A 144179-nucleotide genomic window follows, 5' to 3' on the forward strand; every position below is an offset into this window, starting at 1 on the left:
AGGGAGGAAGTAAAGTCTGATGTAGCAGTATTTCAATGGAGTAAGGGAAATTACAGTGGTATGAGAGAGGAGTTGACCAAAGTAAATTGGAAGGAGATGCTGACAGGAGTGTCAGCAGAGCAGCGATGGTGTGCATTTCTGGGAAAAATGAGGGAGGTGCAGGACGTATGTATTCCAAAAGTGAAGAAATACTCAAATGGTAAAATAGTACAACCATGGCTGACGAAGAGGGAAGTCAAACTTATTGTAAAAGCGAAAGAAAGGACATACAACAAAGCAAAATTTAATGAGAAGATAGAGGATTGGGAAGTTTTTAAAACCTACAGAGAGCAACTGAAAAAATCATTAGAAGGGAAAAGATGAACTATGAAAGCAAGCTAGCAAATAATATCAAAGTGGATAGTAAAAGTTTTTTCAAGTATGTTAAAAATAAAGGAGAAATGAGAGTGGATACAGGGCTGCTAGAAAATGAGGCAGGGGAAATAATAACGGGGACAAGGGGATGGCTGATGAACTAAACAAGTATTTTGAATCAGTCTTCACCATTGAAGACACAAGCAGTATGTCTGATGTTGTGGTGTGAAGAGGAAGAGAAATGGGTGCAGTTACTGTTGCAAGAGGGAAGGTGTTCAAAAAGCTGAAAGACCTAAAGGTACATACGTCACACAGACCAGATGAACTGCAACCTTGGGTTCTGAAAGAGGTAGCTTTAGAGATTGTGGTGGCATTAGAAAATTCAAAAATCATTGGACTCTGACATGGTGCCACAGGACTGGAAAATTGCAAATGTCACTCCTCTCTTTAAGAAAAGAGAAAGGCAGCAGAAAGGAAATTATAGACCAGTTAGCCTGACCTCAGTGGTTGAGAAGATGTTGGAGTCAATTGTTAAGGATGAGGTGATTGAGTACTTGGTGACACAGGACAAGATAGTACAAAGTCAGCATGGTTTCCTTCAGCGAAAGTCCTGCCTGCTGAACCTGTTGGAATTCTTTGAGAAGATTACAAGTAGGATAGATAAAGGGGATGCAGTGGATGTTGTATATTTGGACTTTCAGAAAGCCTTTGACAAGGTGCCACACATGAGGCTGCTTACCAAGTTAAGAGCCCGTGGTATCATAGAAAAGTTATTAACACGGTTAGAGCATTGGCTGATAGGTAAGAGGGAGCAAGTGGGAATGAAAGGATCCTTTTCTGGTTGGCTGCCAGTGACAAGTGGTGTTCCGCAGGGGTTGGTGTTGGGATGCTTCTTTTTAGGCTGTTTATCAATGATTTAGATGATGGAATAGATGACTTTGTTGCCAAGTTTGCAGATGATATGAAGATTGGTGGGGGGTCGGTAGTGTTGAGGAAACAGGTAGGATCCAGAAGGTCTTAGACAGATTACGAGAACGGGCAAGAAAGTGACAAATGAAATACAATGTTGGAAAATGCATGGTCATGCACTTTGGTGGTAGAAGCAAACTTGTGGACTATTTTCTAAACGAGGAGAAAATCCAAAAATCTCTGATGCAAAGGGACTTGGGAGTCCTTGTGCAGAACACCCTGAAGGTTAACTTGCAGGTCGAATCGATGTTGAGGAAGGCAAATGCCATGTTAACGTTCATTTTAAGAGGTCTAGAATGCAAGATCAAGGATGTGGTGCTGAGGCCTTATAAGGCACTAGTGAGGCCTCGCTTTGAGTATTGTGAACAGTTTTGGACTCCGCATGTTAAAGAAGATGTGCTGGCTTTGGAGAGGGTCCAGATGAGGTTCACAAGGACAATTCCAGGAATGAAAGGGTTATTATATGAGGAACATTTGTTGGCTCTGGGTATGTACTCACTGGAATTCAGATACCTTTCAAATGCTGAAAGGCCTAGACAGAGTAGATGTGGAAAGGATATTTCCCATGCAGGAGAGTCTAGGACAAGAGGACACAGCCTCAGGATAGAGGGGCGCCCTTTCAAAACAGAGAGTTTCTTTTAAACTCTGGTGAGTACAGGTCTAGACCCATCAACTCTCTCCACACATTAAGACTTTCATTCCTAGAATTATACTCAGGAATCTCCTCCTGGATTCTCACTAATGCCAGCACATCTTTTCTTAGACAAGGGGGTCCAGAACTGCATAATACTCCAAGTGTGGTCTAACCAAAGCCTGAAAAAGCCACAGCATTGCATCCTTGCTCTTATTTTCTAGTCTTCTCAAAATGAATGCCAACATTGCATTTGCCTTCCTCACAATGAACTCAACCTGCAAATTAACCTTTAAGAAATCCTGCACAGGACTCCCAAGTTCTTTTGCAGCTCTGATTTTAGAATTTTCTTCCCTTTGGAGGTTATGTAGATAGAATATGAGTTGTTGCTCCTCCACCCTGAGAGTGGTCAGAGGTTTAGTTTCACAAAACAAGGTTTGCCTGTGAGTGATGGGAAACTTTTTCTCATTGTGGTTGTGTATCTTTGGAATACTCTACCTCAGAATACTGTCGGTGTTGAGTACACGTTGATTATACGCAACACTGGGACTGGCAGATACTTAGTCTGTAATAGAATGAAGGATGTGATGATCCAGCAAAAAGCGGAGTTGTGGTCATCAAGCAGATCAGCTATGTTTTTACTGAATGAAGTAATAATCTCAAAGGCTGAGTAGCTAGATCTTCATTCATTTCTGACATTCACATCATGAAATTCTGTTTGCTGAAATGACAAAACTCCATCCACTTTAAAATGTTGTGGAAATAATAAATTCTATCCACCATATGCTAAAGGCATTCAGTTAAGTATCGTAGTATCATTACTCCATGTAAGATATATTCAGGAGATATTGTTAAATCATTATTACATACAATTTCAGATTAATTTCAGGCAAAACATGAAATTGTTTTGTCAAATATGAAAAGAAAATGTAAAATAGTTTTCTTCAAATAACGATTTCTGAATATTTCTCACTGACTTCAAAAACCCATCAAGTTCTGTTGTGTCCCTCCTGATTAGGCTTGCCACTTTATTTCTAGCTATAAGGTTTCATTGATTACTTATTACTTACTTATTGATTACTTACTATTGTGTTGTTAAGCAATTAACCTTCAACATGAGGTCGGCCATTATAAAATCACTTGTATACTTATTCATTCATTTGTCGGAAGCACTTTTACAAATTGAAGGAATTTTAATCAACATTTGAATCCACTTCTCTTGAGAACACTAGGAAGTACTTACTTTTCACTCAGCACCTTGCATGCTGTAACGCATTGATAATCAATAAAACTGCCTTCAAACTACAACTACACCAGGACTGGAGTTTACCTATCAGCCTAACTTCAGAAAACACAGAAAATTTAGGTGCGGAATAGGTACAATGACACACAATACTGGTTCTTTTCAACTCTGTTGACTCTTCCACTGTTTCTGTTCGGTCACATTGGCTATTTGATGTCTGGCAATGAGTGAATGGAATTTTGGTCCAATTGAGCTTTGGGAAGAACTAAGAATCGTTGGCTTTGGCTGCACATCTCTGATATCAGACCACTGACTTTATCAGTCTCCCTTTCACTGTTTGGTCAGACCTGTAACCTTAAACCTGATCTGAGCTCCCAGCGGAGTTCCCTTCTCAAAATCTGCCTGTAATATCAGCTCAGTTCACCCACGTCTATGAAGTTCCAGACCAATATTCCAGATCTTGCCATCCTCAGATCTTAACCTCCATAGCCTTGTGTGTAACCAAACTCTTCAACCATATGCTAGTACACATGATTTATAGAGCCTATAAAAAGTAATCACACCCTTGGAAGTTTCCATGTTTTATTGTTTTACAGCATTGAATCACAGAGGATTTAATTTGGCTTCTTTTGATGCTGTTCAAAAGAAAAAAACTCTTTTGTGTTAAAGCAAAGCCAGATCTTCACAAAGTGATCTAAATTAATAACAAATACAAAATACAAAATAATTGATTGTATAAGCATTCACCCCCTTTAATATGACACACCAAATCATCACTGGTGCAGCCAATTGGTTTCAGAAGTCACGGCATTATTTAAACTGCGCTATGTTTTTGGGGACATGTGTGCAGTTAAGGTGTTTCAATTGATGGTAGTAAAAATACACCTATACCTGGAAGGTCCAACTGCTAGTGGGTCAGTATTCTGATAAAAACTACACAATGAAGTCAAAAGGACCTCCAAGCCGTTCTGCAAAAAAGTTATTGAAAAGCACAAGTCAGGTGGTTGATACAAGAAAATTTCTACGTCACTGAGCACCCCTTGGAGTACAGTTAAGTCAATCATCAAGAAATGAAAAGAAAATAGCACGGCTGTAAATCTACCCAGAGCAGGCCATCTTCAATAACTGAGTGACCGTGCAACAAGAAGACTAGTGAGGGAGGCCACTAAGTGACCTATGAGAACTCTGGAGGAGTTACAAACTTCAGTGGCTGAGATGGGAGAGACTGCGCATACAACAACTGTTGCCTAGGTGCTTCACCAGTCTCAGCTTTATGAGTGTGGCAGAGAAGGCTACTGTTGAAAAATACTCACATGAAATCTCAGCTAGGGTTTGCCAGAAGGCATATGGGAGGCACTGAGGTCAGCCAGAAGAAGGTTCTATAGTCTGATGAAACTAAAATTGAGCTGTTTGGCCATCGGACTAAATGCTATATTTGGCATAAGCCAAGCACCGTAAATCATCAAAAACACACCATCCCTGCCGTGAAGCATGGCAGTGGCTGCATCGTGCTGTGGGGATGCTTCACTGCAGCAGGCCCTGGAAGGCTTGTGAAGGTAGAGGGTAAAATGAATGCAGCAAAGTACAGGGAAATCTGAGAGGAAAACCTGATGCAGTCTGCAAGAGAACTGCAACTTAGGAGAAGATTTGTTTCCCAGCAAGATAATGACCCTAGGCATAAAGCCAAAGCTACACGGGAATGGCTTAAAAACAACAAGTTAATTTCCTGGAGGGCGAAGTCAAAATCCAGATCTCAATCCAATTGAGAATTTAGGGCTGGTCTTGAAAAGGGCTGTTCACTCATGCTCCCCTTGCAATCTGATGGAGCTTGAGGGAAAAATTGCAGTGGTCATATGTGTAAAACTGATAGAGACCTATCCACACAGACTCAAGGCTATAATTGCTGCCAAAGGCACATCTACTAAATACTGTTTACTACTAAATACTGTAGAGATCTGTTTCACTTTGACACAAAAGAGTCTTTTTCTGTTGATCAGTTTTTAAAAGCCGAAGGAAACCCAATGTGATTCAATGTTATAAAACAACAAAACATGAACACTTCCAAGGGGGCGAATATTTTTTATAGGCACTGTAAGTGATTCTAGACCTACACACTTCCTGGTCCAATATGGCTACATTTTCGATGATTTTAAGTTCCCTGGCCCCCACCGCTTTATTTTCACCATGGATGTCCAGTCCCTATATACTTCCATCCCCAATCAGGAAGGTCTCAAAGCTCTACGCTTCTTTTTGGATTCCGGACCTAATCAGTTCCCCTCTACCACCACTCTGCTCCGTCTAGTGGAATTAGTCCTTACTCTTAATAATTTCTCCTTTGGCTCCTCCCACTTCCTCCAAACTAAAGGTGTAGCTATGGGCACCCGTATGGGTCCTAGCTATCCCTGCCTTTTTGTTGGGTTTGTGGAACAATCTATGTTCCGTGCCTACTCTGGTATCTGTCCCCCACTTTTCCTTCGCTACATCGACGACTGCATTGGCACTGCTTCCTGCACGCATGCAGAACTCGTTGACTTTATTAACTTTGCCTCCAACTTTCACCCTGCCCTCAAGTTTACCTGGTCCATTTCTGACACCTCCCTCCCCTTTCTAGATCTTTCTGTCTCTGTCTCTGGAGACAGCTTATCCACTGATGTCTACTATAAGCCTACTGACTCTCACAGCTATCTGGACTATTCCTCTTCTCACCCTGTCTCTTGCAAAAACGCCATCCCCTTCTCGCAATTCCTCCGTCTCCGCCGCATCTGCTCTCAGGATGAGGCTTTTCATTCTAGGACGAGGGAGATGTCTTCCTTTTTTAAAGAAAGGGGCTTCCCTTCCTCCACTATCAACTCTGCTCTTAAACGCACCTCCCCCATTTCACGTACATCTGCTCTCACTCCATCCTCCCGCCACCCCACTAGGAGTAGGGTTCCCCTGGTCCTCACCTACCACCCCACCAGCCTCCAGGTCCAACATATTATTCTCCGTAACTTCCACCACCTCCAACGGGATCCCACCACTAAGCACATCTTTCCCTCCCCCCCTCTCTCTGCATTCCGCAGGGATCGCTCCCTACGCAACTCCCTTGTCCATTCGTCCCCCCCATCCCTCCCCACTGATCTCCCTCCTGGCACTTATCCGTGTAAGCGGAACAAGTGCTACACATGCCCTTACACTTCCTCCCTTACCACCATTCAGGGCCCCAAACAGTCCTTGCAGGTGAGGCAACACTTCACCTGTGAGTCGACTGGGGTGATATACTGCGTCCGGTGCTCCCGATGTGGCCTTTTACATATTGACGAGACCCGACGCAGACTGGGAGACTGCTTTGCTGAACATCTACGCTCTGTCCGCCAGAGAAAACAGGATCTCCCAGTGGCCACACATTTTAATTCCACATCCCATTCCCATTCTGACATGTCTATCCACGGCCTCCTCTACTGTAAAGATGAAGCCACACTCAGGTTGGAGGAACAACACCTTATATTCCGTCTGGGTAGCCTCCAACCTGATGGCATGAACATCGACTTCTCTAACTTCCGCTAAGGCCCCACCTCCCCTCCGTACCCCATCTGTTACTTATTTTTATACACACATTCTTTCTCTCACTCTCCTTTTTCTCCCTCTGTCCCTCTGAATATACCCCTTGCCCATCCTCTGGGTCCCCCCCCGTCTTTCTTCCTGGACCTCCTGTCCCATGATCCTCTCGTATACCTTTTGCCAATCACCTGTCCAGCTCTTGACTCTATCCCTCCCCCTCCTGTCTTCTCCTATCATTTTGGATCTCCCCCTCCCCCTCCAACTTTCAAATCCCTTACTCACTCTTCCTTCAGTTAGTCCTGACGAAGGGTCTCGGCCTGAAACGTCGACTGCACCTCTTCCTGCAGATGCTGCCTGGCCTGCTGCGTTCACCAGCAACTTTAATGTGTGTTGCTTGAATTTCCAGCATCTGCAGAATTCCTGTTGTTATGGTTACATTATCATTTGTTTTGCCCAGTCAGTTTCTGTGGATATTGGAAAACCATGTCTCCCTGCACACTGAAGTTAGATTTAATGTAAGATCCAACCTAAAACGACCATAAAATGAAATGAACTTATTATATCAGGGTTAGTTTGGAAACACATATTGATTAATGAATATTAATATTAGTTACTCATAACTGATATGACAATAAACTAAACCTTTAATAGTGTTCGTCAAATGAAATGTTTGAAGATGGTGTTTAGCTGTTCTGGAATAGGGTTTCTTTGCTAACAGTTGTATGTAAAGCAGATGATTGGCCCTCTATTCACTATTGTCTCTTATCATTAGATTACGTAGACCATGAATCAGGACCCACAACCAACGGGAAAAGTGGGGTGGAGAGGGTGTGTTTAAGTGTGAATTGCAGTAAATGCAGACACATGAAGCCAGAGACATCTCCTGGTTATTGAGAGATCTGAAGAAGTGAAAACTCAGCAACAACGGTACTCTCTGGCCCCAACAAACAGGTTATAGAAGAACTGGGCCACCACATAAAGGCAAATGCAGAATCTTGGGGTGCAGATGCTTTAGCTAGGTAATTTTCTTAGATTCACAGTATAATTATTGCATTTTCATCTATTGTTTGTAATCATTAACATTTCTTTGCATTTCCGTTGAAGAGGGATATAACTAATAAGTGTACAAAGACATTCTTTGAATAGAATTGGAGTTTTTCCAAAATACTGTAATGTGATTGCTATTCTGAAGACTAACGGAATTTAATTCTTGGTGAGATGTGGTGTACATTGTGTCTGCAAATAATTTCTGCCTTCATTTTCCATATTTGTGAAAGTTGTTTGAGATCCACCCTCAAGCTAAGACATACTTCCCGAAGTTCAATGGCTACAAAGCCTCTGACCAGCCTATCGGAAAACATGGTCGCATTGTCATGGAAGCTGCAGCGGATGCTGCCCATAATGTGGACAACCTGAGTAAACACCTGGAAAAGCTTGCCAGGAAACATGGTGAAGAACTTCTTGTGGATCCTCATAACTTTCAGGTACGTAACTCTTTTAGAGATTCTTCCTCATAGTCATTGCGCAAACTTTGTTATTGTAATTAGATCAGCAACTCTGAACTTTTTACTTCATTTAGTTGAAGTTTCAGCGGTCCAGAAGTGTAATCTTGTTCAGTTTGACTGGGAATATGTTTTCCAGCTGCACTATAAATAGGAAAGCAGTGAAAGTACAAACAAACAACACTAGTTTAATGGGAAAAATCATCTGTTGACAATACTAAAACTGCCTTATGTTATTTATTTTTCATTTTTCCAGCTGTTTGCTGATTGTATCGCGATTACACTGGCCGTTCACATGCCTGCGTTCTCCCCTGCAGCCCACTGTGCAGTCGACAAGTTCCTTGAGTTGCTCACACATGAATTGAGCTCCAAGTACCGCTAAAGACACAATCAACAAACTACAGTGAATGACTGAAAAATTATCATTTAATTCCACATTTTGTCATTGATTAATTGTCATATTTGTTAAACTGAGCTAAATAAACATTCACTTTTATGAATGCCTTATCATTTGCTGTGGCTGATTATTAAACATGTTTTTCAGAAAAATACCGGTCAGAGATGTCTATTGGCAAAAACACAAACGATACTGCAGAGTCTGTTTACCTCTATCACTAGATAACAACAAAGAGGAGAAAGAACTTGGACATAAGAGCATTGAGCCAACAAATGTCTGTTTGCATGGCAGTTACTTTTCGCCCCATTGTAAATGAATCAAGCTCACAGCAGAGATTTCTGAAAATCAAATATCTGAAATAGGAGATTGAAATCTCTCCATATCACTTTCAAACATTCAGCAACACATCATTAGTCACTACTCACAGCAAGCTTTACACTTAAGATATAGATAAATAGAGTTGTAGAGTTATACAGTATGGAAACAGGCCATTCAGCCCAACTCATCCATGCTTGCCCATGTCAATCTAATCTAGTCCTATTAGCTGTTGTTTGGCCCATTTTCATCAAAACCTTCTCTATCTGTGGAAATGTTCAAATGTCTCTTCCACATTGTAATTATACCTGCATCTACAGCCTCTTCTCCCAGTTCATTTCATATACCCACACTCTGTGAAAAAAAATCCACATACTCGTTTTTAAAATCAGTTTCCCACTCACCATAAATTGTTTTGTTTTAGGCTCCCCTACACTCAGATGACCATCCATTTATACCCCTCACGATCTTATACACCTCTGCCAAGCCAACCCTTAGCCTTCTACACTCCAGGGAAAATGTGAAGGCTAATTCAGGTTCTCCTTAAAACTTAATCCCTGAAAAGGTATTTTGTTTTCCAAATCAGAGTTACCAATGTGGCTTTAAATATTCAGTCACATAATTATGAAGGTTCAATGTCCAATGATAAACAGGGACGAAATCATCATTACTATTTCTTTTAAAACCATTATGGAAAGAGGAATTCATTTTTCCAATTGGAATACAGAAGTTGGACTATTCAGTTTGTTTAAGTAACTCCACAATTTCCTGCAATATATTTTCTCGAAGTCCATTCTGAGATGCAAGTTTTCCTTCTGTGATAAGAGCAGCTTGATAATAGTATCTTGGGGATATAAACTTCGGCCGCAAATGCCTCCACTTTAGTATGTTGATATGCCACTGGATATCATTGAAATTTTCTCTGAATTCACCAGATTTCATATCTTTTGCCGCAGTAAATACTGATGAGAAATACACATTTAAAACTTTACCCTTCGTTCGTAACTCCACACATAGATTACCACATTGAACATAAAGGGGAAATACACTCTACTTTATAAAGAAGTGACATGGGTTTGGAATCATTGTGGATAGAGCTAAGGAACCACAAGGGGAAAAAGACTCGGATGGACGTTATATACAGATCACCAAACAGTAGGAAGAATGTGGTAGAAGTTACACAGGAGATAGAAAATGCATGCCAAATGGACAATGTTACAGTGATATGGCCCAAGTGCAGAGTGAGAGACACTGACGCGGGTCAATAGTTCACAGACTTTAATGTGAACAGTGTTAAAGGCAAAAGAAAAACAATAAACGTTAGGCCAAACAGGGCCGTTAACTAAAACTCTCAAATGGAAAACAAAGCTTACACTGTGGCTGAAAGGAATAACTAAATATAAAACGAATACCGCTAGTCTTCAGAGTCAGTTGACTCGACAGTCCAATTTCTCAGGCAAGGCCGAATGCAAACAGGCAGCGAAACATTGCTGTGTTCCAAGTCTCGACAAATACTGCGACAGAATGAATGGAGTTAAATACTATCACAATGAAATAATTAGCTGACAAGTGCATATTCATGAGCGCAATTGCCGAATTTGCTGCGCTGCCGAATCCGTGGTTGTGACTGTTTCAGCATTGCAAAAGGAATTACAGAGACTTGAGAGAAGAGTTAGCCAAAGATGATTGGAAAAGAACACTGGCAGAGATGACGGTAGAGCAGCAATCGCTGGAATTTCTGGAAGCAATTCAGAAGGTGCATGATATACATATTCCAAAAAGAAAGAAGTACTCTAAAGGCAAGATGTCACAACCATGGCTAACAAGAGAAGTCAAAGCCAAATAAAAGCCAAAGGAAAGGCATATAATAGAGCAGAAATTAGTGCAAAGCTTTTAAAAACAAAAAAAGCAGGCAACTAACAAAGTCAGTAAGAAGGAAAAGGTGGAACATGAAAGTAAGCTAGCCAATTATATTGAGGAAGATACCATAATTTCTTCATACGCATAAAGTCTAAAGGATAGGCAAGAGTGTGTAGCAGACTGCTGGGAAACAATGCTGGAATGGTAGTAATGGGGACAAGGAAATGGCAGATGAACTGAATAAATATTTTGCACCATTCTTCACTGTGGAAAACACCAGCAGTATGGTGGAAGTTCCATAGTGTCAGTGGTCAGAAGTGTGTGAAGTTGCCATTACTATGGAGAAGGTTCTTGGGAAACTGAAAGCTCTGAAGATAGATAAGTCACCTGGACCAGATGGTGTACATTCTTGGGTACTGAAAAATGTGACTGAAGTAATTGTGGAGACATTAGTAATGATGTTTCAAGAATCACTAGATTCTAGAATGGTTCCGGAAGACTGGAAAAATGCAAATGTCACTCCTCTCTTCAAGAAGGGAGAGAGACACAAGAAAAGAAGTTATAAGCCATTTTATTCTGACAGTGGCTGGGAAGATGTTAGAGCCGATTGTTGAGAATATGGTTTTGGGGTACCTGGAGGCACATGATAAAACAGGGTGTAGTTTTCTCAAGGGAAACTAATGTCTGACAAACCTGTTGGAATTCTTTGAAGAAATAACTGACAGGATAGACAAAGAAGAATTGGTTGATGTTGTGTACTTGAAATTTCAGAAGGCCTTTGACAAGGTGCTACACATGAGGCTGTTGAGCAAGTTAAGAGCCCTTGGTATTCCAGGAAAGATTCTAGCATGGATAAAGCAGTGGCTGATTGGCATGAGGCAAAGAGTAGGAATAAAGGGAGCCTTTTCTGGTTGGCTGCTGGTGACTAGTGGTGTTCACAAAGGTCTCTGTTGGGACCAATTATTTTTATGATTTATGTAAATAACTTGGATGATGGAATAGACAACTTTGTTGGACGATACAAAGCTAGTTGGAGAAGCAGGCAGTTTTGAAGAAATAGAAAGGTAACAGAAGGATTTAGGCATATTAAGGAAATTTTCTGAATGGAGAGAAAATTCAAAAAAACTGAGGCGCAAAGGGACTTGGATCTTTCTGCAGGATTCCCTAAAGGTTAATTTGCAGGTTGAGTCTGTGGTGAGGAAGGCAAATGTGATGTTTGCATTAATTTCGAGAGAACTAGAATATAAAAGCAAAGATGTAATGTTGAGGCTTTATAGAGCACTGGTGAGGCTTTACTTGTTGTGAGCAGTTTTGGGCCCATTATCTTAGAAAGGATGTGCTGACACCAGAGAAGGTTCAAAGGAGGTTTATAAAAATGATTCCAGGATTGACTGGCTTGTCATATGCAGAGTGTTTGATGGCTCTGGGCCTGTACTCACTGGAATTCAGAAGAGTGAGAGGTGACCTAATTAAAACCTATCGAATGCTGAAAGGCCTCAAAAGAGTCGATGTGGAGAGGTGGATGTTTCCTATGGTGGGAAAGTCTAGGACCAGATGGCACAGCCTCAGAATAGAGGAGCATATTTTAGAACAGAGATAAGGAAGCATTTATTTAGCCAGAGAGTGATGAAACTATGGAATTCGTTGTCAGAGGTGGCTGTGCAGGTCAAATCTTTATGTATACTTAAGGCAGAGGTTGATAGATCCTTGATTGGTCTGGGCATAAAAGGATACAGGTAACCTCTGGGAGCCCTCCACACTATCCACAACACCCCCAACCTTTGTGTTATCAGCAAATTTACTAACCCATCCCTCCACTTCCTAATTATATTATGCCTCTCCAAATATTGATAAATCCTGCCTTTCAGGATCTTCTCCATCAACTTACCAACCACTGAAGTAAGACTCACTGGTCTATAATTTCCTGGGCTATCTCCACCCACTTTCTTGAACAAGGGAACCCTCTGCAACCTTCCAATCTGCTGCAACCTATCTCGTCCCCATCGATGATGCAAAGATCATTGCCAAAGGCTCAGCAATCGCCTCCCTCTCCTCCCACAGTAGTCTGGGGGTATATCTTGTCCGGTCCCGGAGACTTATCCAACATGATGCTTTCCTAAAGCTCCTGCACATCTTCTTTCTTAATGGCTATATGCTCAAGTTTTTCCATCTGCTGTAAGTCATCCCTACAATCGCCAAGGTCCTTTTCTGTAGTGAATACTGAAGCAAAATACCTCTGCTACCTCCTTCGGTTCCATACACACTTTTCCACTGTAACACTTGATTGGTCCTATTCTCTTACATCTTATCCTCTTGCTTTTCACATGCTTGAAGAATGCCTTGGGGTTTTCCTTAATCTTGCATGCCAAGGCCTTCCCACGGCCCCTTCTGGCTCTCCCAATTTTATTCTTAAGCTCCCTCCTGCTACCTTTATAATTTTCTAGATCTCTATCATTACCTGGTATTTGAACCTTCCGTAAGCTTTTCTTTCCTTCTTGACTAGATTTTCAACTGCCTTTGTACACCATGGTTCCTGTATGCTTCCATTCTTTCCTTATCTCATTGGAACATATCTGTGCTGAACATCACACATGTATCCCCTGAGCATTTGCCACATTTCTGCCGTACACTTTCCTGAAAACATCTGTTCCCAATTTATGCTTCCAAGTTCCTGCCTGATAGTTTCATATTTCCCCTTACTTCAATTAAACACTTTCCTAACTTGCCTGTTCCTATCCTTCTCCAATGCTATGGTAAAGGAGATAGAAGTATGATCACTATCTCCAAAATGCTCTCCCACTGAGAGATCTGACACCTGACCCGGTTCATTTCCCAGTACCAGATCAAGCACAGCCTGTCCTCTTGTAGGCTTATCTACATACTGTGTCAGTAAACCTTACTAATCACACATAACAAACTCCACCCCATCTAAACCCCTACCTCTAGGGAGATGCTAGTCAATATGGGGAAATTAAAATCCCCCATCATGACAATATACCATACATTTTCCCTGGAATATCCGCTCTAGGTATTTCTGTGATGTTCCTCCTAATCAATATCACATCACACCCTTCTCTCTTATTTCCACCTTGGTCATGCTGGAAACATTGTTATCTTGCAACATTGAGCTGCCAGTCCTGCCCATCCCTCAACCAGAATATTAATATGGGAGAAGAGTCAAGCTATTCAACTCTTCAAGCCTGCTACATCATTCATCAAGGCTGATTTTTTTCGAACTCCATTTTCCACTTCTCCCCATTAACTGTAAACCCCTTACTGATCAAGTACCGATCATCTCAAGCCCACCACCCTTGCAGAAGCCCAGGCAGTCAACAGTAGTTCGCAAGGTTCCTCTGTCCTGGGCCTGGCTCTCAAGTTGTTCTCAGGTGTAGCCACATTCTTGGTGTATCTCTCTGCTCCAGCGATGAGGTATTTGGAGCTTCCATTGGCATTTCTTTTGCTTGGGATTTTTACTGGATGTGGCTGATAGCCCCATGCCCATCCCTCCTCCTTTCTCAGCTGAGCTTTTGACCATCCATGGCAGAGTTAGTATCTATCAGCCTGGGCCTTAAACACACCCAATAACTTGGACTCTGCAGCTATGTTAGCAAAAGATTCCACAGCATCACCACCCTCTGGCTGAAGAAATTCCTCCTCAGATCATTTAAAGGGGCAAACCTTTATTCTGAGGGCATGCCCTTGGATCCTAGCGTCTCATAATAATGGAAACTCCATCCACTCTATCCAGGCCTTTCATTATCCAATAGGTTTCATTGAGATATCCCATCACACTTCTGAAATCCATTGTGTACAGGTCCAGGGACATCAAACACTCCTCATATATTAAGCTTTTCATTCCAGTGATTATTCTTGTCTGGACCATCTCCGAGTTAACATGCCTATCCATAGAGACAGAACCCGAAATTGATCACAATATTGCTTCAGCAAGATCAATAAACTCACTCTCAACTCCATGTTGACAAATACAGTACTCCATAAAGGTCTAAGGCACCTTAGAGACTTATGCGCAGTATTGTATGACTTATAAAGCATTATATATCTGCTATTATATCCCCAGAATGAATGCTAATATTGCACTTAGCTTCTTTACCATTGACTCAGAATCAGAATCAGGTTTATTATCAACAGCATATGATGTGAAATTTGTTAACTTAGCAGCAGCAGCTCAATGCAATACATAATCTACCAGAGAGAAAAAAACATAATAATAATAAATAAATCAATTACATATATTGAATAAATTTTTTAAAAAACATGCTAAAACAGAAATATTGTATATTTTTAAAAAAGTGAGCTAGCATCCAAAGCTTCAATGTCCATTTAAGAATCGGATGGCAGAGGGGAAGAAGCTGTTCCTGAATCACTGAGTGTGTGCCGTCAGGCTTCTGTACCTCCTACCTGATGGCAACAGTGAGAAAAGGGCATGCCCTGGGTGCTGGGAGTCCTTAATATTGGATGCTGCCTTTCTGAGATGCTCCCTAGAGGTCAACCTGCAAGTTAACCATGAGGGAATTCTGAATTAGGACTCCCAATAACTTTACACCTCTGCTGTCTGAATTTTCTCCTTTGTTCTTCTTACCAGTGAGTATAACGCCACACTCACTATGCTGTATTCCATCTGTCTCTCCTTTGCTCACTCTCCCAACCTGTCCAGGTCAATCTGCAGACTCCCTGCCTCTGGGATATTGCCTGTTCCTCAAACATAGCCACAATGTTGTCAGTTACTTCATCCAGATCATTATTTTATAAAGAGAAAAGCTTCAAATCCAACACTAACCCCTTTGGAATTCCAAAAGTCACAAGCAGCCAACCTGAAAACTACCCTTTTGTCTCTCCAGTCTCCAACTTTTGGCAATCAACCACTTTTCTATCTATACTAGTACTTTATCACTTATCTAGTTTAGCACTCTTGTGTGCCAGACCTTGTTAAAGGCTTTTTGAAAATCCAAGCATATGATATCCACTCACTGTCTCTTGTTTCTGGTATGGATACAATATCACAATCCCACATGCAATACCATGCCCTGAGATCATCTGTCTGTCAGTCTTCTTGCAGTTTAGGTGATTAGACCTACCTAGCTCCTTGTCCTGGCCTGCTGACTGCATTTGTGCACTTTAACCTCCTGTTTACTTCAGTTTTTCTCACTGATAGCAAAACTACTTTTGGACCTGTATCTTGCTCAACTTGTTCAAACATATCCAAGTAACTCTAGCTGTTATCCCTGCAAGGATATCGGAAGCCTTATTGCATCGTGTCCTTCTTGTACAGGTGACTCTGTCCTGGAAGATATCCCAACACTCCAAGATATACCTCGGACCTGCACCAGTTCATCAGCCACACATTCATCAACCCTATCCTCCTATTCCCATGTTCACTAGGACACAGCACATGGAGTTACCCAGAGATTATAACCCTACTGCTCCTACTTTTTAAACTTCTACCCATCTCTCTCAATTCCCTGTGCAGTATCTCATCCTTTTGATTCATCTACAGACCCAGTCGCTCTATACAGTCTATCAAGAGTTGCAACTGAACACACCTCTCACGGGTAGAATCATCAGGAACCATGGAAGCTTCCCTAACCATCTGTCAGTACATCTAGTTGAACTTTTGTCTTTTTGTGTGTCTTCCCCCTAGCCATCAGTCTGTGGTTTTTGACTTGCCATGTGCTCTTGTTTGTTTTCATGCCCCAAGTGCTCCTGTCCCCTTCCCTGCTCTACTCCGGCCCCTGTATCTCTGATTACTCCGCCTCTTACCTATTTCTCACTATTACCTGTTTTGTTGCCACCTGTGTCTCATTGTGCTCCACCTATCACCTGTCTCTCTGTTTATTGCTCAGTGTATTTTAGTCCTGTGAGTTTTCCTGAGTCTTTCCAGCATTCGCATCTGAAATCTGTCTATCTGAATATCGACTCTGCCTGTTTCCAGATTCTGGTTTTTGGATTTCTCTGGAATTTTTGATCTCCGCCTGAACTTTGACGATAATTTTGTTGCCCCTCTGGATTTGTTACTCAGTAATATCACAGTGTGCACAGTATTTGGTTTGCGATTGGGTCCCTGCTTCAGCGCCCTGACACCATCCCATGTTCTGCAGGATGAACAGACAACTATCCTGACTGCCATCTCTAAACCACTAAGACAATGAAGGGACAGAAAAAATCTTACCTTACCAATGCCTAGCTTATTCACTGAAGCCTCTGTAAACAAAGTCTTACACTTACAATGGAATAAATCTGAAAAATTCCCTTCCTTCATTTTCATGTGCAAAACCAATAATCTATGTCTCTCTAGTGTTATTTAAATCAAGTAGACATAGACTCATTATGTAATGTGTCCCACTGTAAATCGTGCTGATGATTCTATAGAGTTGTAGCATGCTGTTTCAGCTTCAGAACGAACACATGAACAGAGGTCCATCAATGTCACGGTACTACTCTATCTTCAGCACACAACCTGAGTTCCTAACCAACAGAGCACACTCAGTAAGGATAGGTAGCATTACCTCCATCTTCATTATCCTCAACACTGGTGCCACACAAGGCTTCATCAGCGGTAGCCTACTCAGCTGTCTATACACTCACAACTCTGTGGCCAGGTTCTGCTCGAAATCCATCATTACAAATGATACCAGCACAGTGAGTCGAATCTCAAATAATAATAAGCTGAGTAAAGTAAGAGTCTAGTAACATGCTGTCATGACAACAATCTTTCCCTCAATGTCAGTGAAACAAAAGAGCTGGTCATTGACTTCACGAGGGTGGGTGGTGCACACACACCTGATTACATCAACGGTGTTGAGATCAAGTAGGTTGAGAGCTTCAAGTTCCCAGGAGTGAATATCACCCACAGGCTCCTAGTTACATCATGGCCAAGAAATCTCAGTTTCTTCTGGAGGCTAAAGAAATCTGTCATGTCCTATCTGACCGGCACTGGATTTTATTGATACACCATAGAATGCATCCTATCTAGATGGATCACAGGTTGGTATGGCAACTGTTCTCCCTATAATCACCAGAAAATGAAATGAGTTGTGAACAAAGTTCAACATAGAACAAAAACCAGCGTTTTTGTCCATGGAAAACACCAGTGTTTCCATGGACCCTGTCTACAGTTTTTGCTGCTCTGATGAAGAAATCAGAATATTCAAAGACCCTACTCATCCCAAACATTCTGTCTTCTCCTCCCTCCCAGAAGCCAGAAGATACAAATGCTTGAAAGCACATCTTACTCAGCCCAAGAACAGCTCTGACCCACTGTTATAAGGGCATCGATCAGTAAGGTAGTTGGATAATCTCTTGCCCTCAGTACCTACCTCACTATGGCCTTACACCTTATTGTCTGCGTACAATGCACTTTCTCAGTAAAGTTAACACTTTATTCTGAGTTCTTTTATTGTTTTACCAATTGCAGTTGGGAGTGTGGGCTGTTTTGTGCAACACCTGCGGCAGTGGTTGGAGAGGACAGGCTGCATGGATGGCAGATGGGGGAACATTCAAGCAAACTGGTGTGCAAGCTGAATGATGTTCAGCTTCATGACTGCTGTTGGAGAAACATTCATTCAGGCAGGTGGGGAGTATACCATCACACTGCAGAATTGTACCTTTGGAAGAAGGGAGGTGCTTACTGTGGTATGAGTGAGTTACTTGCCATTGCATAGCCAGAGTCTGGCCATCTTGTACATCCAAGTAGTTCAGTAGCTGATCCAGTTTGGTCCTTGGTCAGTGGTAACTCCCAGGATGTTGATGGTAGGACTCAATGATAATGGTCTTGAATACAAGTAAGAAGTCTGCATGGCATCTTGTTAGAGATCCTTGTTGCCTGGCACTTTGGTGAAGTGAATATTACTGGCTACTTGTGGCAAAATGTTGTTTGGGGTTTGTTCTAACAAGGCATGGGCCACTTCATTTTGAACATTGTAATGTCAGTGTGAGCACCCTCACACTTGCAAATGCAGGAAGTCTCACAGCTCTCTGGTGAAAATGATATCGTATCCATTAAATAGGGGCCGTGGACAATTCTGATTTGATGGAGACAGACATGAAAGCACAGAGGAACATCTGGAGAAATTTCTGAAACAACCAGTTCAATGCTGCTGCTTCTGGCGACCAAGATTGAGGTCGAATCGTTCGGATAGAGATGGTGCTCAGTACTCGGTGCCGGAGGGCTGATCGGAGGCTCAGAGTTTTCGGATGGCTCAGAGTCGGACTGTGGTCGGGCATGGCAGGGAGAGTTTTCTTCCTTCTCCCGTCTGCGTGAGATGTGGGACTTCTGAGAAACTTTGAACTCTTTTACTGTGCCATGGACTTCTTCATCAAGTTATGGTATTGTTGCACTGTTGTAACTATATGTTATAATTATGCGGTTTTGTTAGTTTTTTCAGTCTTGGTCTGTCCTGTGTTTTGTGATATCACACCGGAGGAAATATTGTATCATTTCTTAATGCATGCATTACTAAATGACAATAAAAGAGGACTACGTGTCCTCATAATCTAAGTAGGATGCTGGAATTACTCAACAGGTCTGCTGTACCTGTGGGTAAGAAAGAGGAAATTTCACCAACAAAACCTGACTCCCTGAGTATTTCCAACATTCTCTAAATTAGCATATTGGTTTGTTATTGCTGTGTGTTTTCATCCCACTTCTGTTATCTGACCAGTCCTTTGAAACTTTGCAGCATATTTCAAGAGCTAATATGTCTTTTTTTAGAAAGGAAAGACCAAAATTGTCTACAATAGCATACTCTTATTTCACCATGATTTTGGAACCTGGAACAATATAGGACAGGAAAAGGCCCTTCAGTCAAACCAGTTAAGCTAGTGATATCTAATCTATTCTGCCAGCACAATGTCCATATCCCTCGTTCTCTGCACATTCATGTGTCTTTCTGAGAGCGCCTTCAACACCTCTATCATCTCTACCTCCACTACCACCCATGGTAACATATCACAGCCCCCCAACCCTCTGTTAAAAAAAACAACCCTTATATTTTCCTTTGAACTTCCTCCTCTTACCATAAATGCATGCCCTCCAGTAGTGGACATCTTAACCTTGGGCAAGAAGACTCTGGCTGCCTCCTCTATCGATGCCTCTCATAATTTTACATATTTCTGTCAGGTCACTCCTCTCCCACTCCAGTGAAAACAACTCTGTCCACTACCCTTATAGCACATTCCCTCCAATCCAGCCAGCACACTGGTAAACCTCTTCTGAACCCTCTCCATGGCCCTCCCATCCTTCCAATGATGAGTGACCGGTTTTGAATACAATACTGCAGATGCTGTCTGAACTGAAATCCCCAATTAATTCTGTATCATGAACAAACACGGAAATGTTACAGCAGGTCTTCTCAGACAAACTATCAATAAACATTGTAAATGTTTGGGGTCCAAGCACTTTTGGACCCCATTAGCTGCAGCCTGGCTATCGATAAAGGGTCTATTTCTTTACTCTGTTTTCCATTTGTTAAACAACTCTCAATGGGCACAGTGACCCCAAATTCTGTGTGAACTGTCCTTGTTTATCTTCTCCTGAACACAAACTTATCGAAAGACTATTGAAAATCTAAAACACAAACAGACATGAATCCTCTGCCAGTTTATTATTCCCCATTACAAAGTCTCTCATCTTTGTTTATGGAGAACCCACATTTTCCCTTATTGGTCTTTTCATGTTTACATTCCACCTACAGTAAGTTTGTTAATGCTCATGGCTGGTTCAACATTGAATGGACACATGAAACAGAAAAAGAGCTTTGTCCATATGAGTTCATTTACCAAATTCATAAATCTACCCACTGACAATGCAAGATGCTATTAGTTAACCAGCGAATGTTGATAGCAGAGTCATCAGTCAGAAAGACCCCAGGGACCATGAAATAGAAACATAGAAACATAGAAAATAGGTGCAGGAGTAGACCATTTGGCCCTTCGAGCCTGTACCGCCATTTATTATGATCATGGCTGATCATCCAACTCAGAAACCCACCCCAGCCTTCCCTCCATACCCACTGACCCCCGTAGCTACAAGGGCCATATCTAACTCCCTCTTAAATATAGCCAATGAACTGGCCTCAACTGTTTCCTGTGGCAGAGAATTCCACAGATTCACCACTCTCTGTGTGAAGAAGTTTTTCCTAATCTCGGTCCTAAAAGGCTTCCCCTCTATCCTCAAACTGTGGCCCCTCGTTCTGGACTTCCCCAACATCGGGAACAATCTTCCTGCATCTAGCCTGTCCAATCCCTTTAGGATTTTATACGTTTCAATCAGATCCCCCCTCAATCTTCTAAATTCCAACGAGTACAAGCCCAATTCATCCAGTCTTTCTTCATATGAAAGTCCTGCCATCCCAGGAATCAATCTGGTGAACCTTCTTTGTACTCCCTCTATGGTAAGGATGTCTTTCCTCAGATTAGGGGACCAAAACTGCACACAATACTCCAAGTGTGGTCTCACCAAGACCTTGTACAACTGCAGTAGTACCTCCCTGCTCCTGTACTCGAATCCTCTCGCTATAAATGCACATTACTGCTGTAGTCCAGTATTTTTACAATAATGTTGTCTAATTTAACAATGTATTTTGTCTTCAATTTTCAATTGTTAGAATCCCATATATATATATACAGGGAAGAACATTATTCAAGTTATATTATAATACATATGTATTTAATTACAGCATCAGAAACATATTAATTTCTAATAAATAACAATATTACTCAATGAAAAAGGGTAATTGGCAAAATCAAGTTTCAGAGTTGAACTTCAATGAACAAAGAGTGTTTACAGTTTGATAATGAATGTGTTGAATTAATATTCAACAAAACTGGAGAATGATTCTTTGCATTGGATGAGCATGAGCGAGGCTCAGACAAGCATTGTTCAGCAAGTGTTTATCTTAACACTCAAATAAAGTAGGGTTGTTGCCCAATTTTGGAAAGTGTGTCCAACCCACCAAGTCGTCAGCCTATTAAAGTTAAGTGTTAGTCTGATATGAGCCCTATTGCAGCCTATAAAAGTGAAGTTAAAACTCCAGCTCAACCCAGCTTTCTTGTGCAAGCAGTGACAGTGACAGTTTAACAACCAAAATGGTGAAATTAACAGATGCTCAGGAAAAATACATCATGAACAAATGGGGCCATTTGGATAAGAAAGCAATAACTGCTCAAGCTTTGGCAAGGTATGATTCTCAAATGCATTTCCTGTTTTATATTTAATTCATACGCTATACTTTTAACTATAGTCCCAGTGAAACTTCTTTAATTTTCTGTGCTTGCCCAGATGTTTTTATAGGATGAGGGAACTAGTATTCAATTCTGCACTGAGGTTCTAGTCAAACCCACAGAAACCCAACTATTTACCTGATGAAAATTTCCTCAATCATGAGCTTTGAGGAATGAATTAATCCTAAGTAATCACAACAGAAAATGGGCAATTTGTTTTTCTCTTTCTAGGGTATTCGCGGTCTACCCCTGGACGACCAGGCTGTTTAAAAATTTCAATGGCCATTTTGCAGCCGGTGACCCTGGTGTTCAGGCTCATGCAGACAAAGTGCTAAAGGCTCTGAACACTGCAGCTGAGGATTTGAAGAGTATTGAAACCAATTTCTATGAACTCAGCAGTAAACATCAAAAAATCGGAGTGGACACTCAGAATTTCAAGGTAGAAACTGAGCTTTTCATAATTAGATTAGATTAGATTCAACTTTATTGTCATTGTGCCGAGTACAGATACAAAGCCAATGAAATGCAGTTAACATCTGACCAGAAATACAAAGAATAGTGTTATTTATGAAATAACTGTGAATAAAAAGTAAGTGCTACAGCACACAAATATAAAAGTACTGAGACAGTACAATATGGGTGCAATACTGCTTAGCGCTGTGATGTGAGGTTCAGCAGGGTCACAGTCTCAGGGGAGAAACTCTTCCTGTGCCTGCTGGTGCGGGAGCGGAGGCTCCTGTAGCGCCTACCGGATGGGTGGAGAGTAAAACGTCCATGGTTAAGGTGAGATGCATCCTTGATAATGCTTTTCACCCTGCCCAGGCAGCGTTTGTGGTAGATGTTCTCAATGGTGGGCAATTGGGTGCCGATAATCCACTGGGCAGTTTTCACCAAACGTTGGAGTACTTTGCGGTCCGATACAGGACAATTGCCATACCACACTGAGATGCAGTTGGTGAGCATGCTCTCAATGGTACAGTGGTAAAAGTACGTCAGTATCCTGGGACAGAGGTAAGCTTTTTTGATGCTCCACAGGAAATAAAGGTGCTATTGTGCCTTTTTGATCAGGATAGAGGAATAATATGCAGGATTGATCAGGATGGAGGAATAACATGCACATTATTGCTGATGGGGTGCTATAAATATTTCCAAATTACAGAGTCATGACCACCAAACATTGAGGAAAAAGAGATCACCTGGTTGCAGTGGAAAAGGCAGTTCTTCTCTAGTTTTCCTGGAGAACTAGATCTGGAGAGGGGTCACAGTTTAGAAAGTGTAATTACTTTAATGAGAGCTATTTACACAGGATGCTCACTCAACAATTCATGCACTAGATTAGACAGGATTGCACAAAAACACAAATTGATTTCAATTTCCCTTTGTTCACCATCTGACAGATGCAGAAGTTATTTTAACTTCACTGCTCCAGGGACACTGATATAATCCTCACATTGGCTGTTGTCTGCAGAGAGTTTGCTCCAGTTTGCTGTGCTTTAGGTTAATTAGCTGCTGTTTGGCAAAAACAATCAAACTGGCTTTGTTGGGCACATGAAACCGTGATATGGTGTCAAGGAACAGGGAAAAAGGTGGGGCCAATTTATTTGCAACACTGGGAACTGACATCAACCCAGAAGACAAAGTGGACTTCTGGGCTATTCTGTATGAAGTCATTGGAGATTTGAATTTTGCTTTCCAGGTTTGTTTCAATGTTGTATAATTATTGTTTATCTGCACAGCTTCTTGTTCAGGCCTTCATTGTTGAACTCGCTCTTCATGATAAAAAGACGTTCGGACCAGAGGAACATGAAGCTGTCTACAAGTTCTTTAAACTGGTGACAGAAGCTCTCTCCAGCAACTACCATTAAATCTATAACCTGCATCCTCCACCACCTTCAAAAATGCAATGAAGACATGTATTATCAGCATTTACAATGTGTTGTTTGCTTAAAGGCCCAGTGTAGCATCAGGTTCAAGTCATGCTAATATAAAGCTGGTACAGTGTTCCTCTTTGTCTGGTAATTTTCTTCAAAGCATGGAAATACCTGCAAGCATTTCTTCTGCTTCAATAAAGAAACTATTTTTCACTCACAATTAGAGGTAAATTATTCATTTCTGGAAAATGAAAATTCAAAGATCTATGATTTCCTCAGTAATGAGATCAACAATGGTTTGGCGTTAAAAAGTAGACATTGTGTTGCAGGACCTTTCCCTGGACAGTTTAAAGCATTATTTTGTCTGCTGAAGTAGTTCAGAGATAAATTAACTGCTGTACTTTGTGGAAAAGCAGCGGCCAATTTGTCACATATTTCTCACATTTCACGAAGGTATGAGGCTGTTTAGCCCATTGACGCATTGTCAGTTATCAGAACAATTACAAAACTGTTAGATTTTCCGTACCCATTCTCCTACACATCCATTAACACCTCCCTGATTCTCCCATCACCATCCATGATAGTCAATTTTTCTACACAGCAACATATAATTTCGATTCATTGTAAAAAGATTGTCTACATGGAGCAATGAACTATTCATCGGCGAGCCATCTTAAAAAAAGATTTGATGACTCGGATAACGCCCTCATTTTTCTTAAATAAAGTGTTACAGCATATAGAGTGCAGTGAAGTTCAGCACAAGAACAGAACCTTTGGGCCACAATGTCGATGCTCACCGTCATGCCAAGTTAAACTAATCCCATCTACCTGCACGTGCTTCCTCTCTCCTCATTCCCTACCTATTCAATTACCTGTCTAAATGCCTCTTAAACTTTGTTATTGTATCTGCTTCCGCTAGCACCCTTGGTAGCACACAGTAGCCATTCAGCATAAAAAACACCCTGCTTTGTAAATCTGCTTTAAAGTATCACTTTCTCATGTTAAAGCTATGCCCTCTAATATTTGACGTTTTCATCTTGGGTTTTGCACTCTCACAATCTACTATGTCTGTGAATCTCAGTTTTATCAACTTCTCAGGTCACCCTCTGCTCCAACAAGCTCTTCCAACCTCTCCCTTTGTCATCTTCCTGCCAACAGTGTGGTGAAGCTCTTATGCACTTTCTTCAAAGCCTCTATATCTTCCTGTGCAATGACCTGAACTCCTTACAGCAGTGGTCGCCAACTGCCAGACCACAAAGCATGTGATACTGGGCCACGAGGAAACAATATGATTTGGCAATACGAAATGATATGAGTCAGCTGCACCTTTCCTCATTCCCTGTCACGTCCACTGTCGAACTTGAACGCACGCGAAGTCATTATGCACGCGTCATCCACGTCAGCGCGGGAAGAAGATCAACTCCTCAAGCTTGAAAATGACGGTGGGCTGAAAAGTATGTTTGACATAACATCTCTGCCGGCATTCTGGATCAAAGTCAAGGCTAAATATCCTGAGATAGCTACGAAAGCACTGAAAACGTTGCTTCCATTTCCAGCACCATATCTCTGTAAAGCAGGTTTTTCTACAATGAATGCAACGAAAACTAAATTGTGGAATAGACTGGACATAAGGAACTCCCTTCAAGTATTGCTGTCTCCCATCATCCCTCGATGGGACCATCTTGTTGCAGGGAAACAAGCCCAGGGCTCCCACTGATTCAGCGATATTGGTGTGTTGCAATGATTTTATATGTTCATATGAGAAAAATATGCACTGTGTTTTTAATATCCAAAGTTTACTTAAAATGTTATGATACTATTGACTTATCACTATATTCATGCGAGGAAAATATGCGCTATGTGTTTAATATTAAATTCATTAGATAAACCCTTTTAGAAACAAAATTGAGTGTATTAGCCACTTATAAATGACTTATAGTTGACTTATCACCTATATTCCAGTCGTGATTAACACCCCCCCCCCCCGGGTCAGCTGGTCCTCAAGAATATTGTCAATATTAAACCGGTTGGCAGTGCAAAAAAGGTTGGGGACCCCTGCCTTACAGTATTCTAAATGTGACCTAAGGACCTAACATCAGTTTGTACAGTGTTCATGATCTGATTACATATTCATCCCCTCATTATCAGACCCCCCACACCCTCTCTCTCATTTCCAACACATCACTGGCACACAGTCCACTTCTCATTTCATTCGACTTTCCGTCATAGTTTCACCCATTTCTCAGCACACAATTGCAAAGGACCAGCATGTTCCATGAATGCCTGGCCATTCCACTGCTGATGGCTCTGCCTGACTAGCACAGCGTCCATGGAATCCGCTCATGCCTTGTTTACATGAGAAAAGTGAGGATTAGTGCAGGACACCTGAAGAAGTCTCACCTCTTCCCAGAGGTCAGAGAAGGTTTGGAGATTAACTACATGTCATCCTCAACAGAGAAGGTGACACGTGACTCAAGGAGTAATATCTCTGACAAGACAAAGCCACCTTAGTCAAAGACAATTATCATATTGGCTCAGTGATTCTCTCCAATTGCAAAGAATCACATCTTCAAACTCTCTCACAAGCAATGAAGGGGTCAGGGAAAATTTAAGAATCTCGGCAATGCCTTTTAGACTGTTGATTTAGTGAAAAGGTACAAGCAGAGAAAGGCAACACAAATGCTTCTTGTGGAGAGTCTGTCAGAGGACTCCATCCTGCTCAGACCTGCGCACATGGATGTGTGAAGGAGCAGGTGGGGGAATATACCTTGAATATACCGTTTTTAAAAATATACAGTACTTCTGTTTTTGCATGTTTTTAATCTATTAAATACACATATACTGTAATTGATTTTCTTATTTATGATTATTTATATTATTATTTTTATTTCATTATATTTTTTTTTCTATATTATGTATTGCTTTGAACTGCTGCTGCTGCTGCTGAGTTAACAAGTTTCACGTCACATGCCGGTGATAATAAACCTGATTCTGATTCTGATCCTGAATTAAAATGTGAAATGGTCTGAGAGTTAAAGACCACTGGAAAGCACAGTGACTGGTGACCAACTTGAATATTTGAGAAAATTCTCACAGATCCTTCCATCTATTACCAGAGTGAATTGTGAGCAACCCTACCCCATCCCCCACACCCTCAGAAGAGTTTCCTTGGAATTTTGAGTAAGTAAAATAATTGCGTATTAAGTTTGGGTCCAACTATTCTGACATTGCACTCGGTAACCTGCTTTTTTAATATTTATTACCCACTTGCCCTAGTTAAGTTTATAAGGTCATGGCATCATATGCCATGAAAATTGGTATTTAGCTCACAACAACCATCAAACACCCATTTACAGTAATGCTACAGTCATCTCAAGTTTATATTCAATTGAATAATTACTTTGGTTCTGTCTTCACTAAGGAGGACATAAATAACCTTCCAGAAATAGTAGGGAACAGAGGGTCCAGTGAGATGGAGGAACTGAGCAAAATACATGTTAGTAGGGAAGTGGTGTTAGGTAAATTGAAGGGATTGAAGGCAGATAAATCCCCAGGGCCAGATGGTCTGCATCCTAGAGTGCTTAAGGAAGTAGCCCAAGAAATAGTGGATGCATTAGTGATTATTTTTCAAAACTTGTTAGATTCTGGACTAGTTCCTGAGGATTGGAGGGTGGCTAATGTAACCCCACTTTTTAAAAAAGGAGGGAGAGAGAAACCGGGGAATTATAGACCGGTTAGCCTAACGTCGGTGATGGGGAAACTGCTGGAGTCAGTTATCAAAGATGTGATAACAGCACATTTGGAAAGCGGTGAAATCATCGGACAAAGTCAGCATGGATTTGTGAAAGGAAAATCATGTCTGACGAATCTCATAGAATTTTTTGAGGATGTAACTAGTAGAGTGGATAGGGGAGAACCAGTGGATGTGGTATATTTAGATTTTCAAAAGGCTTTTGACAAGGTCCCACACAGGAGATTAGTGTGCAAACTTAAAGCACACGGTATTGGGGGTAAGGTATTGATGTGGATGGAGAATTGGTTAGCAGACAGGAAGCAAACAGTGGGAATAAATGGGACCTTTTCAGAATGGCAGGCGGTGACTAGTGGGGTACCGCAAGGCTCAGTGCTGGGACCCCAGTTGTTTACAATATATATTAATGACTTGGATGAGGGAATTAAATGCAACATCTCCAAGTTTGCGGATGACACGAAGCTGGGTGGCAGTGTTAGCTGTGAGGAGGATGCTAAGAGGATGCAGAGTGACTTGGATAGGTTGGGTGAGTGGGCAAATTCATGGCAGATGCAATTTAATGTAGATAAATGTGAAGTTATCCACTTTGGTGGCAAAAATAGGAAAACAGATTATTATCTGAATGGTGGCCAATTAGGAAAAGGGGAGGTGAAACGAGACCTGGGTGTCATTATACACCAGTCATTGAAAGTGGGCATGCAGGTACAGCAGGCGGTGAAAAAGGCGAATGGTATGCTGGCATTTATAGCGAGAGGATTCGAGTACAGGAGCAGGGAGGTACTACTGCAGTTGTACAAGGCCTTGGTGAGACCACACCTGGAGTATTGTGTGCAGTTTTGGTCCCCTAATCTGAGGAAAGACATCCTTGCCATAGAGGGAGTACAAAGGAGGTTCACCAGATTGATTCCTGGGATGGCAGGACTTTCATATGAAGAAGGATTGGATGAACTGGGCTTGTACTCGTTGGAATTTAGAAGATTGAGGGGGGATCTGACTGAAATGTATAAAATCCTAAAGGGATTGGACAAGCTAGATGCAGGAAGATTGTTCCCAATGTTGGGGAAGTCCAGAACAAGGGGCCACAGTTTGAGGATAAAGGGGAAGCCTTTTAGGACTGAGATTAGGGAAAAACTTCTTCACACAGAGCGTGGTGAATCTGTGGAATTCTCTGCCACAGGAAACAGTTGAGGCCAGTTCATTGGCTATATTTAAGAGGGAGTTAGATATGGCCCTTGTGGCTACGGGGATCAGGGGGTATGGGGGGAAGGCTGGGGCAGGGTTCTGAGTTGGATGATCAGCCATGATCATAATAAGTGGTGGTGCAGGCTCGAAGGGCCAAATGGCCTACTCCTGCACCTATTATCTATGTTTCTATGTTTCTATATTCACCATAACCATGGTGATCTACACCTCTGAGCATGTCTCCCTGTATCTGACTACACATAACAATAATTCCAGCATGCACCATTGGATTTGGATGCTGTGCTTCTTCCTAAACATCAACCTTAAGCATATTCAGTTCCTACTCCAACACTGTCCCTATAAATACACCCAAACATTATCAAGCAGATTCAAGTCATTGTGAAGATAAATTATATTAGATCTGAGTAACAGGTGTGATACGGTGATGGAGCAAATTTGGTACATTTATTTCCGAAGTATGGGAGTTCAACTTTAGCTTCCATATAACACATCCATCCCATACACTCAGTTCTAAGTTTTGAAAATGCAGGAGTTGCAGTTCCATGGGTAACTCTCCATAAGCTGATTACCTACTCTACAGATAAATCCTGTCTTGTGAGCACCGCCATTCAGTGTTGCCCCATCAGGTATATGGTGAAAAAATGTGAGTGTTTACTTCCAGATCACCAGTAGAAGCAGAGTAAAGGTGCTCTCTGCTGGAAAAACTACCAACATCTATATTAATGGATATCTATATCTATAATAGTAGATATCTATATCTTTATTAATGGATATCTATATCAATAAGGGGTTGGTTATGACTAGACTGAACTCCTGCCTCAGCAAGGACCAGGACCCATTACAATTTGCCTATTGCCACAATAGGTCAACGGCAGACACAATCTCAATGGCTCTCCACACAGCTTTAGACCACCTAAGACAACACAAACTCCTTTGTCAGGATGCTGTTCATCGACTATAGCTCAGCATTTAATACCATCATTCCCACAATCCTGATTGAAAAGTTGCAGAACCTAGGCCTCTGTAACTCCCTCTGCAATTGGATCTTCGACTTCTTAACCGGAAGACCACAGTCTGTGTTGATTGGTGATAACATATTCTCCTTGCTGACAATCAATGCTGGTGTACCTCAGGGGTGTGAGCTTAGCCCGCTGCTCTACTCTCTACATACACATGACTGTGTGGCTAGGCAAGCTCAAATACCACCTGTAAACTTGCTAACAATACAACCATTGTTGGTAGATTCTCAGCTGGTGACGAGAGGGAGTAGGGGAGTGAGATATGCCAACTAGTGGAGTGGTGTCACAGCAACAACCTGGCACCCAACGTCAGTAAGAAGAAAGAGCTGATTGTGAACTTCAAGAAGGGTAAGACGAAGGAATACATACCAATCCTCATAGAGGGATCGGAAGTGGAGAGAGTGAGCAGCTTCAAGTTCTTGGGTGTCAAGATCTCTGAGGATCTAACCTGGTCTCAATATATTGATGTAGTTGTAAAGAAGGCAAGACAGCGGCTATACTTTATTAGGAGTTTGAAGACATTTGACATGTCAACAAATGCACTCAAAAACTTCAATAGTTGTACCGTGGAGAGCATTCTGACGGGTTGCATCACTGTCTGGTATGGAGGGGCTACTGTACAGGACGGAAATAAGCCACAGAAGGTTGTAAATCTAGTCAGCTCCATTTTGGCCACTAGCCTACAAAGTACCCAGGACATCTTTAGAGAGCGGTGTCTCAGAAAGGCAGCGTCCATTATTAAGGAACTCCAGCACCCAGGGTATGCCCTTCTGTCACTGTTACCATCAGGTAGGAGGTACAGAAACCTGAAGACACACACTCAGCAATTCAGGAACAGCTTCTTCCCTTCTGCCATTCGATTCTTAAATGGACATTGAATCTTTGGACACTAGCTCACTTTTAATATAAAGTATTTCTGTCTTTGCACATTTTTTTAAAAATCTATTCAATATATGTAATTTATTTACTTGTTTATTTATTATTATTATGTTTTATTTAATTTATTATTTTTTTTCTCTCTGCTAGATTATGTATTGCATTGAACTGCTGCTCTTCACATCACATGCCGGTGATAATAAACCTGATTCTGATTCTGTTCATTTCACATTATCACAGATCACAAGCCGCTGATTTCAGAGTTCCATGTGATTAAGCCAGTGCTTCATGTGTTCAAAGATGTGCTTTGGTTTTAAGGCCATTTTCTATATCTACAAAACTGTAGCAGCACAATTCTTAGTACTTAATGTAATCACTCTACACCACCAGCTGTAAGATGAGGGTTTGATTGCCCAGCACTGCCTGCAGGAAGTTTGCTTCTTCTCCCTATGGACTGTGTATGTTTCCTCCAGGTCCTTTGGCTACCTCTAACATTCCAAACTTTGGTTTTAGGGTTAGTCAATTGTGGGCATGTGATATTGGTGCCAGAACTGTGGCAACACTAGGCTGACCAGGATAACCCTCACTAATCTGATTTGACGTGAATGACGCATTTCACTGTATGTTTCAATGTACATGCAACAAATAAAGCCAATCCTTTTTCTACTGATTTCAAAACCAGGAATTACCATGGAATGGCTACTCTTGGCCGTAAAAGATGGATGTGATGTATCTTGCGGGAGCTGGAGATGAACACTCACACTTTGTAAATAAATGCAACAGCCATAACTATGAATTGCTAGAATTAATTGCTTAGATGTTGAATGTGAAGTTCAGGCCTATTCTAAATGTGAAAAAAAAGCAAATTTTAATTGCCTTTACCTGAACATTCCCTCTTATCTCCTCTCCCATCAGGCAGGAGATGTAAAAGCCTAAAAGCAGGCAGCATTGGATCAAGCAACACACATCAAAGTTGCTGGTGAATGCAGCAGGCCAAGCAACATCTGTAGGAAGAGGTGCAATCGACGTTTCAGGCCGAGACCCTTCGTCAGGACTGAAACGTCGACTGCACCTCTTCCTACAGATGCTGCTTGGCCTGCTGCGTTCACCAGCAACTTTGATGTGTGTTGCTTGAATTTCCAGCATCTGCAGAATTCCTGTTGTTTACCATTGGATCAAGGATAGCTTCTATTCCGTTTATTGTACAGCTATAAAAGACTATAAGAAAAATAGTGGATGCAGCCCAGGCCATCACAGGGAAAGCCCTCCCCTCCATCTACACTGTGGCATGAAAGCAGCATTCATCATCAGGACCTCCACCAGCCATGCTTCTTGGTCTACTCTTGCTGCTGACATCAGGAAGAAGGCACAGGAGCTTCAGGCATCATGCTACAAGGTTCAGGAACAGTTATTACTCCTCAACCATCAGGATCTTGAAACAGTGGTGATAACTTCATTCCACTTGCCCCATCACAGGAATGTTCCCACAACTTATGGACTCACTTTCATGGACTTTGCATATCATGTGCTCAATGCTATTTGCTTATTTATTTATTTATTCTTCTATATTGCAGTTTGTTCTCTTTTACATATTGGTTGTTTGTTCGTCTTGTGGGTGTGGTCTTTCATTCATTCTATTTTGACTCTAGGATTTACTGAATATGCCCACAAGAAAATGAACCTCAGGGTTGTATATGGACAAATATATGTAATTTGATAATAATTTTACTTTAAACCATAAATTTACAACTTTGAAAAACTCACTTTATGATGCAATTGATGGTCTTAAACTACTTCATTATAGACTTGCTCATTATTGTCTATCTGCGGTGAAATTTCTTTATACCTACAACACAATTGTGAATTCTTTTATTGTCTTCCCTTGCACTATCATGTCTCTATGCACTTTCTGCATTTCTGAATTACCTCACCAATTAGAATAAAAGTCTACACTTTTATTCCTTCTACTAAAGTGCATGGCCAATCACGTCCCTACAATATATTCCATCTGCCACTTCTTTGTCCATTCTCCAAATTTCTCCAAATTTGTATGTCTTTCTGCAGACACATTACTTCCTCAACATCTTCTATCCATGCATCCATCTTTCCTGTAATACCATGAGCTCTTATTTTGTTAAGCAGCCTCATGTGTCGCATCTTGTCAAAGGCCTTCTGAAAATCCAAGTAAACAATATTTACTGACTTCCTTTATCTACCTTGCCCACTATTTTCTCAAAGAATGCCAATAGATTTGTCAGGCAAGCTTTCTCCCTCAGGAAACCATGCTGACCTTGGCTTATTTTACAATGTCCCTCCAAGTACTACGAAACACCTTAATAATGGACTCCAGCATCTTCCCAACCACTGAGGTCAAAGTAATTGACCTATAATTTCCTTTTTTCTGCCCCCTCCCTTGTTAAGTATGGAATGACATTGACAATATTCCAATCTCTTCAGCTACCTCTTTCAGAACTGGAGGGTAGTCCATCTGATCCAGGTGACTTATCTACCCCTTCAGATCTTTCAGATTCCCAAGAACCTTCTCATTAGTAATAGCAACTGCACTCACTTCTCTCCCCTGACACTTGAATTTCTGCATACAATTAGTGTTTTCTATAGTTGAGACTGACATGAAATTCTTATTAAGTTCTTCTGCCATTTTACCCCTCCTCCCCCCCCCCATTACTACCTCTCCAGCATAATTTTCCAGCAGTTCAATATCCACTCTTGCTGTGCCTGTTCTGTTTTTGTTTGTTTTTCTTTTGTGGGGATCTGGGATTTGGGGGTTTATGATTGTTTCTTTCTTGGTTTCATGGCTACCTGGAGAATTGATGAGTTTCTGAATTACATACATTGACAATAAATGAACCTTTGAACCTACAAAACTTTGATGTTATGGAGTGTTCTGGAGTTATGTGAATACAGCAGATGTTAATTCATGAGAGAACTCTGTGACATGGCTAAGTTATATGCATCATGTAACGTGCAGACCAGGCTGATGTTGTTGTTTAACATTACAAACTTGCTTACAGGTATAGTTACAATCAATAGATGATCTATTGTGTCCTCTGGACACCTAGCTCTCTGTCTTCAGGAGTTTTTAGAATATCTGTGTCAATTAGTTTTATCCAAGCGGGGTGTTTGAACATTCAGAGGTGTCTTCCACTATAGATAGATAATTCAAAGAAAGGTCTATCAACCCAAAAGATTGAAGTAAACAATGTAATTGTAAGTATCGAGATTGTTTTGTATCAGCTACAACTGTTTTTGACCTTAAGGGTATGAAAGTGTGATGTACTTATGGGTTTGTGAGACTCTACCAAGAATGTCTCCAGAAGAATGCCTACTTGTCAGGAATAAAGATTTCTATATCATCAGCTTCAGTTCTCTCTGGTGACTTGGATCACAGTCACAACAGGTACAATGCACTCAAAGAGTAATGTTTTCCCATGAGTTTCTGTCTGAGATTCACAGCAAGTAGGGCCGCAGCCTCAGAGGTTTAAGTTCATCACTTTGATTTTTGTTTTTATAGTCGCCCCTAATATTTTTCTTCCAACTCATTCTGTTCAGGGGCAGCAAATATCAGCCACTTCTCCCATTTGTAGTGCATTAGGGCTTTAGAATTTCAGAATCAGAATCAGAATTAGGTTTATTATCACTGCATATGTCGTGAAATTTGTTGTTACGTAGCAGCAGTACTGTGCAATACATAAAATGTACTATAAATTACATTAAGAAATGCATATAAAATATTAAGTACATATTGCAAAATATTACCTGGCTAATAATCAAACCTCACTAACTGCAAACCATTTGGTAACTCTGCATAGAGAATGGCAAAGGTGGAGAGGCAATAAACTAGGGAATGGAGTATGGTGGACATTCTGCCTAATGATAAGGACTAGGCTAAAGTGTGTAGCTTAAACAATATTTGGATCCAGGTGGTCCAATATGCAAGGGCTAGTTATAAATCTGGGTTCCATAAGAACTGATATGCAACATTGATTTGCTCTGTATTTCCTGCTCAAAAAACATGTTCCCCATATTTAGCATTTTATCACACATCCTTCCAACATAGGAGGAGATCATTTGGCCCATCATATATGTGTTAGCTCTTAGTATATATCGCGAGCAGGCTCTTGCTTGGAGGAGAGTGAGCTGAGTGCGAGAATTAAAATGTGAACGGGGTCTTTTGGAACATTGTGATATTGCTGTTTGCAAGGCATTTAGCAAAGGCATATAAAAAGATTGAGGTTTAGTGGAGTAGTCATTGTGGGAGAGATCGTTCTGTGAGTGAACCATTGTTAGAGTGGGGAGCTTATGTCTTTGGCTCAAGAAACTTCAGAGAGAAGAGACAAAGGATAAGGTAAGATTCTGATCAGTTCCTTTCTTTGTTTGTCTATTAGTGTCTAGCTACAATAGAGAGGTCTATTAGTGCCTACACACTGTAGAGAGTTCTATTACGGCCTAGCTACAATAGGGAGGTCTATTATTGCCCAGCTACAGGAGACAGGTCTATTACTTCCTAGCTGCAGCAGAGAGAATGGATCCAAGCTCAGTGGTGTGTTCTTCATGTCAGATGTAGGAAATCTGGAAGATCTTCAATCTCCCTGATAACTATATTGTGTGAAATTCATCCAGCTGCCTCTCAGGTGCCAAGGTCAGGGATGTCTCAGATTATGTCTATGGCATTCATAAGGAAGGGGTGAGCAGTCAGAAATCATGGTACATATTGGTATCAATGACATAGGTAGGAAAAGGTTTGAAGTCCTGAAGAAAAAATATAAGGAGCTAGGTAGGAAGCTGAAAAATAGGACCTCAAAGTTAGTAATCTCCGGATTGTTCTTCGTATGCCAGATGCCAGTGAGGGTAAGAACAGCATGATATGGCAGATGAATGAGTTGCTGAAGAACTGGTGCAAGAGAAGGGGTTGCAAATCTTTGGATCACTGTAATCTCTTCTGGGGAAGGTATGACCTCTACAAATAGGACAGGTTACATTGGAACCCAAGGGGGGCCAATATACTTGCAGGTTGGTTGCTAGAGCTGTTGGGGAAATTTTAAACTAGTTTGGCCAGGCACAGCTCAAATGCCATCTATGACACAACCATTGCTCACAGAATTTCAGATGGTAACGAAGAGATGTACAGGAACAAGACAGATCAACTGGTTGAGTGGTGTCACAACAACAACCTTGAACTCAATGTCAGTAAGACTAACAAATTGATTGTGGACCAGGAAGTGAAAATTGAAGGAACACGCACCAGACCTCGTAGAAAGACCAGTAGTGGAAAAGGTGAGCACTTTCCAGTTCCTAGGTGTCAACATCTCTGAAGATCTATCCTGAGCCCAACATATTGATGCAATTACAAAGAAGGCACAACAGCAGATATATTTCATTAGGAGTTTGAGGAGAATTGGCAGATCACCGAAGACCTAAAGACTCTTGCAAATTTCTATAGATGTGCTCTGAAGAACATTCTTTCTTTCTTTTCAAATCTTTTTATTATTATTGTTATCCAAACTTAACAAGAGTACACAGAAGTAGGCAACACTTACAATGTCTCAAGAAAAAAAAACATTGTTTTAAAGATTGAAAAAATTTTGGTGACATAAGAAAAGAAAAAAACCCTACTAAAGCAAAGAAAAGTGAGGAAAAAAACCCATTAGGTGTTCAACCCTGGAGCCATGCGTCATACAAAATGCTTCTAAAGATAAACATCAAACTGCCAGCAAGGAAAAAAATATATACCAAAAATTTCCAATTAGATCGTGGAGGAAATCTATCAATTAACTCAAATATGAGCAAATAAACCCCATCTTTTCTCAAAATCAAACCGAAGTTCAAAAGTTCAACTTCTAATTTTCTCCAAACTAAGACATAGCATCACTTGAGAGAACCATTGTGATAAAATGGGAGCTGACGTATCCTTCCACTTCAACAAAATGGCCCTCCTAGCTATCAACGTAACAAATGCAATAACATGTTGGTCAGACAAAGAGATACTGCGGATATTTTGAGAAATTATTCCAAAAAGCACAGTTAATTTGTTAGGTTGTAAATTAATTTTAAGTGCTTTAGAAATTGTCGAAAAAACTGACTTCCAGAACTGTTCCAGTATAGAACAAGACCAAAACATGTATGTCAGTGTAGCTATCTCAGTTTTACATCTATCGCAATAACTATCAACATTAGGAAACATTCTAGACAAGCTCTCCTTCGTCAAATAGTAATGAGGTACAATTTTAAATTGAATCAGTGAATGACTAGCACAGATCTAAGAAGAGTTAACCAGCTTCAGAATCTGCAGTCCAGTCCTCCGTCATAAAAGTCAAATTAAGTTCCTTTTCCCAATTTAGTTTAATCTTAAATAAAGGATACTTATCCCATTGTAATAGTAAATTATAAATTCTTCCAATGGCGAGCATTCTAACTGGTTGCATCGCTGCCGGATATGGAGGAGCCACTGCACATGTTTGGGAAAAGCTGTAAAGTCAGGCAGGTCTGTCGTGGGCGCTGTCTTCCCTAGCATCCATGACATCTTCAGAAGGTGATGCTTCAAGAAGGTGGTACCCATCATTACGGACTCCCATCACCCAGGGCATGCCCTTTTCTCCTTGCTGTTGTCAAGGAGGAGCTACAGGAGCCCAAAGACACACACTGAAACATTTCAGGAACAGCTTCTTTCCCTCTGCCATCAAATTTCTGAATTGACAATGAGCCCATGAACATGAACACTACCTAACTATTTCTTTGCTCTTTTTATTTGCTAATAATTTAATATTTTTTTTATATATCCCTCTTAATTTTCATTTATCTTGTTCCGTTATTATTATGTAATGCAATGTACTTCTGTCACAAAACAACAAATTTCACAACACATGTCAGTGATATTAAACCTGATTCTGATTCTGATTCAGATGGGAACCAGAGTGATATATCAGAGAATGGGAGCATTATTGTATAGACAGATGCAGCCTGTAGAGAGACTGTGAGGAAGAATAGACAATGAAAGCAACACAATTTGCAGTCACTTAGAAGGGTTAGTAGGAACAAGAATGATGAACAGAGCATGGGTCAGTACATGGAACTACAATGTTTTGTCCACAACAGACAGGAATGGTTGGAGGATGTTCTGAGGTTTAGATGTTTCAAAAGGGACAATGAGGGAGGAGAGGCATTGCTAATCAGGGATAGTTTAACAACTGCAGAAAGAGGGATCTCCTGAAGAGATTAACTCCTGAGTCAAAAGTTAATCCATCAATAGCAACAGACACACAAAGGAGCAGATCAGGTGGCAGAGTTTAGAAAATGCCAAAATGCAAAAGTAACATGGTTGTTGTCATTACCGACTTCAACTTCCCTACTGTTCATTGATATCTCCTTTGAGCAAAAGGTTTAGATGGGGCAGAATTTATTAGGTGTGTTTATTAGGCGGGAGGAGAAGATGGCAGCACGCCGCGCGTGCACAGCTCCCCGGTGAAAAATGATATTGTATCTGTTAAATAGGGGCCGTGGACAATTCTGATTTGATGGGGAATGGACGTGAAAGCACAAAGGAACATCTGGAAAGATTTCTGAAACGCCCGTTCGCTGCTGTCGTTACTGTGTGGTCGGGAATCTTTCGGAGGGTAGGCCTCAAAATCCTCAGCCTTGCCTGCTTTTGGTGACCGAGAAGGAGGTCGAATCGTTCGGACAGAGATGGCGCTCAATACTCGGTGTTGGAGAGCTGATCAGAGATCGAAGTTTTCGGATGACTCAGAGTCAGATTGCGGTCGGCATGGCAGGGAGAGTTTTTCTTTCTTCTCCCGTCTGCGTGAGATGTGGGACATTTGAGAAACTTTGAACTTTACTGTGCTCACGGACTTCTTCATCAAGTTATGGTATTGTTACACTGTTTGTAACTATATGTTATAATTATGTGGTTTTGTCAGTTTTTTCAGTCTTGGTTTGTCCTGTGTTTTGTGATATCACACCGGAGGAAATAAGGTATCATTTCTTAATGCATGCAACACTGAATAACAATAAAAGAGGACTACGTGTCTTCATAATCATAGAAGGATTCCTGACACAGTACATGGACAGGCCAACTAGAGAAGAAGCGATAATGGAGCTGGATCTAGACATTAAACCAGGAGAGGAGACAGATCTCTTGGTGGGTGAGCATTTTGGAGACAGTAACGACAATTTCCTGGCCTTTACCATAGCCCTTGACATGGAAAGGAGCAGAGTACAGAAGAAAGCATTTATTCGTGGAGGGGAGAATTATGATGCTATTAGGGAGGAACTTGTGAGCATAAATTGGGAACAGATGTACACAGGGGAATACACAATGGAAATGCGGAGGTTGTTTAAGTAGCACTTGCATAGGCCTCTGTACAGGTATGTCCCATTGTGGCAGGGAATGGATGATAGGGTAAGGGAACCATTGTTGACAAGACGTGTGGAAGGGGACATGAGAGGGCTTTGGCCAATAGGATTAAGGAAAACCCCAATGCATTCCACGTGTATATGAAGAACAGGAGGCTGACTGGAGTGAGGATAGGACTGTTCAAGGACAAAGGAGAAAATGTGCCTCCTGAAACCGGATCTACAGAGGGAAGTGTAGAATAAACAGTTCAGCCAGTTGCCAAGTGAATCAGCAAGGAGCTTCAAGACTGGACAGGAAGTCCAAGCGCGTGATTATCGAGAAGTGAACACCCAATAGGATAGCTACAAGAACTGGACCACTGAGGTACACAGTGGATGTTGGAGATCATACTTGGAGACATCATGTGGACCAGATACTGGATGCTCAGCCAAAGAATACACCTAAGTTGACTGCATCCAACCGGTTGGACACCTTACAAACACTGGACCTACCTCTCAGTGATGATCATATCACTGACAGCAACATGACACCTACAACAGTGAAAGTTGTCTTTGACAAGACACCTGCCAAACTTGATGCCACTCCACAGGTCAAGAGGCGCCATCCTGAAAGAAACAGAATGCCATCCAAAGGACTGAATCTTTAGTATAGTGAAGTTAGTTATGGACTGTTAATGTGAAAACAGTGTTATTTGTGTAGCCTCCTGGCAAGCCTCAGGCTCGCTCAGCTCACTTTCGTCTAGGGGGAGCATCCTTAGGCCCCGCCAAACTGGGTAATCAAGTTTGTGTGGATGCTGTATGATGTACCCCAACCCGTCAAATAACAGACAATACACAATGTACGATTTACAGATTACACTTCATAGATTTTACTGGAACTATGTAATTAATAGAGATACAATATAAAAGGAAAGTAAAAAGCACCAAACTTATCAAATTTCAACCACTTCATGAGCAACCATTGGAGCTCAATTAACGGGGTCTTCTTTCCACCATTCGATCTCCTCCGACCTCCTAGACCCGCCGCCTGGGACCAACCACTGTGGTCGAACAGAGCATGTCCAGCACGTCCTTCCTCTTTGGTTCTCCTCCCGAAAAGCCCTGGGCCTTGGACTCGCTCTTGGGTCCAATCCTCGCCCAGTTTACAGCATTTCTCTCATTGCGTCTCCTCTCTCTGTCGCCATCGCGCCTTCTGCCCAAAGCCTGCAAAAACAATAGCTTACAGACACACAAGAAAGAATAACATCTATCCCAATTGGTTAGCAAATGAATACAACTCCTGTTATCAGCAATTATAACCCAAACAAGCTGCTACCGTTAACTCAGCAGTTAGCATTACAGAGAAGCCATTTTATTATAACACAACAAAGAAGCCATTTTATTAGCCTTAGCAGTAGCATAAAAGAAAAAACTCTTACATTTGAATAGGGGTTGTTAAAAGGAAGTTGAATGTTTTGCTATATGTACCATTTTATGTTACATTAATCTAAAGGGGGAGGAAATATCTCTTTTTCTTTCAGCACAATGACTCCCCTTAGCACAGATTATTGGCCAATAACTATGCATGTGCATTGATCTGTTCTTTCTCTTTCTCCCTCTCTCTCTCTCTCTCTGCATCGTAAATACACCAGTTAAAGCCACCTCTGCATGCATGACTTTATTTAATTGATATGTAGTTGTACAGACACAACAGCTTTGTAAGGGGTAGGTTTTCCCTCACGATTCTGACTGAATTCTTTGAGGATATTACAAGACAAATCAACGAGAACAGAGAAGTGGATGTTGTGTATATAGATTTTTGGTAAGGTATTTGACAACGTTCACCAAGGTAGGCATATTTAGAAAGTCAAAAGGCAAGGGTGCAGGAAAATATGGTTGTGTGGATTTGAAACTGGCTTGTCCACAAAAAGCTAAGCAGATAGAACATATCCTGCCTGGAGGTTGGTGACCAGTGGTGACCCATAGGGATCTCTTCTGGGACCCCTTCTCTTTGTGATTTTTATAAATGACAGATGAGTCAATGGAAGGGTGGTTAGTAAGTTTCCACACAACAGGAAGTTTGGTAGTGTTGTGGATAGTGAAGAAGGTTGTCATAGGTTACAATGGGACATTGATAGGATGCAGAGCTGCCTTCAGAAATGGTTAATAGAGTTCAATCTGGAAAAGTGTGAAGTAATTCACTTTGGAATGTCGAACTTGGAGGCAGGGCTGGTACAGGATTCTTAACAGTGAGGAGGAACAGGTGGATCTTGGGATTCACATCAGTGGATCCATCACATTTGCAGAGCAAGTTGATAGGTTAAGAAATCATATAATGCGTTGGATAGGGGGCGAGGTGACTAGTTCAAGAGATGCGAGGTAATATTGCAGCCCTATACAATTCTAGTTTGATCACACAAGGAGTATTGTGTTCAGTCCTGCTAGGAAAGCTTTAGAGAGTGTACCTTAGTGTTGTTATAGCTGAGAGGCCTCAGAGAGGGTGCAGAGCAGATTTACCAGGAGGATGCCTAGAGTGGAGCGCGTGTCTTATGAGGATAGGTTGACATAGCTATGGCCTTTCTTTTTGGAATCAAAGAGGATAGGAGGCGATAAAGATGTACAAAATGATTAGAAGCATGGATTGAGTGTACAGACAGAGGCCTTTTCCTTGGACTGAAAAAGTCTCATTTACAAGAGGGCATAATTTTTAAGTGTTGGGAGGAAAGTATAGCAGGATGTCAGAGGCAGGTGCTTTTACACAGAGAGTGGTAGGTGCTTGATCACCACTGTCAGGTAGTGGTAGAGCCAGAAACTGTTAAATATTCACATGAAAAATAAAGGATTATCTGGGAGGGAAAGGTTAAATTGATCTTGGAGTTGGTTAAAGGGTCAACACAACATCATCGGTAAAAGGGCCTTTACTGTGCTGAACTGTACGATGTTCAGTGTTCTAAGTTCTATTTCACCCCATCAGAGAAATTCTTTTTGTTCCAGCCATCATCTTCTTCCACCTTCTCCACTACCTCGACTCACTCATTTCTGTCTTTCCCAGTTCTGATGATGGGTCTTTGACATGGAAAGTTAACTCTGTTTCTTTTTGCACAGATACTGCTTGATTGCGGAGTGTTTCTGTCATTTATTTCTTGGAGAGAGGTTTGGTGCCACATGTGGAGAATGGGACAAGATCTGAAGGAATGAGGAGCACTGGGGAGTAAAATTCAATTATCCCAAGAGTATTCAAGAAGTCTCCCTCCATCGATAGCATGCTCCCATGCAATGTTTGATGAATGCGCCACTGACAGAAGTCAATTCAGACAAGCAAGTTGATTTATTTCAGAAAGTGCTTTCTAGAAGGACAAAAAATTTGGTATTGTTTAATATTGGTTGATGGTCCAGTTCAATGCTGAACCCTGGAGAATCCTAACAGCCGGAGACGTCAATCAAAGAACTCAATATGACTAGAAAATAAAGCAATGAGGATCCAAAATATTGTAATCCTGGTGCAGGGTTTTCAACTGAAAAAATAATAGTTCCCTCCCCCACAGATGCTGCTTGTCCTGTTGAGTTCCTCCAGCAGATTTTTTGTTCTTCCAGATTCCAGCATCTGCAGACTCTTGTATCACAATTATCTGCTCGGGAAAACTTAATGCAGGTTACTGCAAACTATCAGTTTTGTAGGAATGCTTAGTACTTGCTTATCAGGATTGTGTTCTAACTTTATAATGCATAAAACATTTAAGAATAATGTCTAAAGCTAAAAGTTATTAAACTGATGAAATGTGTTCAGAAGTCAAAATGTTTGTGGATGAATCAGTTTGAATTGCCATCTCTCAGTGTTTTGGCCCGGAAGTGGAAATTGATGTCCGTTATTATTCTCGTTATTGATCTGGACTGACGTATCAGGAAAACCTTGTCTTTAGGGAGATGGTGTGATAATTGTGTTAGGTAACCAATGCATTGTAGCAACTGTGGCCAACTGAATTCTTTACTGAGCTACCTCAGTCTGTATTGATAGTAACCCACTAAATATGATAATGGAATTTCATATCAGTAGGCCATGCTGGCTTCTCACTGTTACCATCAGGAAGGATATACAGGATCCTCAAGTCACACATCACCAAGTTCAGGAACAGTTATTACCCTTGATCCATCAGACTCCTGAACCAATTTGGATAACTTTACTCACCTCAACACTGAACCGATTCCACAACCTGTGTACTCACTTCAAGGACTCCACAACTCAAGTTCTCAACATTATTTATTTGTTTGTTTATTTATTTATTTACTGTACTTGCTCAGTTTCTCTTCTTTTGCCCCCTGGTCGTCAGTCTTTTATGCATAGTTTTTCGTTGTTGGATTGTATTTATTTGTTCTATTATGAATGCCTGTAAGAAAATGAATCTCACTGAAGTTAACTGAAGTTAACTCTCACTGAGTGTATACATTGAGTATACTCTTAGTGGCCACTTTATTAGGTACACCTGTACACCCGCTCATTCATGCAAATATCTAATCAGCCAATCACGTGGCAGCAATCTTGGTCAAGAGTTTCGATGTTGTTCAGACCAAACATCAGAATGTGGAATAAAGCGGATCTAAGTGACTTTGACCATAGGATGATTGTTGTTTGAATATCTCAGAAACTGATCTTCTGGGATTTTCACACTCAACAGTCTCTAGAGTTTACCGAGATTGATGCATAAAACAAAAACCAACCAGTTCATTTGGCGAAAATACCTTATTAATCATCAATGGAGATTGACCAGGCTGGAGGGCAACACTAATTCAAATAATTCTCAGTAACTTCCGCCACCTCCAACGGAATCCCACCATTAAGCACATCTTTCCCTCCCCCCCCCGCTTTCCACAGGGATCACTCCCTACGCAACTCCCTTGTCCATTCGTCCCCCCCATCCCTCCCCACTGATCTCCCTCCTGGCACTTATCCTTGTAAGCAGAACAAGTGCTACACATGCCCTTACGCTTCCTCCCCTACCACCATTCAGGGCCCCAAACAGTCCTTCCAGGTGAGGCGACACTTCACCTGTGAGTCGGCTGGGGTGATATACTGCATCCGGTGCTCCCGATATGGCCTTCTATATATTGACGAGACCCGACTCAGACTGGGAGACCACTTTGCTGAACACCTACGCTCTGTCAGCAAGAGAAACCAGTATCTCCCACTGGCCACACGTTTTAATTCCACATCCCATTCCCATTCTGACATGTCTATCCACGGCCTCCTCTACTGTAAAGATGAAGCCACACTCAGGTTGGAGGAACAACACCTTATATTCCATCTGGGTAGCCTCCAACCTGATGGCATGAACATCGACTTCTCTAACTTCCGCTAATGCCCCACCTCCCCCTTGTACCCCATCTGTTACTTATTTTTATACACACATTCTTTCTCTCACTCTCCTTTTTCTCCCTCTGTCCCTCTGACTATACCCCTTGCCCATCCTCTGGTTCCCCCCCCCCAACTTGTCTTTCTCCCCGGACCTCCTGTCCCATGATCCTCTCATATCCCTTTTGCCAATCATCTGTCCAGCTCTTGGCTCCATCCCTCCCCCTCCTGTCTTCTCCTATCATTTTGGATCTCCCCCTCCCCCTCCCACTTTCAAATCTCTTACTAGCTCTTCCTTCAGTTAGTCCTGACGAAGGGTCTCAGCCTGAAACGTCGACTGTACCTCTTCCTAGAGATGCTGCCTGGCCTGCTGCGTTCACCAGCAACTTTGATGTGTGTTGCACTAATTCAAATAATCATGCATTACAACAGTGATGTGTAAAAGTACATCTCTGAGTGTACACTTCATTGAACCTTGAAGTGGATGGACAAAAGGAGCAGAAGACCACAAACGTACACTCGGTGGCCACTTTATTGGGTACAGGTACAGGAAGTACCTGATAAAGTGGCCACAGGGTGTACACATTGTATTTCCTGTCATGGCGTTGGCATTCATGGCAGCAATGAAGGTCCTCCATCTCTGGTGGTGTTCAGGACATCCTTCATCATGTCAGTAGCTCGGTTTTCACTACTGTCAGTCATGCAAGTTCCGGATGGAGAATCAGGAATACCATCACTCTTAGATGTAGAAGGATTCTTCATTGCTGTCCATAAGAGTTTTGTTTTACCAGTCAGTGTTGTTAGCCCTGAGCTGAACCCCCGAATTTGGAAGGCCAGTGGACCACTCTTAGTCTAACCTTTTGATGTGTCGGCAAGGGTGATCCTACCAAGAGCCAAAGCATAAAGCCCTGACTCCAGTTCTCCAGGTCATTGTGGCACGCATATCTCCAAACCCTACCACAAGGTTCTAGACCTCTTGGAGGAGTGTATACATACTTTGAAAATAAATATACTTCAAACTTTAGACTTTGTTATCACCTTACCTTCAGCTTGATCATAATTAGTGAACCAATTATCATTATTTCTCTGAAAGCAACAGATTTATGGAATTTCCGAGTGGGAAGGGTTGTTAATGCTGCACAGTGGAGTTTAAACTTGAGTTGCAGGGAACCAGAATGTTGGAACAGTTAGCGGAGAGGTTGTTGAGGCAGATGCCGGTAAGACCTCAGATGAAGTTAGGAATCAAAAGGTTGAACATGGTGCAACTAATGTCCTGAGCTGCGCACACAGGACTGAAGGTTTTATATTTGAATGCACATAGGAGGCGAAATAAGGTATCTGATCTTCCAGCACAGTTACAGATTGGCAGCTTTGATGTTGTAGACATCACTGATTCATGGCTGAAAGAAGATTACAACTGGCAGCTTAATGTCCAAGGATACACATTGTATTGAAAGAACAGGCAGAAGGCAGAGGGGGCGACATTGCTCTGTGGGTTAAAATGAAATCATTAGAAAGAGGTGCCATGTGGTCAGAAGATAGATAGAGCTAAGAACTGAAAGGGTAAAAAGATCTTGTTGGGAGTTAAATACAGACCCCCAAACAGTAATAAAGATTTGGTCTACAAATTACAATGAGAGGTAGTAAATGCATGCCAAAAGGGCAATGTTACAATAGTCAAGGGGGGATTTCAACATGCGGGTAGATTGGGAAAATCAGGTTGGTGCTGGATTCCAGGAGTAGGCACTTCTAGAAAACCTACAAGATTGTTTTTTCTCGCAGAAGATACCAAAAGTCTCTTCAGATAAATAAAGTGTAAAAAAGAGGCATAAGTGGATATCAGACTGCCAGAAAACGATTCTGGAGAGGTAGTAATGGAGGACAAGGAAATGTCAGATGAACTGAAAAAGTACTTTGCATCACTCTTCACTGTGGAGGACACTAGAAGTATAGTAGAAGTTCCAGGTCTCAAGGGTCATGAAGTGTGTGAAGTTACCATTACTAGAGAGAAGGTCCTTGGGAAACTGAAATGCCTGAAGGTCGATAAATCACCTGGACCAGATGGTGTAGAACTCAGAGTTCTGTAAGAGGTGGCTGAAGAGATCGTGGAAGCATTAGTAATGATCTTTCAAGAATCACTCGACTTTGGAATGGTTCTGGAAGACTAGAAAATTTCAAATACCATTCCACTCTTCAAGAAGGGAGAGAGGCAGAAGAAAAGAAACTATAGGCTAGTTAGTCTGACCTCAGTTGTTGGGAAGACGTTGGAGTCAATTACTAAGGATGAGGTCTCAGGATACTTGGAGACACATGATAAAATAGGTCATGGTCAGCTTGGGTCCCTCAAGGGAAAATCTTGCCTGACAAATCTGTTGGAATTCTTTGAAGAAATAGCAAGCAGGATAGACAAAGGGAAATTGGTTGATGTTGTGCACTTGGATTTTCAGAAGGCCTTTGACAAACTGTCATACATGAGGCTGCTTAACAAGCTATGAGCCCTTAATATTACAGGAAAGAATCTAGCATGGATAAAGCAGTGGCTGTTTGGCAGGAAACAAAGACTGGGAATAAAGGAAGCCTTTCCTGGTTGGCTGCCGGTGACTAATGGTGTTCCAAAGCAGTCTGTGTTGGGATCAATTCTTTTTACATTATATATCAGTGATTTGAATGATTGAATTGATGGCTTTGTTGCAAAGATTGCAGATGATATGAAGATGGGCGGAGGGGCAGGTAGTTTTGAAGAAGTAAAGAGGCTACAGAACGACTAAGGCAGATTATGAGAATTGGCGAAGAAGTGGCAGATGGAACACGGTGTCGGGAAGTGAATAATCATGCATTTCAGTGGAAGAAATGAGAGGGCTGACTATTTCCTAGATGCAATATGAGGTGTTGCTCCTCCACTCTGAAAGTGGCCTCATTGTGGCGGACGAGGAGACCACATAACAATATGTTGGAATGGAAACAGGAATGGCAGTTAAAATGGTTGGCACTGGAAAATTCTGGTTTTGGTGGATGGAACAGCGGTCCTCAACAAAGCTGTCCCTCATTTACATTAGGTCCGATCAATATAGACGAGGCCATGTTGGGAGAACCGGATAAAATAGATGACCCCAACAGATTCACTGATGACGTGTTACCTCATCGGCAAGGACTGTTTAGGTAAGAGAACAGGTAAATGGGGAAGCGTAGCATACCTGTTATGCAGGGATATGTGTCAGGAGGGAGCATACTGAGAAGGGACAAATGGACAAGGGAATCACAGAGGAAACAATCTCTGTGAAAAGCAGATGTTCCTCTGGGAATCACAGAGGATCCCGTTGAATATGGAGAAGGTTGTGGAGAATAATGTGTGGGATTCTGAGGCTCATGGAGTGCAGCTGACGACAAGAGGAACTCTGTCCCTGTTAAGGTGGCAGGAAGATGAGGTGAGCACAGATGTCTGGGCAATGGAAGAGATGTGGGCAAGGGTAGCATCAATGGTGGAGGAAGGGAAACCTCATACTTTGAAAAAGGAAGACATCACTAATGCCCTGAAAAGGAAAGCCTCACCCTGGGAACAGATGTGGTGGAGACAAAAAAACTGAGAAAATGGGATAGCGTTTTTACAGGACACAGGCTGGGACGAGGAAATCAGCAGGTTTATAAAATATATTGGTAGACAATTTATCTCCAGAGATGGAAACAGAGCGATTGAGAAAAGGGAAGAAGGTGTCAGAAATGGAGCAGGTGAATTAATGGGCAGAGTGGATATTGGAGGTAAAGTTGATTAAACTGATGAGCTCATCATGGGTGCATGATAGAGCCATGTAGCTGTCAATGTAGTGCAGGAAGAGTTGGGAAATATTACCACTGAAGGCTTAGAGCATTGACTGTTGTACATAGCCAACGAAAAGGCAGGCATAGTTGGGTAGAATGTAGAATTGAGTAGAACGGGGCAAGGGAATTTTGAATTCTCTGGAGCTGATGAGTTTAGCAATCATACCAAAGACAACCTCCTGATGGTCCTGTGTGGGGTCCTTTTTCCAAGTGTAGGTAAGAGGAAGTGTCTGAGAGTTGCTGCTTGGCCTCAGCACGGTAGAGGTCAGTCTGCAACACTACAACACGACAACTCTTTGCTGGTTTGATGGTAAGGTTGGGATTTTTGGATAGAGTGGAGGGCCGTGTATTCAGAGGCGGTAACGTTCACGGAGGAGAAAGGAGTGCTGAAGTTGACGTGGTTGTGGTCTTGTTGGCATTTAGAGAAGGAAAGCTCCAGAGCAGGCAGAGGACCAGAGTGGGGTGTTTGAGAAGAGGAGGGTTGGAGATGGGAGAAGGAGTCATTGGTGTGGGGTGGGAAACTATTGTCAAAGAAGTGGGCTCAGAGACAGAGGTAACAGAAGAAGAGCTCAGCTTCATGCTGAGTGCGAAACTGACTGAGGTGCGGTGGAAAGGGGAGAAAGTTAAGGTTCCTATTGAGGACGGAATATTCTGCCTCAGAGAGGGGAAGGTTAGAAGGAATGGTAATTCATGGAAATATTTTCCTCAAATTAGCTCGACCTGTCCTCCAAAAGGTGACAGAGAGTAAGGTCAAAGTTAAGATATAAAAACAAAGAAGTGTTAACATAAACTTACCTTTGTCTGAAAGCTTTTTATACTTTACTGCCTCCTATCGGCTGACAGAGGAAATTCCTACAAAACACACTCACTGGATAAGCCAACATTCAGCCTCTTTTCTAGAACACACTGTCAGTTTCCTCAGCAACACTGACCCCACACCTCACTGCCATTTCTCACGAATCCTCCATTGCCTCTCAGTTGTGAGATGTCTTGTCAAATTTCTACTATCAAATGAGTAGAAACTTCCTTCAAACATTTATTGGTAGGATTAGTAAAATTTCATTTTTGTTGTTTTAAATATTTTTATATCATTCAATCTTAGGCATTTGTTTTGCTTTTTATTAATCTTATTATCAGGAGTACATAAAATTAGCCTTGCTGGGGCAGCAGGTTAATCAATGGGATTATATAGTCATGGCAAGAGCAAATTGGCTCCCATAAATTATCACTAAATTTCGGGCCACTATATTATCAGATGATCAGTCTATTAATGGATCCAATTACAGTTTTTTTTTTGCTCACTGTGTGAGTCTGGGTCAAAGCCACCTTTTCTGACATTTGTTGAAGTAAAAAAAACACATCCTCTTAAGTTGAATGATTGAGAAGATTGGAGATATTTCTCTTGCGTTTATCACAGTATTTTCCAGTATCTCACTCCATCCCTTCTGCTGGCAGCTGTTCAAGCTCAACATCCTCAGTGTCGGATTTAGTTTTGAGATCACTTTCTCATCCATCCTGTGACCATTCAGTGCTCATTTCCACCCAACCTCATCCCGGCCTCAATCAGTCAGCTGCTGAGCTCACCTTCTGTGTTCTGTTCACCCATAGATCTGATGTATGCCTTCTAGCCCTCCACTGCCAAGCTCTATGAGAATATCCAAACCATTTCAGCTCAATCATGCTCAATACTTGATTCTTCCCCACCATTAACATCCTCTTGCCTACCCCGAGCCCTAACTATACCATTGTTCTTCTTGGCTTTGGATCGCTCACCTGTCCATGTGAAGACTGAAGAATACTTCATCACCTATAACTTTAAGCATTCATCAAATTCAATTATATATGCTTTATTTTTTCTAGATGACTTCACTTTAAGCTAAATATATTGGTAACAAACATGCACAGTAAATGTTCTAAGTTCTATCATTAAAGTCTGCAGTTAAAATCAGTTTGTAGATATAGAAACATGGCGCTCAACAGGCTCTAGGCTGGACTAATGTGAACCTGGTTGATAACTGAGTTGTACCCAATCATGCATTTGCAAGACTCGTGCACTTGGATGTTCTGGAAATGCTCTATTGTGTATATTCATTACTTCAAAGCTGATAAAGTTCCAATGACTCATCAGCAAATGTTCAGCTGCACCTCGCTGTATCATTGAACCAAATATTAGAAGGTAGCCCTATAGGGAGAGAATGTTGTTGCCTGTGATCTTAAGCCAAGTTCTTTATCTGGAAAAAAGGTTGTTTTTAGAAAAATAAGTGTAATTATCCATTACTCCAAACTTTTCAAACCTGCAGATATCCAGGCATACCAAAAAGCTGAGGACTTTAGATAACCAACACCCCTCCATCTCTCAACCTCACTTGATCCAAAAAAGTTTTTCCAAATGTTTTAACAAGCTGAAGCCTAAATAACTGTAAGCATTCATTACATCAGGCATCTAAATCACCTTTCATATGTTCATTAAACCAGTTTTCTCAAGACCTTAATTCTGATGAAGATAAAATAATTTAACAGTTGAAGTTACATATATTATAATTATATCCTTCTTGAAATGAAATAATAGATGTTGCTTCAATGTTAAAGGAATTATACAAAAGGAGTGGGTGTGTGTAATTATGTATTTCTGTATTTCTGCGTTTCTGCAGCAGAATGCAAAATAGAGTTCCATCTACTTATTGTACAGTATACATTGGAAAAGAAAGTCAGAAAGGACTGCTGTAATTATATATTTGAGATTAGGAAAGGGAAGGTGTTGGGATAATGAACTAATCTTTATTCACACAATCTTGCACTAGTATTGTTTATTTTGTTGTTTTATTTGTACATGTGTAAATTACGTATATTACATGTAAATGTAAATGTATATTAACAGATGTTTGCCTTTCCCTGTTATACAATGTTAGAGTGCATTCTGGAGTTAGGATATAGAGCAAATGTTATCTTCTCCAGCAACCTACCTTCAGACATGAATGTGGATGATAGATTGAATGTTTAAAATGCAGCCTAAACAGAAGTTTTCCTGTGGACTTGTTAGGAAACCAGACAATGCTGATGAAAATTCATTTTGGGTGTTTGGAATGTGGGTGCAGAGAAGGAGATGTGTGAAAACTATATACAATTGAAAGGATGTATTGGAGATAAATTGCAATGACAGAATTGTCCTACTGTTACCTTTGATCTTTAGCATATAAAAATGTCATGCCATATCGGGTCTTCCTCCAAGAGTGTCTCAATATGATGCCTGCTGCTCATTTTTCTTGAATAAAACACTTCTATGTCCACTCGCTTCTGTGTCTCTCTGGTGACTTTGTTCACATTACAACATACACAGCTGCTACAAAAAAAGGAAATTTTCAAGGTCTTTATACCCTGTGTAATTGAAATTTGAACTTGCACTTCTTCCAATCCAGTGTGCTGCATTCAGTGCTTACAATGTGGGCCTTTCTTCATTGGAGAAACCAAATACAGATTGGGTGACACCATTGCAGACTATTCAATCCTAATGGGTGACCTTGACCTTTGAATTGCCTTTCACTTTAATTGTTCATCTCATTTCCACTACCATTTCTCATTCTGGTGCTGCTTATACTGTTACAACAAAGCCCAAAATAAGCTCAAGGAACAGCACCTCATCTTCCCTAGAGATAAATTGTACCTCCATGATCCAACAAATTCAGATCACCATGCGTTCTTGTTTATGTTGGAACATTCAGACTGATGTATGATAACATTCATTCAGATTTTCTCTCTCCATAAATGCTGCATACTCATCCGGTATGAGCCAAATTCTCTTTCATTTCTATTTTCCAACAACTGCAGTTCCCTACATCTCAGAGTTCCACCATTTTATTTGTCTGTCTATTTCCTTCATTCACCTCCCTGCCTATATTCCTCCAGGAAACTCAACACTTGTGAATACTGGAGAGAAATCATCTCTACCCTAGCTCAGATTCTCCCTCTGGTCTCTCCACTGTCTGAAACTTGAAACATGCTTGTTTTCCCACTTTTCCAGTTTTAATGAAAGATCATTGATATATTTTCTCTGCTCATGTGCTGCCTGTCTACCCTGTTGAGTAACTCCAACACTTTTTGTTTTTATTCCAGGCTAACAGCAACTGCAATATTTTGCTTTCCCTTTATACAGTTACTTTGAGACAAACTGCATAATTGATGAATATGGACAATGTGAAGGCAGAAGGGATTATTTTAACTAGAGTCATTATCTTAATTAATTCAACACAGCATCATGGACCAGAGGCCAGTCCAGTGCAGTGCTGTTCTATGTTACATGGTCTGTGTTGTAAACTGCGTCTTCCAGTCTTGCATGACTGTGATTCCATGAATGAAATAAACCTCCTAACATAATAATCACATGACACAAGTTTACCTGCTGGTCTTAGCAGTGTGATTTTATGCTCAGATAAGAGGGCAGTAAGAAGGGGAGATGTTATATATGGTGGACTATACATTGAGAACTCTCAAATATTTAAATCATTAGTCCAGAGGACACCCATGTCTTCTTCTGAAAGTCGAAAAAAAGAACCAGTCTTTTGATGTAAAATTGTAAATCTGGTTGTGACTTATTCTTGATAATTTCTGTCCCTCTGTGTCATCATGTATAATACTCATAACTTGTGATCCTTTCAAAATTCACCTTCCAACTTGATCCATAGTAAATGTAATTGACTACATTCCTCAGGGCAGGTGTGTACACTTTAAGACTTAATTGTTAAATAATGATAAAATCCACAGGTTGATGTCCACTTCCCTTCACTTTTGAGTCTTCTCCTGCCCTTTTGGAATCTGCATTTCTGGTCCTTTGAGAATTCCATAAGAATTCATTTATTTGAAACTTCTTTTCAATAACTATTTTCACCCAAGATTTTGCTATGTTTCTTTAAAGATATATTATTGTAACTTTCCCATTTATAGCCATCATCGGGAAATAGTGATCCTTTAAAGAATGCTAAATGTATTCCACATTTCCTTAAGACATAGAAAAACAGCAGTTACCCCATTGAATCCATGCTAGTTCCCATCTCACTTAATTTTACAACTAACCCTATTCTTCTCACATTTTCATCAAATCTGCCACCCAGCAATTTACAAATAACCCGCCCGCATGTTTTTAGATGGACACATGACATGCCTTTGCAGGGAACGGGTCATGTGCAGGCAGAAGAGATTAGTTTAATTTTGTACAGACATAATGTGACAAAGGTTCTGTCACTGTATAGTACTGTTCTATGTTCTAAAAGGAAAAATCAACAAAAGAATGCACAATAGAGTGTTACTGGTATGCAAATAAGGTGTAAGATACATAACAAGGTCGATTTTGAGATCGAGGGTTCATCATTATCATACTAGAAGTCTGTTCAAGATGATTATAACAGTGGAACAGAATTTATCCTTGGTTCTCTTCAAACAATTCTTTAAGCTTTGGTATCTTCTGTTTGTTGGGTTTAGAAGTCCACAGAATGGAGGCTGGTTTTCATGAAGGACTAGGCTGCAATCTCAGTGCTCAGCAACTTAAACTGATCTTGGTCAGACCAGTGGCAAACCAAACTGATGCATCAGATTAATAAAGTAAATGCTGCATAGCTTTTTCTTGTTTTTCTTACATGATGTCCAGATCCAAACAATAACTTGTTGTAGACCAACCACATAGTTGCTATGGCCAAGAAAACTCACCACTAATTTCTCACGAAGCTAAAATACTACTCTTCCCCTTTATCAAATTTTGTTAATTCATCATAGAAATCATCATATCTGGATGCATTATGGTCTGGTATGACAACTGCTCTGCATATGACTGCAAAGATCTGTACAGGATTATGGACATCACAGAAACCTATCTCCCCTCATGGACTCTATCTACACCTAAAATGCCTTGGTAAAGCAGCCATCAAAGATCCCACACATTCCACACATTCTCTTTTCTCCCCTTTTCCATTGGGTAGAAGATGCTCCAGAGAAAGGAAAGTTCAAAGTAAATGTATTATTAAGGTACATACATGTCACCATGTACTACATTGAGATTCGGTTTCTTGCAGGCATTTACAGTAGAACAAAGAAATAAAATATAATCAATGAAAAACTACAAACAGACTGACAATCAAACAATGTGCAATAGAAAACAAAGAATGAAAAGAACAAATAATTTAATCTATAAATATATACAAAAATAGGTAAATCAATATATAGATATATAGATGGGCAGGTAAATAATATATAAACACAAGAGATTCTGCAGATGTTGCAAGTCCAGTGCAACACACATAAAATGCTAGAGGAACTCAGCAGGTCAGGCAGCATCTAGGGAAATGAATGAACAATCAACATTTTGGGCCCAGACCCTTCATTGGGACTGGAAAAAAAGGGGGAAGATTCCAGAATAAAATGTGGAGGGAGGGGAAAGAGGACAAGCTGGAAGGTGATTAGTGAAGTCAGGTGGGTGGGAGATGAAGGAATCAGATGAAACAGGATAATGGACCATGAGAGCAAGGGAAGAAGGAGGTTACCAGAGGGAGGTGATAGGGAGGTGAGGATTAGAGGGAAGAGACCAGAATGGGGAATAGACGAAGAGGGAACTGAGAGAAGTAAAGAAAAAAAGGGAAGGTCACAAAGAGTGATGAAGTGGGAACACCACAATTATACTTTGTTTGGAGTTTGATGAGATTTGGTATGTCACAAACTATTCTTACAACTATCCTTTGACACCAGGTCAACCATTATGTAATCACTTTTATATTAATTCAATCATTTGTCAGAAGCACTTTTATGAGTTGAAGGAATTTTAATCAACACTTGAATCCAGCTTTCATGAGATTCAGCCCAAAATAACAATAAATTTAAATTATTCTATTAGGGTTAGTTTGGAAACACAAACATATAAATGAACATTAATCTACATTTGTTAATAACTTATGTGACAATAAACTAAACCTTTCCAAGAGAGCTTCAAATGAAATGTGTGAAGGTGGTGTTTAGCTTTTCTGGAACAGGATATCTTTGCTAACAGTTGTATGTGAAACAGATGACTGGCTCTCTATTGACTATTGTCTCTTATCATTAGATTACGTAGTCCATGAACCAGGACCCACAACCAATGGGAAAAGTGGGGTGGAGAGGGTGTAGCTCAGTGTGAATTACAATAAATATGGACACATCAAGCCAGAGGCATCTCCTGGTTATTGTGAGATCTGAAAAAGTGAAAACTCAGCAACAATGGTACTCTCTGGCCCCAACAAACAGGTTATAGAAGAACTGGGCCAGCACATAAAGGCAAATGCTGAAACTTTGGGAGCAGATTCTTTAGCTAGGTAATTTTCTTAGATTCATGGTATAACTATTGTGTTTTCAGCTATTATGTGTAATCATTAACATTTCTTTGCATTTCCTTTGCACAGTGAGATCACTATTAAGTATACAAACACATTCTCTGCATAGAATTGAAGTTTTTCCAAAATAATGTGATTGCTGGTCTGAAGAATAACAGAATTTAATCCTAAGTGAAATGCAATGTAGGTTGAGTCTGCAAATAATTTCCACCTTCATTTTCTGTGTTTGTGAAGGTTGTTTGAGATCCATCCTCAAGCTAAGACATACTTCCCAAAATTCAATGGCTACAAAGCCTCTGAGCTGCCTGTCAGAAAACATGGTCGCATTGTCATGGAAGCTGTGGCGGATGCAGCCCTTAACGTGGACAACCTGAGTAAACACCTGGAAAAGCTTGCCAAGAGACATGGTGAAGAACTTCTTGTGGATCCACATAACTTTCAGGTATGTAACAGTTTTATAGATTCTTCCTCATTGTCATGACACAAACTATGTTATTGTAATTAGATCAGCAATCCTGAACTTTCAACTTTATGTAGTTGAAGTTTTGGCGGTCTAGAAGTGTAGTCTGGTTCAATTTAGGTGGGAATACTTTTTCCTGCTACACTATACACAGGAAAGCAGTCGAAGTACAAACAACCAACATTCATTTGATGGGTAAATTCATGAGTTGTGAATATTAACACTGCTCATTTTTATAATTTTTCTCTTTTACAGCTGTTGGCTGATTGTATCACAGTTACCCTGGCCATTCACTTGCCTGCGTTCACCCCTGCAACCCACTGTGCTGTCGACAAATTCCTTGAGTTGCTCGCACATGAATTGAGCTCCAAGTACCGTTAAAGACACAATTAACAAACTACGGTGAACAGCAAGATCACCATTTAATTCCACATTTTGTCATTGATTAAATTTTGGCATAATTGGTAAACTAAACTAAATAAACATTCATTTTTATCAATGCTTTATCATTTGCTGTGGCTGATTTATTAAGTATACACAATTTCAGAAATATATCTGTCAGAGATGTCCATTTGCAAGAACACAAACAATACTGCAGGGTCTGTTTACCTCTATCACTAGATAACAACGAAGAGGAGAAAGAACTTGGACATAAAAGCACTGAACCAACAAATGTCTGTTTGCATGGCAGTTACTTTTCAACCCATTGTAAATGAATCAAGCTCACAGCAGTGATTTCTGAAAAGCAAAACATCTGAAATAGGAGATCAAAATCTCTCCATATGGCTCTTATATTTCAACAACACACCATGACTCATTACTCAAAACAGGTTTTACACTTAAAATATAGATAGATAGAGTTGTAGGGTTATGCAACAAGGAAACGGTCCTTTTAGCCAAGCTCATCCATGCCTACCAATGTCTATCTGACCTAGTCACTCACGTTTGCTCACATTTGGCTCATATCAAAGCAAGCATGCAAGTACAGCAGGCAGTGAAGAAAGCTAATGGCATGCTGGCCTTCATAACAAGGGGAATTGAGTATAAGAGCAAAGAGGTCCTCCTGCAGTTGTACAGGGCCCTGGTGAGACCACACCTGGAGTACTGTGTGCAGTTCTGGTCTCCAAATTTGAGGAAGGACACTCTTGCTATTGAGGGAGTGCAGCGTAGGTTCACAAGGTTAATTCCCGGGATGGCGGGACTGTCATATGTCGAAAGATTGGAGAGACTGGGCTTGTATACTCTGGAATTTAGAAGGCTGAGAGGGGATCTTATTGAAACATGTAAGATTATTAAGGGATTGGACACGCTGGAGGCAGGAAGTATATTCCCGCTGATGGGTGAGTCCAGAACCAGAGGCCACAGTTTAAGAATAAGGGGTAGGCCATTTAGAACGGAGTTGAGGAAAAACTTTTTCACCCAGAGAGTGGTGGATGTATGGAATGCTCTGCCCCAGAAGGCTGTGGAGGCCAAGTCTCTGGATGCTTTCAAGAAAGAGATGGATAGAGCTCTTAAAGATAGTGGAATCAAAGGTTATGGGGATAAGGCAGGAACTGGATACGGATTGTGGATGATCAGCCATGATCACAGTGAATGGCGGTGCTGGCTCGAAGGGCCAAATAGCCTCCTCCTGCACCTGTTGTCTATTGTCTATTGTCTATATCCATCTAAACCATCTCTAACAGTGGAACTGTTTAAATGTCTCCTCCACAGTGTAATTATACATATCTCTACAGCCTGCTCTCCCAGCTCATTTCATATGCCTCCTACTCTGTGTGAAAAAGTTTCTCCTCGGGTGCCTGAGTATAGACTCTCTTACACTCAGATAAACACTATGACCACCCATTGATTCCCCTCTTGATTTATACACCTCTGTCAAGTCACCCCTCAACTGCCTACACTCCAGAGAAAATGTGAAAAGTAGTTCTAGCTCTCCATAAAACTTAATCCTGAAAAAGCATTTTGTTTTCCAAAATAGTTACTAATGCACCTCTAAGTATGCAATCACATAATTATAAAAATTCAACATCCAAGTATAAATAGGAGACAAAATCACCATTATTATCTCTTTCAGTATCATTATGGGTAGAGGAATTTGTATTTTCCCATCTGGAATACCAAAGTTGCAGCATTCAATTGGTTTACATAACTCCAAAACTTCTTGCAATATATTTCTTGAAAGTCCACTCTGAGATACAAATTTTCCTTCTCTAATCAGAGCAACACATCCTTCTTTCTTAATTCAACCTTGGTCAGCGTTGGTACCTTGCAACATTGAGCTGCAAATCCTGCCCATCCCTCAGCCACAAGATTGATATAGGAGCAATTACTCTATTCAACCCTTTAAGTATGCTCCACCATTCAGTGATGGCTATCTTTTGAACTCCATCTTCCACTTCTCCCCATAACCAGCAAACTCTTTACCAATCAAGCACCTATCAGCTTAAGCCCATCACCCTTACTGAGGCACGGGTCACCATTAGTAACTCATCAGAGTCCTGTGTCCTGGATCTGTCTTTCAAATTGTCCTCAGGTGTAGCCCACTTTCTAGATGTATCTTTGCCTCCAAGGGATGAGATCATTGGAGCTTCTGCTGGTGTCTCTGCAGCTCTGGGTTTTTATGGGATGGGTTTAATACCCCTATGCCCGAACCTGCTGTTTTGCAGCTGGGCTTGAGACATTCCATGGCAGAGTTAGAATCTATTAGGTTCTGCCTTAAATACACCCCATGACTTGGCCTCCTATGCCCCTGTTAGCAACAGGTTCACATCTCTAACACCCTCTGGCTGAAGAAATTCCTCTTCAGCTAATTTAAAGGGGCTTGTCCTTGGATCCTAGTGTCTCCGACTAATACAAACATCCTCTCCACATCCATTCTATCCAGGCCTTTCAGTGGCTTTGCCCCTTTGATTTCTGAAATTTCTCCTCTTTTAGAAAATAGTCCTTTGTTCCTCCCTCCAATGTGTATAACCCCATAATCCCTATTCTGTATTCCATCAACCCCTTCTTTTCCCACTCTCAAACCTGTCCAGGTCAGACCTCCTGCCTCTGTGATATTACCTGTTCCTTCACCTATCAAACTTAACCACAATATCATCAATTCCTTCATCTGGATTATTATTGCATAAAGTGAAAAGCTACAAATTCAACACTGACTCCCTTTAAAATTCCAAAAGTCACCAGCAGCCTTTGTGAAAAGCACCTCCTTATCCCCAATCTCTGACTTCTGGGTAATCAACCACTTTTCTATCTATATTAGTACTTTATCTCTTATCTAGTTTCGCACCTTTGTGTGCCAGACCTTGTTACAGACTTTCTGAAAATCCAAGCATATGATATCCACTCACTGTCTCTTGTTTCTGGTATGGATACAATATCACAATCCCACATGCAATACCATGCCCTGAGATCATCTGCCTACCAGGCTTCTTGCAGTTTAGGTGATAAGACCTACCTAGCTCCTTGTCCTGGCTTGCTGCCTGCATTTGTTCACTTTAACCTCTATATTTACTTCAGTTTTCTCACTGCATGACCACTTTTGGACCCATATCCTGCTCAACTTGTTCAAACACATCCAAGTAGCTCTCGCAATAATTATTGCAACATGTCCCTCTTGTACAGGTGACCTCTGCCTTAGACAATATCCCAGTGCTCCAAGACATATCTCAGACCTGCACCAGTTCATCAGCCACACATTCATCAACCCTATCCTTCTATTCCCACATTCACTAGGACACAGCACATGGAGTTACCCAGAGATTATAACCCTAGATGCTTCTACTTTTTAACCTTCTAACCATCTCTCTCAATTCCCTCTGCAGAACCCTATAGTTCTGATTCATCTGCAACCATAGTCTCTCTATGCAGTCAGTCAGGAGCTGCAACTGAACGCACCTCCCACAGGTATAATCACCAGGAACCCTGGAGTTTCCCTGAACGGATAGATCGCTATCCTGACTGCAATCTCTAAACCACTAAGACTACGGAGGGACAGATAAAAATCCCACCTCATCGTACCTCACCAACATTTAGCCTCTTTGCCCAAGTTTCACATTTATTATGAAAAATATCCTAGAAATTCCTTTCCTGCATTTTCATGGACAAAGCTAGTAATCTATGTCTCTCTAGTGCTATTTAAATCAAGTAGTCATAGGCGCAATATCTATTGTGTCCCACTGTAAATCGTGCTGGTGACTCTCTAGAGTTGTAGCATGCTGTTTCAGCTTCAGAATGAGCACATGAACAGAGATCCATCAATGTCACAGGGCTACCCTGTCTTCAGCACACAACCTGACTTCCTAACCAACAGAGCACACTCAGTAAGGGTAGGTAGCATTAGCTCCATCTTCATTATCCTGAACACTGGTGCCTCACAAGGCTTCATCAGTAGTAGCCTACTCTACTCTCTGTACACTCACAACTGTGTGGTCAGGTTCTGCTCGAACTCCATCTACAAGTTTACAGATGATACCAGCACAGTGAGCCGAATCTCAAATAACAAAAAGCTGAGTAAAGTAAAAGTCTAGTAACATGCTGTCACGACAACAATCTTTCCCTCAATGTCAGTGAAACAAAAGAGTTGGTCTTTGACTTCACGAGGGTGGGTGGTGCACACACACCTGATTACATCAACAGTGTTGAGATCAAGTAGATTGAGAGCTTCAAGTTCCCAGGAGTGAATATCACCAACAGCTGCTTAGTTCAACCATGTCAACATCAAGACCAAGAAACCTCAGTTTATTCTGGAGGCTAAAGAAATTTGGCACGTCCATCTGACCATCAATAGTTTTTATCAATGCATCATAGAATGCATCCTATCCAGATACATCACAGGTTGGTATGGCAACTGCTGTCCCCATAATCAGCAGAAAATACAGACATTCTCTCTCCTCCACCATCCCATACTACTAGGCTCAGAACAGCTTTGTTCTGTTGTTATATGCACATGGAAGGTAACGTAGTAGGATGATCCCTTGACATCAAAATCTATCTCACTGTGGCCTTGCACCTTATTGTCTGTTTGCATTGCACTTTCTTGGTAAAAGGAACGCTTTATTCTGCATTCTGTTATTGTTTTACCATGTCCCACCTCAATGCACTGTTGTAATGAAATGGATGGCATGCAAGACACATTCTTCCACTCTATCTCAGTACTTCTGACAACAATAAACTGACTTACTAATTTAGCAACAAGTTCCTTGTGTTTTGGCTTTTAAAGGGACAAAACAGAAGCGGAGCAGGTGCAGTAGTGAGTGTGGACTTCTTTGTGCAACTCTGGCTGTGGTGGTAGGAGAGGACAGGGTGCATGGACAACTGACAGGGGAACATTCAAGCGACCTGATGTGCAAAGTGGATGATGTCGAGTTTCTTAAGTGCTGATGGGGATGCCCTTATTCAGGCAATTGGGAGTATTCCATTAGATTGCAGAATAGTACTATTGGAAGTTGGGTAGTTTCTACTGTGGTATAGATGAGTGCCTTGTCATTGCATAGCGAGAGTCTGACCAGCTCATATATCTAAAGTAGATCTGCTCCTGATCCAGTTCAGTACTTGGTCAGCTGAGACTCCCAGGATGTTAACCGTCAGAGTCTTTGTATTACTAATGATTTTGAATACAAGGACAAAAGCCTACATGACATCTTGTTGGAGATCCTTTGTATCTGGTACTTTGGTGATGTGAATGTTACCGGCTACTTATGGCAGAATGAAGTGTAGGGCTTGTATCAAGGCATGGGCTACTTCATTTACTGAGTAGAAAATGTATTTGAACATTGTACTATCAGTGGTGAGCACCCTCACATCTGACAATCAAAAACACTTGCAAATGTTGGAATTGTCACAAACAGAACGCTGGAATTACTCAACATATCAGTTTTTACCTGTGGGTGAGAAAGAAGAAATTTCACAGATGTGACCTGACTTCCTGAGTATTTCCAACATTCTCCAAAGTAAATTGGTAAATTAGCATATTGGTTTACTATTGACGTATGATTTTACCGACATCTGATATCCTGACCAGTCCTTTGAAACTTTGCACACACACACAAAGATCAAAACTGTGTGCAATAACATAGCTGTTATTTCACCAAGGCTTTAGAACATAGAACAGTATAAGACCAGAAAAATCCCTTCAGCCACACTAAATAGCGATATCTCATATCTCAAATAGCGATGCCTGCACATGATCCATATCTCTCGTTCTCTGTACATTTTATGTGTCTTTCTGGAAACCTCTTCAACACCTCTATCATACCTACCTCCACTACCACCCATAGTAACACAGCAACCACACCCACTACTCTGTTAAAAAAAACTTATCCCATATATTTCATTTGAACTTCCCCCTCTTACCATAAATGCAGCCCTCCAGTAGTGGGCATTTCATCCCTGGGCAAAAAGTCTTTGGCTGTCTCCTCTATCGATGCATCTCATAATTTTATAAATTTCTGTCAGGTCACCCCTCTCTCACTCTAGTGAAAACAACTCTGTCCACTGCCTTTATAGCACATTCTTTCCAATCCAGCCAGCACACTGGTAAACCTGTTCTGAACCCTCTCCATGGTCCTCACATCCTTCCAATGATGAGTGACCAGAATTAAATACAACACTCCAGCAATAATCGGCAAAGTGAAGTGTAAGAGTTGTCTTCAATTAACAAGGAGAGAGTTCAACAGTTTGATTATGAATGTATTAAATTAATGTTCAAGAAATTGGAGAATGATTCTGTGCATTGGATAGGCAGAGTAAAGTTCAAACAAGTGATTGTTCTGCAAGTGTTTATCTTAACACTCAAACACAGAAGGTTTGCTGCCCAACTTTGGAAAGTGCGTCCAGCCCACCAAGTAGTCAGCCTATTACAGCTGCGTGTAAGTCTGAGATGAGCCCTATAAAAGTTGAGTCAAAACTCCAGATCAACACAGCTTTCTTGTGTAAGCAGTGACAGTGAGAGCTTAACAACCAAAATGGTGAAATTAACAGAAGCTCAGAAACAATACATCACGAACAAATGGGACCATTTGGATAAGAAAACGATAACTGCCCAAGCCTTGGCAAGGTATGACGAAAATGTATTTTTTGTTTTACATTTATGTCACGCCCTGTATTTTCAACAATGGTTCCAGTGCAAATTTTTAATTTTTCTATGCTGTCTAGGGTGTTATAGGGTGAGGGAACTAGTATTCAACACTGTGCTGAGGTTCTAGTCAAACCCGCTTGAAGTCAACTATGCTTGAGAAAAATTTCCTCAATGATGAGATTTGAGAAATACTTAAGTTTAAGGGGATCACAAAATAAACTGGACACTTGGTCTTTTTTTCTTTCTAGGGTATTCGCAGTCTATCCTTGGACAACCAGGCTGTTTGAAAATTTCAATGGCCATTTTGCAGCCTGTGACCGTGGAGTTCAGGCTCATGCAGACAAAGTGCTAAAGGCTTTAAACTCTGCAATTAAAGATTTGAACAGTATTGAAACCAATTTCTATGAACTCAGCAGTAAACATCAAACAATTGGAGTGGACACTCAAAACTTCAAGGTACAAATTAATCTTTTTATGATGTGCTGACTTTCACTAAAGGGGTGCTAGAAATATTTCCTAATTACAGAGTCATAATAAACATGGCAACCAGCAACATGGACTTAACTGCAAGAAAAAGGAGGAGACCTGGTTGCTGTGGAAAAGCTTGCCCTTTAGTTTTCCTCATGAATTAGATCCGGATAGCAGGATAGGTTAAAAAGTTTAATAACTTTAATGAAAGCTATTTACACTGGATGCTCTCTCAACGATTCATGCACTAGATTAGACAGAATTGCACAGGGACACAAGTTGATTTCAAGTTCCTTTTATTTAATATCTGACAGATGCAGATTTTTTTCTACTTCCCTGCTCCAGAGACAGATATAATCCTCACATCGGGTGTTGTCTGCAGTGAGTTTTCTCCAGTTTGCTGTGCTTTAAATTAATTAGATTAGATTATGAGGACACTCAGTCCTCGTTTAGAAATGCATGCATTAAAAAATGATACAATGTTCCTCCAGAATGATATCACAAGAAACACAGGACAAACCAAGACTAAAACTGACAAAGCCACATAATTATAACATATAGTTACAAAAGTGCAAAGCAATACCATAATTTGATAAAGAGCAGACCGTGGGCACGGTAAAAAAAAAGTCTCAAAGTCCCGATAGCCTCATCATCTCACGCAGACAGTAGAAGAGAGAAACTCTCCCTGCCATGAACCTCCAAGCGCCGCAAACTTGCCGATGCAGCACCATTGGAAGCATCCGACCGTAGTGGACTCCGAGTCCGTCCGAAAACTTTGAGCCTCCGACCAGCCTTCTGACACAGCCTTCTGAGCAGCATCCTCTGCCAAGCGCTTCGACCCTGTCCCAGCCGCCGAGCAACAAGCAAAGCGGAGGACTCGGGGCCTTCCCCTCCGGAGATTCTGGATCACACAGTAGCAGCGGCAGTGAAGCAGGCATTTCAGAAGTTTCACCAGATGTTCCTCTGTGCTCTCACGTCCGTTTGCATCAAATCAGGATTGTGCATGGCACCCTACTTGACAAATAACAGACATCACTACCGGAGTGGCCGCTGCGAGCTGCGCCGTGCTGCCATCTTCCCTTCCTCCTTCTATTGTTAGCTATTGTTTTGTAAAAAGAGTCAGAAGGGCTTTGATGGGCACAAGAGACTGGGATATGTTGTCGGGTACAGGGAAAAAGGTGGGGCCTAACGTATTTGCACCACTGGGAATTAACACTGACCCAGAGGACACAATGGTCTCCTTCTGGGCTGTCCTGTATGAAGTCATTAGTGGTTTCAGTTTTGCTTTCCAGCTTTGTTTCAATGTTGCATAATTATCGTTTTTCTTCACAGCTTCTCAGCCAGGCCTTCATTGTTGAACTCGCTCTTCATGATAAAAACAGATTCGGACCAGAGGAACATGAAGCTGCCTACAAGTTCTTTAAACTGGTGACAGAAGCTCTCTCCAGCAACTACCATTAAATCTAGAACCTGCATCCTCCACCACCTTCAGAAATGCAATGAAAACATGTATTATCAGCATCTACAATGTGTGTTTTGCTTAAAGGACCTGTGTAGCATCAGGTTCAAGTCATGCTAATGTAAAGGTGGCACAATACTCCTCTTTGTATGGTCATTTTCTTCAACACTTGGAAAATGTCTGTAAGCATTCCTTTTGCTTCAATAAAGAAATAATATTTCTCTCATAATTAGGGGTAAATTATTCATTTCTGGAGAATGAAATTTAAAAGATCTGTGATTTGGTAAATGTTGAGATGAACAATGATTTGGTGTTAAAAACAGACATTGTGCTGTATGTAGGTCCCCTGCAGACAGAAACAGGTGAATTGATTATGGGGAGCAAGGACATGGCAGACCAATTGAATAATTACTTTGGTTCTGTCTTCACTAAGGAGGACATAAATAATCTTCCAGAAATAGTAGGGGACAGAGGGTCCAGTGAGATGGAGGAACTGAGCGAAATACATGTTAGTAGGGAAGTGGTGTTAGGTAAATTGAAGGGATTGAAGGCAGATAAATCCCCAGGGCCAGATGGTCTGCATCCCAGGGTGCTTAAGGAAGTAGCCCAAGAAATAGTGGATGCATTAGTGATAACTTTTCAAAACTCGCTAGATTCTGGACTAGTTCCTGAGGATTGGAGGGTGGCTAATGTAACTCCACTTTTTAAAAAAGGAGGGAGAGAGAAACCGGGGAATTATTGACCGGTTAGCCTAACGTCGGTGGTGGGGAAACTGCTGGAGTCAGTTATCAAGGATGTGATAAAAGCACATTTGGAAAGCGGTGAAATGATCGGATAAGTTCAGCATGGATTTGTGAAAGGAAAATCATGTCTGACGAATCTCATAGAATTTTTTGAGGATGTAACTAGCAGAGTGGATAGGGGAGAACCAGTGGATGTGGTATATTTGGATTTTCAGAAGGCTTTTGACAAGGTCCCACACAGGAGATTAGTGTGCAAACTTAAAGCACACGGTATTGGGGGTAAGGTATTGGTGTGGGTGGAGAATTGGTTAGCAGACAGGAAGCAAAGAGTGGGAATAAACGGGACCTTTTCAGAATGGCAGGCGGTGACTAGTGGGGTACCGCAAGGCTCAGTGCTGGGACCCCAGTTGTTTACAATATATATTAATGACTTGGATGAGGGAATTAAATGCAGCATCTCCAAGTTTGCGGATGACACGAAGCTGGGTGGCAGTGTTAGCTGTGAGGAGGATGCTAAGAGGATGCAGGGTGACTTGGATAGGTTGGGTGAGTGGGCAAATTCATGGCAGATGCAATTTAATGTGGATAAATGTGAAGTTATCCACTTTGGTGGCAAAAATAGGAAAACAGATTATTATCTGAATGGTGGCCGATTAGGAAAAGGGGAGGTGAAACGAGACCTGGGTGTCATTATACACCAGTCATTGAAAGTGGGCATGCAGGTACAGCAGGCGGTGAAAAAGGCGAATGGTATGCTGGCATTTATAGCGAGAGGATTCGAGTACAGGAGCAGGGAGGTACTACTGAAGTTGTACAAGGCCTTGGTGAGACCACACCTGGAGTATTGTGTGCAGTTTTGGTCCCCTAATCTGAGGAAAGACATCCTTGCCATAGAAGGAGTACAAAGAATGTTCACCAGATTGATTCCTGGGATGGCAGGACTTTCATATGAAGAAAGACTGGATGAACTGGGCTTGTACTCGTTGGAATTTAGAAGATTGAGGGGGGATCTGATTGAAACGTTTAAGATCCTAAAGGGATTGGACAGGCTAGATGCAGGAAGATTGTTCCCGATGTTGGGGAAGTCCAGAATGAGGGGTCACAGTTTGAGGATAAAGGGGAAGCCTTTTAGGACCAAGATTAGGAAAAACTTCTTCACACAGAGAGTGGTGAATCTGTGGAATTCTCTGCCACAGGAAACAGTTGAGGCCAGTTCATTGGCTATATTTAAGAGGGAGTTAGATATGGCCCCTGTGGCTACAGGGGTCAGGGGGTATGGAGGGAAGGCTGGGGCGGGGTTCTGAGTTGGATGATCAGCCATGATCATAATAAATGGCGGTGCAGGCTCGAAGGGCCAAATGGCCTACTCCTGCACCTATTTTCTATGTTTCTATGTTAAGATCTTTCACTGTCCCAGGACAGGTCAAAGCATTTTTCATCTGCTGAAGTAGTTTAGAAATAACAACTGCGGTAATTTGGGGAAAAGCAGCAGCTAATTTCTCACATATTTCTCACATTTCATAACAAGGTATTAGGCCATTCAGAACAATTACAAAACTATTAAATTTTCTGTACCCATCCTCCCACACAAGTCCATTTACACTTCCCTGATTCTTCCACCGCCATCCAATATTTGTCCATTTTTGTACCATATAGTTTGGATTCATTGTAAATGATTGCCCAGAAGAAGCAATGAATTATTTATCAGCGAGCCACCTTTAAAAGAGGTTTGATGACTGGGGTAACATCCACACTTTTCTTAAATAACTGGTCCACAATGTCGATTTAAACTTATCCCACCTCCCTGAACATGCTTTATATCTTCCCATTCGCTGCCTGTTCAAATACCTGTCTAAATGCCCTTTTGACTTTGCTGTGGTATCTGCTTCTGCTGCTTCCCCTGACAACTCACACAAGGCACCCATCACTCTCTCTTATGTACCCTCTACAGCACGAGAGCAGGACCTTTGGTCCACAATGACGATTCTCACTATGATGCTGATTTATACTAAATCTATCTCATTATACATAATTTCTCCTCATTCCCTCTCTGTTCAAATACCTGTCTAAATGCCTCTACAACTTTGTTACTACATCGTCTTCCACTACCACCCCTGTTAGCACACACTAGACATCTACCATTCACTATAAAAACACCCTACCTTGCAAATCTGCTTAAAGCTATCACTTTCTCATGTTAAAGCTAGGCTCCCTAGTATTTGACATTTCTATCCTGGGCTTTGCACTTTCTCTATCCACTCTATCTGTGAATCTTCAGTTTTATCTACTTCTCTGGTCACACTCAGGCTCCAACAAGTTCTTCCAACTTCTCCATTTATCCACTTCCTGCCAACAGCGTGGTGAACCTCTTCTGCATCCTCTTCAAAGCTTCAATAGCTTCCAGTGCAGTGACCAGAATTCCAAATGTGACCTAAAGACTTCACATCAGTTTGAACAGTGTCTGTGATCTGATTACACATTCATCCTTTCATGATCAGTCCCCCCTGCACTCTCTCTCATTTCCAAGCCATCACTGGCACACAGTCCACTTCTCATTCAGTTTGACATTCCATCATAGTTTCACCCATTCCTCATCACACAATTACAAACAGAATGACCAGCATTTTCCATGAATGCCTGGCAATTCCACTGCTGATAGATTTGCCTGAGTAGCACAGCATCCATTGAATCCACTCATGCCCTGTTTACAGGAGAAGAGTGAGGATTAGTGGAGGACACCTGGGAGAAATCTCACCTCTTCCCAGTGGTCAAGGAAGGTTTGGAGATGAGCAGCATTTTATCCCCAGCAGAGAAGAAGACATGTGACTCAGGGGTAATATCTCCGACAAGACAAAGTCACTTTAGTCAAAGTTGATTAGCCCATTGGCTCAGCGCTTCCCACCATCTGCAAAGAGTCACTTCTTCAAACTCTCTCAAAATCATTGAAGGGAAAGATTTAAGAGTCTCGGTAAAACCTATTAGACTGACGATTCAACAAAAAGACACAAGCAGAGAACGGCAACACAGATTCTTCTTGCGGAGAGTCCGTGTCAGAGGGCTCCATTCTCCCAGACCTGTGCAGGTGGATGGGTGAAGGAGCAGGTGGGGGAATATACCTTGAATTGAAATGTGAAATGGTCTGAGTGTTTCTTTCCATCTCACAAGCTGTATCATTGAGAAGGTGTTCTCTTCTGCCGAAACCACTGATATCTACATTAATAGATATCACCTCACATTGTCACAGATCACAAGATCCTGATTTCAGAGTTCCATGTGATTAAGCCAGTGCTTCATATGTGCAAAGAAGTGCTTTGGTTTTAAGACCATTTTTAATATACTTTAGTATATGTCAGCATGGTAGCTCAGACATTAATGCAATTGCTTCACACCACCAGCTGTAAGATAAGAGTCTGATTGCCCAGCACTGCCTGAAAGAAGATTGTTTTTTCTCCCCATCACTGTGTGCATTTTCTCCAGGTCTTCTGGTTACCTCTCACGTTCAAAACCCAAGTTTTAGGAGTTACTCAATGGTGAGCATGCGATAATGGTGCTAGAAGTGTGGCAACACTTCTCAGCTGACCAGGATAATCCTCGCTGATTTGATTTCTTGCGAATGGCACATTTCACTGTATGTTTCGATGTACATGTGACAAATAAGGCTAATCTTTTTTCTATTGATTTCAAATTTCTGCCTGATGTCTTCCCATGATTAAGACTGACGTGAAACTCTTATTAAGTTCTCCTGCCATTTATTAGCCCCAATAACTACCTCTCCATCATCATTTTCCAGCAGTCCAATATCTATTCTTGCTTCTCTTTTACTTTTTATATATCTGAAAAAACTTTTGGTATCCTCTTTTAAATTATTGGCCCGCTTACCTTCAGATTTTATCTTTTCTCTATGGCTTTTTCATTGCCTTCTGTTAGCTTTTAAAAGCTTTCCAATTCTCTGATTTCCCATAATTTTTTTCTTAATTATATGCTCTCTCTCTATTCCTTTTATTCTGACTTTGACTTCCTTTGTTGGCCACGGTTCTTCATCCTCCCTTTAGAACACTCTTCATCTTTGAGGTGTGTCTGTCCCGTGCCTTCTGAATTTCCCACAGTCATTGCTATTCTGCTATTATCCCCTTTCAGTCTACTTTGACCAGCTCCTCTCACATGCCTCTGTAGTTCCCTTTACTCCACTGTAATACTCATACATCTGACTTTATCTTACCCCATTGATGGAGCAGACACCCTGCCACTCATAAACCAAACGTTTCCAAATCCAAGACACTTGGCCAAAAACCTTGTTTATAAGGGTCTTGATAGAAACGTTGACTGTCCATTTCCCTCTTCAAATGCTGCTTGATGCAGTTCCACCTCCAATTTGATTCTTTGCTGCAGATTCTAGCATGTGTCATAGATTTGTGACCCTCCTCATTATTGTGATGGAAGTGTCTAGTCAATGTCTGTGCTGTGTGTTGCATTGAAGTACATTCACAGGGTGCAGTACAACTGGTTGGGCATCAGAGGTTCAGGTTAAATTCATGATGATTCATCTTATAGGGGTAGTTGTCATGGCCTCTAATCACTATCAGCAGTCATTTCAAACTTTTAGGAATGTTGGTGGGATCTATGGTTTATAACAACAGGGGCCAGTCTGGAGATAATAATGAATAGTGTGGAGAGGAGGAGGGAGGTCCAAAAAGAATAAGGACCCAGGACATTAGACAGTTCATTGTGAAGCACTGGTGGGATAAGTCTTAACTTAAAAATCAATACGAAGAATGAATTACCAAAGGCACAGGAGCAAGTCAAAGGAAATATTTTCAGTCATTTTCCAACTGCTTCGCCACTCCCCTTACACTCTGCTCTATGTTATGCATCTCTCATTACACCTTGCCTGTAATCTCTACCTATCATTCTGAACCCATGTTTCACAGCTTATTCTATATACCCACTCAGTTGTTAACATATCAGCCAGCGAATATGCTCACAAGCACATTTCCCTCTCATTTGCATAGAAAAATAAGTGAAACAGAATGGGCATCATCATCAGAAGCAGACTGGTGATCAATAATGGCTGTTTTACTTGCTTCATGTTTGAGATATGTCACAAAGTATTCTGGAGTTATGTGAATATTTCAGAAGTTAATTTAGGCGAGAACCAGTCTTCGGTTCTTAATGCAAATTGTAAAGTGTAAGCAGTAAATTGAAGCTAAAAGCACACCTTTGCAAATAAACAATATTGCCTGTAAGAGATGTGTAGTTTGCAAAATGGTGGCCATATGATATTTGCATATGTCTCAGTCAAACATTAAGACAACAGGGTTGTATCATTTGACTTGCATCAAACCGGGTAACAAACCTAAGTCATTCGTACCATGTAACTTGCAGACCAGGCTGATGAAGTCATTTAACATATCGAATATATTCACAGTTATAAGTGTAATTACTTGCTGAGCTATTGTGCACTCTGGGCATCTGGCTCTCTGTCTTCAGAGGTTTTTAGAATATCTGTGTCAATTAGTTTTATCCCAGCAGGGGTGTTTGAACATTTTCAGTTGTCTCCCACTATAGATACAAAATTCAAAGGAAGCATTGTCAACCCCCCAAAAAGTAAACAATGTCATCGTAGCTATTGGGATTGTATTGTATCAGCTACTGTTACCATAGATCTTAAGGGTATGAAAGAGTGATGTCTTTATGGGTGTGTGGGAGTCTACCAAGAGTGTGTCCAGGAGAATGCATGTTTTTTTTTTGTTATGAATAAAGACTTCTGTATCAACAGCTTTAGTCTGGTGACTTTGATCACAGTCATAACAGGTACAATACATTCAAAGATTTGCCTGAGATTTGCAGCAAGTAGGGCTGCAGCCTCACAGGGTTAAGTACGTCACTTTGATCTTCGCATTTATAGTGGCCATTAATTTATTTGCCAGCAACTTACTGTCACAAAATAACAAATTTCACGACATACAGTATGGCAATGATATTAAACCTGTTTCTGATTCTGATTCAGATGGGAACCAGAGAATGATGCCATTGTTGTAAAGGTAAATGCAGCCTATAGAGATTGTGAGGAAGGACAGATGTGGAAAGGGCAGAATCATAGTCACTTGGATGGGTTGAGAAGTGTCCATTATAAAGAGACTATCAGGAACAAGCATGATCAACTTAGAGCATGGGTCAGTACATGGAACTACAATGTTTTGGCCACGACAGACACAACAGCAGGAATGTTTGCAGAAGGTTTAGATGTTTCAAAAGACAGGGAGGGAGGAAAGGTATTGCTAATCAGGGATAGTATCAAAGCTGCAGAAAAGAAAGATCGCCTGGAACACCACGAAACAGAAACACAAAGGTCAGATCAGCTGGAAGATTTTAGAAAATGCAAAAATGATATGGTTCAACTCATTACTTACTTCTCCCTAATACTCATTGATGCCTCCTTTGAGCAAAAGTATTAGATGGGGCAGAATTTGTCAAGTGTGTCCAGGAGGGATTCCTGCCACAGTATGTGAACAGGCCAACTAGAGAAGTGGCCATAATGGAGCTGGTATTAGGTATTACACCAGGAGAGGAGACAGATCCCTTGGTAGGTGAGCATATTGGAGACAGTATCCACATCTCCCTGGCCTTTACCATAGCCTTTGACATGAATGGGAGCAGAGCTTAGAGGGGAGCATTTAATAGTGGAGGTGAAAATTATGATGCTATTAGGGAAGAACTTGGGAGCATAAATTGGGAATGGATGTACACAGGGGAATACACAATGGAAATGTGGAAGTTGCTTAGGCAGCACTTACATGGGATTCTGTATAAGTTTGTCCCATTGAGGCAGAGAATGGATAGTAGGGCTAAGGAACCATTGTTGACAAGAGATGTGGAAGAGCATTCTGACAGGCTGCATCACTATCTGGTATGCAATGGCTATTGCACAGGATAGTAGCACGCTACAGAAAGTTGTCAACTAAATTAGCTACAGTATATCTTGGGTACTAGTCTCTGTAATATCCAACACACCATCAAGAAACAGAGCCTCAGAAAGGCAACATCTATTATTCATGAACCCGTCACCCAGGACATGCTAGCTTTTCATGTTACTATCAGGAAAATTATAGAAGCCTGAAGGCACACACTCAGTGATTCAGGAACAGCTTCTTCCCCTCTGCCATCCGATTTCTAAATGGACATTGAACCCAAGAACACTACCTCACTTTTTTATGTGATGTCTGTTTCTGCATTATTTTTAATTTAACTATTTAATATACATATATATACTTACTGTAACTGATTTACTTATCTTTTTTTCTCTAAAGTATCATGTATTGCATTGCAATGCTGCCAGTAAGTTAACAAATTTCATGATATATGCTGGTGATATTAACCCTGATTCTGATTCTGATTCCTGGATTGGAGAGCATGTCTTATGAGCATAGGCTGTGTGAGCTTTGGCTTTTCTTTTTGGAAAGAAAGAGGATGAGAGGTGACTTGATAAAGATGTACAAAAAGATGATTGAGTGTACAGTCAGAGACTTTTTCCTCAAGCATAAAATGTCTCTTTTATAAGGGAGCATAGTCTTAAGGTGTTGAGAAGGATGTCAGAAGCATGTGTTTTTACATAGAGAGTGATGGATGTTTGAACCCCACTGTCTAGGGGGAGGTCAGAGGCAAGTGTTTTTACACAGAGTGTTGGGTGCTTGAACCCCATTGCCAGGGTAATGGAAGAGCCAGAAACTGTTAGATATGCACTTGAAGGAAGGAAGAATGGAGGGTTGTGTGGGAGGGAAAGGTTAGATTGATCTTAGAGTCGGTTAAAGGATCAACACAACATCATGGGCCAAGGGGCCTTTACTGTGCTGCTTTATATGATGTTCCTTGTCCTATGTTCTATTCCACCCCATCAGAGAAATCCCTTTTGTTCCAGCCATCATCTTCTTCCATCTTTTCCACCACCTCGACTCACTCATTTCTGTCTTTCCCAGTTCTGATGATGGGTTTTTGATATGAAAAGTTAACAGCGTTTCTTTTTCCACAGATGCTGCTTGACTTGCTGAATGTTTCTGACATTTATTTCTTGGGTGAGAGGCTGTGTGCCACATGTGGCGAGTAGGACAAGACCTGAAGGAACTTTCACAGGCAAACTCAATCATCCCAAGAGTAGTCAAGAAGTCTCCCTCTCTTGATAGCATGCTCCCATGCAATGTTTGATGAATGCGCCACTGACAGAAGTCAATTCAGACAAGCAAGTTGATTTACTTCAGAAAGTGCTTTCTAGAAGGACAAAAAAAAAGGTATTGTTTATTATTGGTTGATGGTCAAGTTCAATGCCAAATCTTGGAGAATCCTCACAGCAGGAGATGTCATTCGAAGAGCTCAATATGACTAGAAAATAAAGCAATGAGTATCCAAAATATTGTAATCCTGGTGCAGGGTTTTCAACTGAAACATTAATCGTTCCCTCCCCACAGATGCTGCTTGTCCTCTTGAATTCCTCCAGCAGATTTTTTGTTCTTCCAGATTCCAGCATCTGCAGACTATTGTATCACAATTATTTGCTCAGGAAAACTGGTTATCTGCTCAGAAAAATTAATGCAGGCTACTGCAAACTATCAGTTTTGAAGGAATGCTTAGTACTTGCTTATCAGGATTGTGTTCTAACTTTATAATGCATAAAACATTTTAAGAGTAATGTCTAAAAATAAAAGTTATTAAACTGATAAACTGTGTTAAGTCAAAATGTTTGTGGATGAATCAGTTTGAATTGCCATCTCTCAGTGTTTTGGCCCTGAGGTGGAAATTGATGTCCTTTATTATTCTCATTATTGATCTGGACAAACTTGTCGGGAAAACCTTGTCATTAGGCAGATGGTGTGATAACTGTGTTAGGTAACCAATCCATTGTAGCAACCGTGGTCAATTGAATTCTTTACTGAGCTACCTCATTCTGTATTGATAGTAACCCACTCAATGGCTTCTCACTGTTACTATCAGGAAGGATATACAGGATCCTCAAGTCACACATCACCAAGTTCATGAACAGTTCCTATCCTTGATCCATCAGACTCCTGAACCAACGTGGATAACTTTAATCACCTCAACACTGAACTGATTCCACAACCTGTGTACTCACTTTCAAGGACTCCACAACTCAAGTTCTCAACAATATATATATTTATTTATTTACTTACTTACTTACTTATTTACTTACTTACTTACCATACTTGCTCAGTTGTCTTCTTTTGCCCCCGGTTGTCAGTCTTTTTGTGTGTGGTTTTTCAATGATTCGATTGCATTTATTTGTTCTATTGTGAATGCCAGTAAGAAAATGAATCTCGTTATATTTAAAGCTGTCATATACTTAGTGGCCACTTTATTAGGTACACCTGTAGACCTGCTTGTAATGCAAATATCTAATCTGCCACTCATGTGGCAGTAACTCAATGCATAAAAAACATGCAGATATAGTCAGGAGGTTCAATGTTATTCAGACCAAATCTTAGAATGTGGAATAAATGTGATCTAAGTGACTTTGACCATGGAATGAGTGTTGGTTTGAGTATCAGAAACTGCTGATCTTCAATAATTTTCACACACAACAGCCTTCAGAGTTTACAGAGCATGGTGCATAAAACGAAAAACATCCACTAAACAGTAGTTCTGTCGGCACAAACGATCAGAGGAGAATAGCCAGACTGATTCAAACTGACAGGAGGGTGACACTAATTCAGATAACCACGTGTTACAAGATTGATCTGCAGAAGACCATTTTTGAGTGCACTGCTTGTGGAACCTTGAAATGGTTAGGCCAAAGCAGCAGAGACTGCAAAAATATGCCAAGTGGCCACTTTATTGGGTACGGTAAGTACCTTATAAAGTATCATGGAGTGTATACATAGCATAGCCTGTTACACTACTGGCGTTTATGGCAGTAATGAAGGTCCTCCATCCCTAGCGGTGTTCAGGGCATCCTTCATCTTGTCAGTTTTCACTACTGTCAGTCATGCAAGTTCCAGGTGGAGACTCAGAAATACTTTGCTTTCAGATGCAGATGGACTTTTCATTGCTGTTTCCATAACAGTTTTATTTTACCAGTCAGAGTTGTTAGCCCTGAGCTGAGCCCCTGAACCTGGAGACCCGTGGACCACTCTTAGTCTGGCTTCTGCCCTTTGACCTATTTGGCATGAGTGGCCCTACCAAGGGTCAAAGCATAAAGCGCTGACTCCAGCCAACATTGCTCTCCGGGTCACTGAGACATGCAAGCCTCCAAATCCTATGACAAGGTTGTGGCCCCCTTGGAGGACTGCATACATACTTTGAAATTAAATTTACTTTCAACTTTAAACTTTGTTATGACACTAACCCTCTGTTCAATCATAATTAGTGAACCAATCATTATTTCTCTGAAAGCAGCAAATTCATGGAAATGATAGACACACAAAGATCCAGAGCAACAGACACAAAATGCTGGAGATACTCATCGGGTCAGGCAGCATCCATGGAAATGCATAAACAATCAGTGTTTTGGGCTTGGACCCTTCTTCAGGACTTGAAAGGAAGGATAAAGACACCAAAATGAAATGGTGTGGGGAGAAGAAGGAGGACCAGATAGAAGGTAATAGATGAAGCCAGGTGGGTGGGAAGGGTAAAGGCCTTGAGAAAAAAAACCTGATAGGAGAGGAGAGCGGACCATGGGAGAAGGGAAAGATACAGTGGCATCAGCGGGGAGATGATAGGCAGCTGAGGAGACGAGATACAGGGACAGAGTAGGGCATAAAAGAAGAGGAAAGGGGGAAGATTTTTTGGAAGGAAAATTCATATTCATAAGGTTGGAAGATACCTAGACATAATATGAAGTGTTGCTCCGCCATCTTGAGAATGGCCTCATTGTGGCAGAAGAGAAGGCAATGGACCAACATGTCGGAATGGGAATAGGGATAGGAATTAAGATGGTTGGGCACCAGGAAATTCCACTTTTTGGAGGTGGAGCAGAGCAGAGCTGGTCAACAAAGCAGTCCCCTAATTTACATTAGGTCCCACCTACATGGAGGAGCCCGTATTGGGAGCACCAGGTACAATAGACAGTCCCAACAGCTTCAGGGATAAAGTGCTGCCTCGGCGGAAGGACTGTTTGGGTAAGGAAGGAGGTAAATGGGCAAGTGTAGCATATCTGCCACTTTCAGGGATATGTCCCAGGAGGGGCATTATTGGGGAGGGGCAAATGGACAAGGAAATCACAGAAGAAGCGATCTTGGGGAAAGCAAAGAGTAGGGGTGAGGTAAAGATGTGTTTGGTGTAAGGATCCCATTGAAGATGGCTGAAGTTGTGGAGAATGATATGTTGCATGCAGGGGCTCATGGGGTTTATCTATCCCTATCAAGTGCCAGGAAGATGGGGTGAGCGCGGATGTCTGGGAAATGGAGGAGATGTGGGCAAGGGCAGCATCAATGATTGAGAAAGGGACATCCCATTCTTTGGAGAAAGGAAAGCTTCATCCTGGGAACAGCTGCAGTGGAGACAAAGGAACTAAGAAAAGGAAATAGCATCTTTACAGGAGACAGTGTGGGAAGAGGTACAGTCAAGGTCATCATGGTCATCAAGAGTATGTTTACAAAAGATGTCAGTAAACAGTTTGTCTCTAGAGCTGGAGTCAGAAAGATCCAGAAAGGGTGTTAGAAATGGACCAAGTGAACTTAAGGATGTGGAGTAAGTTGGAGGCAAAACTTATGAGCTCAGATTGGGTACATGACGCAGCACCAATATAATCATCAATATAGCGCAGGATGAGTGGAGGAGCATTACCAGGGAAGGCTTGGAACATGGACTGTTCTACATAGGTAACAAAAAGGCAGTCAAAGCTGGGGCCCATGCAGGTGCCATTGAGTCTTGAGAAATTGGAAGAGCCAAAGGAGAAATTGTTGATCATGATGATCCGTTCTGCCAGGCGAAGGAAGGTGGTGGTGGAGCAGAACTGGTTGAGTCTTTTGCTGAGAAAGAAGCAGAGAGTTTTAAGTCTTTCTTGATGGGGGATAGAGTTACAAAAGGGACTGGACAACCATATTGAGAATGAGGTGGTCAAGGCCAGAGAATTGAATGTTGTTGAAGAGATTGAGGGCATGTGAAGAGTCTCGGATGTAGGAAGGAAGGGACTGAACCAACGGGGAGAGAATGGAGTTGAGGTACGTGGACATGAGTTCAGTGGGACAGGAAGGCAGAGACAATGGGCCTACCCAAACAGTCAGGTTTGTGGATCTTGAATAGGAGGTAGAAATGTGCAGAGCGGGATAAGTGAATTATGAGTCCTCTAGAGTTGATGAGGTTAGTGATGGTGCCAGAGGCAATGTCCTGGTGAGCCTGAGTAGGTCCTTTCCAAGGGGTAAGTAAGAGGAAATATCTGAGAGTTGCCGCCTAGTCTCAGCAATGTGGGGGTCAGTCTGCCACACCACAATAGCACCCTATTTTACTGCAGGTTTAATGGTAAGGTTAGGATTAGTGAGGAGAGAGTAGAGGGCAGTGTGTTCATAGGGGGAATGGTTCAAGGAGCATTGAGGAGTGAAAAGATTCAGAGCAGGCAGAAAACCAGAGTGGGGTGTCCAAGATAAGGAGGAGGGCTGGATACAGGAGAAGGGGTCATTGTTGCGGGAACAGAATCAGAATCAATTTTAATATCACCCACATATTTCATGAGATTTGTTGTCTTTGTGGCAGCAGTACAATTCAATGCAAAATAATAGAAAAAATGTGAATTACTGTAGGTATATATATTAAATAGTTAAAATAAATAAGTAGTGCAAAAATAGAAATAAAAAAGTAGTGAGGTAGTGTTCCTGAGTTCATTGTCCATTCAGAAATCGGATGGCAGAGGGGAAGAAGCTGTTCCTGAATCACTGAGTGTGTACCTTCAGGCTTCTGTACCTCCCTCCTGTTGGGAGCAATGAGAACAAGCATGACCTGGGTGATGGGGTCATAAATGCTGGATGTCGCCTTGGTGAGGCATCCTCCTTGAAGATGTCCTGGATACTACGGGGGGGGGGTGAAGGGAGGGGAGGGCAGTGCCCATAATGGAGCTGACTAAGTTTACAACTTTCTGGAGCTTATTTCGATCCTTTGCAGTAGCCTGTGGAATTCTTGCCAAAGAAGTGGGCTCAGAGACAGAGACAACAGAAGAAGATCTTGGCTTTGTGGCCACTATGGAACTGACTGAGGTGTGGGAGGAGGGGGACAAAGTTAAGGCCTTGCTGAGGACAGAACACTCCACCTCATCAGAATGGGGAAGGTGAGAAGGAATGTCAATTCATGGAAATACCTTCCTCAAATTAGTACTACCTATCCTACAACAGGTGACAGAGAGTTAGGTCAAAGATCATATACAAAGAAACTCTCACTTTGTCTGAATCCTTTTTATACTCTACTGCCTCTCATAAGCTGGTAGACGGAGCTCCTGCCAAACGCACTCACTGGATAACCCAACATTCAGTCTTTACTAGAACCCCGGCAGCACTGACCCCACACTTTACCACCATTTTTCAGGAATCCTCCATTGTCTCTCAGTTGCAAGATGTCTTGTCTAATTTCCAGTATGAAATCAGTAGAAATTTACTTCAAACATTTATTTGTAGGTTTGGTACAATGTGATTTTTATTGTTTTTCATATTTCTGACAGATGACTTTGTCATTCTCTCTTTGGCATTTGTTTTGATTTTTATTGATTTTAATATCAGGAGTACATAAAATTAGCTATATTGTGGCAGGAGATTAATCAATGGGATTATGTATTCAAGGCGGAGCAATCCTTTCCACCCAAGTTGTTACCAAATTTTAAGGCAACATAATTATCAGAAGAACAATTTGTTAGTTGATCCAATTACAAATGATGGAAATTTTATTAAATATTTTATTTATGATTTTCTACAAACTACAGCATAGAAAAAAAAGCAATGGTATAAATAGAAGGATCATTGCAATACAGACAAAAATAACGTTAGTACATATCTTAACAAATGAGCAAGTCACCCATATTAAAAATGAAAAAAAAGAAAAACTTATTTTTTGCCCACTGTGTGAGTCTGGGTGAAATCCATATCTTTGGACATTTCCTGAAATAAAAACACATCCTGACATGCTGAATCATTGAGAAGATCGAAGATAATTCTTTGGCCTTTGTCACAGTATTCTCCATTATCTCACTCCATCCCTTCTGCTGGCAGCTGTCTAAAATGCAGATTTAGTCTTGAGATCACTTTCTCATCCATCCTGTGACCATTAGGTCTTCATTTCCAAACAACCTCAACTTAGCCCCAGTCAGACAGCTGCTGAGTCCATCTTCTGCATTGATTTTATCCGTAGATTGGATATATGTCTTCCAGACCTCCACTGTCCATGCTCTATAAACATGAGAATATCCAAACCAATTCTGCTCAATCATGCTCATTACTTGACTCTTCCCCATCATTAACATCTTCCTGTCCATCCCCAAGCATAATTACACCATTGTTCTTCTCTGTGCTTTGGATCTCTCACCAGTCCATGTGGAGACTGAAGAATACTCCATCACCTATAACTTTAAGAAATAATCAAGCATTAATTATATTGCTTTATTCTCCATAGAGGGGCTCACTTTAAACTAAATATATATTGGTAACAAACATAAGGCCATAAGATATAGGAGAAGAAGTAGGCCATTCGGCCCATCGAGTCTGCTCTGCCATTGTAGGGAATGAAGCAATAGGAAATTAGGAAAACTGTTTCCACTAATTTCAGTTATAAAAGTCTTGAGTCAAAGGCCAGGTATTTTAAAAAAACATATAAAGGCCACCACCACCAACATGACAACCTTTATTTATAGGAAACAGAATGGGCCACAAATTCTAGTGGTCCCAATAGGATGCAGAGGAATGGCATCAAAGAGGGACACATAAATGACTGTTTTGGGTGTTGACCTACTGCAAAAACGTGTTGCCTGAGGCCCAATGCATTGGATGCCTCAGGCTAGGCTTTACACGCTTCATGGTTAAATGTACTGCCTGCTCTTCCTTTCCCTGGAAGTAGAATTGCCAGTGGAATGGTAAAGAAGGTACATGGCATACTTGCCTTTATCACAAGCCTCATGGACTATAGGAGCCAGGAAGTCATGATGCAGTTGTATAAATCTTCAGTTATACTCCACTTGCGTGCTGTTCTGGTCACCCATTCCAGGAAAGATGTGCAAGCTTTGCAGATACTTTAAAGAGTAGTCACACTATGTTTCCTGGGTTCAGGGATATTAGATGCTCAAAGAAGTTAGACAAGCTTGGATTGTTTTCTCTGAAGGTCAGAGGCCAAGGGGAAACCTGAGAGAAATTTATAAAATTATGAGAAGGATAGATAGGGTTTACAATCACAATCTTTTTCCCAGTATAGAAACACTAAGTACTAAGTACAAGTGAAATTCCAACATCTGCAGATTTCCTCGTGTTTGCAAACTACAAGAGGGCATAGTTTTAAGTTACGAAGGAATTGTGAGGGGCAAGATTATTTTTTTTTTAACACAGAGAATGGTAGATGCATGGAATGGGTTGCCAAGGGTGGTAGTAGAAGCAGATTTAACAGTGGCATTTAAGAGGCTCTTAAATAGGCATCATAAAGGACTTGGAGGGATAGGGATCAGGAGTGGGCAGAAAGCATTAGTTCAACTATGCTCAGTACAGATACTGAGGGCTGAATAGACTGTTTGAGTGATGTACTGTTCCATGACTTCCCTAGGGCCAGGGTTAGGTTGTCAGGGCTTGGGCATCAGAGCCCAGAATTTGAAGGGGGTCAATGAAGGAGCGGGAAGTTGGGATCTGGAGCTGGCAGATTGTTGCAAGAGGTGGGGAGAACCAGTAAGAAACCAATGATCACCTAATTGTGAACAGAAGGGTTTGGAGTTGGTGGGCAATGGGAATCAGGTGATTGCTGAAAGATTGTTGTCAGAGCAAGGGAGTAACAGAAATAAGAGCAAAGTCCTGAAAGTGGGGGGTGTTTGTGGAGAAAGGGGATCTGTTCAAAGCCAGTGGGAAAATCACAAGAGAAAATTCTATACAATGCAGATAATGCAAATCTAAAATTTTTGAAAAAGAGAAAACTGAAAAATTAGGCAGCTCAGGCAGCATCCATGGAAGTAGCAAGTTAATGCACAATAAAATTTCCCCAGCTCTATCACTAAGGTGTGCTGTTAAAATTGGTTTGGAAATACAGAAACGTGGTGCTCAACTAGCTCAAGGCGAAACAAATGTGAACATGGTTGATAACTCAGTTGTACCCAATCATGCATTTGCATGGACTCGTTCACATGGGTGTTCTGGAAATGCTTTATTGTGTATATTCATCACTTCAAAGCTGATAAAGTTCCAATGACTCATCAACAAATGTTCAGCTGCACCTCGCTGTATCATTGTACCAAATATTGGAAGGTAGTCCTAAATGGAGAGAATGTTATTGCCTGCGATCTTAACCCAAGTTCCTTATCGTGAAAAAGGTTGTTTTTAGAAAATTGAGTGTATTTATCCTTTGTCCCACACTTTCCAAACCTGCAGATATACAGGCACACCAAAAAAGCTGAGATACTGAGATAGTCTACACTCCCCATCTCCATACTTCTGATGATCCCAGATAAGTTTCTCAAATGTTTTAACAAGCTGAATCCCAAATAACTGTAAGTTTTCATAACATCAGGCATCTAAATCAGCTTTCACATCACATTAGGTTTTCATCATAAAACCAGTTTTCTCAATACATTAATTAACTTTAAGTAATTTCACAAAACATTTAAAGTTACATATTGTATAATTAAATCCTTCACTAAGTGAGATAATAGATGTTGCTTCAATATTAAATAAATTGCACAAAGTAGTGGGTGTGCGAAATTGTGTATTTCTGCAGCAGAATAAAATAAAGTTACAGTGATTGGTACAATGGTACAATATATATTTGAAAGGAAAGTCAAAAAGGACTGTTATAATTATATATTTGAGATTAGGAAAGATAATGTTTTTCTTTCCCTCTCGATCTTGCACTAGTATTGTTTATTTTGTTGTATAATTTTCACATCTGCAAATTATGTATAATTTATGTTATTGTAAGTTTATATTAACAGCGGTTTGTCTCTGTACCCATATGTACTGCTCTTCTGCTACATACAAGTAATCTTCAAGGCTCTTTTACCCTGCGTGAACTTGAGCTTTAATTTCTTTTTCCAATCTTCCAATCCAGTGTGCTGTATTCAGTGTTTACAACACGGTCTCTTCTTCACTGGAGAAACCAAATGCAAATTGACGATGACTTTGCAGACTATCACCATTCAATTTAATGGATGACCCTGTCCTTTGAGTTGTCTTTCACTTTAATTCTTCATCTCACTCCCACTGAATGAATAATTTCTTATACTGGGGCCACGAATACTGTTTCACCAAACCCAAAATAAGCTCAAGGAATAATCCCTCATCTTCCCTGTGGACAAATTGTAGCCTCCAAGATACAACAGACTCCAATAATTAGTCTTCCTTGTTTATGTTAGAACTGGTCAGTTTGATGTTTGATAGCATTCACTCAGATTTTTTCTCTTTCTCTAGATCTCCTTGATCTTCCCAGTATTTCCAAAATCCTCTTTCATTTCAATTTTCCAACAACTGCAGTTCCTACATCTCAGAGTTCCACCATTTTATTTGTCTGTCTATTATCTTCATTCATCTTCCTGCCTATATTCCTCCAAGAAGCTCGATATTTGTGAATACTGGAGAGAAATGTTCTCTATTCTAGCTCAGATACATCCTCTGTTCTCTCCTCAGACTGAAACCTGAAGCTTGTTTTCACACTTTTCCAGTTTTAACAAGAGGTCACTGATATGTTTCTCCCTCAAGTGCTGCCTGGCCTACTGAGTACCTCGAAAACTCTTTTTTTCTCTTTCAGTCTTTCGATATTTTACTTTCCTTTGATAGAGTTATTTTGGGATAAACTGCAAAGTAGGAGAAATAGGGATAACGTGAAGGCAGAAGTTTAATTAAGTTTAATTAAGCATTATTATCTTAATGAACTCAGCACAACATTATGGACCAGAGGCCTGTTCCAGTGCTTTACAGTTCTATGTTCTAAATTGCATCTTCCAAATTTGCATTACTCTGTACTAAATTTCCCAGATAATGATCACTGCACAGATATTTACCTGCTGGTCTTAGCAGTGTGATTTTATACTCGGGTAAGGAGGGCAGTAAGAGGAGAAAAGGTTATATATGGTGGATTGTACATTGAGAACCTGCAGATGTTTAAATCATTACTCCAGAAGGCACACTTGCCTTCTTTACTCTGATGCACTGGTTTAGTACCTTTATGTTTGAAATCAGAAAAAAGAACCAGTTTGTTGATACAAAATTGTAAATCTATTTGTGATATATTCCTGAATATCTCTGTCCCTCTGTGTCATACTGTATCATATAATACTCAATAACATGTGATCCTTTCAAAATTCACCTTCAGTTTTGATCCATAGTGAGTCTAATAACCACATTCTTCCTGACAGGTATGTAGACAGTAAGGCAGAATTGTTAAATAACCATTACATTCACAGTTTGATGTCCTCTTTCCTTCACCTTTGAGTCTTTTCCTGCCCTTTCAGAATTTCACTAGAATTCATTTAATTGAAACTTTAATGACTATTTTTCACCCAAGCTTTTGCTGTGTTTCATTAAAAATATTTTATTGTAACTTTTTTATTTATAGCCATCTTTACAAAAATGTCTAGAAACAGCAGTCCTTTAAAGAATGCTAAATTTATTCAACATTCTCTTCTGACAGAAAAACTGCAGCTTCCCCTTCAAATCCATGCCAATTCCCATCTGTATTAATTTTCCCATCAATGCATTCCCAACTAGTTTAATTTTACATTTCCATCAAGTCTACCATCCAGCTGAACTAAGGGCAATTTACAGTGGCCAATTAATCTAGCCACATGCTGTTGGGATGTGGGTGGAAACCACAGCACTCGGAAGAATCCCGTGTGATCACAGGGAAAGTGTTCATACCCCACAGAGACAGGACTAGAGGTCAGGATTGAATTGGACCACTGAAGCTATTGTACTGCGATTCTATCAGCTGAGTTATTTTTTTTAAGATTATTTTCCGTTTGCAATATTTCTCACTTCATGGACATTATTTCTGAGGTTAATTACATTGTGGAATTGTTTCAGCATTTAATTGGATAATTGTAATGGGTTTATTATTGTCACATCTACCGAGACAATTTAAGATGGTGCTGGTGAACGTCAGTGACTTATTGCTGGTGGCCAATGAAACAACTAAACACTCTTTTTCTAATCAACGATTATTGCAAACAAAAGCATGTAACTTTACCTTGAACTTGGAGGCAATTCGATGTGGTAGAACCAAGGCGAGGTGAGGAAGCTGGCCCCTCGGCAAGAGCAAGGAAGACCCAAGCTTCAATCAATTTAAGCGCCTGGCCGAATTGGAAATATCGGATACAGGTCGAATGAAGGTGGCAGAGCCCAGACCCAAGAGCGTATCGTAGGGACTGAACCCAAACAATTTAAGTGCCGGGCCCAGATGGAAAGTTCTAATACAGGCCAAATCAAGGTGGTGGGGTCCAGGCCCCAGAGCATATCAAAGTGACTGAACTCAATTATTGGACAATGATCTAGGCACCAGGCAAGATTGAAAAGTTCAGGGTGTTGGGGCCCAAAGTTAAGCTCATTGCTCCATGATGTTTACTCGGCTCTGCGCTGAACAAAGGGTCTACAAATGGACTGTCTTTATGGACATCAGAATACTATTTGTTTACGCTTATTGTTTGCAAGATTTGTTTTTTCTCTGCACATTGGGTGTTGGACAGAATTCTTTTCAATGGTTTTTTTTGGGTTTATTTGTTTTGTGGCTGCCTGTAAGGAGATCAATCCCAAGGACATATAATGTACACATACGAGTACTTTGATAATAAATGTACTTGGAACTTGGAACTTTTGAAATTTGAGATAACTGTGTAAAGCATTCGTTTGCATGCCTTACAGACAGGTCATTCAAAATGTTAGTCCATCAAGATATCAAACCCTGGTTAGATTATATTTGGGAGGTTGTGTGGAATACTGGTTGTCATCATTACAGGAAGGATACGGAGGCATTGCAGAGAGTGCTGAACTGATTTGCAATGACACTGCCTGGATTAGCGGGCATTAGCTATAAGGAGAGATGAAAACGCCTGGATGGTTTCCTCCTGGCAAAGGAGGCTGAGGGGAGAACTTTAGAGTTTAATCAACTTACAAGAAGCATTGATATGGTAGCTAGCCAGAGCCTTTCTCCCAGCTTAGAAATGTTGAAAACTAAAGCGTATAGCTTTCAAGTCAGAGAGGGAAAATATAAATTGGATCTTCAAGGCATGCTTTTGCACACAGAGTGTTTTTTGCCTGGAACGCACTGTGGGGGATAGTAGCAGTTACTATAGTGGCATGCAGGATGTTTTTAGATAGACACATGCCATGCCTATGCAGGAAAACAACCATGTGCAGGCAGTAGAGATGAGTTTGATTTGGCAAAGACATAATGTGGCAAAGGCTGTGTTACTGCATAGCACTGTTCTATGTTCTAAAAGGAAAAAAAAGGATGCAGAATATAATGTTACAGGTATGCAAATAAGGTCAAAGCTACAGTGGCATGCAAAAGTTTGGGCACCCCCGGTCAAAATTTCTATTACTGTGAATAACTAAGCGAGTAAAAGATGACCTGATTTCCAAAAGGCATAAAGTTAAAGATGACACATTTCTTTAATATTTTAAGCAAGATTACTTTTTTATTTTATCTTTTACAGTTTCAAAATAACAAAAAAGGAAAAGGGCCCAAAGCAAAACTTTGGGCAATCTGCATGGTCAGTACTTAGTAACACCAGCTTTGGCAAGTATCACAGCTTGTAAACACTTTCTGTAGCCAGCTAAGAGTCTTTCGATTCCTGTTTGGGGGATTTTTGCCCATTCTTCCTTGCAAAAGGCTTCTAGTCCTGTGAAATTCTTGAGACGTCTTGTATGCACTGCTCTTTTGAGGTCTATCCACAGATTTTCGATGATGTTTAGGTCGGGGGACTGTAAGGGCCATGGCAAAACCTTCAGCTTGCGGCTCTTGAGGTAGTCCATTGTGGATTTTGAGGTGTGTTTAGGATCATTATCCTGTTGTAGAAGCCATCCTCGTTTCATCTTCAGCTTTCTTACAGAAGGCGTGATGTTTGTTTCCAGAATTTGCTGGTACTTAATTGAATTCATTCTTCCCTCTACCAGTGAAATGTTCCCCATGCCACTGGCTGCAATACAAGCCTAAAGCATGATCAATCCACCCCCATGCTTAACAGTTGGAGAGGTGTTCTTTTCATGAAATTCTGCATCCTTTTTTCTCCAAACATACCTTTGCTTATTGCGGCCAAAAAGTTCTATTTTAACTTCATCAGTCCACAAGACTTGTTTCCAAAATGCATAAGGCTTGTTCAGATGTTCCTTTGCAAACTTCTGACGCTGAATTTTGTGATGAGGACGCAGAAAAGGTTTTCTTCTGATGACTCTTCCATGACCACCACTCCAGAGTCTACTAAATCTTCCTGAAGGTCTTTTGCAGTCAAACGGAGGTTTTGATTTGCCTTTCTAGCAATCCTACGAGCAGTTCTCTCGGAAAGTTTTCTTGGTCTTCCAGACCTCAACTTGACTTCCACCGTTCCTGTTAACTGCCATTCCTTAATTACATTATGAACTGAGGAAACAGCTACCTAAAAATGCTTTGCTATCTTCTTATAGCCTTCTCCTGCTTTGTGGACATCATTTATTTTAATTTTCAGAGTGTTAGGCAGATGATTAAAGGAGCCCATGGCTGCTGATTGTTGGGACAAGGTTTGAGGAGTCAGGATGTTAATAAAGCATTGAAATCTGCATCACATGGTCTTTCCTAATGATGACTGTGAACAAGCCATAGCCCTAACAAGCTAGTTGAGGTCTGAGACCTTGGTAAAATTTATATGAGAGCTGAAATCTCTTGGGGTGCCCAAACTTTTGCATTGTGCTCCTTTCCTTTTTTTCACTCTAAAATTGTACAAAACAAAAATAACACACTAATCATGCTTAAAATGTTGAAAAGAATGCTTCATCTTTCACTTTATGACTTTTGGAGATCAGTTCAACTTTTATTCACTTAACTATTCACAGTAACAGAAATTTTGACCAGGGTGCCCAAATTTTTGCATGCCACTGTACATACGAGGTAGATTGTGAGACCGAAAGTTCATCTTTATCATACCAGAAGTGTGTTCAAGAGTCTTATAACAGTGGGACCGAATTTGTCCTTGGCTCTGGACAAGTTTTTAAGCTTTTGTATCTTCTGTTTGGTGGGATGTGCAGAGTAGTGGAGTGATCATAAGACCGTAACACCATAAGATAGCCATAACCCCATAAGATATAGGAGCAAATTAGGCCATTTGGCCCATCAAGTCTGTTCTACCCCTTCATCATGGCTGATCCAATTTTCCCCTCAGCCCCAATCTCCTGCCTTCTCCCCGTATCTCTTCATGCCCTGACATACCAAGGATTTATCAACTTCTGCCTTAAATATGTATAAAGACTTCCAAAGCTGTCTGTGATAAAAAGTTCCACTGATTCACTATTCTCAGGCCAAAGAAATGTTTCCTCATCTCCATCCTAAAAGGATGAGGATATCCATTCTCACCTCTCTTTTACATTTTATGTATCTGAAGAAACATTTGGTATCCTCTTTAAAATTATAAGCTTACTCTCGTATTCTATCACGATCTTCTTAATGACTTTTTATTGCCTTCTGTTGGTTTTTATAAGCTTCCCAATCCTCTAACTTCACACTAATTTTTGCTCTATTATGTGCCCTCTCTTTGGCTTTTATATTGGGTTTGACTGCTCTTGGTAGCCATGGTTTTGTCATCTTTCCTGTAGAATACTTGCTCCTCTTTGGGATGTATATATCCTGTGCCTTCCGAATTGCTTCCGAATTCCAGCTATTACTGCTCTATTATCATCCCTGCCGGTGTTCTTTTCCAATCAATTCTGGCCAACTCCTCTCTCGTGCCTGTGTAATTCACTTCACTCCCCTGTAGTACTGATACATAAGACACCAGCATCTCCTTCTCAAATTTTGGGGTGAATCCAATCATATAGTCATAGTCATAGTCATAGTCATACTTTATTGATCCCAGGGGGAAATTGGTTTTTGTTACAGTTGCACCATAAATAATAAATAGTAATAGAACCATAAATAGTTAAATAGTAATATGTAAATTATGCCAGTAAATTATGAAATAAGTCCAGGACCAGCCTATTGGCTCAGGGTGTCTGACCCTCCAAGGGAGGAGTTGTAAAGTTTGATGGCCACAGGCAGGAATAACTTCCTATGATGCTCTGTGTTGCATCTCGGTGGAATGAGTCTCTGGCTGAATGTACTCCTGTGCCCACCCAGTACATTATGTAGTGGATGGGAGACATTGTCCAAGATGGCATGCAACTTGGACAGCATCCTCTTTTCGGACACCACCGTGAGAGAGGCCAGTTCCATCCCCACAACATCACTGGCCTTAGGGGCAATATCACTTGCCCCTAAAGAATCTTTCACCTTAAGCTCTCTAATGAATTCTGGCTCATTGTGCAACACCCAATTCAGAATAACTGTTCCTGCTCAGCCATGAGTTGTTCTAAAAACCCATTTCACAGGCATTCAAGAATTTTCCCCTCTTGGAATCCTGCACAAACATAATTTTCCCAATCTACCTGCATATTGAATTCCCCCATGACTATTGTAACATTGTCCTTTTACCACAGATTTTCTGTCTCCCGCTGTAATTTGTAGACCACATTTTTACTACTGTTTGGCATCTGTATACAACTCCCATCAGGGTCTTTTTAACCTTGCAGTTCCTCAGCTCTATCCAAAATGATTCAACCCCTTCTGAACCATTGCTACCTAAAATGATTTGATTTCATTTTTTACCAACAGAACAAAGCCATCTCCTCTGCCTTCCTGCCTGTACTTTCAATACAGCGGCATACATGCCAACCTGTAACAGTGCTACAAGTTCATCTACCTCAGCGATTCCCAACGGGAGATAGACCGCCCCCAAGGAGCCAGTTACATGCTCTGAGGGGGTGTTAGGGGAAATAGAAATCGCTGGGAGGTGTTCAAGATTCTTAGGGAGGCGGTAAGTGGCACCCTTACTTGAGACACACCTGACTGACCATCAGTAGAGCAGGAACTTCCAAAAAAAAAGGATGAGGCACTGAATGAGTTCCTCTAGACTCTTCGCACGGAATGAGTTCATGTAATTTAACAATTGGTAAGCCAAGTACAGGTCATGCAACAATTCAGTGATGGCCGGAACCAAATGGTGAAATAGAGCCAATCAATGAAAATGTTGACCCAGAGGATTCCTCGAGATATTCACAGTGACCTCGGTTTCATATGTGGCGTCAAGAACCATCTTTGGCGATTATGAGACCTTATGTGATTGGTCAATTGTGCTAACCGGAATAGTATGTAGGTAGCTTGCCGAACACCAGCTCTATCCCAACTAACATTCAGATTCAATGACCTTGATTGTGGTCTTATTGCTTCTTATAGCATTTCCAAAGTGACAGCGAAGTGTAGAAAATCTCATACAATTGGTGAAAGATTAATATGCTATATCAGAAGTGTGCACCACTGTTCTCACAACAGATCTCAGTATTTTAAAATCAATTCCTCTGCATAGTAACTCTGTAGTTCATTGTATTGAAGAAGTCACTGAGTATCAACTATGCACAGAGCTACAGAAAACAGAATTTGGAATACAACTGGATGAGTCAACTGTGCGAGACATTGAGACATTGCTAATGGTATATGTACAGTTTACCAAAAATGGAAAAGTTTATGAAGAGATTCTCTTTTGTAAAAAGTTAAAAACAAATAGCAACAGAGAATCAATCTATGACGAGCTAAAAATGTATATTGAGGATAAAAGTATTCCAATTAGGAACATGATTTCTTGTGCAACCAACAGAGCACCATCTATGACAGGTCACCATGCTGATAGTGTGGCATTTATGAATAAAGAAATTCCAAGTCAGTTTGTGTATTTCATCATCAACACCTCGCAGCCAAAAACCTCAGCCAGCAACTTTTTTCTAGCATGTCTTTTGCAACATCTGCTATCAACAAAATTAAAGCTCGTCCGTTAAATAGCAAGATATTTTGACAGTTATGCTAAGATAACGCTGAATAATTTGAATGCTTGCTTCATCACACTGAAGTGTGTTGCCTATCAAAAGGCTGCTGCTTAAAACATCTCTTTGATCTTTTTAACACTATGGTTGAATTTTTGCTGAAAGTCGACAAGAGCTTGGGAAGCATTGATCTTCTACATGAGATGGGGAATACTCAGTCAATCTGTATGATGAAATGAACATTCTAAATATGAAACTGCAGGGTGAGAATTTCAATTTAATCCAGACAAAAAGTGCAGTGTCCACTTTTATTGAAAAATTGGAAATATATAAGCAAAACATTAGGAGAAGAATGTTCTCACGGTTTCTTCAAAGGGGAAGTATGGCACTCTCTTTCCCAGATGGTGATTTGCAAGAGTATTCCTTACACCTTTAGTCACTGAAGAAGGATTTTCAGAATGGATTCAAGGATTTGAACAATCTGGAGATTCCAGACTGAGTTATTAACTGATTCCTTTGCAAGATGGAAGAACAAGAAGAGAGCTTGCAAGAAGAAGTTATTGAAATTCAAATGATGAAGAGGCAAAAATGCTTTTCAGAAATGTCAGCTTTTGTGGTATGTGGCGACACTGTCATATGAAGTTTCCTGGTCTTCGGAGAAAAACCAAGCTGCCCTTCATTGCATTTCCATCCTCCTATCTTGTTGAAAGAGGCTTCAGCGCAGTGAACCACATACTCACAAAAAACAGAAAGCATTTGGACATTGGTACATATGGGGTCTTGAGGCTTTTGTTGTCACAACTTGAACCAGTTATTTCAACTCTTACTAAAAACCATCAAGCTCAAGGATCACATTAATATTGAAGCTGCTGTACAGTGCGCAGGTAATGAGTAAGCTGGGTATAAAGATAAATAAAAATTTAAAGTGGAATCATTTTTTTCATGTTAGCATATGGTAGACATGTTTTTACACTACGGGGGCGTCAGAAAGTATACTTTGCTTGAGAGGGGTGTTGACATGTACGCAGGTGCTTTAGGGGGGGCAAAAAAGGGTGGGAAACACTGATCTACCTTATTCTGTGTACAGAGCATATTCAATTATAACACCTTCAGTCCTGTATTCAATCTTTTCGATTTTGTCCATCTTTTACATTGCAACTAATGCTGTTCACTGCAATTTTGCCTCTCCTCACTACATAGTGCCTCTCTTTATCAACCATCTACCTCGTCTTCTGCACAATCATCTGACTCTCGTATGATACTTCTTGTATTGAAAAATACACAGCACAAGACACAAGTTGCACCATGCTGATCCTTTTGATTCTTAACTTTGTCTGAGGTCTTACCAACAACTGCCTCCACAATCTCTTCACTAACTGTTCTGGCACTCTGGTTCCCATCCCCCTGCAACTCAAGTTTAAACCACACTGTGCAGCATTACAAACTTTCCTGGGTGGATATTAGTCCCCCTCCAGTTCAGATGCAAACTATCCCTTCTGTTCAGGTCCCACCTTCCCTGAAAGAGAGTCCAATGTTCCAAAACTCTTATTCCCTCCCTCCTATACCAACTCCATAGTCATCTATTAAACTGTATAATCTTCCCAGTTCTGGCCTCACTAGCATGTGGCATGGATAGCAATCCTGAGATCACAACCCTAGAGGTCCTGCCCTTTAACTTAGCCCCTAACTTCCTGTGCTTGCTGTGCAGAACCTCATCACACATCCTAACCATGTCATTGGTAGCTACATGGACCACAACCTCTGGCTGTTCACCCTTCTACTTAAGTGTGCTGAGGACTCAATCTGAGAGGCCCTGGGCCCTGGCACCTGGGAGGCAACGTACCATCCAAGAATCTTGTTCTCACCCACAGAACTTCCTGTCCATTCCTCAGTGCCTCAGGACACAGTGCCAGAGACCCGACCACTGTGACTTTCCTCTGTTAGGTCAACCCCCACCCAGCAGTATCCAAAAGTGATATACCTGTTGTTGAGGGGGATGTCCACAGGGTACTCTGCACTGGCTCTGTAGCCTCCTTCCCCTTCCTGACTGCCCCCAGTTTTCTGTGTCCTGCACCTTGGGTGTAACTATTTCTCTTTATGTCCTATCTATCACCCCTCCAGCATCTGGAGTTCATGCAGTTCGAGCTCCAACTCCTTAATGTTGCTTCATTGCAACTCCACTGACTCTTCTAATGCTTCTGCTCAGTCACGCTGGTTATTTGATGTCTGGCAATGATGGAATGGAATTTTGCTCCAACTGATCTTTGTGAAGAACAAAAACATTGACTATGCCTGCTTAACTCTAATATCAGACCACTGACTTCATCAGTCTCTGTTTGGTCAGGCCTGTAACCATCTACTCTGCTGAGCTTGTGGCTGACTTTTCTTCTCTAAATGTCCCTGTAACATCAGCTCAGATCACCCATGTCTATGAAATTCCAGACCAATTTTCCAAAGTTGCCCTGGTCGTCCTGACACCCTACACCTTCCATCACCTGTGCATAAACAAATCCTTCAGCCGCATGCTAATACACTTCATTTACGTGATTCTAGACCTACACACTTCCTGGTCTAATATGGCTACATTATCATTCATTCTGTCCAGTCAGTTTCTATGCAGTGTACACAGCAGGTGTTTTGTGAATATTCAAAAACCATGTCTCCCTGCACACTGGGGGTAAACAGTTGTGAAATAAAAAGACCGAGGGGGAGGAGGATGAGTTTGAATGGGGGAATTCAATGTCAGATCTAGCCCAAAATAACAATAAAATGAAATAAACTCATTATATCAGGGTTAGTTTGGAAATGCATATTGATTGATGAATATTAATGTGCATTTACTGATAACTTATATGGCAATAAACTAAACCTTTACAATTGTGTGTCAAATGAAATATATGCAGGTAGTGTTTAGCTTTTCTGGACAGGATATCTTTGCTAACAGTTGTATGTGAAACGGACGATTAGTTCTCTATTCACTATTGTCTCTTATCATTAGATTACGCAGTCCATGAATCAGGACCCACAACCAATGGGAAAGTGGGGTGGAGAGGGTGTGGCTCAGTGTGAATTACAATAAATACGGACACATCAAGCCAAAGGTATCGGCCGGTTATTGAGAGATCTGAAGAAGTGAAAACTCAGCAACAATGGTACTCTCTGGCCCCAACAAACAGGTTATAGAGGAACTGGGCAACCACATCAAGGCAAATGCTGAAGCTTGGGGTGCAGATGCTTTAGCCAGGTAATTTTCTTATCATATAATTATTGCACTTTCAGCTATTATTTGTAATCGTTAACATTTCTTTGCATTTTCCTTGCACGGTGAGATCACCAATAAATATACAGGCATTCGCTGCATAGAATTGAAGTTTTTTTTCCAAAATAATGTGATTGCTGGTCTGAAGAATAACAGAATTTAATCCTGTGAGATGTAGTGTATATTGTGTCTGCAAATAATTTCTGCCTTCATTTTCCATGTTTGTGAAGGTTGTTTGAGATCCACCCTCAAGCTAAGACGTACTTCCCAAAATTCAATGGCTACAAAGCTTCTGACCAGCCTGTCAGAAGACATGGTCGCATTGTCATGGAAGCTGTGGCGGATGCAGCCCATAACGTGGACAACCTGAGTAAACACCTGGAAAAGCTTGCCAAGAGACATGGTGAAGAACTTCTTGTGGATCCTCACAACTTTCAGGTATGTAACAATTTTACAGATTCTTCCTCATTGTCATGACACAAACTATGTTATTGTGATTAGATCAACAACTATGAACTTTCAACTTTATTTTATTCAGTGTAATCTTGTTCAGTTTAGCTGAGAATACTTTTTCCTGCTACATTATACATAGGAAAGCAGTCAAAGTACAAACAACTCTCACAAGTAAAATCATCCGTTGACAATATTAACACTGCCTTATGTTACTTATTTTTCACTTTTCCAGCTGTTGGCTGATTGTATCGCAGTCACCCTGGCCATTCACTTGCCTGCGTTCACCCCTGCAACCCACTGTGCTGTCGACAAGTTCCTTGAGTTGCTCGCACATGAATTGAGCTCCAAGTACCGTTAAAGACACAATGAACAAACTACAGTGAACGACAGCAAGATCATTATCATAATTGATAAACTAAGCTAAATAAACTTTTACTTCAATCAATGCTTTATCATTTGCTGTGGCTGATTTATTAAGTATTCTCAATTTCAGAGAACTGTGAGATACGTCCATTAGCAAAAACACAAACAATATTGCAGGGTCTGTTTACCTCTATCACTAGATAACAACAAAGAGGAAAAATAACTTGGACATAAAAGCATTGAGCCAACAAATGTCTGTTTGCATGGCAGTTACTTTTCGCCCCATTGTAAATGAATCAAGCTCACAGCAGAGATTTCTGAAAAACAAATATCTGAAATAGGAGATCAAAATCTCTCCATATGGAGTTTATACAATCAACAACATATTCATGACTCACTACGCAAAGCAAGCTTTACACTTAAAATATAGATAAATAGAGTTGTAGAGTTGTACAATATGGAAAAAGGCCATTCAGCCCAGCTCATCCATGCCTACTAATGTCTGTCTGACCTAGTCCCATCTCCTCACTTTGTTCCTGTTTCTACAGCCTGTTCTCCCACCACATTTCATACACCCACCACACTGTGAGGGAAAAGTTCCCCTACCATTGTCTTTTAAATTATTTCCCTTTCACCAGAAAACCATGTTGTTCAGTTTTAGACTCCCCTACACTCGGATAAAGACTATGATCATCCATTTATGCCCTCATGATCATATACAACTCTGTCAGCTCACCCCTCAGTCTCCTACAGTCCAAGGAAAATGTGAAAAGTAATTCAGTCTCTCCTTAAAACTTTATCCTGAAAAAGTATTTTGTTATGTTTTTATATTAATATATTCAATCACATAGTTATAAAAATTCAACTTCAAATTTTAAATGGGATAAGATCATCATTATTGTCTTTTTCAAAATCATAATGAATAGAGGAATTTATTTTTCGTATCTGGAACACCAAAATGGACCATTCAGTTGGTTTAAGTAACTCCAAAATTTCCTGCAATACAATTGCTGGAAGTCCACTCTAAGATGCAAATTATCCTTTTGTGATGAGTGCAGCTTGATATCAGTATCTTGGGGATATATAGACTATTTTGAGATTCATCTGCAATTGCCTCCACTTTTGTACGTCAATACGCTTCAGGATATCATTGAAAATTTCCTTAAACTCACCCAGTTTCATATTCTTTGCCACAGTAAATACAGATGAGAATACACATTTAAAACTTTACCCTTGTTACATACCTCATGGAGGTCACCTGATATAATTTTCCCGCCGATGTGAGGTCATGTGATGACATGTTCACCACGGGTATAAACGGGAAGACCCCTGGTGACACAGTTAGTTTTCCAGTTAGAATGTCAACGAGATACTCCGCTTTGCTGTGTATTTGCATTATGATGCAGTTTTGATTTTAAACGGAGTTTTATGTTCTATTGTAAAGTACAGAAGTACTGGGTCGGCAGTTTGACCAATTGCTGCCAGGTTTGTTAATGTATCTTTTCAGTAACATTGGAGAGTGAAGACGGGACCCTGAAGGAGACATTCGACGGGTTTGGAAAGGATCGACCATTATTGAATTCGTTCAAGAAAGAGTGATCTGCATGAGATAGCCTCTGCTAAAAGTGGCAGAAAAGGCTGAGCAGGATCTAGTCTACGGAAGGAAAGGTCAGTGCCTTTAGACCGTTTTATTTCCGTCATCGTGAATCCTGTGGACAAGGCAGGATCCGACTGGGAGTGGCAGTGACGTTGTGTCTTCGAGGAATTTGTTACTTCATGAAAGTCTCTCCTAATTGATTATATAGATCTCTTGGACTTTAAAATTTACCATTCGAAGAACTGGTTTTGCATTTATCGCTTTAAGAGCTAGCACTGAGCAGCAGTTTAATGAATGGCCGCATAGCAGTTTACTTCTGGTTAGGGTTTTCATTTGTTTTTTTTTTGTTGTTTATCAGCGTTTAATAAATGCTTGTTTGTTTATAAATCCTGACTCGATATATTCATTGTTACCGATCACGTGACAACACTTCATTTGTAACTCCACACATACTTTACCACACTGATCCTAAAGGGGAAATATTCTCTACCTTTAATATGCATTAAAACTGTGAAGCCTCACCTTCACCTTACCTGCCAAAGATATCCCATGTCCTCTTTTCAGCCTTTGGTTGAAGAATTTCCTTCTCAGCTCTTTTAAAGGGACAAGCCTAAAGTCTGAGGGCATGCCCTTGGATCCAAGTATCTCCTCCTAATGGAAATATTCTCTCCCACGTCCACTCTGTCCAGCCCTTTCAGTATCTGATAGTTTTCACTGAGATAGACCCTCATCCTTCTGAACACCATTGAGTACAGGCCCGGAGATATCAAACACCTCTGATGCGTTAAGCCTTCATTTCAATGATCATTCTTGTGAGTATCTGGATCTCCTCCAATCTAGTACACCCTTCCTTGGAGAAAGGACCCAAAATTGCTCACAATATTGCTCGAGATCTACAAGCTTACTCTCTGCTCCTTATTCAGAAATGCAGTCCTGTGCAGAAGTCTTTGGAACGCAAACTAAGTCTTGCATTGTACTGCATGACAATAAAGCCTCAGCATTATATATTTGCTTTTATATTCTAATCCTCCCAAAATGAATGTTAATATTGCATTTGTCTTGTTTACTATTCACTCAACCTGCAAGTTAACCTGATGGAATTCTGGATTAGGAATTCCAAGTATCTTAACACCACTAATTTCTGCATGTACTCCTCATTTAGGAAATAGTCCTTTGTTCTTCCTACCAACATGTATAACCCCACAATCCCTATTCTACATTCCATCTGCTTATTCTTTGCCCACTCTCCCGACCTGTCCAGGTCATTCTGCAGACTTCCTGTCTCTGGGATATTGCCTGTTCGCCCACTTGTCAAGCATAGCCACAATATCATCAGTTCCTTCATCTAAATCATTATTACATAAAATGAAAAGCTGCAAATTCAACACTAAATTCCAAAAGTTACCAGCAGCCATCGTGAAAAACACCATTTTATCCCCAATCTCTGACTTCTGGCAATCAACCATTTTTCTATCTATACTTGTACTTTATCTCTTATCCAGAATAGCAGCATTGTGTGCCAGACCTTGTTAAAAGCTTCCTGATAATCCAAACAAATGATATCCGCTCAATGTATCATGTTTCTGTAAGAGATATAATATCACAATCCTACGTGTCAAAGATGTCCTGATATCACCAGCCTGTTTGGCTTCTTGCAGTTTAGGTGGTCAAACCTTCCTCGTTCCTTGTCCTAACCTTGCTGACTGGATTTGTTCACTTTAAACTTTATATTTATTCCAGTTTTCTCATGGATTCCATAACCACTTTACGATCCATATCCTGCTCAACTTGTTCAAACACATCCAAGCAATTCTAGCCATTGCCTCAGCCAAGAAACCTATTTAAACATATTTCTCTCGTACAAGTGCCTTCTGACCTGGAAGATATCCCACCATTCCAAGGTGTTTGGCGGACCTGCGCCAGTTCATCAGCCACATATTCATCAACCCTATCCTGCTATTCCCATCTTCACTAGGACACCAGAGATTACATCCCAACTGTCCCTACTTTTTAAACTTCTACCCATCTCTCTCAATTCCCTCTGCTGTATCTCATCCTTTTGATTCATCTACAGCCCCAGTCACTCTATGCAGTTGGTCAGGAGCTGCAACTGAGCACACCTCCCACAAGTATAATCACCAGGAACCATGGAAGCTTCCCTGACCTTCCCATGTTCTGCAGGATGAGCACAGAACTGCCCTGACTGCCACCTCTAAACCACTGAGACTATGGATGGATGGAAAGATCTTACCTCAGCTTACCTGACCAATGTTCAGCATCTTCACAAAAGCCTCACACTTACAATGAAAAAACATTCTAGTAATTCCTTTCCTGCATTTTTGTGTGCAAAACTAACAATGTATGTCTCTCTCGTGCTGTTTAAATCAAGTAGATGTAGGCTTAGTATCTAATGCGCCTCACTGTAAATTGTGCTGGTGACTCTCTAGAGTTGTAGCATGCTGCTTCAGCTTCAGAATGAACACATGAACAGAGGGCAGCTACAAGTTTACAATGATACCACCACAGTGAGCCAAATCTCAAATAACAACAAGCTGAGTAAAGTAAGAGCCTAGCAACATGCTGTCATGACAACAATCTTTCCCTCAATGTCAATGAAACAAAAGAGCTGGTCATTGACTTCACGAGGGTGGGTGGTGCACACACACCTGATTACATCAACGGTGTTGAGATCAAATAGGTTGAGAGCTTCAAGTTCCCAGGAGTGAATATCACCCACAGGCTCCTAGTTCAACCATGTAGATATAATGGCCAAGAAATCTCAGTTTCTTCTGGACCCTAAAGGAATCTGGCATGTCCCAACTGATCGTCATCAGATTTTATTGATACACCATAGAATGCATCCTATCCAGATGCATCACAGGTTGATATGGCAACCGCTCTCCCTATAATCGCCAGAAAATGCAAAGGTTTGTGGACAAAGTTTAACATAGAACAAAACCCAGCATTTTTGTCCATGGAAAACACCAGTGTTTCCATGGATATTGTCTACAGTTTTTGCTGCTCTGATGAAGAAATCAGAATAATCAAAGACCTCCCATAGGCCAGAAGATATAAATGTTTGAAAGTATATCCTACTCAGTTCAAGGACAACTTCTGTTCAGCTTGTTATAAGGGCATTAAATAGTACCCTAGTAGGATAATGTCTTGACCTCACAATCTACCTCACTGCGGCCTTGAATCTTACTGTCAGCTTGCGTTGCATTTTCTCAGTAACAGTAACACTCTATTCTGGATTCTGTTGTTATGCGCCTAGCAGTGTGGGCTGTTTTGTGCAATGCCCGCTGCAGTGCTTGGAGAGGACAGGCTGCATGGACGACTGATCGGGGAATATTCAAGCAAACTGGTGTCCAAGCTGAATGGTGTCGAGCTTCTTGAGTGATGTTGGAGAAGCATTCATTCAGGCAATTAGCGAGTATTCCATCACACTGCAGAATTGTACCTTTAGAAGTTGGAAAGTGGCTGATTTATTAAGTATACACAATTTCAGAAAAACTTCTGTCAGATATGTCCATTTGCAAGAACACAAACAATACTGCAGGGTCTGTTTACTTCTATCACTAGATAACAACAGAGAGGAGAAAGAACTTGGACATGAAAGCATTGAACCAACAAATGTCTGTTTGCATGGCAGTTACTTTTCACCCCATTGTAAATGAATCAAGTTCAGATTCTGAATAACAAAATATTTGAAAGAGGATATCGAAATATTTCCGTATGGCTTTTATACTTCAACAACATATCATGACTCACTACTCAAAGCAAGCTTTACATTTAAAATATAGATTTATACAACAAGGGAACAGTCCATTTAGCCAAACTCATCCATACCTGCTAATGCCTATCTGACCTAGTCACTCACATTTGCTCATATTTGGCTCATATTCATCTAAACCATCTCTAACAGTGGAACTGTTTAAATGTCTCTTCCACAGTGAGATTATACATGTCTCTACAGCTTGCTCTCCCAGCTCATTTCATATACCTTCCACTCTGTGTGAAAAAGTTTCTCTTCGGGTGTCTGTGTATAGACTGTCCTACACTCAGATAAACATTATGACCACCCATTGATTCCACTCTTGATTTATATCAGGTCACCCCTCAGCTGCCTACTCTCCAGGGAAATTGTGAAAAGCAATTCTGGCTCTCCTTAAAACTTAATCCTGAAAAAGCATTTTGTTTTCCAAAACAGAATTACCAATGCAGCTTTAAATATGCAATCACATAATCCCAGAAATTCAACATCCAGAAGACAAAATCAACATTATTATCTCTTTCAATATCATTATGGATAGAGGAATTTGTCTCTTCCCCTTCTGGAATACTGAAGTTGGAGTATTCAATTGGTTTATGCAACTCCAAAATTTCCTACAATATATTTCCTGAAAGTCCATGCTGAAATATAAATTTTCCTTCTGTGATTAGAGCAACCTGATATCAGTATCTTGGAGATATATACACTATGTATTATGAGCTTCGACTGCAAATGTCTCGTCTTTAGTATGTCAATATGCTTCAGGATATCATTGAAATTCTCCCTGAACCCACCAGGTTTCATATCCTTTGCCACAGTAAAGACAGATGAGAAATACACATTTAAGACTTTACTCTTTACTTGTAGCTGCACATATATATTACTAAAGGGAAAATACTCTCATCTTTTACCTATTTTTCTCTTAATACACATAAAAACTGTGTCCTCATGTGTTAAGCCTTTCATTCCTGTGATCATTCTTGTGAGTGTCTGGACCCCACCAGGCTCTCTTCTTTAGCGACCAGATCCAAAATTGCTCACAATATTCCAAATACAGTCTGACCTATGACTTAAACCACAGCATTATATATTTGTTTTTATATTCTAATCCTTCCAAAATGAATGCTAATTCACTTCTTTACTATTAACTCACCTGCAAATTATCCTTGAAGGAATTCTAAGTTAGGAATCCTAAGTCACTTTACTCCTCTGATTTCTGAAATTTCTCCCCATTTAGAAAATAGTCTGCTGTTCTTCTTCTAATGTGTATAACCTCACATTCACTATTCTGTATCCCATCTCCCTCAACTTTGCCCACTCTCCCAACCTGTCCAGGTCATTCTACAGACTACTTGCTTGTTCCTCCGCTTATCAAGTGTAGCCACAATATCATCAGTTCCATCCAAATCATTATTGTATGAAGTGAAAAGCTGCAAATCCAACACTGACTCCTTTGGAATTCCAAAAGTCACCAGCAGCCATCCCGAAAAGTACCCTTTATCTCAACTTTCCGACTTCTGGCAATCAACCACCTTTCTATCTATACTTGTACTTTATCACTTATCTAGTGTAGCAGCTTTGTGTGCCAGACCTTGTTAAAGACTTCCTGAAAATCCAAACAAATGATATCCACTCACTGTCTCATGTTTCTGTAATAGATATACTATCACAATCCCACATGCCAAAGATATCCGAAGATACATCAGCCTGTTCGGCTTCTTGCAGTTTAGGTGGTCAGACCTTCCTCGCTCCTTGTCCTGCTCCTGCTGGCTGGGTTTGTTCAATTTAGCCTCTATAATTGCTCCAGTTTTCTCTTTGATTGCATAACCACTTTGGGATCCATATCCTGCTCAACTTGTTCAAACACATCCAAGTACCTCTAGCAATTTCCTCGGCCAAGAAGCCAATTGCAACATATCTCTCTTGTACAAGTGACCTCTGTCCTGGAAGAATCCCACCATTCTGAGGTGTCTGTCAGACCTGCACCAGTTCATCAGCCACACATTCATCAGCCCTATCCTGCTATTCCCATAAACCTGGTGCTCCTACTTTTGAACCATCTACCCAATTCTCTCAATTCCTTCTGCATTATTTCATCCTTTTGATTCAGCTACAGCCCCAGTCACTCTATGCGGTCAGTCAGGAGCTGCAACTGAACACACCTCCCACAGGTATAATCACAAGGAACCAATGGAGCTTCCCTGGCTTTCCCATGTTCTGCAGGATGAACACACAACTGTCTTGACTGCCATCTCTAAACCATCAAGACTACGAACAGACAGAGGAGATCTTACCTCATCTTACCTTTCCAATGCTCAGGTTCTTCACTGAAGTCTCTCCAGATCCTTACACTTACAATGAAACAAATCTGAAAAATTCCTTTGTTGCATTTTCATGTGCAAAACTCATAATCTATGTCCCTCTAGTGCTACTTAGATCAAGTAGACATAGACTCAGTATGTAATGTGTCCCACTCTAAATCATGCTAGTGATTCTCTACTTTCAGCTGTTTCAGCTTCAGAATGAACACATGAATGGAGATCCATCAATATCACAGGGCTACCCTGTCTTCAGCACACAACATGAGTCCATAACCAACAGACAACACTCAGTGAGGATAGGTAGCACTTGTTTGCCTTGATAAAGAAGCCAGGATAATCAAAGACCCCACTCACCCCAGAACTGGTCTCTTCTCCACTCCCCCACAGAGCAGAAGATGCAAATGTTTGAAAACACATACTAGTAGGCTCAAGGACAGCTCTTGCCCCACAGTTATAAGGGCACTGAACTGTCCCCAAGTAAGATGATCTCTTCTCCTCACAATCTATCTCACTGTGGCCTTGCATCTTATTGTACTTTCTCAGCAAACGTAACATTTTATTCTTCATTCTGTTACTGTTTTACCATGTACTACCTCAGTGCACTGTTGTAACAAAATTATCTTTATGAATGCTATGCAAGACATATTTTTTCAATCTTAGTACATGTGACAATAATAAATCGATTTAACAACAGATCCCTTGTGTTTTGTCTCCTAAAGGGGCAACATATAAGCAGAGCAGCTGAAGCTGGGGTTGTGGACAGCTTTGTGCAACGACTGCTGCAGTGGCTGGAGAGGACAGGATGCATGGATGGCTGATGGAGCAAGTGTGAATGGTGTTGAGCTTCTTTAATGCTGTACGAGATGCCCTCTTTCAGGCAAGTGGGGAGTATTCTATCACACTGCAGAATTGTACCTTTGGTGAAAGTTGGAAAGTTCTGACTGTGGTATATGTGAGTCTCTTGCCATAGCAAAGCCAGAGTCTGACCAGCTCATATATCCAAAGCAGATCTGTAGCTGATCCATTTTGGTACTTGGTCAGTAATGATTCACAGGGGTGTTGGTGGTAGAACTCAATGATAATGGTCTTGAGCACAAGGACAAATGTCTGCATGGCATCTTGTTGGAGATCCGTGTTACGAGGCACTTTGGTAATGTGAATATTACTGGCTACTTATGGCAGAATGTTGTGTGGCACTTGTTGTACCAAGACACGGGGTACTTCATTTACTGAGTAGAAAATGTATTTGAACGTTGTACTATCAGTGGTGAGAACTTTCACGTCTGACAATTAAAAACAATTGCAAATGTTGGAAATATCACAAACAGAATGTTGAAATTATTCAAAAGCTCAGGCTGTACCTGTGGCTGGGAAAGAAGAAATCACATAGACGTGACCTCCCAAGTATTTCCAACATTCTGTAAATTAAATTGGTAAATTAGCAATTTGGTTTATTGTGGTTGTGTGTTTTTATCCCATATCTGATATTCTGACCCGTCCTTTGAAATTTTGCACACACCTTAGGAGCTTAGTATGTCTTTTTTAGAAAGAAAAGGCCAAAACTATGTACAATAACATAGCTGTTATTTCACCAGCCTAGAACAGTATAGGACAAGAAAAGGCCCTTCAGCCAAACTAATTAACCTAGTGATATCTAACCTCTTCTGCCAGCAGATCCATATCCCTCGTTCTCTGCACATTCTTGTGTCTTTCTGAGAGCGTCTTCAAAGCCTCTAACATATCTACCTCCACTACCAACCATGGTAACACAGCACTGACATTCACCACTCTGTTAAAAAAAACCTATCCGGTATATTTCCTTTGAACTTCCCACTCTTTGATAAATATATGCCCTCCAGTAGTAGGCATTTCATCCCTGGGCAAAAAGACACTGGCTGTGTACTCTATCGAAGCCTCTCAAAATTTTATGTATTTCTGTCAGGTCAATCCTCGCCTACTTCAGTGAAAATAACTCTCATCTGTCCACTGTCCTTATAGCACATTCTCTCCAATACAGCCAGCACACTGGTAAACCTCTTCTGAACCCTCTCCATGGCCTACACATCCTTCCAATGACGAGTGACCTGAATTGAATATAATACTCCAGATGCAGGCCTTCTTAAACAAACTGTTAACAGACATTGTCTATCCATGGCCTCCTCTACTGTCAAGATGAAGCCACATTCAGGTTGGAGGAACAACACCCTATATTCCATCTGGGTAGCCTCCAACCTGATGGCATGAACATAGACTTCTCTAACTTCCGTTAATGCCCCTCCTCCCCTTCTTACCCCATCCTTTATTTATTTATTTCCCCTTTTTTTTCTCTCTCTCTTTTTTCTCTTCTGTCCCTCTCACAATAACTCCTTGCTTTCTCTCCATCTTCCTCTGATGCTCCCCTCCCCCTTTCTTTTTCCCTAGGCCTCCCATCCCATGATCCTCTCCCTTCTCCAGCCTTGTATCCCTTTTGCCAATCAACTTTCCAGCTTTCCCTCTCCCTCCTGTCTTCTCCTATCATTTTGGATCTCCCCCTCCCCCTCCCATTTTCAAATCTCTTACTATCTCTTCTTTCAGTTAGCCCTGACGAAGGGTCTTCCTATAGATGCTGCCTGGCCTGCTGCGTTCCACCAGCATTTTGCATGTGTTGCTTGAATTTCCAGCATCTGCAGATGTCCTCATGTTTGCGTTTTTAAACAGTCATTGTAAATGCTTGGGGTCCAAGCACTGGTCCCTGTTGGACCCCATTAGCTGCAGCCTGGCTATCTATGAAGGGTCTGTTTCTCTACTCTGTTTTCCATTTGTTTTAACAACTCTCAATGGACACAGTGATCCCAAATTGTATGTGAACTGTCCTCGTTCATCTTCTGCTGAATGTAAAATTATCAAAAGCCTATTGAAAATCCAATACACAAAAAGGCAGGAGACATTTGATTAATTCCTCCGCCATTTTATTGTTTCCCATTATAAAGTCTCACGTCTTTGTTTGTAAAGAATCCCCATTTTCCCGCATTGGTCTTTTCATGTTTACATTCTATCCACAGGAAGCTTGTGTATGCTCATGGCTGGTTCACTATCAAATGGACACACAACACAGAAATAGAGTTTTGTCCGCATGCGTCCATTTATAAAATTCCTAAATCTACCCACAGACGATGCAAGATGCTATTAGCTACTCAGTGAATGTTGATAGCAGAGTCATCAGTCAGAAAGACCCCAGGATCATGAAGTGCGCATTACTGCTATAGCCCAGTATTTTAAAATAATGTTGTCTTAATTTGATGATGTAAGTTTTCATCAGTTTTCCATTGGTACAGTCCCATATCTATATAGATGAGAACATTATTCAAGTTATATTGTAATAGTCATGGATCTGATTTCAACATCAGAAACATATTAATTTCTGAAAATTAGTATTATTTAATGAAAAAGTGCAATTGGCAAAATGAAGTGTAAAGCTGAACTTCAATTAACGAGAGAGTTCTACAGTTTGAAAATGAATGTATTGAATTAATATTCAACAAAATTGGAGAATTATTCTTCGTGTTGGATGGGCAGAAGTGAGGCTCAGACAAGCAATTGTTCAGCAAGTGTTAACACACAAACACAGAAGGGTTGCAGCCCACGTTTGGAAAGTGTGCCCAACCCATCAAGTAATCAGCCTGTTACAGTAACGATTTAGCCTGAGATGAGCCATTTCAGAGCCTATAAAAGTGAAGGCAAAACTTCAGATCAACACAGCTTTCTTGTGTGAGCAGTGACAGTGAGAGCTCAACAGCCAAAATGGTGAAATTAACAAAGGCTCAGGAACAATACATCACGAACAAATGGGACCATTTGGATAAGAAAACAATAACTGCCCAAGCCTTGGCAAGGTATGATGAAAATGTATTTTCTGTTTCATGTTTAAATCATGCACTGTATTTTCAACTGTGGTTCCAGTGAAGGTTCTTTAATTTGCTATGCTTGCCTAGATGTTGTCATTGGGTGGAGGAATTAGTATTCAACACTGCACTGAGATTCTAGTTAAACCTACAGAAACTCAACTCTTATATTTGGTAAAAATTTCTCAGTGGTGAGCTTTGAGAAATTAATTAATTCTAAATTATCACAACAGAAACTGGACAATTTGTTTTTCTCTTTCTAGGGTATTCGCGGTCTATCCCTGGACAACCAGACTGTTTAAAAATTTCAATGGCCATTTTGCAGTCGGTGACCCTGGTGTTCAGGCTCATGCAGACAAAGTGCTAAAGGCTCTGAACACTGCAATTAAGGACTTGAAGAGTATTGAAACCAATTTATATGATCTCAGCAGTAAACATCAAAAAATCGGAGTGGACACTCAGAATTTCAAGGTAAAAATTGATCTTTTTAGGATGTGCACATTTTGGTTAAAGGGGTGCTTTAGATATTTCTCAGTTACAGAGTCATAACAAATATGACAACCAAGCATTGTGGACTAAACTGCAGGCAAAAAGAGCACATCTGCTCACTGTGTAAAAGGCAGACCTTTTGAAATTTTCCAGAGGAGTTGATTTCAATTTCCCTTTATTCAACATCTAACAGATGCAGAATTGTTTTTGACTTCACTGCTCCAAGGATGCTGAAATTATCCTCACATTGTGTATTGTCTGTAGAGAGTTTGCTCCAGTTTGCTGTGCTTCAGGTTAATTAGCTACTGTTTGTCAAAAAAAGTCAAAAAGGCTTTGATGGGCACATGAAACAGGGATATGATGTCGGGGTACAGGGAAAAAGGTGGGGCCCAACGTATTTGCAACACTGGGAACTGACATCGACCCAGAGTTCAAAATGGACTCCTTCTGGGCAATTCTGTATGAAGTCATTGGAGGTTTGAGTTTTGCTTTCCAGGTTTGTTTCAGTGTTGTATAATTATCGTTTTTCTTCACAGCTTCTCAGCCAGGCCTTCATTGTTGAACTCGCTCTTCATGATAAAAAGGCATTCAGACCAGAGGAACATGAAGCTGTCTACAAGTTTTTTAAACTGGTGACAGAAGCTCTCTCCAGCAACTACCATTAAATCTATAACCTGCATCCTCCACCACCTTCAGAAATGCAATGAAAACATGTATTATCAGCATCTACAATGTGTTTTTTGCTTAAAGTATTTGTGTAGCATCAGGTTCAAGTCATGTTAATGTAAAGGTGGCACAATACTCCTCTTTGTATGGTCATTTTATTCAAAAGTTGAAAAAGATCTGTAAGTATTCTCTTTGCTACAATAAAGAAACAAACATTTCTCTCACAGAAGTAAATTCTTCATCTCTAGAGAATAAAATTAAAAGATCTATGACTTGGTAAATTTTGAGATGAACAACGAATAGGTGTTAAAAAAACAGACATTGTGCTGTAGGACCTTTCACTGTTCCAGGACAGGGTCAAAGCATTGTTCATCTGAAGTACTTTAGAAATAAACTAACTGATGTACTTTGGGGAAAAGTAGCAGCCAAACTCTCACTTTTATCTCACATTTCATAACAAGTTATCAGCCCAATGACACACTGTCAGTCCTCAGAGTAATTCCAAAGCTCTTAGATTTTCTGTACCCATCCAACACACAATCCATTAACACCTCCCCATTCTCCCATCACCATCACATCTTAGACCATTTTTGTACAACAGTAGCACATAGTTGGGATGAATTATAAACAGATTGTCTATACGGAGTAATGATTTAATTATTCATCAGCAGGCCATTTTAAAAAGAGATTTGATGACCGGTATAACACCCAGACTTTTGCTTAGAAAATGTATTATAGCATACGTAATAGAATAAAGCAATACAGTTTTTTAGTTTAAAACAACAGGTGCAGAGAATGAAAATCCAACAACGGTCTACTTTAAAATAAGGAAAATGTCCACGACAGTTTTGGTTGTTGTATTTCACACTCAGACCAACATGGGCAGATCATTGTGAAACACTGTCACATTTCGCTGCTGAAGACATCAGATATGTGGAAAATAAACAGAGGCCTGTGTAGCACAGGTATCAGAAGAAGGCAGTGAATAGAAACCACACACTTCTGGAAATAAGGTTTAATTATAAGAAAAAACCAATATATACAAAATATTTACATGAGCAAGAACAATTCAAAATTCCAACATTCTATTTAGGTTCCAGATCTTAGATATCAAACCACAAAAAAAAAAATCCTTTTTTAATTAAAATCAGTGAGAGAGATTCCCTTTTTACTCTAATCTCGCTAACTAATTAGATCTAGTTAAAGAGAGAAATTGCCTTTATACTCACGAGAGCGCATAGGCCATCAACTTTTTGCTGTTGATGTTTCAGTAGCAGGCAATTTCTTTTTTGTGAGGTCGAGTTGCTAGCTCAACACTCAACCCAGCATGAATGGAAAGCGTGCACAGGGAGCCAGCTGGATTCGAACTCGGGACCTTCCGCCCCTAAGTCCAGCGCCGATGCCACTATGCCAACAGCCCTCAATTAGATCTAGTATTATTCCTTATTTAAACGTTTACAGACTAATCTTTCCTTTTTACTTACCCCTAGTTAGTTAGAAAACAAAATATAATTCCTATTCTTCAGCATTATAGTTAACTTCAGTTTCAATTCCAGGCAGTATATCTATAAGTTTAAATTCAAAATCAGAAATTATACATACACAGTTTAACTCCTTTCACAATACTTCTCCAACATCACAACTTTTAAACAAAGTAAGTCTCATTTAGTAACCTTTGCAAAAATAATTAGTTCCTGCAGGAAATCAAATTCGGATTCTTCAATTGAAAATAAACTTATACATCCAATCGTATTAAATCCTCTGTGTCATTACACATTTCATTCCTGCGTTGGTTCTTCAACTCTTTGGTGGCTCACCATCTTGTTTCTTGTTTCATTGGATGAAGTAGTTGATCATCCATGGCATGTCAATTCACAAACTTGTACAAAAAACCTGACTAAATCCCTTACTGTGATTTTATAGAACTAGTTCCCAACTACACGGTAGGGACTTTGGACACTCGTCTCCGCCAATGTTGTCTCATTATAGCTGCTGCATGTTATAGCCTTAGCTTCATTAACTTTTTTGTCGCTATTCTCTCTCCTCTAGGGGTATCATCCTGAAGTTTTCAAGTTAGTAGGGTAAAGATACTCACTGCTAATTCCACTCTTAACAGTTCATGTCTTCAGCTTCTCATCGTTGCTGCGTTTCTCTCCTTGTCCGCGCCTACATCAGCCATGCCTATTCTCGCATAGCGCTTATTTTCAAATTCTCTTTTTTTAAATCAGTACACCTTGTTTTCATCCCTGGTCAGGTGGAACTGTCTAACATTACACCTTTGGGATTAATTAAACTGGGTTACACCTGTCTGAATTATCAGAAATACTTCATCAAAATTAGAAATGTTAATCTGTTGCTGCAACAGGGTGTGATGTGGAGGTGCAGCAAAGCTGGTACACTTATGTTCAAAATGTGGGAGTTCAGCTCTAGTTTCCATTTAACACATCCATCCATTAAATTCAGCTCTAAGTTCTAGGAATGGAGGAGATGCATTTGTGGTTCTTTCCTCCATTGGTCACCCTTCACAATTTGACCTTCTAATCTACAGAGAGATGAACCCTATCTTGTGAACACCGCCATTCACTGTGGCCCCATCGGATGTAAAGTGAAAACAAATCGAGTGTTTATTTCCAGATCACCAGCTGTGGCAGAGTAAAGATACTCTCTGCCACAGAAACCATCAACATCTACATTAATGGATATCACTGCACATTGTCACAGCTCACAAGCTCTTGATTTCAGAGTTCCATCTGATTAAGCCAGTGGTTCATACACTCGAAGATGTGCTTTGGTTTAAAGACCATTTTTAATATACTATAAAAATGTGATGGTACAGTACCTTAGCATTTAATGCCATCACTTTACATGCCCAGCTGTAAGATTTGGATTCAATTCCCCCTCACTGTCTGCAATATGCTCATACATTCTCCTCGAGACTGCGTGCATTTCCTCCTGGGGTCCTGACTTCCTCCATCATTCCAAACCTATGCTTTAGGGTTAGTCAACTGTGGGCATGCAATGTTGGTACCAGAACCTTGGCAATCCTTGTGAGCTGCCCAGCATAATCCTTGCTGATTTGATTTGACTTGACATGAATGAGGCATTTCACTGAATGTTTCAATGTGTATGTGACAAATAAAGCTAAGCTTTTTAAAATTGATTTCAGAGCCAGGAAAGGATGCACTTGGTTGTTCTCTTGTGCCAGAACTGACTGCTGATGTAGGAACAGAGGGCAAGTACTGATAGTGGGTCATCTGGACACACTGCCTGTGAGCATGATGTAAATCAGACAGTAGCCAGCAAAAGATCCTGCAATCTCTCAGAATTGTGAGTAAATCAGGAAAGGGTGACCCATGGAGAAAGAACCACAATTACAACCTCTCTATTCCCAGAACTTAGAGTTGAATGTGAAGGATGGATGTAATGTGTTTTGTGGGAGCTGGCAACAAAAATTCGCACTTTGTAAATAAATGTACCAGCCATTGCCAGGAATTGATAGAATTAAGTGTTTTAACATTGAATGAAAAGTCCGGGTTTACACTAAACGTGAAAAAAAGCAAACTTCAACTGCTTCTGCCTGAACATTCTCTCTGATCTCCTCTCCCATCAGGCAGGAGATGCAAAATCCTAAAAGCAGGTACCATTAGGATCAAGGATAGCTTCTATTCTGTTTATTATAAGGATATAAAAGGTGATAAGAACAGAAGTGGATGCACAGGTAAAGCACAGTTAAAGCCCTCCCCTCCATTCAACACATCCACACGGAACGCTGTTGCAGGAAAGCCGCATCCATCATCAGAGACTCCATCCCACCCAAATCATGCCCTCATCTCGCTGCTGCCATCAGAAAGAAGGTTCAGAGTCTCAGGACTCACACCACCAGGTTCAGGAACAGTTATTATGTCAGCCATCAGGCTCTTGAAACAATGGAGATAATTTCATTCAACTTACTTGCCCCATTACTAAACTCTTTCCACAACTTTTGGACTCAATTTCAAGGATTCTTCATCTCATGTTCTCAATACTTATCATTATTTTTCTCCTTTGTATTTGCACAGTATGTCCACCGTGTTGTGTGGTGATTCATTGATTCTATTATGGTTCTTGGATTTGCTGAGTATGCGCACAAGAAAATGAATCTCAGGGTTATTTCTGGTGACATATTCGTACTTGCATAATAATGTTACTTTGAACATTGAACTTTGAACTATGATATACTCCACTTGTATGATACAATCAATGGTCAACCTCATAAATTACCTCATGATAGACTTGCAGCTTATTGTCTATCTTTAGAGCATTTTTTTGTAACTGCAACACTGCTGTGAATTCTGATATTGTTTTCCCTTGCACTATCAATGGGAGGAGAAGATGGTGGTACGACGCAGTGCGCGTGGCCTCTCCAGTGAATGATATCTGTATTTGTCAAGTAGGATGCCATGCACAATCCTGATTTGAAGGAGACAGACGTGAGAAGCACGGAGGAACATCTGGAGAAACTTCTGAAATGCCCGCTTCGCTGCCGTTGCTACTGTGCAATCGAGAATCTCCAGAGGGAAGGCCCCTAATCCTTGGCTTTGCCTGTTGCTTGGCAGCCAGGGTCAGAGTCAAAGTGCTCGGCCGAGATGTTGCTCAGTGCTTGGTGTCAGAGGGCTGGTTGGAGGCTCGAAGTTTTCGGACGGACTCAAGAGTTGGCTGTGATCGGGTGCTTCCAGGGCACTGCATTGGCAAGTTTGCAGCGCTGGAGGTTCATGGCAGGAAGAGTTTTCTTCCTTCTAACATCTGTGTGAGATGATGGTACTTTCAAGACTTTAAGACATTTTTTTACAGTGCCCATGGTCTGTTCTTTATCAAATTATGGTATTGCTTTGCACTGTTGTAATTATACGTTATAATTATGTGGTTTTTGTCAGTTTTTTAGTCTTGGTCTGTCTTGAGTTTCTGTGATATCATGCTGGAGAAACATTGCGTCATTTTTTAATGCATGCATTACTAAATGACAATAAACAAGGACTGCGTGTCCTCATAACCTAATCTAATCTAATCATATCCCTCTGCACACTGCAAATCTGAATTATTGCCCTGAATGGAAATTAGTCCACATTTTTATTCCTTCTACCAAGGTGAATGGCCAATCACCTCCCTATACAATATTCCAACTGCCACTTCTTTGTTCATTCTCCCAATATGTATAAGTCCTACTACAGACACACTGCTTCTCCAACACCACGCGTCCCCTTCACCTACATTCACCCGCAACGTGAAAAGAAGCCATACACACCTCGACCCCTGCACAACACCACTAGTAACCAACAGCCAACCAAAAAAGGCCCTCTTTATTCCCACTCTTTCCCTCCTGTTAGTCAATCAATCTTCTATCAGTGCTAGAATCTTTCCTGTAGTCACGAGCAGCCAACCCAAAAAAGGCCTCCTTTATTCCTACTCTTTGCCTCCTGCTAGTCAGTCAATCTTCTATCGATGATAGTATTTTTATCTGTAGTATCATGGTCTCTTATGTTGTAAAGCAGCCTCATGTGTGACACCTTGTCAAAGGCCTTCTGAAAATTCAATTAAGCAACATCCACTGACTCTCCTTTATCTATATTGCCCATTATTTCCTCAAAGAATTCCAAGAACTTTGCCAGGCAATATTTCCCCTTTAGGAAACCATGCTGACGTTGGTTTATTTTACAACATGCCTCCAAGTACCATAAAACCTCAACCTTAATAATGGACTCCAAAATCATCAAAACCACTGAGGTCAGGCTAACAGGGCTATAATTTGCTTTCTTTTGCCCCTTCCTCCCTTCTGAAAGAGTGGGTGACACTGGCAATTTTCCTGTCCTCCAAAACTCTTCCAAAATCTTTTGATACATGAAAGGTCATTACTAATGTCTCCACAATCTCTTCAGCTACCTCACTGAGAACATGGGGGTAGTCCATCTGGTCTAGGTGACTTACGTACCTTCAGTTCTTTCAGATTCCCAAGCACCTTCTCTTGAGTAATAGCATCTACACTCACTTCTCCCCTGACACACACATTTCTGACATACTACTAGTATCTTCCACAGTTAAGACAGTTGTTAAATTCTTACGCGTTTCTTCTGCTCCTTATTACTACCTCTCTAGCACCATTTTTCAGCAATCTGATATCTGCTCTCACCTCTCTTTTACTCTTTATATATTTGGAAAAATCCTTTTGGTAACCCCTTTTATATTATTGGTTAGCTTACCTTCATACTTAACCTTTTCTCTACTTATGGCTTATAGTTGCCTTCTGTTAGTTTTTAAAAGCTTCCCAATTCTCTAACTTTCCATTAATTTATGAAATAGTATTCATTCTCTCTCTTCCTCTTAAACTGAGTTTGACTTCTGTTGTCAACCACAGCTGCATCATCCGCCCTTTAGAATACTCTTCGTCTTTGGGATGTATCTATTCTGTGCCTTCGGAATTATCACCACCAATCTCCAGCTATTGCTGTTCTGCCATCATCCCTGCTAGTGTATCCTTCCAATCTACTTTGGCCAGCTCCTCTCTCATGTCTGTGTAATTCCCTTTACTCCACTGTATCACTCGTACATCTGGCTTTATTTTAACACACTGATGGAGTTCACACCCTATCTCTCATAAACCAAACCTTTCCGAGCCCAAAATTGCTGGCCAAAAACCTCTTTATAAAGGTCTGGACAAAATTGTTGACTGTCCATTTCTCTCTTCAAATGCTGCTTGACCCACTAACTTCCACCTCCAGCTCGATCCTTTGGTGCAGATTCTAGCATCTGTAATCTCATGTCTCAGATTTGTGACGCACCTCATTATTGTGATATAAGTGTCTAGTCAATGACTCTACTGTGCGTTGCATTGGATCATATCCACAGGGTGCAATACCACTGGGTGGGCATCATTGGCTGATTAAGATCATGATGATTAATCTCACAATGCGCTGGAGGAACTCAGCAGATCAGTCAGCATCAGTTGAAAAGATTAGTCGACGTTTCAGGCCGAAACCCTTCGTCAGGACTGAAGAAGAACTTTGGGGAGGGTTTGAAGAATGCTGGTAGTTTTTAAAAAAGCAGTAATTTTAGAGACAAAGGGGTGGGGGAGGGGAAGCAGGGAGGTGATTGGCAGGAGAACAATGCGAAGTAGTAGAAGGAGGCGGAACTATGAGGGAGGTGATGTGAAATAGGGATAGAGGAAAATTCCCCCAGTTGGCGGAACTGATTCTCACATTAAATAACTTCTCTTTTGGCTCTTCCCACTATCTTCAGACCAAGGGTGTAGCTATGGGAACTCGCATGGGACCCAGCTATGCCTGCCTCTTCGTTGGTTATGTGGAACAGTCTGTGCTCCAAACCTATTCTGGTACTGATCCCCAACTTTTCCTTCGATACATTGACGACTACATTGGTGCTGCTTCCTCCACCCATGCTGAGCTTGTCAATTTCATCCACTTTACTTCAAACTTCCACCCAGCCCTCAAATTCACTTGGTCTATCTCTGACACTTCTCTCCCCTTTCTCGATGTCTCGGTCTCCATCTCTGGATCTGACATCTTCTACAAGCCCACTGACTCTCATAACTACCTCGACTATACCTCTTCCCACCCCGCCACATGCAAAAATGCCATTCCCTACTCCCAGTTCCTCCGTCTCCGCCGCATCTGCTCCCAGGATGAGGCTTTCCGTTCCAGGACATCTCAAATGTCCTCTTTCTTTAAGGATCGTGGTTTCCCTTCTGCTGTCATCAATGATGCCCTCACCACATCTCCTCCACTTCCCGCACCTCGGCCCTCACCCCATTTCCCGCCACCACAACAGGGACAGAGTTCCCACCTACCACACCACCAGCCTCCAGATCCAGCACTTTATCCTCCGCAACTTCTGCCACCTTCAACAGGACCCCACCACTAAGCACATCTTTCCCTCTCCACCCCTCTCCACTTTCCACAGGGATCAATCCCTCCGTGACTCACTTATCCGCACGTCCATCCCCATGGATCTCCCACCCAGCACTTATCCCTGTAAGCGTAAGTGCTACACCTGTCCCTACACCTCCTCTCTTGCCACCATTCAGGGCCCCAAACAGTCCTTCCAGGTGAGGCAACACTGCACTTGCAAATCTGTTGGGGTCATCTATTGCATCTGGTGCTCCCGGTGCGGCCTCCTCTACATCGGTGAAACCCGACACAGATTGGGGGACCGCTTCGTCGAGCACCTCCACTCCATTCATCACAATAGACAGGATCTCCCGGTAGCCACTCACTTCAACTCTGCTTCACATTCCCATTCAGATATGTCCATACATGGCCTCCTCTACTGCCATGATGAGGCTAAACTCAGGTTGGAGGAGCAACACCTCATATACCGTCTAGGTAGTCTCTAGCCCCTTAGAATGAACATAGAATTCTCCAGCTTTCGGTAATTCCCTCCCCCTCCCTTCCCCTATCCCTATTTCACATCACCTCCCTCATAATTCCGCCTCTTTCTATTACTTCGCATTGTTCTTCTGCCAATCACCTCCCTGCTTCCCCTCCCCCACCCCTTTGTCTTTAAAATTACTGTTTTTTCCAACTACCAGCATTCTTCAAACCCTCCCTAAAGTTCTTCCTTCAGTCCTGACAAAGGGTTTCGGCCCGAAACGTCGACTAATCTTTTCAACTGATGCTGACTGACCTGCTGAGTTCCTCCAGCGCATTGTGAGTGTTCCTTTGACAACAGCATCTGCAGATTATTTTGTGTTTATGATGATTAATCTTGTTGGGGAAATGGTCATGGCCTCTAATCATTATCATCAGTCATTTCAAATTTGTAGGAAGGTTGGTCTGGCCCATGGTGTAACACAACAGGGACAGAGCTGCAGATAATAATGGATGGTGTGGAGAGGGGAAAAAAAGTCCAGGAAATTGTAAAGTTCATTTTGAAACTCTGGTGGGTAAATTTTAACTCAAAATCAACACCAAAAGGCACAGGAGCAACACTAAGAAAATGTTTTAAGTTGTTTTCCGGCTGCCTCACGACTACTCTTACACTCTAAACACAAAAAATGCTGCAGATGCTGGGGTCAAAGCAACATGCAAAAAACGCTGAAGGAACTCAGCAGGTCGGGCACCATACGTGGAAATGTACAGTCAACGTTTCCTCTCAGCCCGAAACGTTGACTGTTCATTTCCACGGATGCTGCCCAACTTGCTGAGTTCCTCCAGTGATATGTGCGTGTTACCCTTGCACTCTGATCTATGTTATGCATCTGCCATTACACCTTGCCAGTAATCTCTATCTATTATGGTTCCTATGTAACTTATGTATCACTACACCCTTATATACACTCTAATTCTGAAGCCATGTGTCACCGCTTATTGTACATACCCACCCAGCTGTTTAAATGTGATGTACTTATGTGTTTGTGAGATTCTAGCAAGTATGTCTCCAGAAGAATTACAAACACAAGAAAATCTCCAGATGCTGGAATTCCAAAGCAACACACAGCACTGTGCAGACCAGGCAGCATCTATGGAAAAGAGTAAGCAGTTGACATCTTGGGCTGAGACCCTTCATTAGTACTGAATTATTAGCCATGTTATAATCAAACCTCACTAACCTGCAAACCATTTAGTTAACCATCACAGAGGATGGCAAAGATGGTGGGACAATAAACTGGGGAGTGGGGTTTGGTGGCCATTCTCTCTCATGAAAATGACAGGGCAAAAGTATGTAACTTAAACAATATTTGGATCCAGCTGGTCCAATGTACAACGAGGGCTGGTTTTAAATCAGGGTTCCATAAGAACTGATATCAACCATTGACTTTCTCTGTATTTTCTGCAGGCAAGCACAAAAAACATGTTCCTCGTATTTACCATTTTTTCATATATCCATCCAACATAAGAGGAGGCCATTTGGATCATCATATTTATACTAGCTCATGGTACATATCACAAGCAGACTCTTGTTTTGAAGTGAGTGAGCTGAGTGTGAGAATTAAAATGTGAGTGGGACCTTTGAAACATTTTGACACATTTATGATGAGGCTGTGTATTAGTTATTTGACAGAGCCCTATAAAAAGGTGTGAGGTTTAATGGAGCAATTATTGTTAGAGAACTGTTCTGTGAGTGGGCCAGTGATAGTGTGGGGAGCTTGTGGCTTTGACTCTAGAGGCTTCGGTAAGAAGAGACAAAGGCTAAGGTGAGATTTTGGTCAGTTTTTTTCTTTGTTTATCTACTAGTGCCTAGCTATAATAGAGGTGTATAACAGTACACCTGCAGTAGAGAGGTCTATTACTGCCTACATACAGCAGAGATCTTTACTACTGCCAAGTTACAGTTGACAGGTCTTTTCCTGCCTAGGTACAGTTAAGAGCTCTATTATGACCTAGCGACAGTAGAGATCTCTTCTACTGCCTAGCTACAATAGAGAGGTCTATTACTGCCTAGTGACAGTAGAGAGATCTATTACTGGCTAGTGAGAGTAGAAAGGTCTATGATTGCGTACTAACAGTAGAGTGGTCTATTACAGTCTAGCTGCATTAGAGGGATTTATTACTGCTTAGCTACAGTAGAGAGGTCTATTACTGTCTAGCAACAGTAGTGAGATCTATTACTATCTAGCTACAGTAGATATTGTTATTACTGCCTCCTACGGTGGAGAGCTCTATTACTGCCTAACTACAATAGAGAGGTCTATTGCTCTCTAGCAACAGTAGAGAGGTCTATTACTGTCTAGCTACAGTTGATGGATTTATTACCTCCTAGGTACAGTAGAGAGGTCTATTACTGCCTAGCGACAGCAGAGATGTCTATTACTGTCTAGCTACAGTATGGAAGTCTGTTACTACCTAGGTACAGTAGAGAGGTCATTCATTGTCTAGGTACGGTAGAGATGTCTATTACTGCCTACCTGCAGCAGAGAGCTCCATTACTACATAGCAACAGTGGAGAGGTCTGTTACTGCATTGTGACAGTAGAGAAGTCTATTGCTGTCTAGCTACGTTAGAGGGGTTCATTACTTCCTTGCCACAGTATAGTGAACTATTACTGCTTAGCAAATGTAGAGAGGTCTATTACTGACTAGCTACAGTAGAGAGGTCTATTCATGCACAACTCACCAAACCTTGAAGTGGATGGACAACAGCAACAGCAGACCACATATACTTAGTGGCCACTTTGTAAAGTACAGGAAGTGCCTTATAAAGTGCCCATTGATAGTATACATACGTTGATAATAAATTTACTTTGAAAATTGAACTTTGTATGAGACTAACACTCTGCTCAAACATAATTAATGAACCAATTTTCATTATTTCTCTGACAGCAACAAATTCATGGAAAACACAAACACGAGATATTCCGCAGAAGCTGGGAATCCAGAGCAACACACGCACACGGTGCTGTAGGAAATCAGCAAGTCAGACAGCAACTATGGAAATGAATAAACAGTCGGCATTTCAGGCCGAGACTCTTCTTCGGGACTGGAAAGGAAGCAGGAAGACACCAACGTGAAAAGGGGAAATATTAGCAGCTAGAATGTGATAGATAAAGCCATGTGGATGGGAAAGATAAAGGTCTAGAGAGAAAGGACTCTGATAGAAGAGGAGAGAAGAGGACCTTGGGACAAAAGGAAGAAGAAAGGGCACCAGAGGGCAGATGATAGGCTGGTGTGAAGAAGCGGGAAGAAGCCAGGGTGGAGAACAGAAGAGGAGAATATGAGGAGGGATTTTTTTTTACCAGAAGGCAAAATTGATTTTCATGCTATCAAGTTGGGAGCTACTTATGCACAATATGAAGTGTTCTTCCTCCACTCTGAAGTGGCTTCATCATGGCAAAAGAGGAGGACATGGACCAACATGTGGGAATGGGAATGGAAATAGGAATTAAAATGGTTGGGCACCAGTAAATTTCACATTTGGTAGAACGATCAGAGGTGCTCAACAACATGGTCTCACCATTATAGAGGAGGTTGTATGGGGAACATCGGATACAATTGACAACCCCAACAGATTCACAGCAGAAGTGTTGCCTCATCTCAAAGGACTGTTTGGGTAAAGGAGGAGATAATTGGGCAAGTGTAGCATATCTGTCACTTGCAGGGATATGTGCAAGGAGGGAGATCAGTGGGGAAGGACAAATGGACAAAGGAATCACAAAGGGAACGATCCCTGTGGTAAGTGGAGTGGGGATACTGTAAAGATGTGTTAGGTGATAAGATGTTTTTTTAATTTTTTATTTTTATTGAAGGAATGACACAATACAGAATATATAATGGATTACATTTTCCTCCATCTTGCTTTAATATCGTACCCCCAAAACAAACCTCCCCCCACCCGCCCTCCCCGAACATATCATGGCAGCTAATATAGTTACAACACAACAATTCACAAATACAAGTACGGACATTTCACAACCATACCCCCACACTACTTCAAGATGACGGCTCACACACATCTGCAACATGTCAGATGATCCAAAATACACTCATATTTACAATTCATCAACCACCCTGTGAGGTAAATTATAAGTGTGTTAAATGGGAGGCAACTTCCCAAGTACAATCAAATGCCCTCAACTAGTAGGTAATTCCTTCAGACTCCCAAAATATGATGAGAAAGGTCCTCATTTCAAATAGAACTTATTCACAGACCCCCTCAAAGTGTATTTAATCTTTTCTAATTTCAGAAAAAATATTACATCTTCTAAACAAGCAGCAGCAGTTGGGGGAGTGGCAGATTTCCAAACCAGCAAAATTCTCCTACGGGCCAATAGCAATGTAAATGCAATGATATCCGACTGGCTTGCATTTAAACCCAAATCATCATCTGCCACACCAAATACAGCTATAAACGGGCATGGTCTCAGTGTCACTCCCAAAACCTCACTGATAATTTTAAAAACCAGTGCCCAATAGTCATCAAGCCGAGGGCATGACCAAAATGCATGTACTAAACCAGCCGGAGAGAAGGAACACCTGTCACAGCCAGCGTCTGTCCCAGGGCATGTGTCTGCAAGTCTGGCTTTACTTAAATGTATCCTGTGTAAAACTTTAAATTGTACAAGCCCCAGTCTAGCACATGATGATGAGAAATGAACCCTATTCAATACTTTTGCCCAATATTCCTCTGCCAGATCCATACCGAGGTCATCCTCTCACCTACTCTTAGTTTTGTTTAGATCTTGAACTCCCAAAGACATCAGCTGAGAGTATAGTTCAGAAATCAGCCCCTTATTGTTAAAGCTAAGAGTGAGTTTTTCCCATAACATAGCAGGTGGTAGATCAGGAAAAGAGGGAAATTTTTCCTTGACGAAGAGGCGAATCTGCAGGTATTTAAAAAAATGATTATGCAGAAGGCCATACTTACCGCGCAGGTTATCAAAACTATCAAATAAGTTATCAGTATACAAATCCTTAATGCGCATAAGACCGTTCAAACCCCATTGTCTGAAAGCTGAATCGAATGTGGAGGGAGGAAATAAATGTTTTTTATGAATGGGGCCCAAAACTGAAGCTGATATGAACTTACAGTGGCAGCGAAATTGATTAAAAATTTTGAGGGTGGAGAGCATGACAGGGTTAGATGTGAATTGAGAGGATTTCAATGATAAAGAAGAATACACCAAAGCTGGGAGAGACGAGGAGTGGCAAGACCGTGACTCAAGCAGGCACCAGATTATATCCCGCCAGTGGAGCCAAAATAATACTTTTTGAATGTTCGATGCCCAGTAATAATGAATAAAGCTGGGAAGACCCATTCCACCTATGTCACGACCTCTTTGGAGAGTGTGCTTATTAACCCTTGGGACCTTATTTTCCCAAATAAAGGAGGTTATAGCTTGATCGACTGATTTAAAAAACAACTTAGATAAGAAAACTGGCAAACACTGAAACAAATAAAGAAATCTAGAAAGTATAGTCATTTTCACTGACTGAATTCTCCCAGCTATAGTAAAGGGTAAACTGCGCCATCTCTCAAAATCAGCCTTCATTTGGCTAACCTGAGGCCTGTAGTTAGCTTCAAACAGAGATGTAAAAGAGCGAGTAATATGTATTCCTAGGTATACAAAACCATCTTGAGATAAAGGAAGAGGCAAAGATTCCTGTCGGATCTGTAGGGCCAAGTTATTAATGGGAAAGCATTTGCTTTTTTGAAAGTTCAGTTTATAGCCAGAGAAGGCTCCAAATTGACCTAATAATGGCACAATAGCAGGACTACTACCTACAGGGTCACTAACATAAAGTAAGAGGTCATCAGCATATAGGGATACACAGTGTTCCATATCCCCTTTTCTAACACCTTGAAATAATGTAGTTGATTTAAGTGCAATAGAAAGAGGCTCAATTGCAATTGCAAAAAGAAGAGGGGACAGTGAGCAGCCTTGGCGAGTGCCACGTGTTAATGGGAAATAGTCAGATCGAAAATAATTTGTCTGTATACATGCTAAAGGTGAGTGGTATAATAGCTTAACCCAAGCTATAAATACTCTGCCAAATCGAAATTTCTCCAAAACACTAAACAAGTACCCACTCCACTCTATCAAACGCCTTCTCCGCATCCAAGGAGATAACAACCTCTGGACTTGAAGAATCACTGGGTGAATAAACCACATCAGCCAGTCGACGGATATTAAAAAAAGAATAACAATTTTTAATAAAACCTGTTTGATCGTCTGAAATTATCTTGGGAAGGGGACGTTCTAAACGGCATGCAAGCACCTTAGCCAAAATTTTCACATCTACATTCGAAAGTGAGATGGGGCGATATGATCCACATTGAGTCGGGTCCTTGTCCTTCTTAAGAAGTAGTGAAATTAGCTGCCTGTGAAAGAGAGGGGGGTAAGGAGCCATTCTCCAAAGATTCCTGAAACACTTCTAGAAGGACTGGTATGAGCTTATCCTTGAATTTCTTATAAAATTATGTTGGATAACCATCAGGACCTGGGGACTTGCCACTCTGCATAGCCATAATGGCATTATTAATCTCTTCCTGCCCAGGAGCCCGATTTAGGTTCTCCACCTCCTCTGGTTCAAGAGTTGGTACTTCCAAATTATCTAAAAAACGTTCCATATTTGTTTTATCTGAGGGGAACTTTGAGGCATACAGAGAGGGATAAAAAGTTGCAAAGATGTTATTAATCTCTTTTGGATTGCTTGTCAAGGTTTGGTGTGTGTCTCTTATCTGGGGAATAAGTCGTGATGCAGCTTGACGTTTCAACTGATGAGCCATAAGCCGACTCGTCTTGTCACCATATTCATAATAGAGGCCACGTGTCTTAAGAATTAATTGTTCTGATAGGTTTGTTGATAGAAGATTAAACTTCGCTTGCAAATCAACCCGGCTTTTATATAATTCCGCAGTGGGAGCCTCAGAGTATTTTCTATCCAGGTCCAGAATAGATTGCAATAACACTTGCATTTCCTTCCTACGCTCTTTATTGGCATGTGAAGTATAAGATATTATTTGACCCCTCAAGTAAGCTTTTAAAGTTTCCCAAAGCAAAGAGTACGATACCAACTCAGTTTTGTTAGTCTCGAAGAATGTGTCAATGTTAGCCGATATATAACTACAAAATTTCTCATTAGAAAGCAAAAGGGGGTTAAGTCTCCACAGAGGCCGTTCTCTAACATTTAAAGGAAAACATAGGTCCAGTTTCACGGACAAGTGATCAGATATAACTATAGCAGTGCATTCAATTTGTCTAATCATTGGTATCAAGGAGTTATCTATAAAGAAATAGTCTAGCCTGGAATAGGAGTGGTGAACATGAGAAAAGAAAGAGAATTGCCTAACTGATGGATTCAAAAATCTCTAAGGATTTGTTGCATAAACATCGAGAAGGCCTTTGCCATACCAGAAAATGTTCTCCTAGGGTAAGACCTATCAAGCAGTGGGTCAATAGCACAGTTCAAATCTCCAGAAAAGATCAGTTTATGTGTATTCAGGTTAGGCATTAATGACAAAACCTTATTTGCAAATTGGACATCGTCCCAATTAGGAGCATAAACATTTACCAAAATAACAGGTATCTGAAAGAGAGAGCCAGAGACTATAATAAAGCGACCATTAGGGTCACTGATTACATCAGATGGTGTGAACTGCATTCTTTTGGTGATTAATATTGCCACCTCCCTGGACCCACTATTAAATCTGGAATGAAAAACTTGACTAATCCATGCTTTACAAAGTCTATTATGGTCCTCCACTCTTAAATGTGTCTCTTGTAGAAATAGTATATCTGCTTTTAATTGTTTCAGATGAGAGAAAACTTTAGCTCTTTTAACCAGACCATTGAACTCCTTTACATTCCAAGAAATAAACCTCACAGGGTGGCCTCCATCAGCAGCACTCATGTTAACCATATCAAAAGCCACACAGGGCCTACAATCCAAAACAGTGCGAGGGTATAAGTTGCACACAATAACGCACAATGAAAAGGAAGTCTGACCAATCCGTAACACACAAAAGAATAAACTGCCATGGTAATCCCCCAAAACACTCCCCCCACCCCTTTACACAAACAACAAAAAAACCCAATTAACCCCGGATACCTAGATCTACCTCCCCAATTGAGGATGATCGCAGGCAGTACCCAACAAAAAACTTCCAAGGCGTTCCCCATACAACCCAACTTTCAATCTAATCTAGGGTGGCTCCCCTCCTTAAAATTTATCCTATCATTTATACTGCCTTTAATATAACATATAGGCTAAAGATGACACAGGTCAAGCTAAGCATTAAAAACAAAAAAAAACACACTAGGCAACTTAAACGCCCGAGATACAAATCCCAAATATTTACATTTTGCTGGTTGAAAGTTTTTGTTAATCAGTTTCGGCAGCATAGCAGTTCGACCCGATCGCGTTCCACAAATTAAACTGGAAAAAATGAACAAAGAAGTGGATTATGAAAATTAACAGTTTGCCATGGCATGAGGCCCCTTCAATGCTGCATGAATAACCTAAAAAAAGTCATTGCTCTTCTCGTTCTTCTTCTCCCCAGCGCGAATGGTAAAACTCTTTGGCCGCCTCTGGTGTATTGAAATAATGCTTTTTACCTTCATGTATGACCCGGAGCTGGGCAGGATACAAGAGGCCAAACCTGACCCCTTTCCCGCAAAGCAGGGATTTCACCTCCTTGAAAGCTGCTCGTTTTTTACCCAGCTCCGCATTAAAGTCTTCATAAAAAAACACGCGGTGTCCGCAGAAATACAGCTCCTGCTTCCATCTATTGATGATGCGTTGCTTATCTTGAAAGGAGTGAAAGCAAACCAGGAACGTTCTTGATCTCGTTTGCTTGGCTCCAGAGACACCGGATGGTTTACGTCCGACTCGGTGAGCAGGCAAATGTACAAGAGGACTTGGGAAAAAATTTGTCCCCAGCACTTCGTCAAAAAACTCGGTCATAATTTTAGCAGGGTCCGAGACTTCCAAATTTTCAGGAATGCCGACCACTCTCAAATTGGATCGCCGCGACCGATTTTCAAGGTCATCAAGCTTTCCCTTCAGAAATGCGTTTTCGCTCTGCAACGCTGCAATGGCGGCTTCGGCGCTCACCAGTCGGTCACTGTAATCATTCAGGCCGTCTTCAACCCTACGAATGTGTTCGTCGTGCGACTCGTAAGAAGACATAATTTGTTCCATGGTAGCATTCACTGGTGATAAGGCATCTTCAAGTTCTCTTTTTAGGGCAGAATGCACTGCTTGCGTCACATCAGAAATAAGTACTAAACAAAGCCTCTCCAAGTCATCGGGTAGCGCAGGTCCGGGTCCAGGTCCAGCAGCGTGCAACGGTGACATTACTATAACATCCGCCTTCTTACTCGAGGCTTCGCTATCTTTTTCCCCAGTTTTACTTCGAAGGTACATTCTACTTGCCATTTCAATGTCCAGCTATGTCCTGCATTGTTCACAATGGTAAATATACAGTTATCTCGAGCATACGGCAAAGAGAAACAGGTAGATTTTCAATAAAAATCGGAAGCCACACTCACACCATACTCAACCAGGTGATAAGATGTTTAAGATGGTCGAAGTTGTGGAGAATGATGTGTGGGATTTGTAGGCTCATGAGGTGTACCTGACAATATGAAGAACTACATTCCTGTTAAGGAGGCATGAAAATGAGGTGAGTGTTGCCGTTCAGGAAATGGGGGAGATATGGCTGAGTGTAGCATCAATTGTGGAGGAAGGGAAACCCCGCTCTTTGAAGAAGGAGAACATCTCTGATGTTCTGGAAAGGATAGCCTCATCCTGGGAACAGATGTGGTGGAGACAAAGCAACTGAGAAAAGGATATAGTATTTTTACAGGAGACAGGGTGGGAAGAGGGAATCAGCAGAGTTATAGAAGATGGCCGTAGACAACTTGTCTCCAGAGATGGTGACAGAGAGATCAAGAAAGGGCAGGGAGGTGTCAGAAATTGACCAAATGAATTTAAGGGCAGAGTGGAAATTGGAGGTAAAGTTGATTAAACTGATGAGCTCATCATGGGCGCATGACAGAGCCATGTAGCTGTCAATGTAGCACAGGAAGAGTTGGGAAGCATTACCAGTGAAGTCTTAGAACATGCACTCTTCTACATAGCCAATGAAAAGGCAGGCATTGTTGGGTAGGAGGTAGAAAAGAGCAGAGTGGGGTAAGGGAAATATGAGTTCTCTAGAGTTGATGAGTTTACTGATGATGCCGGAGACATTGTCCTGATGGTTCTGTGTGGGTCCTTTTTCAAGGGGTAGGTGAGAGGATGTGTCTAGAAGTTGCCACTTGGTCTCAGCAAGGTAGAGGTCAGTCTGCAACACTACACAGCACCCCCCTTTGTCTGCTGGTTTGATGGTAAGGTTGGGATTGTGGACAGAGGGGAGGGCAGTAAGTTTCAAGGAGGAGAGAGGAATGCTGAAGTTGACCTTGTTGTGGTCTTGTCGGCAATTAGAGAAGATCCAGAGTAGGCAGAGGACCAGAGCCGGATGTCCAAGAAGAAGAGGTTTGGAGATGGGAGAAGGAGTCATTAGTGTGGGATGGGGAGTTCTTGCCAAAGAAGTGAGCTCAGAGACAGAGGCAACAGAAGAAGAGCTCGGCGTTGTGGCCAGTGCAAAATTGACTGAGGTGCGGTCGGGGGGACAAAGTTAAGGCGATTGCTGAGGACAGAACTGCCTCAGAGATGGGAAGGTCAGAAGGAATGGTAATTCATGGAAATGTTTTCTTCAAGTTACCTCTACCTGTCCTCCAAGAGGAGTCAGAGAGTTAACTCAAAGTTAAGATAAAATCAAAGAGGTGGGTGGAGCTTAGGACGATGATTGCTCCTAACAGCGACTCCTCTGCTTGCATCTTCGGAAACAGCTTTATTTCTATCTTTGATATCTTTTTTTTTCCTTTCAAGGTTCTTTTGAAGACCCTGACCTGGAATTGCACGCTGACTTCGGTTCTTTGCAGAAGTGGAACCTGCTCTCAGGGCCTCACGACCTGGCTTTTCGATATGCCAAGGGCACAGCCTGGAAGACTAGTACGACTTCAGGGTGCCGGATATTCGTGGTTCTGGAGACGGGCTGATTCGGGGCTGGTGCTGCTGCCTGATGTGTTATGGGAGTACACGAAAGATCAAAAGCAGAGAGCTGGCTGCATGCCCAGGGAAGCGAGTTCTTTGGGCACAGAGCTCGGAAAAAGTGACGCAACAGACTTTTAACACCATAAATGACACAACAGACTTTTAGCACCATAAGTCAGTGAGTTGTTTTGTTATGTCTCCTCCCTCGCTGTGAAATGGGGACATCTTTTTTTCCCTTATTAGGGAGAGAGAGGGCCTGTGATACATCAAATACCAGGTGAATGAGTAGCCTTTGGGGTATTGTAAGTCTGCGTCTTTATCGATACTTTGCTGCGTGCTTGAGAGCTCGGTATGTGGGTACCAATGCTTTTTTGCTGGTGGGGGCAGGGCGGTTGTTGCTTTGCCGCTGCTTACGCATGGGAGGGGGAGTTGGGGAGGGCTGTGCGGTTCTAACATTTAACTGTCATTCATTCTTTGGGGCACACTTCTGTTATCGTGGATGTTTGCAAAGAAAAGGAACTTCAGGATGTATATTGTATACATTTCTCTGACATTCAGGCTACGACCACACTAGACCAGATAAATCCATAACCGAAGCTTTTTCTCTTCGTTTTGACCCTCCGTCCACACTGAAACGGCATTTTCCTCCCCCAAAAACGTAGCTTTTCTAAAGCGCCTTCCAGACTGTGTAAATCTGAAAACGCCGGTTGGGCGGTGTAGTGTGTACGGGGTAACCGGAGCTTTTTAAAAACCCTGTCATGACGTGCCAGAACAGATGGTGACGGCCGCACGGCATTTAATTGTTTTCTTGAACACAACCTCAAACACCACAACAACAATGGCGGACGGCTTCATGCGTGAGTCGTTTACTTTATTGTCTATGTTAATAGCTTTGCAGTCGTTTGTAACTCGCAGAAGCAGCTCAACTTCATTGTCTGCCCAAATGAAGAAGTCCGGTCTGTTTTTTCCAGCAGAGGTTTTCTTTGTATTCCTCGAAGGCACTGTTGAAAACTTTCTTTTGCTGTTGTTGTAGGTACCCTAGTTTTTGACCAATGGAAATAGAACAATGCGGCCGTGGAAATGTTTCTTCTTTGCTTGTTTTCTGTAGATGTGTCCTGCGCACGCCCAGTAGGAGGAGATTCGCCCAAATACCCGTTTTAATGTGGACAGAGGTATTTTCAAAAACGCCTGGTGTGGACGCTTATCGTTTTTGCGCGAAACCGGCGTTATCAAAATTATCCGGTCTGGTATGGACGTAGCCTAAGTGTACCTATTGAAAGCTATTTGACATAAATGCAACTTTCTCTGAATCCAGTTTATACTTTACTGCCTCCTATCAGCTGGTAGACAGAACTACTGCAAAACACACTAACTGGATAAGCCAACATTCAGCCTTTTCTAGAACACACTGTCAGTTTCCTCAGCAACACTGACCCTGCAGCTCACCGCCATTTCTCAGGATTCCTCCATTGCCTGTCAGTTGTGAGATGTCTTGTCAAATTTCTACTATCAAATGAGTAGAAATTTCCTTCAAACACTTATTGGTAGTTTAGTACAATTTGAATTTCATTGTTTTTAATATTTTGTCATTCAATCTTAGGCATTTGTTTTGATTTTTATTATTTTTATTATTAGGTGTACATAAAGCTAGCCTTGCCGGGGCAGCAAATTAATCAATTGGATTATATATTCAAGGCAGGAGCAACCCCATTTCCCCTAAATTATCACTAAATTTAAGACTACTAAATTATCAGAGGATCAATTTGTTAATGGATCTAATTACTAATGATGGAACAATTATTTTGCGCACTGTGTGAGTCTAGGTGAAATCCTCCATTGTTTACTAAAATAAAAAAGGCACATCCTGACAAGTTGAATCATTGAGAAGACTGGAGATATTTCTTCGGCCTTTGTCACTGTATTCTCCAGTATCTCACTCCATCCCTTCTGCTGGCAACTGTCTAAAACTCAACATCCTCAGTGTCAGATTTAGTTTAGAGATCACCTTCTCATGCATCCTGTGACCATTAGGTGCTCATTCCCAAACAACATCATCTCTGCCTCAGTCAGTCAGCTGCTGAGTTCGTGTTTACCCACAGATCTGATGTATGCCTTCTAGCCTCCACTGTCCATGCTCTATGAACATGAGAATATCCAAACCATTTCTGCTCAATCATGCTCAGTCAAATCCACCGTTAACATCTTCCTGCCCACTGCCAACCCTAACTACACCATTGTTCTTCTCTGTGCTTTGGATCTCTCACCTGTCTATGTAGAGACTGAAGAATATTCCATCACCTACAACATTAAAAAATCATCAAGCCTCAAATTCAATTATATTTGCTTTATTCTCCATGGAGGGCCTCACTTAAAACTAAATATATACAGTATTGGTAACAAACTTGCACAATAACATTTCCTGAGTTCTCTCATTAGAGTCTGCTGTGAATTTCAGTTTGCAAATATTGCAACATGGAGCTCAGCTGGCTCAAGGCTGGACCAATGTGAATATGGCTGATAACTGAGTTGTACCCAATCATGCATTTGAAATACTCGTGCACTTGGGTGTTCTGGAAATGGTCCATTGTGTATATTCATCACTTCAAAGCTGATAAAGTTCTAATGACTCATCAACAAATGTTCAGCTACACCTCATTGAATCATTGTACCAAGAATTGGAAGGTAGTCCTATATGGAGAGAATGGTGTTACTTGTGATCTTAAGCCAAGTTCTTTATCTTGAAAAAGCATGCTTTTAGAAAAATAAGTGTAATTATCCTTTGTCCACACTTTTCAAACCTGCAGATATACAGGCACACCAAAAAGCTGAGGTCTTTAGATAGTCTAAACTCCCAATCTCTGAACTTCTGATGATCAAAATAAGTTTTTTCAAAGATTTTAACAAGCTGAATTCTAAATAACCATAAGTGTTCATAAATTAAGCATAATATTCATAGTTTGATGACCACTTTCCTTTCTTCTGTAATTTATTTTTCATTGAATTTCATCATCAAACAAACATTTCCATAAGATGTATTTCAGATACTGTCCACATATATCATATAATCATATTTGTCACAAATCTCCACATAATATTTATCTGAGGTATACGCTTACAGAAAGGAGAGGAAAGAAAGAACAATCGAAAGAAGAAAACTATGTACAGAGTAGGGAGTGATCTTTTTTTTTACAACATATTCATTGATTTGTGAGAATAAACTCAGGCCTATGAGGTGTTATGTAGTTAAACCATTTTGTCCAGTATGAATAAAATTGTTCCAATTTATGATTGACAGGTGCTGTTATCTTCTCCATTTTGTAAATGTCCATTGTAATTTCCATCCATACATTTAAAGTTGGGCTCTCCTGTGATAACCATTTCCTGGTAAGGGTCTTTTTACCAGCCACCAGCAGTACATTCATTAAATATTTATCTCTTTTCAACCATTCTTGAGGTATATACCCAAAATATATGGTCTTACTCTCTAAGGGTATTTCACATTTAAAGATGTCTTGTAGGGCATTATGTATCCCACTCCAACAGTCTTTGATAACGGGGCATTCCCAGAAAATATGATAATAGTTTGCATTTTGATTTCCACAATTTCTCCAGCAAACAGGGGGGTTACTATCATAATGGGATTTCTGAGAGGGTGTAATAAAACACCTTTTCAAGTTTTCCCACCCGAACTCCCTCCATTTCTATGAACTGGTACACTTCCATTGATAGCTCCATATTATTGTCCAGTCTTCCTCAGATATTATTATCCCTCCTTCCTTCTCCCTGATGACCACTTTCCAACACCTTTGGGTCTTCTCCTGCCCTTTTGGATTTCCACTAGATTTCATTTATTTGAAACTTTTCTAAATAACTATTTTTCACCTAAGTTTTTGCTGTGTTTCTTTAAAGAAACTTCATTGTAACCTTCTCATTTACAGCCATCTTTAGATAAATGTCTGGAAACAGCAATCCTTTATACTTTATTGTCGCCAGACAATTGGTACTAGAACGTACAGTCATCACAGTGATATTTGATCCTGCGCTTCACACTCCCTGGTTTACAAATACTAAATATTAAAAATATTAAAAGTAGTTAAAATTAGGAAATAATAAAACTTAAATTATAAATCATAAATAGAAAATAGAAAAATGATCTGTCAGAACCTGAGGCAAGGATGGATCGGTTCAGTTTGCTGCTCCATGATGTTCACTCAGCTCTGCACTGAATGGACTATCTTTGTGAAATTCAGTTCAGAATGTTATCTGCTCGTGCTTAGTGTTTATATAGATTTTTTTTTCTCTGAATATTGGGTATTTTTTTTAAAAGGTTCTTTTGCGTTTCTTTGTTTTGTGGCTGCCTGTATGTATAATGTATACGTAGTTTGATAAGAAATGTAATTGGAATTTTGAACTTCTATAAATTTGAAATAACTAATTAAAACTTTATTTTGCATGCCATGTAGACAGACCATTCCAAACAGTACTGTTCTATCTCTAAAGGGAAAAAAAAATAAAAGAATGCAGAATATAATGTTACAGGTATGCAGATATGGTGGAAGATACATAACGAGGTAGACTGTGGGATCAATAGTTCATCTTTATCATAGTAGAGATGTGTTCAAGAGTCTTGAACAGTGGGACAGAATTTGTCTTTGACTCTTATGATGCAAATCTTTAAACTTTTCTACCTTCTGTTTGATGGGCCATGAGGGGTCGTGGGGTGCTGATTGAATGACTGAGACAGAGTGGGGTTTTTGATGATGTTGACTGCTTTCCTAAGACATCGGAGGCACTGTGAACAGAGTCCACAGAGTGGAGGTTGGTTTTCATGAAAGACTGGGCTGCAATCTCAGCAATTTAAAGTGTTCTTTGTCAGACCAGTTGCAGACCAAGCTGTGATGATCAGACTAATGAAGTAAATGCTGCATAGATTCTTCCTGTTTTTCTTACATCTTCTGTTGGTCCAACCAATAACTTGTCCTGGACCAACCATGTAGCTGCCATGGCTAAGAAAGTTCACCACTAAATAAATGTCTTGTCCTTTATCAATTTTTTTTCAATGCATCATAGAAAGTATCCTATCTGGATGCATCATGAGTTGGCATGACAACTTCTCTGCAAATGACTGGAAAACACTGCGGAGGATTGTGGACAGAGCTCAGCACATCATAGAAATGATTCTCTACTCGTGGACTCTACCTACACTTACCAATGCCTCAGTAAAGCAGCCATCAAAGATCAACCCCACCCCCCCATTCCAGACATTCTCTCATCTCCCCCTTTCCATTGGTGAAGATACAAAAGCCTGAAAGTTCACACCACCAGACTCAAGGGCGGCATCTACCCTACTGTTATAAGCTACCGCTAACCCTGACAGCAGATTCCAAGCAGCTACCAGACTGTTTAAAAAAAATACATTTCCACTCTCATCCTCCAGAATTTGTCACCTCCACTTTGGGAAAAAGACTCTGATTATCTATCTTATGGTAGAGTTTTAGGTAGAGCGAATGCCTTTCATAATGTTAGACCCTTATATCAGGTGGCCCCCCTCAGCTTCCAATGCTCCAGAGAAAGGAAAGTTCAAAGTAAGTGTATTATTAAAGTATGTATATGTCACCATGTACTACATTCAGATACGATTTCTTGCATGCATTTGCAGCAGAACAAAGAAATATAATCGATCAATGAAAAACTACAAAGGGAAGACTGACAAACAATCAATGTGCAATTGGAGACAAAGTATGAAAACAACAAATAGCTTAATCTATTGATTGAAAAGTAGATAGATAAATTTATAAATATAGATAGATAGTTAAATAATATATAAACACAAGAGATTCTGCAGATGTTACGAATGAGTTTGTTTGATTCTGTTGGTGTCTGCTACCCTCAGCCTGCTGCCCCAGCACACAACAGCAAACATGATCGCACTGACCACCATAGACTCGTAGAACAACTTCAGCATCGTCCGGCAGATGTTAAAGGACCTCAGTCTCCTCAGGAAATAGAGACGGTTCTGACCCTTCTTGTAGACAGCCTCAGTGTTCTTTGACCAGTCCAGTTTATCGTCAATTCGTATCCCCAGGTATTTGTAATCCTCCACCATGTCCACACTGACACCCTGGATGGAAACAGGGGTCACCAGTACCTTAGCTCTCATCAGGTCTACCACCAGCTCCTTAGTCTTTTTCACATTAAGCTCCAAGTGTGCCTGTAACATCAGCTCAGTTCACCACATCTATGAAATTCCAGACCAATATTCCAAAGTTATCCTGGCCATCCTCAGATCTTATATTGTCCATAGACTTGTGTATAACCAAATTCTTCGGCCGTATGCTAATGCACAATATAAATGTTATTCCAGACCTACACACTTCCTGGTTCAATATGGTTAGATTATAATTCGTTTTGCCAGTCAGTTCTGTGCAGTGTTCACAGCAGATGTTTGTGAATATTGGAAAACCATATCTCCCTCACACTGAGGTTAGACAGTTGTGAAATAAAATGACTCGGCGGCTGGGGGGGGGGGGGGGAGGATGAATTTGAATGGGTGAATTCAAAGTAATATACAGACCAAGATAACAATAAAATGAAATATACTTATTATATCAGGGTTAGTTTGGAAACACACATTGATTTATGAATATTGCTGTGCATTTACCAATAACTTATATGACAATAAACTATACCTTTGCAAAATCACTTCATATGCATTGTGTGAAGGCAGGTTTGGGTTTTCTGCAACAGGATATCTTTGCTCTGTGAAACAGACAACTGGTTCTTTATTCACTATTGTGTCTTATCATTAAATTACATAGACCATGAATCAGGACCCACAACCAACGGGAAAAGTGGGGTGGAGTGGGTGTGGGTGTGAATTGCAATAAATATGGACACATCAAGCCAGAGCCATTTCTTGGTTATTGAGAGATCTGAAAAAGTGAAAACTCAGCAACAATGGTACTCTCTGGCCCCAACAAACAAGCTATAGAAGAAATGGGCCACCACATCAAGGCAAATGCTGAAACTTCAGGTGTGGATGCTTTAGCCAGGTAATTTTCTTAGATTCACATGATAATTATTACAGTTTCAACTAATATTTGTAATCATTAACACTTGGCATTTCCCTTAAACAGCGAGATCACTATTAAGTGTAGAAAGATATTCTGTGTCTAGAATTGAAGTATTTCCAGAATAATGTGATTTCTGGTCTGAAGAGTAACGGAATTTAATTCTAGGTGAGAATTAGTGTACTTTCTGTCTACAAATAATCTCTGCTTTCAGTTCTACATCGATATGCTTCAGGATATCATTGAAAATTTATCTGAACTCACCAGACTTCATAACTTTTGCCACAGTAAATACTGACGATAAATACACATTCAAAACTTTACCCTTCATTTGTTTCAAAGAGGTCACCCCTCATTCTTCTGAATTCCAGTGAATACAAGCCCAAGGTCGTCAAACGCTCTTCATATAACAAGGTGTTCATACCTGGAATCATTTTTGTGAACCGTTTTGAAACCTCTATGCTTGAAAGCATATTGTACTCAGCTCAAGGACAGCTTCTGTTCAGCTTATTATAAGGGCATTAAACAGTAGCTTAGTAAAATAATCTGTTGACCTCACAACCTACCTCACTGTGGCCCTGAAACTTTGTCTGCTTGCATTGTATTTTCTTGGTAGCAGTTACACTTTATTCTGGTTTCTGTTATTGTCCAGCTGGGAGTGTGGGCTGTTTTGTGCAACCCCTGCTGCAGTGGTTGGAGAGGACAGGCTGCATAGACGGCAGATGGGACAATGTCTGAGCAAACTGGTATGCAAGCTGAATGGTGTCGAGCTTCTTGATTGATGTTGGAGTTACTCTAATTCAGGCAAGAGGAGTGTATTCCATCAAGCTGCAGAATTTTACCTTTAGAAGATGAAACATTCTTACTGTGGTATAAGTGAGTCAGTTGCCATTGCAAAGTCAGAGTCTGACCAGCTCATACATCCAAATTAGTTCTGTTCCTCATTCAGCTCTGTACTTGGCCAGTGCTGAATCCCAGGATGTTAATGGTAGGACTCAATGACAATGGACTTGAACACAAGGACCAATGTCTGCATGGCATCTTGTTGGAGATGCCTGTTACCTGGCACTTTGGTGATGTGAATGTTACCGCCTACTTATTGCAGAATGTTTTGTGGAGCTTGTTGTATCAAGGCATGGGCTACTTCATTTACTGAGTAGAAAATATATTTGAGCATTGTACTATCAATGGTGAGCACCCTCACATCTGACAATCAAAAACACTTGCAAATGCTGGAAACCTCATAAACAGAATGCTGGAATTACTCAACAGCTCAGGCTGTAAGAAGATATCTCACCTGAGTATTTCCAACATTCTCTAAATTAAATTGGTAAATGAGTACATGGGTTTATTACTGCTCTGTGAGTATTTCTTTTTCAAAAAGCAAAGACCGGAAGTGCTTACAGTAACATATTTGTTATTTCACCAAGGTTTTGGAACCCAGAACAGTACAGGGCAGGAAAAGGCCCTTCAGTGAAACTAATTAAACTAGTGATAACTCATCCATTCTGTCCGCACGTTGTCCACATCCCTCGTTCTCTGCACATTCATGTTCCTTTTTGAGAGAGTCTTCAACACTTGTATCTACCTCCACTACCATGCATATTAACACATTACAGACAGCCAACTCTGTTAAATAAAAACATATTCCATACATTTCCGTTGAATTTTCCCCCTCTTAACTTATGCATCCTGCCAGTAGGTAACATTCCGTTCTTGGGCAAAAAGACACTGGCTCTCTACTCTCTATGCCTCTCATAATTTTTAAAATTTCTATCAGGACCCCCTTCTCCCACACCAGAGAAGACAATTCTCATCTGTCCACTCTCCTTATAGCACATTCCCTCCAATCCAGCCAGCACACTGGTAACACTCTTCTGAACCCTCTCCATGGCCTCCACATGTCACCAGGTTCAGATATGGCCCAAGTGCGGAGTGAGAGACACTGAAGTGGGTTGACATTTCACAGACTTTAATGCGAACAGTGTTAAAGGGAAAAGGAAACAATAAACACTAGGCCAAACAGAGGCATTAACTAAAACTCTTGAATGGAAAATGAAGCCTACAATGCGGTTGAAAAGAATAACTAAGAATAAAATGAATACTGCTAGTCTTCAGAGTCAGTTGACTCGACAGTCCAATTTCTCAGGCAAGGCCGAATGCAAACAGGCAGTGAAGCATTGCTGTGTTTGTCCAAGTCTCGATAAATAGTACAACAGAAAGAATGAAGTTAAAGACTCTCACAATTAAATAATAATTAGCTGGTACATGCATATTCACGAGCACAATTGCCGTAACTGCTGTACTGCAAATCTGTAGTTGTGACAGGGCCCACCTCTCTAGGCACAGCCCCTGAGGCGCCACAGACCTGCGTCTGCTGGAAGTCCCAAATGAGGGACTTGTCCAAGATGTCCTTCAGTGATGCTGGTAGATAAGTGCCATGGTGTGTACTGCCAATATCAGAGCCAAAGACTTCCATGTAGAGACAGAAACAAGAGCTCATACAGAGTTAGCTCGACCAAGTGACACCGTGAGACAAATCATTCTCATAATGAGGACGCTCTGATTGGAGCTAATCGGGCATCTGCTTCAACAATAAAACTAACAGAATACCTGAGCCTATCAATATAAACTTAAACTTAAACAGCAAGCACCAGGAAACTACAATACAAAGCGAGTCACTCAAGAAAAACACAAGGAACTTTTAAACCATTAATAACTGTTGTTAGGCAACAATTAACCAATTCAGGTACTCTAAAAACCTCAAAGCCCAATGCTGTGATGCCATGCAGAGGCCTGAGGTCACTACAGGACCCCCCTCCCTATAGCTGGCACCTGATGGCCCAAGAAGACCTGAAAACTCGAGATCCACGGATGACTCGAGGCATGGGGAACTTGAGAGAGAGGGAGATTTGGGGATCCAGAGAGACTGAGAACTGGGAACCTCAACAGATTGAGAGATCAGGGAACCTCGAGTGAGATAAAGAAACCTCGGGCGGGGCCGAGAGGGAGGCTTGGGAGTCCTCGAAATGGGGAGGACATTGAAAGACCCTAAACACATTGAATAAACCTTGGAAACGATTGGAAAAAGAAAATCTGGGAACATAGAGAAAATTCCTTGGGAAACCTTGAAGCCATGAAACTTGAAAACTTGAGAAGGAACATTTTCAAATATTGCTCAGTATTTTATCTTTCACAATCTTCTAGAGGCAATTAAGATATACTCTCAATTTTACAGATCAAGACAGCATAGACAGGTTTCTTTCATCACTAAGCTAGCTGGTTCTCTGTAGATCTGTTTAATTTGCTGCCTGAAAGTTCAATTTTCCCAGTCTGTATCATGACTTTCATCAAGAGGTTAAAAATACTCTTGATTGGGATACTTTACTTGTGTATTTGCACACTCCAGCCAGGGATCAGCTTTTGGAGCAGGGCTCTTCCAGAATTGACACTATTGACTTGAATGATGATTTGTTGAATGAATTGAGAAGCTTGAGGCACTCATTTGTTATGCAGATCTGAGTCACGGGACCACAAAGCTGGGAACCTGGGTACTTGTGACTTGACAAGCTTGGAATGGATACCGGAGAAACTCAATGTAGACTAGAGAAGCTTGGTATGTAGACAATAAACACTAGGCCAAACAGGGCTGTTAACTAAGCTCTCGAATGGAAAACGAAACCCACTATGTGGCTGAAAAGAAAAACTAAGAATAAAACGAATACCACTAGTCTTCAGAGTCAATTGACTCAACAGTCCAATATCTCAGGCAAGGCTAAATGCAAACAGACAGCAAAGCATTGCTGTGCTTGTCCAAGTCTTGACAAATACTATGACGGAATGAATGGAGTTAAATATTATCACAATGAAATAATAATTAGCTGACACTGTATATTCAAGAGTGCAATTGCCATATCTGCAGCGCTGCCACATCCATGGTTGTGACATCACATTCTTCCAATGATGAGTGACCAGAATTGAATACAATATTCTAGATGCTGTCTGAACAGAAATTCCCAATTAGTTCTCTGTCATCAGCAAATCTGGAAATGTTACAGCAGGTCTTCTCAGAAAAACTGTTAGCAGACATTGTAAGTGTTTGGGGTCCAAGCACTGATCCCTGTTGGACCCCATTAGCTGCAGCCTGGCTACCAATGAAGGGTCAGTTTCTCTCTGTTTTGCATTTGTTAAACAACTCTCAATGGACACAGTGACCCCAAATTCTTTGTGAGCTGTCCTTACTTATCTTCTCCTGAACACAGGCTTATCCAAAGCCTATTGAAAATCCAATACACAAACAGACAGGAAAGATAGGCTTAATTCATCTAACTTTATATTATTCCCCATTATAAAGTCTCACATCTTTGCTTGTAGAGAACCCATATTTTCCCTCATTGGTCATTTCATTTTTACATTCAATCTACTCTAAGTTTGTGAATGTCGATGGCTTGGTTCACCATTGAAACCATAATGTTTTCATCTAATATATATATATTCAACTTATATTATAGAAGATATAGATTTAATTTCAATATCAGAAACATATTAATTTCTAAAAAATAACAGTATTATTTAATGAACATATGTAATCGGCAGAATGATATATAAGAGTTGAACTTCATTTAACAAGGAGAGAGTTCTAGAGTTTGAAAATGAATGTATTGAATTATTATTCAACAAAATTGGCGAATTAATTTTTTGTATTGGATGGGCAGAAGCAAGGCTTAGAAAAACAGACGTTCAGCAAGTGTTTATCTTAATACTCAAACACAGAAGGGATGCTGCCCACTTTTGGAAAGTGTGTCCAACCCACCAAGTAGTCAGCCGAACACGTTTGAGTGTTAATCTGAGCTGAGCCCTATTGCAGCCTATCAAGTAAAGTCAAAACTCCAGATCAACACAGCTTTCTTGTGCAAGTAGTGACAGTGAGAGCTTAACAACCAACATGGTGAAATTAACAGACACAGGAAAAATACATAATGAATGCTTGGACCTATTTGGATAAGAAAATGGTAACTGCTCAAGCCTTGGCAATGTATGATGAAAATGTATTTTCTGCTTTACATTTAATTCATGCACTGTATTTTCAACTATGGTTGCACTGAATGTTCTTTAATTTTCTATGCTTGCCTAGATGTTGTTATGGGGTGAGGGAACTGGTATTCAACATTGCACTGAGGTTCTAATTAAACTCACAGAAACTCAGCTCTTTACTTGATAAGAATTTCCTCAATGATGAGGTTTGGTAAATAAATTAATTCTAAGTTATCAAAAAAGAAAATGGACAATTTGTTTTTTTTCTCTTTCTAGGCTATTTGCTGTCTATCCTTGGATGACCAGGCTGTTTAAAAATTTCAATGGCCATCTTGCAGCCTGTGAAGATGGTGTTCAGGCTCATGCAGACAAAGTGCTAATGGATCTGCACGATACAGTAAGAAAAATTAGGTTTAATCAAAGACTACTTATATGACCTTAGTCATAGACATTAAAATTTCAGAATGGACACTCAAAGTTTCAAAGTAGGTCCCATTGTTTTAAGATGAGCACATTTTTGCTAAAAGGACACTATAAATATTACTCATTAACAGAGTCAGAACAGCACAACAGTCAAGCACAGTGGATTTATCTCCAGGGAAAAGGAGCATTCCTAGTTGCTGTGGAAAAGACAATCCTTTTCTAGTATTCCTGGAGAATTAGATCTGGATATCTGGGTTGGGGGGTGGGGGGGGTCACAGGTTAGAAAGTTTAATCAATTTAATGAGAGCTATTTGCATAGGATGCTCACTCAATAATTCATGCACTATATTAGGTGGGATTGCACAGGAACACAAGTTCATGGATCCGTAAAACAGTGCAGCACACAACAGCCCTTTGGCCCAAGTTGTTATGCCAATCTTTTAACCTTCTCTGAGAGCAACCTAGTCATTCCCACCCACATAATCCTCTAGTTTTCTATTATCCATGTGCATATCTAAGAGTCGCTGAAATGTCCCTAATGTATCTGCCTCTACCATCACTCACAGCAGCACATTCCATGACCCACCACTTTCTGTGTAAAAAATATTGGTCTGACACCACAAACCCCATATACTTTTTCCAATTGTCTTAAAATTAAGCCCCCTCATATTAGCCATTTCCACATACAAAGTCTCTGTCCACTCTATCAGTGCCTCTTACCACCTTGTACACATCAGAGTACAAGGTTTATAGATCAACTTTATACACCATTTCCATGTACATTTACCTGTGAGTTTGCTGTGCTGTGACAACATTCAATGGTTACAAAGAATAAAGGATTATGTAAAAACAAAATTTGAAGTATGGACATGCAATAAAATGTGCATAAATACATAAACACCTCATTGTATTTACAATGTGACCAACAGTAAAAACAGTGCTTTAAAATATTAAAAGTGGCACGCAGTGAATGGGGTAATAAATAGAGGGGGTTGTGGGGGGCTAACTGGAATGGTTGATCAGATTAACTGCATGGGGAAAAAAACTTGGAAGATGGTGTGGTTTTTGTTTTAATAGACCTAAAGTGCTTTCCAGAGGGAGCTTTTTGAAAGAGCAGTTTTTGTGTTCTGCTGATGTGCGTGCATGTCCGCATACAGATATGTGTTAGTTTATGCAACAGATCTCCAATTGTCTTGGACCTCTTTGCTATTGGATCAATACTGCAGTTTATTTAGTCCATATAATAACTGCTATGTGAAAAAGATTTACTGTACATACTGCTATCTTAGATTCTTCAGAACTGAAGTAGGAATCACCGTCAGCCCCAAGGGAGTGTCTAAAAAGAAGGAAATTAGAGCTTCACTCCAATAGCAGCTACACTTAAAAAACACATTCAGGAGCATCAGGAGGTCAGAAAAGACAAACTTGAAAACCTTGTGTTCTGTTTATACGTAAATCCAGTTCCAAACCAGATAACTGAATCTTAATGCCCTCTGGATAAGTTGGGAGGGGCAAAACACACATTTTGTCAATATCTGCCAACATCAAGAAGCCAATACCTTAGAAACAGAAGAGAACACTTAAAGAACAAACAGAGAACTTAAAGGGAAACTTCTTTTGAAACATGTGGGAAAAGACTCATGTTTTCACCATTGGGCAGTAGCATCAACTCGTAGGACAAAATGTACTTCTGGGCTATTCTGTATGAAGTCATTGGAAGTTTGAGCTTTGCTTTCCAGTTTTATTTCAATATTGTATATTTATTGTTTTCCTTTACAACTTTTTGGCCAGGCCTTCATTGTTGAATTTGCTCTTTATTATAAAAAAATATTCGGACCAGAGGAACATAAAGCAACGTACAAGTTTTTTAAACTGGTGACAGAAGCTCTCTCCAGCAACTACCATTAAATCTATAACCTGCATCTTCCACCACCTTCAGAAATGCAATGAAAACCTGTATTATCAGCATCTACTATGTGTTGTTTGCTTAAAGGACCTGTGTAACATCAGGTTAAAGACATGCTAATGTAAAGGTGGCACAATACTCCTCTTTGTATGGGAATTTTCTTCAAAATTTGGAAAATATCTGTGAGCCTTCTTTTTGCTTCAATAAATAAGCAATATTTATTTCACAATTAGAGGTAAATTCTTCACTTCTGGAGAATGAAATTAGAAGATCGATGACTTAGTCAATGTTGAGATCAACAAGGGCTTGGAAAGATACAAACATTGTGCTGTTGGGCCTTTCATTGTCCTAGGACAGGTCAAAGTATTATTCACCTACTGAAATAGTTTAGAAATTAATTAATGCTGTACCTTGGGGTAAAGCAGCAGCCAAATCCTCACATATTTCTCACATTTCGTAACAAGGTATGACGCTGTTTAGCCCATTGCCACACTGCCAGTTATCAGAACAATTACAGAACTATTAGATTTTCTGTACCCACCCTCTCATACAAGTATATTAACACCTCTCTGATTCTCCCATCACCATCTATGTCTGTCAATTTTTGTACAACAGTACCACATAGTTTAGATTCACTGTAAAAAGATTGTCTACACAGAGTAATGAATTATTCATCAGTGGGCTATTTTTTAAAAAAGATTTGATGACCGGGGTAACACACACACTTTCCTTAAATAATGAGTTATAACAGGTAGAATACAGAAAAGCACAGAACAAGAACAGGACCTTTGGCCCTCAATGTCGATGCTAACCGTGATGCTGATTTCAGCTAATCCCATCTCCCTGTGCATGCTTTATCTTTCTTCATTCCCTATCTGTTCAAATACCTCTCTACACGCCTCTTAATTTTGTTATTGTATCTGCTTCAACACCCACCCCTGGAAGCACACACTAGGCATCCACCATTCTGCATAAAAACACCCTGGCTTATAAATTTGCTTTAAACAATCACTTTCTCATGGTCAAGCTATGCCCTCTACTATTTGACATTTTCATCCTGGGTTTTGCACTCTTACTTTCTACTCCGTCTACATCTCTCAATTGTAGCAATTTCTCTAGTCACCCTGTGCCTGCAAATATTCTTCCAACCTCTCCTTATATCTACTTCCCGCCAACAGTGTGGTGACCCTTTTCTGCACCAAAGCCTCTATACCTTCCTCTACAGTGACCAGAACTGCATACACTACTCCAAATGTGATCTAATGTCACAATGGTGGGGGCGTAGGGAGCAAGGGTGGACCCAAATGCAAGACACATCTGGTGAGGTTACTTAGATTTAGTTTATTGTTCGATACCAGGAGAGCTAGGCAGGAGCAGGAGTAGCGAACTGGACAAGGACTTAGGTCTACGACTAGGCTGGGACCAAGGGTCTGTGCTTGGACTTGGAATCGGCTCCCAGAACTAGAGGAGACATGTAGAGGCTAGGGTATGGACTCTGAGCCCAAGACTGGGCAAGGACGCAGTACCTGGGTCTTGCCTTGGGCTCAGACCCAAGAACCAGGTATGGGCATAACATGGGTTAGGGAGAGGAGAACATGGAAAACAGAGCCTCGGTCTCGGGAGAGCAGGTACATGGAACCATAGACACATACACAGAGCACAGAGTCGGGACCCCTCCTTGGGTACAGGACATAGGGCCGGGACTCACACACAGAACAGAGAGCCAGGACCCCTCCTTGAGTACAGGACGTAGGGCCGGGACTCATGACCCCCCGCGGGGCAATGGCAAGACGGCCTGACTTACCCCACGGAGGCAAGGACAAGACGAGACAAGACATGACTCTCCATGGGGCAACGGTAAGACGGCCAGACTTACCCCCACGGAGGTGAGGACAAGACAAGACATGACCCCCCATGGGGCAACGGCAAGATGGCCTGACTTACCCCACGGAGGCAAGGACAGGACAAGACCAACACGAAAACACACCAGACGGTACCTATCTAGCTCCGGCGATAGAACTAGACCGAAGTGCAGGCAAGGGCTGCAGACGAGCACTAGAGGCGAGAGGGGCAGAGAAGGGATTCAGACAGGTGGGTAGGACAGGAATCACAGACCGCCAGGGCCAGGACTTGATTCAGAACTGGGAAGCCGCCAGGACCAGGACTTGACTCGGTACTTGAATGCCGCCAGGGTCAGGACTTAACTTGGAGCCTCCGGGTAGTGGCGAGCTCTCGACTCGACCCGGGAACAGAAGACAGCGGTTCTTGATTCCCTCCGGTGGGATAACTGATGGACCCACCTTGATGAGGAAACTTGGCAGGCTCGCTTCGGCGAGGTAACTGGACAGGGTTGCTCCGGTGAGGAAGGGCGAAATACCGGCACTTGCTTTGG

The 144179-nt window shown here is 41.0% G+C and overlaps 6 protein-coding genes across 6 annotated transcripts in view; all 6 read left to right on the top strand.

Annotated features, from left to right (window-relative positions):
- The window catches only part of LOC140202432 (hemoglobin subunit alpha-like), a 10239-nt gene extending 1618 nt beyond the window's left edge, over positions 1 to 8621 (top strand). Inside the window, exons 2-4 of the mRNA XM_072267298.1 lie at positions 7657 to 7756; positions 8014 to 8221; positions 8496 to 8621. Coding sequence (XP_072123399.1) covers positions 7657 to 7756; positions 8014 to 8221; positions 8496 to 8621 — 434 coding nt within the window. The remainder of the gene's footprint in view (positions 1 to 7656; positions 7757 to 8013; positions 8222 to 8495) is intronic.
- Positions 8622 to 21914: 13293 nt separating this feature from the next.
- LOC140203432 (hemoglobin subunit beta-like) lies at positions 21915 to 24093 on the top strand. Its single transcript, XM_072269492.1, has 3 exons — positions 21915 to 22006; positions 22281 to 22488; positions 23786 to 24093. The coding sequence occupies exons 1-3, from the start codon at positions 21915 to 21917 to the stop codon at positions 23912 to 23914; spliced, it is 429 nt and encodes a 142-aa protein (XP_072125593.1). The 3' UTR covers positions 23915 to 24093.
- Positions 24094 to 55514: 31421 nt separating this feature from the next.
- On the top strand, positions 55515 to 56469 carry LOC140203433 (hemoglobin subunit alpha-like). The gene is made up of 3 exons (XM_072269493.1): positions 55515 to 55609; positions 55862 to 56069; positions 56343 to 56469. Exons 1-3 carry the CDS (start codon positions 55515 to 55517, stop codon positions 56466 to 56468), a joined length of 429 nt encoding a protein of 142 aa, XP_072125594.1. The 3' UTR covers position 56469.
- Positions 56470 to 63049: 6580 nt separating this feature from the next.
- Positions 63050 to 65153, top strand: LOC140203434 (hemoglobin subunit beta-like). Its single transcript, XM_072269494.1, has 3 exons — positions 63050 to 63141; positions 63411 to 63618; positions 64963 to 65153. The coding sequence occupies exons 1-3, from the start codon at positions 63050 to 63052 to the stop codon at positions 65089 to 65091; spliced, it is 429 nt and encodes a 142-aa protein (XP_072125595.1). The 3' UTR covers positions 65092 to 65153.
- Positions 65154 to 94180: 29027 nt separating this feature from the next.
- LOC140202433 (hemoglobin subunit alpha-like) lies at positions 94181 to 95101 on the top strand. The gene is made up of 3 exons (XM_072267299.1): positions 94181 to 94275; positions 94521 to 94728; positions 94976 to 95101. Exons 1-3 carry the CDS (start codon positions 94181 to 94183, stop codon positions 95099 to 95101), a joined length of 429 nt encoding a protein of 142 aa, XP_072123400.1.
- Positions 95102 to 106576: 11475 nt separating this feature from the next.
- Positions 106577 to 107886, top strand: LOC140203435 (hemoglobin subunit beta-like). Its single transcript, XM_072269496.1, has 3 exons — positions 106577 to 106668; positions 106941 to 107148; positions 107703 to 107886. The coding sequence occupies exons 1-3, from the start codon at positions 106577 to 106579 to the stop codon at positions 107829 to 107831; spliced, it is 429 nt and encodes a 142-aa protein (XP_072125597.1). The 3' UTR covers positions 107832 to 107886.
- Positions 107887 to 144179: the final 36293 nt, after the last annotated feature.

The sequence above is a fragment of the Mobula birostris genome, chromosome 9 (genome assembly GCF_030028105.1).
Source record: "Mobula birostris isolate sMobBir1 chromosome 9, sMobBir1.hap1, whole genome shotgun sequence".
NCBI lineage: Eukaryota > Metazoa > Chordata > Chondrichthyes > Myliobatiformes > Myliobatidae > Mobula > Mobula birostris.

Excerpts from the sequence above, each read along its gene's own strand:
- LOC140203432 (XM_072269492.1), top strand. The coding sequence starts at position 21,915 with ATGGTGAAATTAACAGATGCTCAGGAAAAATACATCATGAACAAATGG. Across the intron at positions 22,007-22,280 it reads ACTGCTCAAGCTTTGGCAAG|GGTATTCGCGGTCTACCCCT; the intron begins GTATGATTCTCA and ends TTCTCTTTCTAG. Across the intron at positions 22,489-23,785 it reads TGGACACTCAGAATTTCAAG|CTTCTTGTTCAGGCCTTCAT; the intron begins GTAGAAACTGAG and ends TTATCTGCACAG.
- LOC140203434 (XM_072269494.1), top strand. The coding sequence starts at position 63,050 with ATGGTGAAATTAACAGAAGCTCAGAAACAATACATCACGAACAAATGG. Across the intron at positions 63,142-63,410 it reads ACTGCCCAAGCCTTGGCAAG|GGTATTCGCAGTCTATCCTT; the intron begins GTATGACGAAAA and ends TTTTCTTTCTAG. Across the intron at positions 63,619-64,962 it reads TGGACACTCAAAACTTCAAG|CTTCTCAGCCAGGCCTTCAT; the intron begins GTACAAATTAAT and ends TTTTCTTCACAG.
- LOC140203433 (XM_072269493.1), top strand. The coding sequence starts at position 55,515 with ATGGTACTCTCTGGCCCCAACAAACAGGTTATAGAAGAACTGGGCCAG. Across the intron at positions 55,610-55,861 it reads GGAGCAGATTCTTTAGCTAG|GTTGTTTGAGATCCATCCTC; the intron begins GTAATTTTCTTA and ends GTGTTTGTGAAG. Across the intron at positions 56,070-56,342 it reads TGGATCCACATAACTTTCAG|CTGTTGGCTGATTGTATCAC; the intron begins GTATGTAACAGT and ends TCTCTTTTACAG.
- LOC140203435 (XM_072269496.1), top strand. The coding sequence starts at position 106,577 with ATGGTGAAATTAACAAAGGCTCAGGAACAATACATCACGAACAAATGG. Across the intron at positions 106,669-106,940 it reads ACTGCCCAAGCCTTGGCAAG|GGTATTCGCGGTCTATCCCT; the intron begins GTATGATGAAAA and ends TTCTCTTTCTAG. Across the intron at positions 107,149-107,702 it reads TGGACACTCAGAATTTCAAG|CTTCTCAGCCAGGCCTTCAT; the intron begins GTAAAAATTGAT and ends TTTTCTTCACAG.
- LOC140202433 (XM_072267299.1), top strand. The coding sequence starts at position 94,181 with ATGGTACTCTCTGGCCCCAACAAACAGGTTATAGAGGAACTGGGCAAC. Across the intron at positions 94,276-94,520 it reads GGTGCAGATGCTTTAGCCAG|GTTGTTTGAGATCCACCCTC; the intron begins GTAATTTTCTTA and ends ATGTTTGTGAAG. Across the intron at positions 94,729-94,975 it reads TGGATCCTCACAACTTTCAG|CTGTTGGCTGATTGTATCGC; the intron begins GTATGTAACAAT and ends TCACTTTTCCAG.